Source organism: Garra rufa, chromosome 15 (assembly GCF_049309525.1).
Source record: "Garra rufa chromosome 15, GarRuf1.0, whole genome shotgun sequence".
Taxonomy (NCBI): domain Eukaryota; kingdom Metazoa; phylum Chordata; class Actinopteri; order Cypriniformes; family Cyprinidae; genus Garra; species Garra rufa.
In genome coordinates this window covers 31,928,159-32,072,337 of record NC_133375.1, presented here as the reverse complement: position 1 = coordinate 32,072,337, position 144,179 = coordinate 31,928,159, and the positions used below count along the sequence as shown (strand labels likewise).

General features: G+C 35.8%; 5 protein-coding genes across 11 annotated transcripts in view; 4 read left to right on the top strand and 1 right to left on the bottom strand.

Annotated features, from left to right (window-relative positions):
• Positions 1-22,846, top strand: part of fnbp1l (formin binding protein 1-like) — a 56,472-nt gene extending 33,626 nt beyond the window's left edge. Inside the window, exons 4-16 of one of the 3 annotated variants that reach the window (XM_073819035.1) lie at positions 2,048-2,195; positions 2,287-2,349; positions 4,334-4,438; positions 4,615-4,743; positions 6,586-6,732; positions 10,546-10,749; positions 11,178-11,330; positions 15,399-15,508; positions 16,641-16,773; positions 17,055-17,149; positions 17,905-18,047; positions 19,843-20,001; positions 21,589-22,846. In XM_073819035.1, the coding sequence (XP_073675136.1) occupies positions 2,048-2,195; positions 2,287-2,349; positions 4,334-4,438; positions 4,615-4,743; positions 6,586-6,732; positions 10,546-10,749; positions 11,178-11,330; positions 15,399-15,508; positions 16,641-16,773; positions 17,055-17,149; positions 17,905-18,047; positions 19,843-20,001; positions 21,589-21,596 (1,597 nt within the window). In that variant the 3' untranslated portion in view covers positions 21,597-22,846. Of the gene's footprint in view, positions 1-2,047; positions 2,196-2,286; positions 2,350-4,333; positions 4,439-4,614; positions 4,744-6,585; positions 6,733-10,545; positions 10,750-11,177; positions 11,331-15,398; positions 15,509-16,640; positions 16,774-17,054; positions 17,150-17,904; positions 18,048-19,842 lie in introns of all 3 variants that reach the window. The other 2 variants (XM_073819034.1, XM_073819036.1) reach the window with 2 other exon arrangements.
• A 1,729-nt stretch (positions 22,847-24,575) lies between these two features.
• bcar3 (BCAR3 adaptor protein, NSP family member) lies at positions 24,576-120,421 on the bottom strand. 4 transcript variants are annotated; one of them, XM_073819103.1, is made up of 14 exons: positions 120,272-120,421; positions 107,562-107,718; positions 102,013-102,127; positions 76,604-76,949; positions 68,806-68,845; positions 40,076-40,204; positions 35,227-35,666; positions 33,761-33,861; positions 31,658-32,391; positions 28,954-29,069; positions 27,820-27,991; positions 27,616-27,727; positions 27,323-27,529; positions 24,576-25,395 (listed from the first exon to the last, which is right to left on the bottom strand). In XM_073819103.1, the coding sequence occupies exons 2-14, from the start codon at positions 107,667-107,669 to the stop codon at positions 25,220-25,222; spliced, it is 2,796 nt and encodes a 931-aa protein (XP_073675204.1). In that variant the 5' UTR covers positions 107,670-107,718; positions 120,272-120,421; the 3' UTR covers positions 24,576-25,219. The 4 variants fall into 4 exon arrangements, with proteins under 4 accessions (XP_073675204.1, XP_073675205.1, XP_073675206.1 ...); XM_073819104.1 differs by having other exon boundaries at positions 107,580-107,718; XM_073819105.1 differs by lacking the exons at positions 102,013-102,127; positions 107,562-107,718; positions 120,272-120,421 and adding an exon at positions 89,272-89,658.
• A 5,849-nt stretch (positions 120,422-126,270) lies between these two features.
• On the top strand, positions 126,271-132,369 carry paox1 (polyamine oxidase (exo-N4-amino) 1). Of its 2 annotated transcripts, none has more exons than XM_073819589.1 (8): positions 126,271-126,368; positions 126,551-126,703; positions 128,203-128,629; positions 128,722-128,966; positions 129,998-130,247; positions 130,350-130,462; positions 130,613-130,770; positions 131,878-132,369. In XM_073819589.1, exons 2-8 carry the CDS (start codon positions 126,553-126,555, stop codon positions 132,037-132,039), a joined length of 1,506 nt encoding a protein of 501 aa, XP_073675690.1. In that variant the 5' UTR covers positions 126,271-126,368; positions 126,551-126,552; the 3' UTR covers positions 132,040-132,369. The 2 variants fall into 2 exon arrangements, with proteins under 2 accessions (XP_073675690.1, XP_073675689.1); XM_073819588.1 differs by having other exon boundaries at positions 126,295-126,368; positions 126,509-126,703.
• A 1,895-nt stretch (positions 132,370-134,264) lies between these two features.
• On the top strand, positions 134,265-135,512 carry mrpl55 (mitochondrial ribosomal protein L55). Its single transcript, XM_073819771.1, has 3 exons — positions 134,265-134,423; positions 134,812-135,013; positions 135,255-135,512. The coding sequence occupies exons 1-3, from the start codon at positions 134,380-134,382 to the stop codon at positions 135,402-135,404; spliced, it is 396 nt and encodes a 131-aa protein (XP_073675872.1). The 5' UTR covers positions 134,265-134,379; the 3' UTR covers positions 135,405-135,512.
• Positions 135,513-135,895: 383 nt separating this feature from the next.
• slc5a9 (solute carrier family 5 member 9) overlaps positions 135,896-144,179 on the top strand; it is a 9,926-nt gene continuing 1,642 nt past the window's right edge. Inside the window, exons 1-12 of the mRNA XM_073818620.1 lie at positions 135,896-136,025; positions 136,123-136,194; positions 136,514-136,618; positions 136,929-137,093; positions 138,157-138,262; positions 138,361-138,441; positions 138,534-138,739; positions 138,872-139,007; positions 139,156-139,263; positions 142,521-142,671; positions 143,040-143,208; positions 143,323-143,538. Coding sequence (XP_073674721.1) covers positions 135,897-136,025; positions 136,123-136,194; positions 136,514-136,618; positions 136,929-137,093; positions 138,157-138,262; positions 138,361-138,441; positions 138,534-138,739; positions 138,872-139,007; positions 139,156-139,263; positions 142,521-142,671; positions 143,040-143,208; positions 143,323-143,538 — 1,644 coding nt within the window. The 5' untranslated portion in view covers position 135,896. The remainder of the gene's footprint in view (positions 136,026-136,122; positions 136,195-136,513; positions 136,619-136,928; positions 137,094-138,156; positions 138,263-138,360; positions 138,442-138,533; positions 138,740-138,871; positions 139,008-139,155; positions 139,264-142,520; positions 142,672-143,039; positions 143,209-143,322; positions 143,539-144,179) is intronic.

Sequence of the window (144,179 nt, the reverse complement as noted above, 5' to 3'; positions counted from 1 at the left end):
TGTGTGTGTGTGTGTGTGTGTGTATATGTGTGTATATTTATGTGTATATGTGTATATAAATGTGTATATGTATACATATACATACATACATACACACCCACACACACTTTTCTTTTCTGCTTATCAAGGCTGCATTTATTTGATTAAAAAATACAGAAAAAAAACAATGTTGTGAAATATTATTGCAATTTTAAATAGTGGTTTTCTATTTTAATATACATTTAAAATACAATTTATTCCTGTGATGCAAAGCTGAATTTTCAGCATCATTCCTCCAGTCTTTAGTGTCACATGATCTTTCAGAAATCATTCTAATGTGCTGATTTATTATAAATATTGGAAACATTTGGGCTGCTTAATATTTTTTGAACCTTCTCAGGATTCTTTGATAAATTAAACGTTAAAATGAACAACATTTATTTAAAACAGGAATCTTTTTTATAGAAATATACAATCCCTTTCAAAGGTTTGGGGTTAGTAAATATTTATTCTTTCTCTTTTTTTGAAAGAAATGAATACTTTTATTCAGCAAGGATGTGTTAAAATGATAAAATGTGATAGCAAAGACTTATATTATTAGAAAAGATTTATTTTTCATTGTATTTATTTATTAATTATTGTTTTGTTTTGATTTTGCACCTTAATATGGTTTAACCCTTTGTATTATTGGGTTTTTGACTGTTTATAATAAAATAAATAAATAAAAGATTTATATTTTGAATAAATGCTGTTTTTTTTAACTTATTTATTAAAGAATCCTGTAAAAAGTATCACGGGTTCCAAAAAATATTAAGCAGCACAACTGTTTCCAACATTGATAATAATTCAGCATATTAGAATGATTTCTGAAGGATTACGTGACACTGAAGACTGGAGTAATAGCAGATTTGCATCACAGAAATAAATTATATTTTAATTATAGTAAAGTAGAAAAGTATTATTTTAAATTGCAATATTTCATCATATTACTTTTTTGTATTTTTGATCAAATTAATGCAACTTTGATGAGCAAAAAAGAGACTTATTTAAAAAACATAAAAATCGTACTCATCCCAAACCTTTGAACGATAAAGATAAATGAATTCAAAGTGACAATATTAAAAATAAGTAAAGAAATAACAAAATAAACAAAAATATAAAAAATAAAAGTTTGAGCTACAATTAATTCTTTAAAGTTGAAATGATTATATTTTTTCATCATGTTTTGGCTGCAATTGCTGTCCAAACAGCACGTTTCTTCCCGGTTGGCTGTAGATTTAGGAAACGGGGGAGTATATGCTGGGTGTCAGCTCCAGAAACCTCCCATATCCCGTAATGAATTCCATTAGAAAGGCATAATTTCTCCCAGCATGTGTTTTTGTCCCAGGACATTCCTCTTGTAGTGTACCGACAGCCCACCGATTAGAACTCAACACTGGAGGTGGGGGACAATTTGCTTTGGACAAAATATCTCTGTCCAGCCCTCCCAATACACAGACACATACCTAAAGAAGAGAGATGAACAGCTTTTTTTGTGTGTGTTTGTAAAGGGGGGGTTTTAATATAGTGAGCTAGTCATGCCTTACAGACTGGCCTTTAGTCAATATCAACATACAGATGGACCAGAGTCTGCCAGCCCCCAGAGGCCATGATGGCAACTTGAGGAGAAGCTGCATGTGACTGGTGATAAATGCACTTAATTTTTTATGAGGGCATAGACGGCTCTCAAAAATCAGGCAGTAAATCGTCCCATATTAGAACGGAAGCCTTTAGTTCAGATGAAAGATGTACAGAAGTCCTAATATTAGACAAGAAGGCCTTTTTGAATATTTCTAAATGTCATTTCAAGATTATCACCATGTTGTTACTCATTCTTTACGTTTGTGCTATGGGTATCAAATGGATATTTTTAGCAAATGTCACATTGAAATATTCTATATAGTTTTTATTGCAATGTTGTACCGTGAAAATATCCATTGGTGCTGAAATGGCACAAAAATAAATAAAATAACATGTAAACAGTCATGTTTACCATTTTCTTCATTGTTGAACATTTTTTTTCCTGCAGGTTCACATCCTGTCTGTCATTCTACTCCATACTGAACGAGTTGAATGACTACGCAGGTCAGCGGGAGGTCGTTGCCGAGGAGATGGGGCACAAAGTGTATGGGGAGCTGATGAGGTACTCACAGGACCTGAAGGGAGAGAGGAAACACGTGAGTGCTGAATACATGCACTTGAGACACCCGCAAGTTCAATACAAGTAGTAATATTTTAAATACTGTTTGTGTTTTGTCTGATCGACAGCATCTCCAGGAGGGACGAAAGGCCCAACAGTATCTAGACCAGTGCTGGAAACACATGGACAATGTGAGTCATTTTAAAATGAAAAATCAGAAATGCTAGTACTTTGATTAAAAAAAAAAAGAAAGAAAAACACAGTCAGATACATGTCTGAAATGGGCAGGACAAAAAAATCATAATAATAACCACTTTTGTTCAATTTTTTATGTTTGACTACCTGATACTACTATAAATACCTCAAAAACTTTTTTTTTTTTTGTAATTTGCATCAGTTTTTTTCTTTTGGTTGTAATTTGTTTCTTTTTTTCATTAATAAATACTTTCCTCTATAAAATAATAAATACTTAATAACGAAAGTAAAAGTGCTGTCAAATCAATTAATTGTGATTAATCACATCCAAAATAAGTTATATATAACAGGTGCTGTTTAATATTTTTTTGGAACCTAAAAGGTTAAAAAGAACAGCATTTATTCAAAATAGAAATCATTTCTTACAATATAAGTCTACTATCACTTTTCATCAATTTAACACATCCTTGCTGAATAAAAGTATTAATTTCTTTCAAGCAAAAAAAAGAAAGAAAATTTACTGACACCTGACTTTAAATGGTAGTGTATATTATTACAAAATGTTTCTATTTTAAATAAAAACGTTTTTTTTTTTTTCATCAAATCATGAAAAAGTATTACAGATTCCAAAATAATAAAATGCTGCACTATTGTTTCCAACATTGGTAATAAATCAAATTAGACATTTCTAAAGGATAATGTGACAATAAAGACTGAAGTAATGATGCTAAAAAAATCAGCTTTGTATCACAGGAATAAATTCTATTTTCAAGTATTTTAAAATGGAAAACCATTATTTTAAATTGCAATAATAATTCACAATATTACAGTTTTTTTTTCTGTATTTTTAATCAAATAAATGCCGCCTTGATGAGCAGAAAAGACAAAAAAAAAATCTTACTGATCCCAAACTTTTGAACGGCATTTTTTAATGTATTTATTTTATAAATATACATTTACATATATTTCTTTAAAAAAATAAATGATCACGATTAATCGATTTGACAGCACTAAAAAAAATATAAATAACGATATAATAATATAATTAATAATATTTTGCATTTTAAAATGTCACTGTACAAATGTAGATAAAATTTAAATGTATTAAGATTAAATGATTAACAAACGAATATACAATTCACAGACCAAAATTGTCTTCAAGAGGTTTTTTTTTTAAAGGGTGAGCAAGCTTTACTGTATACTTTAGATGTAACATTCAGTGGCATATTATTTTTTGCAATGTTTTGGAAATTGTATTTTAAGTAAAATTTTACTGGTATTGGTGTCAACCACATAAATTTTTAAATGGCATCAGCCCTGTTTGAGATGGCTTGTACGTCTGCTAGCTGCACTGTTGTGTCAATGGCTGAGTGCAAGTGACTGATTCACAAACTCTCCTCCAGCTGTGACCTGAGATCCAGATATATCTGTGTTTATGTGCAAGTTTAAAACACAAGAAAGTGACAAAGACCGTTGGCAGTGCACAAATGGAAACCTTCATGCACCACATTCATGTTATCAAGCTCTCTCTTTCCATTCTCCCTCTCTCTCCAATTCCTACCCTGCACTGCATTCCTGCATCCTGTACATTTCCTGCCTGTCAGTGCATCTCAGACTGTACGGCTGGAGTATTTTTGCAGCTTTATAGTTGCTGCAGCTAAAGGCCAGCAACAGCTGAATCTGGCATTGAGAATGGCCATGTCGTAATAACATAGATATTCCTCGTTCTTGCACTGTCACGAAATGAAACACAGATGCTTTGGAAGCTGTTACCCAAATTTCATTATCGCTCTCACTCTCTGTACTGTTTTGGATGTTTGTTTGTACGTTTATCTGTATTTATGTTGCTAATTGATCAAAACATGACAGTTTTTACGACTGTATTTTACGCAGGAAGATCGTTAATGCTCACATAGTGGTGCAGGAAATGCGTCATGTGTGTTTTGACAGAACAACAACATCTCCTTATGGATTTTACAGAGTAAAAAGAAGTTTGAACGGGAATGCAAAGAGGCAGAGAAATCACAGCTCATCTATGAAAGGCTAGACAACGACATCAACGCCACAAAGTCAGAGGTTGAAAAGGTAGTTTGTGATCTTGAGATACTCTACATGACTTCAAGTTATTGGCTGAATGTTGTCTGAACCATTTGAAATGCGTTGTAAAACAACATTGAATGCCTAAGACTGAAAGTTGTCCTGAAGCCTGAGCTGTATTCCTGAAGTATTAGTAATACAGATGACCATTCACTCTGTCTTAGGCAAAGTCCCAGCTGTATCTGAGACAACACATGGCGGAGGAGAACAAGAACGAGTATGCAGCCCAGTTGCAAAACTTTAACGCTGAACAGTGGAAACATTTCAACGTGGCCATCCCTCAAATATTCAAGGTGATGATATCTCTGATTTTACTTTCTGATATTTAAATAGATTTTCAGTAAGCTTTTAAAGAATATACTCGCTGAATAAATAAACAAACTTGTTATTTTAGTATTATTTATATACTATGAAAGTATTTATTAATATGCAGTTAAAGTCAAAAGTGTACATACAGCTTGCAGAATCGGCAAATGGTAATTATTTTACCAGAATAAGAGGGATCATACAAAATGCATGTTTTTTTTGTTTTGTTTTATTTAGTACTGACTTGATAAGGATGTTTCACATAAGACATTTACATAGTCCACAAGAGAAAATAATAGTTGAATTTATAAAAATGAGCCAGTTTAAAAATTTACATACACTTAATTCTTAATACTGTGTTGTTACCTGAATGATCCACAGCTGTTTTTTTTATTTGTTTGTTTGTTTTTTAGTTTTTTTTGTTTAGTGTTATTTCTTGAGTCCCTTGTTTGTCCTGTTTGCTGTTCTTGAGAAAAATCCTTCAGGTCCCACAAATTCTTTGTTTTTTCAGCATTTTTGTTTGTTTAAGCTCTTTCTATGATTTTGAGATCCATCTTTTTACACACAAGGACAAATGAGGAACTCATTTATGCATCTGTTACAGAAGGTTTAAATGCTCACTGATGCTTCAGAAGGAAACACAATGTAAATTTTGTACATTTTTTCTTATTTAGCCTAAATATCATAGTTTTTTTTTTTCATTTAGTACTGCCCTTCAGAAGCTGCTTGTTTCCCAGAAGACAAAATAAGTTAAATTTACCCTGATCTTCAAATTTAAAAAAGTTCTTAATGCATAATTTTTCCTTTTGGAGCATCAGTGAGCATTTGAACCTTCTGTAATAGTTGCATATGAATCTCTCAGCTGTCCTTATTGTAAAAAGATGGATCGCAAAATCATACAGTCATTGTTGGAAGGGGTTCAAATACACACAAATTCTGACAAACCAAAGAATTTGTGGGACCTGAAGTATTTTTCCGAAGAACAGCGGGCAGTTAAACTGTTTAGGACAAAAAAAAAATATATATATATCACTAAGCAAAAAAAAAAAAAAAAAAAAAAACACACACACACACACACACACACACACACACACACACACACACACACACACACACACACACACACACACACACACACACACACACACACACACACACACACACACACTGTGGATTATTTAGGTACCAACACAGTATCTTAATACTTAAATAGGTTACTTGAACAGGTTAATTTTTATGAATTCAACTATTATTTTCTCTTGAGGACTTTATGTAAACATCTTTTATGTAAAATTTCAGGTCAGTACTAAATAAAAAAATATGCATTTTGTATGATCCCTCTTATTTCGTTAAAATTAACATTTTGCAGATTCCGCACTGTGTATGTAAACTTTTGACCTTAACTGTATTTTAAAATCGCTTTTATTTGTTTAATTTTTTCAGTATTTGTTTTAATTTGAGGTTTTAGTCATTTTTGATGCGTTTTATTTAATGTTTTTATTTAGTTTCTATTTAACTTGAATTTATCTTTCAGTTTTAGCAATTTCAGTACTTTTTTTTTATTCCAGTTAGTTAATTAGTTAGACAGGGTAGCAATTCGAATTTGAATGCTAGTTAAACTTTTCATCTAATATTTGTATTGTATTTTATTTTATTTTATTTACTTTATTTCCATTCAAATTAACTATTTTAAATAGTTTCAGTTAACAATAAAACAATAAAATGTTAAATTACATTTGGTTTGCAACCACTCACAGAAAAGATCAAATAAATCAAATGTCTTGTGTAGTTTTGTGTATGTAGTTGAACCTCTGTATTTGTGCTTGTAGAATCTGCAAGACATGGATGAACGGCGGACGGTCAAGCTTGGGGAGATGTACCGGACTTTTGCTGAGGTGGAACGAAGAGTCATTCCCATTGTCTCAAAATGCTTGGAGGGCATGGTGACTGCCGCTAAAAATGTGGACGAGCGTAGAGTAAGTGCTGAAACACTTAAAACATTTAAGATCCTTTAAAAAATGTATGTGTATTTGTAAAACATCTTTAAATTGTAAAATTACATATTACCAATATTTACACTTCTGTTCAAAAACAAAAACAGATTCTATTTTTTTTTTAATTTAAAATAGAAAACAGTTGTTTTAAATTGTAATCATATTTCAGATTATTACTGATTATTATTACTGTATTTTTGATTTAAAAAATGCAGCCTTGGTAAGCGAAAGAGTCTTCTCTAAAAAAAAACAAAACATTTTTTTTTTTTTACTGAACTTCTGTGTTGTATATGCTTGCAAAAAAAACAAAAAAAACTTGAATTGGAGAAGGATGCATTTTAGAACCATGACATCTAACTTGCTTTGATAATTTGCTTTCATCCATTTGTTGCCTCAAGTAACCTTTTACGCTCCATTATGATTTTAAGGAAATGTACCTTAATTCTCACTGAGAATTTTGTACCTGTGATCTCCATGGTAGCTGCGGTCCACTTCTTGATAGAAAAAAAGGGATTATCAGAGACAGCGAGTGGGCGGGAGGAAGCGAGGGAGTGGATGATTGGGAGCAAGGGAAGATGAGAGAAACATAAGTTGCTCATTTTCTTAGTGCTGTCGCCAGCGCTGATGCTTATGAAAAGGTCGCGTGTGGCACCGCAACCACTGATTACATTTCTTACCCTGTTTTAGTCTACCTCTCTCTTTCTCTTTCCGTCCTGGACTTGTATGTACACTACTGTTCAAAGGTTTGGCATCTGTAAAATTTGTTTGAAAAACTATTTAAAATTACTGTTTTAATCTGTTTTACTGTTTTTATCCTTCAGAAATCGTTTTAATATGCGTAGTATTTTTGTGGAAACAGTAACTAATTTTTTTTTTAGGATTCTTTATTGAATGGAGTTCAAAAGCGAAACTAGTTTCTAGTTCAAAAACTGCATTTATTTGAAAACAGAAATCTTTTGTAACATTATTAATGTCTTAGCTGTCACTTTTGATCACTTTAATGCATCCTTGTTGGGAAATAAAAATGTTATTAACCCTGAATTTTGACATCTTGACATAGAGCTTCTAAGATATGCTTTGACTTTAGACTCTTAGCAAAAAGTAGGACTTCAGCTTTATGTAAAGAAGCTAAAAGTAACTTTCAGCAAAGTTTAAGCTTCCTTAAATACAGACACTTAATCCTGCATCCCACTAGGCAAATTCTATAGCCTGTTTTCCAGAAGTAACATTTTAAAGAGGATCCCCATTATTATTGAACACTGTGTGCATCCTCATGTGTGTTGTTAGCCCCAGCAACTCCATGCTGAATAAATAGTCCTACTGATCTTCCAACAAGATCTCAGTGTTAATAACACAGACATTTAGCAACCCCTAACTAGGTTAGGATACCCCTCCAGGTCTCCTAAATAATTTAGAAGACCTACTAATTTATGCATAACTCTTTCTTTGAACTAGGAATAAAGCTGCAAATTTAATGTAATGCAAAGTAAAGTAGTTACTTTTTTTTGGAGTAACTCAATATTGTAATGCATTTTAAAAGTAACTTTCCTCAACACTGCCCATAATAGCATGTCACCCTTGTTTTTCCCATTTCCCCCTCGCTTTCCTAAATCCATTGGTCCGTACTTGCCCAGCCCAGCGACAAACTAATTAGCTCTGATTATGACCTGATTCTGTTTACGCTTTTATTTATGAGCTTGCTTACGTTGTTTTGGGATTTCCTAATGCCCTCTGCTCGAATGCTGAGGTCAAGAGAGGCTCGTAGAGGCAGTTAAACGGGTGACTTGAAGCCAGAGCTCTTTTGTAATCATACCACACCCTGGACAAACACACAGTCGCCCCAGACCAGCTAACCATCCTGCCTTGTGTCTCATTTCACAGTTTACCAACACTATAGTACTCACTGTTCCTTCATTCGCATAATATTAGATAAAAACGGCCGTATCAAATGCCTTTTTATTCTTCCATGTTAAGGTCTTTTTGTCTCAAGATTTGTAATGTTGCATTGTCTTTTGGTGTGACATAGTGGTATGGGCTGGTAAGCGTAAAGTCGCTGGTTCAGTCCATAAAAGGTTAAAAATAGATTTGCTGCCTAATATTTTTGTGGAAACAATTTGTGATCATTTTAAAGAATTATTTGATGAATAGAACGTGTAAAAGAACAATATTTATTTGAAATAGGAATCTTTCTAACAATATAGATGTCTTCCCCATTGCTTTCATTCTTTTTTTAATGGGTTGTTACTAAATAAAAGCATAATTTCTTTGAAAAAGGTCAGTTGAAGACAAAATTATTAGCCCTCCTGTAAAATTACAATTCTTTTTCTGATATTTCCCCAGTGATGTTTAACAGGGCAAGGGAATTTTAAGACAGTATTTATTATATTTTTAATCTGGAGAATGCCTTATGTATTTAAATTTGCCTGGAATAAAATAATTATTTAAAAATAAATAAAACTGCTAAGGTCAATATTATTAGCCTGTTTGATTGGCTACGGAAAACAAACCACTGTTGTCCAATGGCTTGCCTAACCAACCAAATTAATCTAAGCTGTAAACTGAGGATTAGTATCTTGCAAACAACAAGTGAAATAATATGTACTGTCATCATGGCAAAGACAAAGAAATTAGTTTAGCCTTGAGAAAAAGAATTGTTAATGCTCACAAAGCATATACACGTTTATCTAAGCTTTTTGAAATGTCAAGAATTGGCGTGAGAAGTATTATCAAGTTTGAAGAGACCCACACAATGCAGGAAGCAAAGGATTTCAAAAACTTTGGAAAGACAAGAGTGAGAGAGGACAACTGCTAAGACGATAGTAAAGGATTTAGTTATTAGTCATTAGAGACCCACACAGGAATAGACTGCAAGGTTGCCGACCAAGAAAAACTCCACTTGAAGAAGAAACACCACCAAGCTAGACTGACATTTGAAGGACAACCTGGAGAAAAATTATGCATACTAGAAATGTTTCCATTGGTCAGATGTGACAAGAGTTCTTTGGCCACAGAGATGTGGTCTACGTTTGGAGGAAAAAAAAGAGAGGCGCTCAACCCAAAGAACACTGTTTCCAGAGTGAAACATGGCAGTAGGAGTATAATCCTGTGGGGATGTTTCAGTGTGTTTGGAACTGGGAAGGAATCATGCAAAAGATTTTGAGAGACAACCTCAGGCAGTCTGCAGCAAAACTTGGTCTGGTTTGACATTTTGTCATCCAGCATGATAACAACCCAAAGCGTACCTCATTTCTGGTGAAGAGCTACCTCAAAATGAGCAAAGTGAACATCCTTGACTGGCCTGCACAAAGCCCAGACTTGAATCCAATAGAAAATCTGTGGATCTCACTGAAGACCAGAGTCCATGCCAGGAGACCAACAAATCTGGAGGAGCTTGAGAGATTTGCTAAGGAAGACTGGGCTGTGACGACTCAGGAGACATGTCTAAAACTTGTTAAGAACGTCAACAAATGACTAAAGGCTGTTATCAAGCAAAAGGGATATGCCATTGACTACTCACATCAGAGGACTAATAATTTTGACCTGTAGGGTTTTTTTTGTCTTGGTTAAAATTGTTTCTATTTGTATTACAAACATTCAAGCTTCCTAAATAAACTATTATGTTCAGAAATGCAGTTTTCTCTCTGTTAAACAGCACTTATTTGAAAAATACTGAAATATTTCATAGGGGGTTAATAATTTTGTCTTCAACTGTACATACTCCAAACTTTTGAATGGTAGTGTATGATTCTTGCATTTGGCTCCATATAAGGGTTAAGCATTGTTGTTGTCCCACAGGATTCGGGGATTGTAGTGGAGTCATTCAAGTCAGGGTTTGAACCCCCGGGTGATTTCCCCTTTGAGGACTTCAGTCAGAACATCCAACGAACGGGATCAGATGGCACCATTGGGACCCCCAAAACGGAAGGAGGCAAACCGGATCCCAAACACGCTGTTGGCAGGACCAAAAACAAACTCTGGCTTTTTGGGAAGAAACCGAAGGTGAGTTTCACAAACACTACGTTTCATTGCTAAGCAACTTTATGTTCCATTTTAAGGCTCATTTGTTTAGAATAGGTGATAAATTAAAAGTGTGCATGACGTCCAGGCTCTGTGCTTTGGCTTGTGTGAACAGTAAAGGATTATATGGTTAGGTAAAACTTTAACTTCTGCTTTCAAACCTAGGCTGTCAGAACCTACAAACTTCTTTTTAAGAACATGACTTCACCTTTTTCCTTCCCTTGAAAGTAGTTCTTGTTTTTTTTAATTTGCATGATGTAATGCAAGTTAAAACTTGCTTCTAAGCAACATTTAACAAGTTAGACTTCGTTCATTCAGCCATTTAACTAGCTAGATGAGCGATTATAGTTTTGCATGTCCATTTGTTTGTGTTTTGTAATTAGTTTCATCTTAAATCTTTGTTGTCCCAGCTTCCCCCATCCATCCCTCCCCCTTCCCTTCCAAGTTTTCCCTCTGGCCATTTCCAGCCTCCTAAATTCCCTACAGAGCGGATAGTTAACCATCTTTCTGAAATGAGAAATGTAAAATCTAAGATCCCATCCTTCCGAGCTGTGAAAAGAGGGGTAAGAATCGGCCCCGAACTGGCGTGTGTGGGTTTGCAGTGATTATGACTTTAGTGCTTATGCTTGGGCCGGTTTCTCTCACCCAAGGCTTAGCTTATTCCTGCACGTGAGGATAATGAGAATCTCAATTCTTTTTGAGTGAAGGAATAAGGCTTTATCTGGGTCCAAAGAACTGTGCCCCTAATTTTAGCTGTGGGGTTTAAATACTAGTTTGAACATGGTGGAGGGAGTGTTGAGTGGGTGTTTTTTTCTTGCTTTATTTTTTCATGCACACAGAATACAGCTTAATAACTCTTTTCAATATACCTGTGTTCACACTGACAGTCATTTTAATTGCTGATACAAGTCTCTGAGACAAACAAGGGTAACACTCTATTTTAAGGTGTCCTTGTTACACAAGGTACATGTACTTACTATTATAATAACAATTAATTTTGCACAACCAGTTAACTATTATTACTCAATACTTAAATGTATAATTACACTGCAACAAAGACACCTTAAAACTGTCATTGCACTGTCATTGGTAGATGCTGCATCACACGGTTTATAAACTTTATTGCATTGACATAATCGATGTTGCTTGTTTCTCCCATTGAAAATTGCAGTACTTTACACTTACCTAAATGCTATAAATTGCTGTCATGGTGAACATGTCTTAAAACTTGAGGCTTGAGGATGGGAACACAAATTTCAAATTTCAGGAATGTTACGATTTACTCATCTCACGTCATGATACGATACTGATTTCACAATACTAACAAATTCTAACAAAATGAGATTTAAGACTAATTATAAATGAATTATTTCTCAGACAAAATGTTTCACACAGTAAAAATGCTACCATAAAAACCTGTTAATTGGTTAACAGTAAGTATCTGTACTGTACTATATACAGTACATAACTGTGATTACATTTAATGTAATTTTACAGTGGAAAAAATGTAAATCGACATTCCCAGAATTCCCTGCATGACACTTCACATTTTATGTTTTTTTGCTGAAATAACTTTTTCTTATCAGATGTGTAAATTAAGGTTTTATCTGACATCTAATGTTGTTAAATTAATGTTTATTGAATTTTTTTAATTAAAAATTTAAAACAAATCCCAAATCAAATAAATACAAATAAAAGAAAGCTCTTCATATAGACCTTTTTCCTGAGTAAACGTTAAGCGCCGCCATTACGAATTCTAACGTCAGATTGCATGCTCTTCTGTTCCGGTCTCCATAGGAACCCATTCAAATAGCGTTGATCTGTTTTTAATGTAGCTAACATCGGCAGCTTCGTGTCATTTACACAATCATTAAACTTTGAGGAGTGAGGCATTGACAAATGACGGTCAATGCAACATTGAAAAGTGATGGCGCTATAGAGCCATGTGCTTTTTTTTTTTAAACATTTTAATAGGTTAAACGTTAGATTAACAGCTCGGAATATACGTTACTTTGACTAGAAACACTGGAGACCAGAAATGCAAAGCATTCTTTAGGTTAAAGGGATAGTTCACCCAAAAATGAAAATTTGATGTTTATCTGCTTACCCCCAATGCATCCAAGATGTAGGTTACTTTGTTTCCTCAGAAAAACACAAACGAAGATTTTTAACGAAAACCGGTGCAGTCTGCCAGCCTTATCATGGACGTGAATGGGCACCAGACCTTTAAAAGTAAACAAAAACATGCACAGACAAATCCAAATTACACCCTGTGGCTCGTGATGATACATTGATGTCCTAAGACACGAAACGATCGGTTTTTGTGAGAAACTGAACAGTATTTATATCATTTTTTACCTTTGATACACAGCCACGTCCATCTGTAATGTGCACGAGTTTGGCATCAGTCACGTCACATGAGCACGCGCTCTGTCGTAGAATACGCAAACGCCGGAAGCGATCTGTCGCATGTATACGACACTCATTGTTTACACAGAGCACAGAGATTGTGGGTATAGCGGCTATTCAAAATGGTAATTACTTGAGCGTATCCTGATTGTTTAAACTGATTTAAAGCTAAAAGATTACATTAGTTTGCGCAAACTCATCCGGGACTTTTCACTGATTTCCCCTTACGGCTTTTGCGTATTCTACGCCAGAGCGCGTGCTCATGTGACGTGACTGATGCCAAACTCGTGCACATGACAGATGGACGTGGCTGTGTATCAAAGGTAAAAAATGATATAAATACTGTTCAGTTTCTCACAAAAATCGATCGTTTCGTGTCTTAAGACATCAATGTATCATCACGAGCCACAGGGTGTGATTTGGATTTGTCTGTGCATGTTTTTGTTTACTTTTAAAGGTCTGGTGCCCATCCACGTCCATGATAAGGCTGGCAGACTGCACCGGTTTTCGTTAAAAATCTTCGTTTGTGTTTTTCTGAGGAAACAAAGTAACCTACATCTTGGATGCATTGGGGGTAAGCAGATAAACATCAAATTTTCATTTTTGGGTGAACTATCCCTTTAAGAGTCAGACGTGACGTACACATTCAGGAAAAATGTCTATAAACAGAGGCTCACATTCCAAACAAAGATGCTGCATACATACTGCTGCATAAGTTTTTTTTTTTTTTTTAATTAGTATCATTTCAAAATTTGAAGCAAAAACAGAATGCTCTGACATTAGCTTTGACATCTAAAGACATCTAAACGAATCCTATTCACACTGACAGCAGGTGGCGCTTATGGAACAGCAGCAGTATAGCGTTTCCTTGGTTATTGCTGTAAACAAAGCAGCACTGCTCCTATGAACACTACTTTAATCTATTATACAGAGGCAAGATGAAAAGAAAAAAAAACATCTGAACTTTACCTGAATCATCACTTATTTTGATTGATTTTTCAACCAGCCTGGGGTGTCTTTATATCCCTAACAAACATGAAAGGATTGTCTTCTGGATATACATTGAGTTTAGTCTGGGAGATCCACTGTTTTGAATAATTCTCCTTTGAAGATCTTTTAAATACCGGAACAAAGCTTTTTGGATAAATATTTACTAGAAATGTTTAACATCCAGTTGTGAATCTCTTTGTAGAGTACTCATAGAAGTCATTTTAATTATCTTCAAAGTGTGCCAGTCTGAACTTTATTAAACAACAGAGCAAATGATAACAAAAAATGTTTTTTGCTAAGGTTTAATATTTGTGAATGGCTCTTTTAACTGGATAAAGCTATTATGAAATTTCACAAGCACATCTTTGTTTCCTCAAGATTTTCTTGGCATATATAGCCAGGTTTCAGTGGTATAATATTGTGCAACAAGCCTAACAGTTAATGATTGTTTGCAAATTCAAGTTAACATAGTAGCATATTGGATTGCTGTCATTATTTAAATCATCTGTTATGGTGTTGACTAACGCACTGCCAACTGCCATAACGGATTACCTTTTCCTAGTACTTCAGATCAACTGATTTGAGAACCACATCAGGGCCTACTTCTGTAAAACCAAATGCCATGATATTACCTGTTCTTCTTTTAGCTTCTACTTTAGAACCTAGCTCAAACAAAAATATTAAAAACAAAGATGAGGTTGTGAGGTTTCAGGCTGGTCCAGGGTTTTAACTAGACTTCCAAAATGTCTTTCTTTTGTGGTATTAATCATTCTGTACTCTAAAGATACTGGTTAAGGCTTGATATGATGGTGCCATTTAGTGTAAACGTGACTAAAAACGTCAGTCAAAATGCTTTCGGTTGACTGATGTCTATAAGAGATTTGTCTTTGTTCTTTTTGAAATGACGTGACGTGACCATAACCTCTCAGTGGTCTTTAAAGCTGGTAAGTTATGTGTTTTGGACTGCTGTTTTTAGAATATATGATTTAGGAATAGATTTGAGTGTTTCTTCGTGTTGTACAGCTTAAAGATGTCTTTCTTATAGTATGGCCGAATGTTTATAAACTTTCAGTGGAATTGCAAAATTGGAATGTATGCAAACAAATGGGCCCATTAAACTCTGGGAAGGACATCTCTCTTAAGAATGAATGTTTATGCCATGTGTGCTGCGACTGGGCCTGGATGCTTGTCTATGCTACTTTGCCTCCAACCAATAACCTGTATTTGTACAGGCGCCAACACTAGAAGATCTCAGCCACCTTCCCCCTGAACAGAGACGCAAAAAACTTCAACAGAGGATCGATGAGCTGAATAAAGAACTACAGAAAGAAATGGACCAAAGGTAAACCATGGAGAGTGCTATTTCACTTTATTAATGTATTTATGTGTTCTTTTTAAAATAATTTAAAGTGTTCCCTTAAAAAAAAGTTTTCTGGCTGAATTTTCTGTTGGCATAAAGAGCAGATTTTTTTTTTTTTTTTTTTTATTAATTTATTCACACTATCAGTCAAAAGTTTTGGAACAGTAAGTCTTTGCTCACCAAGCCTGCATTTATTTGATCCAAAGTACATCAAAAACAGTAAACTTTTGAAATATTTTTATTATTTAAAATAATGTTTGAAGATATTTTAAAATGTCATTTATTCCTGTGATCAGCATCATTACTGCAGTCCTCATTGTCACATGTTCCTTCAGAAATCAAGAAACATTTTTATTATTATTATTATCAATATTTAAAGCAGTTGAGTATTTTTTTTCTTTGAATAGAAAGATCCAAAGATCAGCATTTGTCTGATATAAAACACTTTGGTAACATTATACACTATAACATTCAAAAGCTTGAAGTCAGTGTAATTATTTTTGGAAAAGAAATTTTAGATTAATACTTTTATTTAACAAGGATGCTTTAAATTGTTCAAAAGTGATAATAAAAACATAATGTTAAAAATTCTATTCTATTTCAGGTAACTGCTGTTCTTTTGAACTTTCTATTCATATTTCTATTCATAACCTAAAAAAATTATACTCTGCTGTTTTCAACAATTAGAATGATTTCTGAAGGATTGTGTGACATGAGTAATGATGCTAAAAAATCAGCTTTGAAATCACAGGAATAAATTACACTTGAAAATGTATTCAAATAGAAAACAATTATTTTAAATAGTAAAAATATTTCAAAATTGTACTGTTTTTCCTGTACGTTGGATCATATAAATGCAGGGTTGGTGAGCAGAAGAGACTAACTGTTCAAAAACTTTTGACTGGTAGTGTATTTATTTATAACATTCACTTTTATTAATGTATTATTTATTTTAGTAATTTATTATTATTATTATTATTATTATTATTAATTGTGTTTTACTTTTTTCCCTGTTTGTCTGTTTGCAGCCATGCAGGCTCACAGCTTAAACTGTTTAAACCCTAGTAAACGGCTAGAGAATAATATCTCAAAATCATAATTGTCCTTATTACAGAGATGCTCTTAACAAAATGAAGGATGTCTATGAGAAGAATCCTCAGATGGGAGATCCTGGAAGTCTCCAGCCCAAGATATCAGAGACCATATGCAACATGGAGAAACTCCGCTCTGAGATCCATAAAAATGAGGTAACCTTCCCAGAGGATCAGCTTATTGTTGCAGTCTTATAAGGAAGAGCAGCCTCCGGGAATGTACATCTGGACAAATTTGACATAAAACAGCCGAGCGGCTCTGTGTGTCAGCTCCATCTAGTGGTGGAATGGACATAATGCGGTTTCCGCATAACATGAAATGCAATTTATCTTGAAGTTTCTCATAAGCCTTTGATTTGAACAGGTGTTTATTAGTAGCACAAAATATTTGGACCTGAATCACTCTTCACTGCTCTCTCTCTCTCTCTCTATCTCAGAGTTGGCTAGCAGAGGTTGAAGGAAAGCACGGATCCCGTAGTGAAAGACGGTCCAGTGCAGATGTTAACCACCACGCACCCCACGGCAGAGAGAGGTCTGCATTTCCTGATTACATTATCTACATTCTCAAGACAGACAGACTAATATGTCTGGTTTACAGCTGTCTGTTTTATTAGGGTCAGGCCCTTGTAAAGACTGTTTGTAAATCTGCAAAGAAGAGCGGTTGAGCTGTTCCTGCTGTTTTTTGTAGATATAAATGATTCGAAAGACACATCAGTGGGATTCGAGTAGTCATGTAATTGGAATACCAATTCTAAATCATTAAATGCTAGGACAGATTGACTAAAATGTAATATTATAATATCACAAATAGACAGTAAAGATTTCTACAATGTTAAAAAAGATTTCTATTTCAAATAAACGCTGTTCTTTTGATTTTTTTAATATCTGTAAATCTTTAAATATTAAGCAGCTGTTACAGGAATGTGTAATATATTTAAAATATATTACAAAGTTAAAACTTGTTTTAATTTGTAATAATCTTACTGTTTCACTGTATTTTTTATCAAATTGATGTATAAGCATAAGATACCTATTTTTAAAACAACAAACATATTTTGAATAGTAGTGTACTTACTGAAAATTTTTATTTTTTTAATCTTTATATACATAAACTAAAAGATACATGTGATATCAATGGAACAGTAGCTTCTCATTATGTAGCATGGATGTTGTATGTAATGTCCGTACCTTCCAGTCCTATTTAAGTGCTTTGTGCCTCAACATATCACACCACTGCCTCTGAACATAAAGGCCACTTTAAAGCAATGTTTTTCTTCTTTCTTTCAGCCCTGAAGGCAGTTACACAGACGATCACAGTCAGGAGCATCGGTCTCCACCGCAGCCAGACCCACATGAATTTGATGATGAGTTTGATGATGATGATCCTCTTCCTGCTATCGGCCACTGCAAAGCTCTCTACTCTTTTGATGGTACAGAAACAGCTTGCATAAAATGTTCGTAGTTTAAAGGGATAGTTCACCCAAAAATGAAAATTCTGTCATTAATTACTCACCCTAATGTCATTCTAAACCCGTGTTGGTCCTCGAAACACAAATTAAGATATTTTTGATGGAATCCAAGAGTTTCTGACAGCATAGACAGCAAGAGTTCTGTCTAAGGACATCAACAAAATAGTCCATGTGAAATCAGTGGTTCAACAGTAATTTTATGAAGTTACAAGCTTTATGAACTTTATTCAACAAAGGGTGACGTGGAGCACAAGAATTGTTGAATAAAGTTATTTTAGTCCATGTTCTTGGTTCTTTTCTGGACCTTAAACATGGAAGGACCCTTGCTGTCAATGGAGGGTCAGAAAGCTCTCAAATTTCATTAAAAATATCTTAATTAGTATTCCGAAGATGAACAAAGGTCTTACAGGTTTGTAACAACATGAAGGTGAGTAATTAATGACAGAATTTTTATTTTTTAGGTGAACTATGCCTTTAATGGGGTCATAAATTGCAGTTTCAGGTTTTATATTACATTTCTCGAGGTTAGTTTTTGCGAAAATTGTCATTTTCAATATGAAACACTCAGTTTGAAGTAGCATTTTGAAGTTTCTCTTGCAGAAATTGAACTAATTGCACATTGCACCATATGTCATATACACCCTCCTTTACAGCATATCGTGTTTTGATACTCAATATGACAGACTGTTGTGAAATGTGTAAAACATGAAAACTTTAACCTTCAGTTGCTCAGACAAGTCATTAAAAAAGATGTAACGACTTTTCTATTTTCAGATCTGGGCATTTCAAATGGGTTCATGTTTTAAACTAGTTAATTTTGAATTCTGTTAACTTTCAGTATGTTTTTAGTGTCGAGTAGCCTCTTATATAAGTAACTATCAAGAACATTTTGATTCTCCATTTTATGACCTCTTTAAGAGAAGTTAAGCTCTGTTAAAAACATTTGCGGTATAATGTCAATTAAAACATCCATAAAAGCACAGTTGCATCGACCGGTTGCACCCACAGGAATTGCTACACAACTGCAATGACTCATTGTCTGCTAAAATAACTCACTTAAGTGCTTTAACATAAAGATTTCTGCTTTTGCACCTTCTAAAAAACCTTTTTAAAGAATTAGTTCACTTTCAGAATTCAGAAAATTTACTAACCCCCATGTCATCAAAGATGTTCAGTCAAAAATTAAGGTTTTGAGGAAAACATTCCAGGATTTTTCTCCATATAGTTGACTTCAATGGGAGCCAACAGGTTGAAGGTACAAATTGCAGTTTCAGTGCAGCTTCAAAGGGCTCTACACGATCCCAGCCAAGGAAAAAGGGTCTTATGTAGCAAAATGCTTGTCTTAGACTAGCTCTGTAATGCGCATCTAAGACTTCACACACATTATGTAATCACGTTGGAAAGGTCACGCATGGTTAGTTCTTCAACTGTGTACTTCGGTTCAAAAAGGTAGGGTAGTGCAAGACAAGCGTTTGTTTTTTTTTAGAAAATGGCCAATCGTTTTGCTAGATAAGACCCTTATTCCTCGGCTGGGATTGTGTAGAACCATTTGAAGCTGCATTGAAACTGCAATTTGGACCTTCAATTCATTGGCCACCATTGAAGTTCACTATATGGAGAATAATCCTGAAATGTTTTCTTCAAAAACCTTAATTTCTTTTCGACTGAAGAAAGAAAGACATGAACAACAAAGCAATTTTTGTGTCCTTTTATGTGAGTTGAATTCTTGTTGAAGTATTAAATGTTTGTTCCTTAGGTTCTAACGAAGGCACGTTGGTAATGAATGAAAACGAGGTGCTCTACATCATAGAGGAAGATAAAGGCGACGGCTGGACGCGGGTTCGGAAACAAGGCGGCGAGGAGGGCTACGTCCCCACGTCCTACGTGGAGATCACACTGGAGAAAAACAGCAAAGGTGCGGTCACCTACATATGACATCACCCACGGCAGCAGCGCCTAGTTATGACATCACACACGGGGGAGCGCGTGTCAGATTTACCGTGACTCATCAAGCGCAGCTCGGCTGACTGCCATATGCCTTTGTTCACCATGTGAGCCCAAGGACAAACACATACACACAGACACCCTGTCTAAAGTGACAATTTTTCTCTGCACTGTGACTTTGCGGCAGCAGAATAATCTGTAGAATTGTAGAGATTTGTATTGCTTTTATTCCATTTTTAAATTAGTGCCCAATGCACTGTTTTTAATCAGTTTTATACGGTCGGAGCAAATCTGAACAAAACGCATCAGCTCCTTTTCAATGAAAAAACTGTAAGCTCTTATGGTTTTATGCATGTTGAAACTAAAACACACTCTACTTGGAGTTATCTCTTCATTGTTTCAGTCCAATCGCAGTACGAGGATACAGTGATGTACTTCTGTCCTTTCACTTCATGCGATTCTTCTTTGAAGTTCACTTCCAGAACAAAAATGTACAGGTAATTTACTCACCCCCTTGTCATCCAAGATTTTCATGGCTTTCTTTCTTCAGTCGTAACATCAAAAACATTTCAGGATTTCTTTCCGTTTAGTGGACTATGGTGCCTGCAAGTTTGAACTTCCAAAATGCAGTTTAAATGCAGCTTCAATGGGCTCTAAACAATCCCAGTCAAGGAAGAAGCCTCTTATCTAACAAAACAATTGGTTATTTTCTAAAAAAAAATTACAGTTATATATTTTTTAATCTCAAATGCTCATCTTGTCTAGCTCTGCGTGAGCTCTGTGTATTCTGGTTCAAGACAGTTAGGGTATGTCGAAAAACTCCCATATCATTTCTCCCAAGTTCAAAATCATCCTACATCGCTGTTTTACCTTTTTTAGTAAAGGGAGTTTAATCTTCTTTGCACGTTCACTTTGTAAACACTGGGTCTGTACTTCAGCGATGTAGGACGATTTTGAAGTACCCTACCCTAACTGCCTTGAACCGGAATACACACAGAGTTCACACAGAGCTAGACAAGACGAGCATTTGAGGTTAAAGTGTGTAAATTGTCAATTTTTATAGAAAATAACCAATCGTTTCACTAAATTAATTACACTTCTTCCTCTGCTGGGATCATTTAGAGCCCTTTGAAGCTGCATTTAAACTGCATTTTGGAAGTTCAAACTTATGGGCACCATAGAAGTTCACTATATTGAGAGAAATCCTGAAATGTTTTCCTCAAAAAAAAAAAAAAAAAAAAATTCTTAACGACTGAAAAAGAAAGACATGAACATCTTGGATGACAAGAGTAAATTATCTGTACATTTTTGTTCTGGAAGTGAACTTCTCCTTCAAGTGTTATTTTCCTCATAGTAGCACCAAACCTCTTTCACTTCAGCTTTTCCTGTGAGTCCTTCTTTTAAATTTGTGACCTGAAATTAAAAGCGTATAATAAATACAATCCTCTAAAGTTGCAAATTGTGGAGCAGCACTCACTTGAGCTGGCTCTCTAGCGCCCTCTATCTTCTCTGTTGGTGGACCTGTCAATGACTCCTCTTCTTTTCTCTGTGGCTACAGGTTCCTGATTGGATGAGTGGGGTTCTGTGGTGTTTGGTGGACGGGACTCACTGCTGTGGGTCTGTTAGTGGGGCGGTGGGGCAAATTTAAGACCGAGATTGTGTTGGGGCAGGTCGCATGTTTGCATGCTGTTTGTGTCATGGCCATTAACATCATTCCATTGCAGCAGACGTTCCAGGGAATATCGGGGTGCACTGGGAGGGAGAGGAAAGATGCTCTTGAGCAATAACGGAGAACCCAAAAAGGGTCGTTGCCTGGCACTAACATATTCAGCGGAATGTCTGTCTGTTTGTACCGTCATCTCATGTTCATCATAACATGCTCCTGCATGAGCCTTTCATTCCTCATTCCGTTCTCATTGATTGACCCCTTATTAGGATTTAACCACTTTTTTGTCTCCTCTTATTCAACTACATTTCCTCATTGATGCATTCCATATTAACCATGAATAAGTCTCGAAAGCATGACCAATCAGAGTAGAGGAAGCATGGTGCTTCTGTAGCCCCACAGCAACATCCACCCACTGGCCCCGCCCCCTTTTGCATAGTCTGAGGCTGGAAGGAGCCGGATGCAGTTCTGCATTTGACCAGCAGGGGGAAGCCAACACCATATAAACAGCAGAGAAGCGCAAACGAGGACCTCTGAAGACCAGCCATCATCTCTGCCTTAATTACAAGCCTCTTTGTGGAAACTAAAGGCCTGTAGGGGTCTGACCCTCAGCTCTCTGCGGTGCTTTGTCCATTTCTTGTCCAACTGCTAGAAGAACACGCTCACTGCCTCCTAACAAAGGACCACACGTCTACAGAATCCGATCTCAAGTTGCGTGTATTTGTGAATGTGATTCTTACATATAAAACTGTGTATGCATATGGATGCATATATGCATATGTATATACCTAGTTAGTTTTTATTATTAAACTGTATGTATTAACATCTTTATTTCAGAATGAATGTTTTTTTTTTTGTTTTTTTTAACCGAGCGAGTGACTTTCAGGCTTTGCTTTTAAGATCCGTGCCGTAATCGCTTTGTAACCAGTTCTTCTTCTTGTCTGAACTCTGTTCTCAATAGGACCCTGGTCTTAACCGATGCACTTTTTACCCCCGTTGCATTTGAATTGGAATTTTAGGGAGTGAGTGATGTCGGATGTGAATGCTTTCTTGTGCGTGAATGTGTTGTACAGTAAGACTACGTTGACCACTATATACTGGGGTTTGTGTTGGAGCAAGAGCAACCGAGAAATAAATACCTATGTCTGTTTGTCTCGTTCATCTTTTCATTTCTTGAGTGTTTCACTCTGTGTTTAGCCTGATGTATATGGTGTTTTTTTTATTCCTATTGCGTAGTGTTTCTGTCTTGCAAATATTGTATTTGCAGTGCATGTGTTGTTGTAGATAATAGTTTTGTCAATAAAACACACACACACACACACACACACACACACACACACAGTTGTATATAGTTGAGATCAGAAATTTACATGCACCTTGCAGAATCTGCCACATGTTAATTAATTTAGCCAAATAAGAAGGATCATGCAAAATGCATGTTGTTTTTTATTTAGTACTGACCTGAATAAGATATTTCCCATAAACGACATTTACATATAGTCAGTAAGTCCCTTGTTTGTCCTGAACAGTTTGCCCCCTGTTCTTCAGAAAAATCCTTCAGGTCCCACAAATTCTTTGGTTTTTAGAATTTCTGTGTATTTGAACCCTTTCCAACAATAACGAACTTAAGAGCCAGGGGTGTAAACTTTTGTCCAGATTGAAGATGTGTACATTTTTCTTATTTTGCCTAAATACCATATTTCTTTCATTTAGTACTGGCCTTCAGAAGCTACAGAAGATACTTACATGTTTGCTAGAAGACAAAATAAGAGAAAATTACATTTACCCTGATCTTCAATTTTAAAAGTTTTCACCCCCGGCTCTTAATGCATTGTTTTTCCTTCTGAAGCATCAGTGAGGGTTTGAACCTTCTGTAATAGTTGCATATGAGTGCCTCAGATGTCCTCTGTGTGAAAATATGGATCTCAAAATCATCCAGTCATTGTTGGAAAGGGTTCAAATACACAAAAATTAAATATCTTATTCAGGTCAGTGCTAAATAAAAATAACATGCAATATGAATGATTCCTTCTATTTTAGTAAAATTAACATTTTGCAAATTCTGCGAGGTGTATGTAAACTTTTGATCTCAACTGTATCTTATGTTTTAGGCTCAGTAAGGCTGCATAATTTAATCAAAAATGTAGTAAAAACAGTAAAATTGTGGTATGTAATTACAATATAGTAAAAGTGCTTTATTTGAATATATTTTAAAATGTAATTTATTCCTGTGATGCAAAGCTGAATTTTCAGCATCATTACTCTAGTCTTTAGTATCACATGATCCTTCAGAAATCATATGGATGTCTTTATTTAGTGCTCAAGAAACATTTCTTATTACCAGTGTTGAAAACATTGTGCATTAATGCTTGCTGCATTAAAAAAAAAAACGCTTACTGATCCTTATATGTGACCCTGGACCACAAAACCAGTCTTAAGTCGCTGGGGTATATTTGTAGCAATAGCCAAAAATACATGGTATGGGTCAAAATTATTGTTTTTTCTTTTATGCCAAAAATGATTAAGAAATTAAGTAAAGATCATGTTTCATTAAGATTTTTTGTAAAATTCCTATTGTAAATATATCAAAATGTAATTTTTGATTAGTAATATGCATTGTTAAGAGCTTAATTTGGAGAACTTTAAAGGTGATTTTCTCAGTATTTTGATTTTTTTGCACCCTCAGATTCCAGATTTTCAAATAGATGTATCTCGGCCAAATATTGTCCTATCCTAACAAACTATACATCAATAGAAAGCTTATTTATTGAGCTTTCATATGATGTATACATCTCAGTTTTGTAAAATTTTACCTTATGACTGGTTTTGTGGTCCAGGGTCACATATTGTATATATTACAAATATGCTGTAAAAATGTGTAACAAGTAAGAAGCTTTTATTAGATATTTATTCAATATTTTCAGAATATTTCCTTTATGGGTGAATATTTACAGGTCAATAATACTTAATACAATATATTACACAAACTAGCCTTCACATGCGTACACTAGTGATGATTATGTGCATCTTTTCCCATGTGGGATTTTTAACATATCAACACTGCTTTGACCAATGGGCTTCATGATATTTCTAAGTGTACAAACTTTACTACCTCGTGTTCCTTCATAGCGCTGCAGGGTTGTCTTGAAGGTCTTGTCTTATCCATCACTTCATGTGTCAAATGACTGAGCACATCCATAGACTTGCCATGACGTGTTCTCTCTGCCTCTGGTGTTGTCTGTATTTCTTAGGGTGGATGATATATTGGAAATTAAATATATTCTACGTACCCTTCCTTTTTGTCTTGAAGGCAAAACTGGTACCTGACCAATTCATAAGTGTGGAGCACAGCACTCCTCTGGAAGTGCTATTGGTGCTCATGAATGGCTTCAAACTTGCAATCTGCATGTGATCTTTTGAAGCTCTCGTTCGATTATAGAACGTCCTTTTTTAGATGCAGATGATCTTTGACCAGACTCCACAGAGAGATTCAGTCTTTAATATGCATACAAAGTGTCTTTTTTCAGAGTTCTGTGTGTTTGACTGCAGGCTCCAGTTTTCTGGAGAGGGCTGTAAGGATGAGTTTGAATTTGTCGTATCGCTCTGTCTGGTCCACGGCCGCCCCTCTGCTGCCCCAGAGCAGACGCAACTGGAAATCAGTCCTCAAGATCTCCAACATGTCATCATTAGGTTGGAAATCTAGAAAGAGAGTCAAATGTCATTAAAAAAAATTATTCTCTGTAATGCTTTGTTTTCTTTGCACGCAAAAAGTATTCACATAGCTTCATGACATTACGCTTGAACCACTGATGTCACATGGACTATTTAATCAATGTCTTTACTACATTTCTTGGCCCATGAACGTGGTAGTTGTGTTGTTGTCTACACAGGGTCAAACAGCTTTTGGATTTTATCAAAAATATCTTAATTTGTGACCCTGGGCCACAAAACCAGTTTTAAGTAGCACGGGTATATTTGTAGCAATAGCCAAAAATACATTGTATGGGTCAAAATTATCGATTTTTTTCTTTTGTCAAAAATCATTAGAATATTAAATGTCATCAAGATCATATTCCATAAAGATATTTAGTAAATTTCTTACCGAAAATATATCAAAACTTAATTTGATTAGTAATATGCATTGCTAAGAACTTCATTTGAGCAACTTTAAAGGCGATTTTCTCAATATTTAGATTTTTTTTGCACCCTCAGGTTCCAGATTTTCAATAATAGAATATCCTAATCTATCCTAACAAACCATACATCAATGAAAAGCCTATTTATTCAGCTTTCATACTTTGTTACTCAGCTTTCATAGTTTGTTCATACTTTAGCTAATGTTAAATTAGTCTATTTTAAGGGGAGACACTGCATGCACCTGTCAAGTTGGAGATTTTGGGCTTTTTGGTGTTTCATAAAGTGTTTTTTCAGACTAGTGGAAAGGAAACACCCAAAAGACACTTAAGTGTTTCTTTTGTAGCACTTAGACTATTTGTGTCAGTAGATTTCAATTACAATGCATATTTTTAAAGGCCGTTTTCTCAAAATTAGTTTTTTCATATTTATTCCTGTCTATATTCTGAAGGTTTTTACAGAGGGATTTGTTCATATATAATTTCCTTGATTTTATACAACGTTTTATTCTACCAAAAATGGTAAAAAAAAAAAATTCTGTTCCAAGTTTTTTCTGAATTATGGAGTGACAAAATGAGAACCAAAATCCTCTCTGTAAAAACATTAGACATTTTTGTACTAGAAATGCATGCAAATTAAAGCATATTTCATTAAATAATTCCTTATTTGCATATTTAAACATAACATTTTATAAAATTTGTAATACAAAAAAATCTTCGCAATTATCAATATAATTAATTAACTGTGTAAGTAAGTGATAACTATTAGTTTTTTTGACCCTATTCACCTGCAGTGTCTTGTCCTAAATGTTAAAAATTATATTAGCATAGATTAACCTCGATTAATAAATGGTAAGCAATGTTTTTTGTTAAAGATCCCATATTGTAACATCTTTTTTTCTTATTCTTTCTTTCTAGTTATTTTAACATTACGTACAATTTTTTTTAAAAATGTCATTATATAATAAACCAATTGGTAATTATACCTTAAATACATATCACTGTAGTAGTGGCTTCATTGCGAGTCAGACATGACTAAAGTAATGCTAACTTCTCTAGGTAAATCATTATAATTTAGTAACTGCTGTAAAGGATTTCCAAGACTGTTTGAGAGCCATATTTAAGAGATTCTTTTAAAGAACCGGCTCATTAGAGTTGTTTGTGAATCAGATTGTTCATGCTGTGTATCTGTTTTGGTACACAAGCCTTTTACCTTTTAACTTCCTGAGGGAAGTCATGATTTAAAGGGATAGTTCACTCAAAAATGAACATTTTCTGATTCATTGCTCACCCTCATGTCATTCCAAAACTTTAAGACTTTTGTTAAGATACACGAATAAAGATAACGCATTGTGGTACTCTCATGAATACGCGTCGAAGACTGACCACTGATGTCACATTAACTATTTTAATGATGTCCTTAATATCTTTCTGGGTCTTGAACATGGTAGTTGCATTGCTGTCTATGCAGGGTAAGAAAGCTCTTGAATTACCTTGGAGGATCCGCTGTGCATTGCAGGTGTACGTGTCCGCATTACGTGCAATAGCACGAGCGCCTTCCAGGTGCCGGAACATGATTTCACAGCCTTGGTCGTTGTTCTCCCAGACGTCCATACCCTCAAAGATGACCGCAGGCCTCTCCATCAAAGTGAGCAGCGGCATTAGCAGCGGAACACTAGCATTGCTCAGTGGTATTTCAGCTGGAAAGACAAGAACAAGAACGTAACTAAAGGTGACCTACTACAGTGTGAAGAGTACTTTAAATGTTTTATTGTCAGAAACTCACCACTTCCTTCATAGAGTCCTTTGTAGAATGGTTTCAAAGATTTCTCATAAATAATAGCAGTCTGAGTGTATTTCCTTCGCAGGCTGGTCCACGTATGATCCAGTCTGGTAATCTGTTCATAGAAGAAAGGTCACAGATTAAAGACACTGCAGGAGGGGGGGAAGTCTCAAGCAAAAGTGGCAGCTAGAAAGAGCTGTTGGGTACCTGAGGCATATCCAGTGCTTTCATTATGGAAGAAAAGGCGTAAAGATCTCCCATGGAGTCTTTGAGCTCCAGGGCGACCAGAATGATTCGGTTTAGGGTGGCCGCTCTCTCCTCCAGACTTCCTGTGCACCCTAGGATATCCACAGCAACTCCAATCGCCATAGTGTTATGCCTGTTTAAGAAGAACCCAGCCGTGCATGTTAAATGTGTGGCCTACATGACTTTCATTAGTTTAGCTTATGTAAGATGTTCATGCAAGAGATCACTTGCAGAACAAAAATTTACAGACAATGTACACACCCTCTTCGTTCTTTCTTCAGTTGTAAGGAAATTATGTTTTTTGAGGAAAACATTTGAGTATTTATCTCTATATAGTAGATATGTATGGTGCCCCTGAGTTTGAAAATGCAGTTTAAATGCAGCTTCAAAGGTCTCTAAACGATCCCAGCCGAGGAAGAAGGGTCCTATCTAGCGAAACGATTTTTTTTTTTTTTTTTTTTTTTTTTTTTGTACAGTTCATATGCTTTTTAACCTCAAATGCTCATCTTGTCTAGCTCTGTGATGCGCATGCATACTCGGGTTCAATACAGTTAGGGTATGTCGAAAAACTCCCATCTGATTTTCTCCTCCAACTTCAAAATTGCCCTACATCGCTACAGAAGTACCAACCCAGCGTTTCCAAAGTGAAAATGCAAAGAAGATCAAACGCCCTTTACAAAAAAAAAAAAAGGTAAAACAGCAATGTTGAATAATTTTGAAGCTGGAGGAGAAAATGAGAAGGGAGTTTTTCGACATACCCTAACTGTCATAATCAGGAATACACACAGTTCACGCAGAGCTAGACCAAGATGAGCATTTGTGGTTTAAAAGTATATAAATAGTCTGAAACTGATCATTTTGCTAGATAAGACCCTTATTACTCGGCTGGGATCATTTAGAGCCTTTTGAAGCTGCATTTAAACTGCATTTTGGAAGTTCAAACTCCTGAAATGTTTTCCTCAAAAAACACACATTATCTGTACATTTTTGTTCTGGAAGTGAACTACTCCTTTAATATTCTCTGAGAGAGCTGTCTGCCCTTATGAGTCAGCAGAAATCTGTTTAATAGATCATGTGTTGACAGCAACTGTTTACCTTTCCATGAGGTCCTGCCGCAGCTGTCTCCCATGAGGAAGGGTCACCAGTTCCAGCCCAGAGGTCACACCCATTTGACCTTTTACCTCCTCTGAAACATTGAGTATCCTGGCAACCTGTAGCACAGAGCATTCACATCAAAGTAATTAACATTGAGAATCGAGAATCGAAAAGCATTGCATAGAAGCTCAGCTAAATTTGGACTGTGTGGGTTGGCTGATTTTGGTCTTGTGACTGACATCATCAGCCAGCTTAAAATTTAATTCCCACATACACAGACAAACAATGTGAAGCTGCTTTCAACAGCAGACTAGAGAAGTGGACAGTCGCATGTGTAAGAGGCTTTTCGGGTCATTTTTAATTGGATTCATCTACATTTAGCCCCTGCTGTTTGGCACAACTGTGGTCTTGTGCTCTGGTTGGCTGGAAGAACCAGTCTCCAACCTGAAGAATAGGCTGACTCATGTAATGAGATTGTAATTACAGACCTGTTGGTCAAGATTGTATTCAGTAAGTGGGTGTGGATGGCTGTCCCTAATTCGGTTTTCATCTGTCTTGAATTTCTCCTTTATTGTTGAATGCTTAGTTTTAGCCTTTCTTTTCCCTCCTTTTTTTTTTTTTTTACTAAAGCTGTCAGATTAACAATCTGTGATGGATAAGATCTGTGTTCTTAGAGAGACTATCTTAAGATTTCCAAATTAATCAACTTTTAAAATGGATTAAAATAGAAAGCAATTATTTTAAATTGAAATAATAGTTCGCAGTATTGCTGTATTTTTTTTATCAAATTAATGCAGCCTTGGCGAGCATTGCAAGAAGAGATCTTTTAAAAACGTTGAACAATCTTGCAGATCCCAAAGTTTGTATAAACTTAGTTCATAATTATTTTATTAAGCTTAAAATTACCTATTAAATATTGGCATTTAAGCTACATTACCAGTAATATATATTCCAAGTTTGGTATTTGGAAGATCTAGGTCAGTTAGTTTATTAGGTCTCAGGAACGATTAAATTTAATTGTACAATTAATGTCTAATGCATTTTAGCATTTCAAATTGTAGAGATTAAATTAAAGGATTACTCCATTTCCAAAATAAAAAATTCCTGGTAATTTACTCACCCCCATGTCATCCAAGATGTTCATGTCTGTATTTGTTCAGTCGCAAAGAAATTACGTTTTTTGAGGATAGCATTCCAGGATTTTTCTCCATATAGTGGATTTCAATGGTGTTCAATGATCCTAGCCGAGGAAGAAGGGTCTTATCTAGTGAAACGATTGGTTATTTTCTAAAAAAAAAAAAAAGTATAATTTATATACGTTTTAACCTCAAATGCTTGTCTTGTCTATCTCTGCAATGCACATGCATACTTTGGTTCAATACACTTACGGTATGTTAAAAAAACTCCCATCTCATTTTCTTCACAAACTTCAAAATTGCCTTACATCTCTGCAGAAGTACCGACCCAGTGTTTGCAAAGTGAACGTGCAAAGAAGGTCAAATGCTCTTTACAAAAAAAGGTAAAACACAGATGTCGGAGTTGGAGGAGAAAATGAGATGGGAGTTTTTCAACATACCCTAACTGTCTTGAACCGGAATGCACAGAGTACGCATGCATTGCAGAGCTGGACAAGACGTGCATTTGTGGTTAAAAACATTTTTTTTTTTTTTGACCAAACGTTTCGCTACATAAGACCCTTATTCCTCGGCTGGGATCGTGTGGAGCCCTTTAAAGATTTTTTACCTTCAGTCCGTTGACCACCATTGAAGTCCACTATATGGAGAAAAATCCAGAAATGTTTTCCTCGAAAAACTTAATTTCTTTGCGACTTAAGAAAGAAAAACATGAATATCTTGGATGACATGGAGGTTAGTAAGTTATAAGGAAATGTTTATTCTGGCAGTGGGTTAATCCTTTAATGTATCATTAACAATGAGTAATGGTGCATGTATAAATTAACATGAACCTAGAATAATAAATGCAGTTTCAACTGCTTGTTCATTGTTAGTTCATGACACCTAATGCATTAAATGATTAATTCACTTCCAGAATAAAAATTTCCTGATCATTTACTTACCCCTTTGTCATCCAAGATGTTCATGTCTTTCTTTCTTTGATCGAAAAGAAATTAAGGTTTTTAAGTTTTATAAGGTTTATAGTGGACTTCAATGAGAGCAAACAGGCTGAAAGTCCAGATTTCAGTGGAATTTCGATGGGCTCTTCAAGTTTAAGGGTCTTATCTAGCGAAAGATCATTTTCTAAAAAAATACAAATTTATATACTTTTTCGCCACAAATGCTCATCTTGCACTAGCTCAACTTCATGTGTTACGTAGTTCCTTTCCAATGTAATTATGTAATGTGTTAAGTCATTATAAGTCAGAAAATTACCAATTGTTTCACTAGATAAGACCCTTATTCAGCGGCTGGGATTGTGTAGAGCCCTGTGGAGCTGCATTGTAATTTTGGATCTTCAACCCTCTGGGTCCTATTGAAATCCACAATATGGAGAAAAATCCTGGAACGTTTTCCTCCAAAAACTCTAATTCTTTTAGACTGAGCAATGAAAGACATGATCATCTTGAATGACATGGGGATGAGTAAATTGGAGTGAACAAATTCTTTAATGTTAATGACTTGAAAAGAATAAATATTTAACAAATTTAAATTTGATGTTGACTTCAAAGGCTCATAATTAGTATTACCTGACAGTCTGCTTGCAGGATGTGTTTGGCGATGGTCTTTGGATCCTGACTGACGAGCAGCTCTTTGGCTTTCTTCAGCACTGTCATCTCCAATGGCTTATTCTCCACTGGTAGAAGCCGGAAGTTAATGTCACATGGTTTGAACGCTGATTCGGTTTCAAACACAGGTTTTTGGAAACCTTTCTTACAGTCCTGTTCTTTACCCACATCCTCCTCGTTGTCTTCCTCACTGTCGTTGTCTAGAGCCTCAATGGCATTATGGTAGGAGCTACGGTCAAGTTTAGCGCTAATATCACTTCTTAACTCCTCCTCAGTCTTTAGTCTCTCGACATAACCATTAGCTTGTGAGCTATTCATCTTTTCCCAATCAGCAGGGCTGCATGGACTCAGTTCACAGTAGCTTAGTTCTGGACTTGATGGGCTGCCTGACTGCTGCTGTTGTTGCTGGGATGAAGGTCGCTGTTTGTGGGGCTTTACTGGCGGAACTGGTGGGGAGAGGGTCTTCAGGCCTGGGGTGCGTGATACTCTTATAGAGGGAACCTTGCTGGGTTTAGGAGGTGGTTTGGGACACAGCTGGCTGTCAGATCCACGAATCGCCTCCCCAGGTTGGGAGTCAAAGGCCATTCTACGTGGCACTGTGGGGCTCAGAGCTGGCTCACTTCCTGTGCGGAAAACTGGGGATTTGGGGCACGGCTGGTGCTCCATATGCTGAACCGGGGCCTGGGGCCTACCGCCTGAAAGCAAAGGGATACGTTTATATGAATGATATCAGCTTTATTGAAGGATTAGTTCACTTCCAGAATATATATATATATATTTTTTGATAATTTACTCACCCCCATATCATTCAAGATGTTCATGTCTTTGTTCCTTCAGTCGCAAAGAAATTACGTTTTGTGAGGAAATTTTTCTCCATATAGTGGACTTCAATGGTGGCCAATGGGTTGAAGCTCCAAATTGCAGTTTCAGAGCAGCTTCAAAGGACTCGACACAATCTTATCCACGAAATAAGAGTCTTATCGTGAAAAGATTGGTCATTTTCTAAAAAAAAAAAAAAAACACAAATGCTCATCCTGCACTAGCTCTGCTATTTTACGCCATATGTAATCATGTTGGAAAGGTCACACGTGGTTAGTTCTTCGTCTGTGTACTTTGGTTCAAAAAGGTAGTGTGGGATGGAAAACATAATTTTCTACTGCAACTTTAGAATAGTCTAACATCATTGTTTTACCTTTTTTGTAAAGGCCGTTTGACTTTCTTTGCATGTTCACTTTGTAAAAACTGGGTCGGTACTTCTGCCTACGTCAAACGTGACCTGACCAATGTGACTATGTAATGCGTGAGGCCAAACTAGTCCAAGACAAGCATTTGTGGTTAAAGTATTTAAATTTTTTTTTTAGAAAATGACCAATCGTTTCACTAGATAAAACCCTTATTCCTCCGCTGGGATTGTGCAGAGACCCTTGAACCTGCATTGAAACTGCAATTTGGACCTTCAACCCACTGATCTCCACTGAAGTCCACTATATGGAGAAAAATCCTGAAATGTTTTTCTCCAAAAACTTCCTTGCCACTGAAGAAAAAAAGACATGAACATCTTGGATGGCATGAGTGTGAGTAAATTATCAGGAAAATTTTAATTCTGGAAGTGAACTAATCCTTTAAAGTAGACATGTTAAAAAGGAAGTTAAATTCAAAGCTGCATAGTTTTCTTTTAGCATTCTGCACACCAAAGCAGCTTCACCCCTCTGGTTTCTGACATGGACAGCAGAGCTGTGTTTTTCGCATAACCGTATTTATTCCTCTGACACAGGCATAAATTATCTCCATCCCCAGTTTCATTCTTCTCCACAGAGCTTCTTCAACAAAACATTTTATTTTGCATTTCAATCCCACGTCTCATTTCACACATTTAACGTTCAGTAAGCCAAAGTGAATTTCAAAGGGCGAAAACGTCAGCTTGACTTTGAGACTCACTTTGTCTTTGGCACAAAGTGAATGTGAGAAAGATGACTGGTTTTCAGGGCTGTCAGACGTGTGTATCACTGGAGGGTTGGAGGCGTGACGGGGTATCAATGAGGATGAGAGCTGACAGGCACTCACCGATAGGGAGAAAGCTCTCCGACTGATGGGTCTTCAGTGGCCGTCTCCTCTCCTGAACGTGGTTTAGACATGCCGGTTGACTTCCACACTTATCTTTGTTGCTGTGAAGGAGAAAGACAGGTCACTAAGTTTGTTCTCTAAAAGTCTTTTGAACTATGGCATGAAGTTTACACAACGTTTAATTGAGTTCATTTCAAAGGTCCAGTGTCTCAGTTAATGTTGAAGTAAATTATTTTGACACATTGTTTTGAAAAGTCAGACTAACACAACTTTCACTTATTTTTATGCTTACTGGTGGTAAAAATCTCTTTATATTAATGTGGTGCTGTCACATCGAGGACTGAATAATTGAAGATTAAGTAGTTCCACATAAATAATCCAAATTTAATCAGTATTAAAAATTAAAACTCACTATGTTCTAATTCCTAACAAGCTTGAATAATGCCTTATTTATGATAGGATCCTTATGTGCAAACCTGTCAAGGATATCCAAAATATTGCAGTGAAGAAATGTCGAGTTTTTGAATTACACTACAAGACCCAGTAGGTATTGAGAACATATAGGTTTTATTATATTGGATTAAGGACAATATGTGACCCTGCACCACAAAACCAGTCTTAAGTATGTTAGCACAGGTCTATTTGTAGCAATAGCCAACAATACATTGTATGGGTGAAAATGATCAATTTTGTTTTTTATGGCAAAAATCATTAGGATATTAAGTAAAGATCATGTTCCATGAAGATTTTTTTTTCTAAAAAAAAAAGAAAACTTAATTTTTGATTAGTAATATGAATTCCAAAGAACTTTATGTGGACAACTTTAAAGGCGATTTCCTCAATATTATGATTTTTTTTTTTTTGCACCCTCAGATTCCAGATTTTCAAATTGTTGTATCTCAGCCAAATACATCAATGAAAAGCTTATTTATTCAGCTTTCAGATAATGTATATATTCCAATTTCAAAAAATTGACCCCTTTGACTGGTTTTGTAAATTCATGACTAGTCACTTTTTAAAGCAGTCCTCAATTACATAATGCAAATGTATTTAAATTGTATTACTAGTATTGTTTATTTTAATGCTTATTTTCTATTTCAGAGTACAAACCAACCACAGATCAAGTTTCGTTTTACTTAAAATTGCTTTAAAAGATTGAATCATGAGTTAAATCTCTGTGATTTACTGTCTAGCCAAGTGTTGAAAATATGAAAGGAATGAATTATTATCCTCTCCTTTTGGGGGACAGCTAAATTGCATGTATTACAAATTATTGCCTAAATACAGATTCTGAAAGAGCCACATTATACAAACCGTTCAAAAACTAGAATCTGTAATTAGTACTTTGTCAATCCTTTAACGGCTAAAATAATGAATCCCTCTTATTTTCTCCAATACATTATTAAAAAGCCTTCCAGAATATATTCATAATAGTGTAAAATGCCATAGCATAGTCTTCCTCTCACCTGAGGAGGTTCCCACGGCTGAGGGTGTGATCCTGGGTGTGTCCGTTCATGATATTTAAACTCAGCCGTTTGGAAGTCAGACTCTTTCTCTCTGAGTATCCCGCCTCCACGCGTATCGATCCAACTCCGTATTTCTCCTCCAGGCATCTCAGTGGCAGAGCTCTGTTGATTGGCTGAAAGATAATTGCTCCGACAATCTCAGATACTGGCTCACGGTTGCCCACGTAGTATCGCACCAACGCTGGGACGCTGTCAAATCCCTCCTTCTCAAACAGGTACTGAACACGTGAGTAGGCCTCGTTCATGGCTACGACCCGTTTGTTGATTTTGAAGTGTTGAGGGGTGTTCTTCCACTGACAGGTCAGAACGTAGTTTCCCGGGCTGGACAGCGAGTCTCGGATCAGAAAGTCTCCATCTCTTTGAACCAGGTTTTCAGCCACCTTAAATTCAAACATACACACAATTTTTGTTATTTTTCTAGTCACTGTTTTCTCTCTTTCATATATATTTCCTTCCTCTTTACTTAAGAGTGTATTGCATGTTGGATCTTGGCCTAGATGTTAGTGCACATGCACATTTAGAAGATAGTTCACCCAAAACTGAAAATTACCCTGTAATTTACTCACCCTCAAGCCAACCTATGTGACTATGACGAGTACAATCGGAGTTATATTAAAAAATGTCCTGGCTCTTCCAAGCTTTATAATGGCAGTTGAGATACAATAAATTTCATCCATCCATCATAAAAAGTGCTCCACACAGCTCCAAAGGGTTAATAAGGGTGAAAGTGCATATGACAGTCAGTGGAAGCTAGAGACTACAGTTTATACATTTTACATAATTATATTTTTCTTACACAAACCGTCGATTTATTAACCCCTCAAGGCTGTGTGGAGTGCTTTATATGATGGATGGATGCACTTTATTGGACGTCAAAATCTCAACATCCATTCACTGCCATTATAAAGCTCAGAAGAGCCAGGGCATGTTTTAATATAACTCAGATTGTATTAGTCAAAAAGAAGAAAGTCAGATACACCAAGCATTGTAAACTAAGGTGAGTAAATCATGTTTGATGAACTATCCCTTTAAGTTGTGGTGCTCATGCAGTAGCTCAAACAAGTTCAAACACTGGACTAAACGCTTTTAAGGTAGTAAGGCTTTGTAGTAATGAATTTCTACACTAACTAACAGTCAAAAGCTTTTAGATAGTAATTTTTCATGTTTTTTTTTTTTAAGAAATCTCTTCTGCTCATCAAGCCTGCATTTATTTGAGCCAAAATATAGCAAACAATAGTAATATTGTGAAAAATGTTTACAATTTAAAATATTTAATTATTTCAATATATTTTAAAATGTAATTTATTGCTGTGCTCAAAGCTAAATTTACAGCATAATTTTGCTGATTTGCTATTCAAGAAACATTTATTGTTATTGTTATTACCATCAATATTTAATAGAGGGATTATAGAAATTAATATTTTTATTTAACAGGGATGCTTTAAATTGTGTAAAAGTGATGATAAAAACATTTATAATGTTACAAAACTTTTCTATTTCAGATAAATGCTGTTTTTCTGAACTTTATATTCATTAGAGAAACCTGAAAAAAATCTACTCAGCTCTTTTCAACATAATAAATGTTTTTTGAGCAGCAAATTACAATATTAGAATGATTTCTGAAGGATCATGTGACTGAAGTAATGATGTTAAAAAGTCAGCTTTGAAATCACAGGAATAAATAACATTTGTTTTTTTTTTCAAATAGAAAACAAAAAATATTTCAAAATGTTACAGTTTTTGTTGTACTTTGGATCAATTAAATGCATTATTAATATAATAATATTAATTTATGTGAGAAGATTAGATTAAAATAAGTTTATATGTCACCGTTTCATATTACTTCTCACAATATATGTTCATGTGGAGATCAAACACTAATAAATCTGTTAGCATGTATGTTTGGAGCAGTGGGGCAGCAGTGGCACCAGGAAAAGAGTCATTAAGTATGATTAGAATCTCTGAGTGTTTCATGACATTGTGCTAAACAGCTATTCTCAGGCCTTTTTTATGGTATAAAACAGCAGCTACAGGGCTTAGAGTTCACTTTAGTTACGACGGTTACGATGATGCATTGTGTTTGTCCAAATATGCATAGTTTCACGGGTTGCTGCCTGCCTTGTCATCTATTATTAATAAGTATTCATCTTTTACCATCTTTTTTTTTCACACTGACAAACAAAGCATTTACAGGAAACGCTTTTGAAAGCAAGCACAGGTCATTTCACACCACTGGTCATAAAGAGATGCATGTCGAATCAGTAAATGCCTGTCTTTCCTCTCCCCTTGTCTGTAGTTTGTTTGATTAACTTGAGCCGAGCAGGTCAGACTCGTCCAGCTGAAAGACTCATGGGTAAACACAAGCTGTAGTGCAGCACACATGCTGTCAAGGGTTTCGTGATAATCACAGGGTGTGTAGTGATCCAAGGACCACTCAAAAGAATCAGACTTGCTTCTGATTCCTTTTAGGAGTGCTGATGGATAGTGTAATTGTAGAGAATAAATTAACAATCAATTCTCACAAATATTTTGTAGCAGTTGCTCATGAACCTAATCTAAGGTCATTCATGGTGTGTTGAGCCATGATGGATACGTTTGTTCCTTTGTGACTGGTATATTTGTGGTGTAAGCAGTAGCCTGACTGTGGATGGAGGTAGTTCTGTTTATATCATACCGTTAAATAAATACACCTCGGGTCAAATAGCAGTCATGATTCATCACTATATTAACCACTCTTTCTCTGCTACAATTGTTGACGGATGAGTTGTCAGTTTCAGGGGCATATCCTGCAAAGGAGCATGGGAAAGAGGAGCCAGGGTACATGGTTTTCAGAGAGCGGATCTGTCGCTGTCAGCACTGTGATGTTTGCCATGATGAGAAACTGTTGACGGTTGTTTTTTGAATAAAGCTAAGTGTTAATGAACCGTTCAGAATATGGTGGTTAAAGGAGAAGTTCACTTCCACTTTCACGTCTTTCTTTTTTCAGTCGTAAAAAAAATAGTTTTTTGAGGAAAACATTTCAGGATTTTTCTCCATATAGTGGACTTCCATGGTGCTCCAAGTTTGAACTTCCAACACGCCTCAAACAATCCCAAATGCGGCTGTAAATGATCCCAGCTGAGGATGGAGGGTCTTATCTTTATTATTAATTTTTTAAATTACAGTTAATATGCTTTTTAATCTTAAATGCTCATCTTGTTTTGCTCTGCCTGAACTCTAACATACAGTTAGGGTATGTTGAAAAACTCAACTTCGAAAATGAATTCAAAATCGCTGCAGAAGTACCGACCCAGTGTTTGCAAAGTGAACATGCCAAAAATATCAAACTCCCTTAACAAAAAAGGTAAAACGGCGATGTAGAACGATTTTGAAGTTGAGGGAGAAAATGAGATGGAAGTTTTTTGACGTAACCTAACTGCCTTGAACCGGAAAAAAAAAACAGTTCAGGCAGAGCAAGAGAAGAGGTTAAAAAGTATATAAATTGTAATTAAAGAAAAAAAATAACCAATTGTTTCGCTAGATAAGAACCTTCTTCCTCGACTGGGATTTTTTACAACCGCATTTGGGATCGTTTGAAGCCTCATTTGAATTGCATTTTGGAAGTTCAAACTTGGGGCACTATAGAAGTCCACTATATGAAGAGAAAATTCCTAAACTGTTTTTCTCAAAAACATATTTTTTTTTATGATTGAAACAAAGACATGAACATCTTGGATGACAAGGGGGGTGAGTACAGTATCTGTAAAGTTTTGTTCTGGAAATGAACTTCTCCTTTTAAGCACAGTGAATTGTACTTGATATATTATTAGTATGAGTTAGTATGCTGTTTAACAAGCTATTTTAAGGTTCATTCAATTATTCAGTCCAGACTGCACATTTAGTGTTTCACTTCAGTGAAATGTTTTGTTTTCCGTGATCATGGATCAGGTCTGGGTGTGAAAGTGGTTTTTCTTGTTCTGGACAGGTTTGGCACCTGTAAACCAGTTCAAAACAAGTGTTGATCAACCATTAAATACGTTCTTAAACACACCATAGACATTAGGCTTTCCAAAACAAATACTTTCCACTTCTATATGCTTACTTGTTTTCTTATTTCTAGCATTTTATCATCAATATGCAGCAAAAGTAAACCCAAGCAAGTAAAATTGCATTAAAAAACATAAAATGAACATTTTGGAATACCAGACACTGCATTTGTAAGTTATTATTTTGCATAAAATGCCTGTATGCAAAAGTAATGTTAGTAAAATAATATAATGCATAGGTTTCGTCATTTTTGACAATTGTTTTTTAAATGTATAAGCTTAGTTTTTGGACACTGTAGCTTATGAATCATGATAATACAAAATATTCTATTAAGTAACTTGTAGTACCTTGTAATAAACATAGATGCATATGGTCTCAGAGAACGGTGATACTTCCATGGTACTTTTTGTAAATGTAACAAGTTAGCCATAAGAACATCTAATGCAAGTCATATCCTCAGTGCTTTTTCTTCCCTTAATTTAAGTATTACTGGCCAAAGCTCTAGCTGAAGCAAACATGGCCACATGTCTTTAATTCATTATCTTTTTCTACAAAGAAAGTGAATGTTTGAGTGCCAGATACAGGCTTGACTTCATTGTCACTTAAGGAGAGAACAGCAGAAAGATCTCTACTCTGCGCCAGATTCAACTTCTGAACAATATGGTAAGTGTACACATATATATTAAATCACCTTTATAATCCAAACATTACCCCATAATGATCACCCACCCCTCTCCCCGTCTTATGCCCAGGAAAGTTGTACCTGTCTAGGGATGGCTCCATGATACCAGGCATGGCTCCGTGGTTCCTCACTGCTCAGTTTCAGTTCTTCTTCTAGTTCCCTCCGAAGCTTCTCCGGTGGTCCATCCATGATGTACTTGTCCCGCGAAAACTGCACATAGATGGGTACAGAAGAGTACGTTAGAGCCATGTTGGCCCTTGATAGTATGTTAGTCTCTATGATTGAAGTATATGTGTATTAGTCTTTTATTAGTCTCCTCTCTTTTTCTATTCCCCTCCCTTCTTTTTGCCCTGTGACTCAGTATCTGACTGGCTGATGGATCCCGTGCTTCCTGTGCTGATCTGTTTACTGTGACGCATAAGTCCCTCCCTCTTCCTGTCTGTCTCCGCCTCCTTCAGCCGCAGGGCAAGCCGTACCTTTACCTGCACACACGCCCCGCTCTGAATCATCACGGACTTTCAGGTTTGTTGAAATATATGCATGTCGCCTTGTAGGGTTGTGGATTTCACAATTGAGGAATGTAAGAAGAGTTCTTTTTAGTAAGCTGTTTAAAAGAAATGCTCTCATAAGTCATGAGCTTTGATTAGTTAGAAGTTATACCGTAAATTTAATTGGTGATGTTCTTGATAAAGCACAGTTTGTTATCTTTCCCGTCAAGGTCTCAATAACACACTGTACCTCATTCATGTGAGCAGGTTGTCGGTGTAATAGAATTTAAAACAACTGGCTCAAAAAGCACTTTATACTCTGTTTCAACATTGATCCCTGTCCAACAACTGAAATAGACATTTTAATCCTCACAATATCCTCTGTGTCTTACAAACAGCACATGCCATTGTTTATCAACAAAGTAGGGGTTGTATTAATGCTCTTCTGTGACCAAATCAATCTGGTTATGTTTGGAATGGTAAACAGTAGTAGTATACTGTACATGTAATGTATTATGAATGATAAAAGATTTAATAGTTTATGAAACATAATGCATTGATGTTAAGAAGTGTACATACTAATTAAACAGCATGAGTAGTTCAGAGTAGTTGTAGTAGTAATTCAAGGTTCAGGGCAGTGCAGCATGTGAGAGAAATCTATTATAATGATCTAATTTTGGAAATTTCCATTGAGCAAACATGACAAGTCATGATGTGACATCCAAAGGCCCAGAGGTAAGAGTTTTTTTATTTGTGTTATAAACTAGATTTACAGTCCGTTTTATCACAATAGGGAAGAAAATATTATTTCAACTTCTGTTCTGATGACTTTAAATAAATGCTGTCCTTTTTTAACTTTTCCTTTTCTATTCATTAAAGAACATACAGTTGAAGTCCAAAGTTTACATACACCTTGCAGAATCTGCAAAATGTTAATTATTTTATACATCCACTTGATTCTTAATAGGGGAGAGTGGGGTGATTCGTGAAAGTGGGGAAGTTGTGTCACCCCTTGTTTCTAGGAAACCATAGAAATAATTGGTCATGTGACCACATACTTTTGAAGAGCCATCCAATTTATCCATCCCTCAAAGAAGAGAGACACATGGCATGAGGGCTAAGCACATTTTAGCTCAAAAAACTGTTTTTTTGCCTTTCAAAGTAAAATTTATATGATCAAGGTTTTTTGATTGTTGCGTCTGAACAATTATAGACATGTTTGAAAATATTTCACATTTGTTTTAGTGCTTTAGTAGGCTGCACAGTGAGTCTATACAGTTAGCATTATGTTAGCTCTAAACTGCGGGATCATGCTAGTCTTTCAAAATTGATGTGCCAAAGGGGCAGGGTTAAGTTGTGCCAGTGGGATGTTAGGTAATAGTCCGGATGTAGACCATCTAGACCAGGGCTGACCAACCCTGTTCCTGGAGATCTACCTACCTGCAGACTTTAGTTCCAGTCCTGCTCCAACACAGCTGTCTGTAATTGTCACATGCTACCTAAGAGATTAATTAGCTGGTTCAGAGGTGGTTGATTAGGGTTGGAGCTGAACTTTGTAGGATGGTAGATCTCCAGGAACAGGGTTGGGCATCCCTGATCTAGACCTACATACCCACAGGGGATAATCTGTGTGAAAAGATGAGCGTGCCTCATCAGTGTTTTATTTACCTGCTGTTTGTTTGTTTTTTAAGTGGCCTAAGTCACAATGGGATGTTCAGAAATGTTCATAAGAAAGTAACTTCTTTCCTATATGTTACATAATTGACAGACAGTGTTTTGTTAACAGGCAGCGTTCTGATTATTCACAAATATCATATATTGTGTATTTGAGTTTTTTGTGTGTTTTACGAAAGAGTAGAAAATATGATGCCAATAGTTTAGTAGGGTAACGATATCTAAATAAACCTTAAATGAGCAATTTTGTATTGAATTTGTCTTGATTTTATATAGCATTACAGTTCATGACATTCAAATGTTCTTTTTAACTTAAATAATCACTGGCACAATTTACCCCAATGTATTCTCCCCAAAGGCACAACTTACCCCGCACCGGGGGCAAGTTGTGCCACAAGACCACTTTTTTTCTGAAAGCTATAATTCTGAATCAGTTTATTTCAGATCCAAAGTTATTGTTCCCGGGGACGCACCACATCCTGAAATATATGTACATGCTTAAATTGGAGGGATTACTGGCATGGCTTCACTATAAAGTCACTTTGAGTAAAAACTGGTGCAACTCACTCCACTTTCCCCTACTGTACTGTGTTGTTACCTGAATAATACACAGATGTGTCTTTTTTTTTTTTTTTTTTTTAGTGGTAATTGTTCACAAGTCCATTGTTTGTCCTGAACAGTTAAACTGCCTGCTGGTAAAAATTCTCCAGGTCCCACAAATTCTTTGGATTTTTAACATTTTTATGTATTTGAACCCTTTACAACAATGACTGTATAATTTTGAGATCCTTCTTTTCACACTGAGGACAACTATTACAGAAGGTTCAAACACTCACTGATGCTTGAGAAGGAAACATGGTGCATTAAGGGCTAGGGTGAAAACTTTAGAATTTTAATATCAGAGTAAATTGAACTTATTTTGTCAGAATATTTTTTTAATTTAAAGATCAAATAAAACTTATTTTGTCTTCTCTCTCTCTCTCTCTCTCTCTCTCTCTCTCTCTCTCTCTCTCTCTCTCTATATATATATATATATATATATATATATATATATATATATATAGGCAAAATAAGAAAAATGGACACATCTTCAGTCTTTTCAAAAGTTTACACCCCTGCATCGTGTTTCCTTCTGAAGCATCAGTAAACATTTGAACCTTCGGTAATAGTTGCATATGAGTCCCTCAGTTGTCCTCAGTGTGAAAAGATGGATCTCAAAATCATATAGTCATTGTTGGAATGGGTTTAAATACACAAAAAATACACAAACCCTAAAAAATCTTACAGATGCCAAAAATTGAAAACTTTTTCAACATGTGCTAGTCAACCCTGACCAGTATTTGACTGAAGAATTTGTTATTGTGTTCATTATTAATATTTCTATCTATGAGGCTGTCTTTTTTTATAGGGTTTAAGCACTTTGTGGTGTACCTAACATACCTTTAAACATGGAAAGATTACTATCATGGTTTATTGCTTTATCGACCATGAAAGGATGGATTGCATTCTGTTCTTGTGTAATAGCCATGGCTAAAAAGAGGCTGTTCCATATTTTAGATAGGGGATTTCAAGCGTATTCTTGTGTTTCCTTCTTTTTGGTTAAGTGCTTGGAATGCCAGCTATGTGTGGTACCCAACCTCAGAGACCTAAAGTGGTACCTTTTCTGCTCTAGCTGGTAGTTGTACGCAGTGGGTAATCAAGCACGGCACTGCAGCGTAACCCCAAGCTAAATCTGTGCGTGAGGGGAAAATTCCCAGCAGGACTCCTCGCTTCAAGCTGTGGTCTATTGAGTAATATGTCAAATAAAACTGATGTAAGGGTAAAGGTAATTAGAATTGATGAGTGTCTGTCAGTGTGTGTGTGTGTGTGTGTGTGTGCTCAATAGTGGAAACTTCTATTGATATGACGCTGTTTGATTTAATTAAGTCAGCTACATCATTTAAACACGATGTTGTGTATTTTTATTAACAAGTTCCATATTAGTGTGTTGCTTAAGCTTTTATGGTTTGATGATCAAGTGCTTAGGCTTTTCTTAAACCTGCCAAGACATTTGAGTATGACTTAGAGTCCTGGTGTGGTGTACAGTGACATAAATACTCATAACAAGTTATGTCATCAAAACATATGCTATCTAATAGAAACTAGAACCTGGTGGATTACTGAGGACTCTTGTATTAAAGAGCAGTGTTTATAATATTATTTTAAATCTAAGTGGAAACGCTATGTAATCATGTGAAAACTCACTATACATTTCATGTTTTTCTAGGACTGACAGTAGCACATAAGCTACTATCAGTTTTCTGTGGTGTTGAGAAGATGCTTAGCTGTCAGTTTCTCTCTTTCTCTCTGTCCATTGACCCACAGCCCAAGCAGTGCCTGTCAAGCATGTCAAGCAGTTATTAGGATCTTACTGACCACAATCTGTCACTGTGGTCCACCACAAACCACTGCAGACAGGCCTGGCAACGCTGGACATCTTTAAATCTGACAAAGACCTTGTATTTTGAGAGAGGACAAAATGCCAAGTTCTGTCATGAAACTCTAGATGCTGCAGGCTGATGGGTCCTTAATGCAAACTGATGATATTCACAGTGTTAAACTACTTGGGACAAGCTGATTGGTTCATGTTGCATACGCAGCCAATGAGCTTGCAGCTTTGCATTTGAATAGCTGGTCAGCATTCACTAGAGTATTTTGCGGTACCTCTGAAACCCTTCACCTTCCCCAGCACCACCTGTAAAGATCTGCTACGGGTTATTATGCATGCTCTTTGTGCTGAAGTAGTATGTCTTAATTACTCATAGCACTCTATCCATCTTTTCACACTGAGGACAACTGAGGGACTCATACGCTCATATGCTCATATAACTATTACAGAAGCTTCAAATGCTCATTGATGCTCCAGAAACAAACAAAAAAAAATACATTAAGAGCTGAGGGGGTGAAAACTTTTAGAATTTGAAGATCAGGGTAAATTTCACTTATTTTGTCTTTCGGGGTAACATGTAAGTATCTTCTGTAGCTTCTGAAAGGCAGTACTAAATTAAAAATATGACATTTAGGCTAAATTAGACAAATTTACAAAAGTTTACACCCCTGGTTCTTAATGCATCGTTTTTTCTTCTGGAGCATCAGTGAGCATTTGAATCTTCTGTAATAGTTGCATATGAGTCCCTCAGTCGTCCTCAGTGTGAAAAGATGGACCTCAAAATCATTTTTATAAATTCAACTATTATTTACTTGTGAACTCTATGTAAATGTAAAATATAAGTACATTTCCCTCATATTTTGGTAAAATAACCAATTTTGCAGATTCCGCAAGGTGTATGTAAACTTGACTTCAACTGTAATAAGAACGATCATTTAAATTATTAGCTTTGATTTGACACTTAATATTTGATATGCAAGGTTTAAAATAGCCTTTTGGCTTGGCCATATTCAAATTATGTTCTTCATTTTTTAGTAATGTGAATAGATTCACTAGTATTTATTTATTAGGCACAATGTAAAGCAAAATACTTAATATGCTCTTAAAAATAACAAGGCACTCTGTAAATCAATTCATAAATGATTTTAAATTATTACTTCATTTATTTATAGTAACATTTATTTAATTCTATTTATTATAGGGTTATAAACACTTAGCTTTACTCCGATGACATCTAATATTACTTTAGGGATGCACCGATACCAATTCGGTCGATAAAGCTTGCGCGTTTTGTCAGTAAAGCCGGTTCTGTAATCAGCGGTAAATGCCATCAGGTGAGTGATTTCACGTTGAGCCATATATACTACACACAGCCGTTGTTTACCGACGAGCTGCGCATAGCAATGTTCATTATCAGTGTGAATGTGCGCAGCTCGTCTGTAAACAACGGCTGTGTGTAGTATATACGGCTCAACGTGAAATCACTCACCTGATGGCATTTACCGCTGATTACAGAACCGGCTTTACTGACAAAACGCGCAAGTTATCGACCGATACATATCGTGCATCCCTATATTACTTCATAGAACATTCGACCTGGATTCGAAGTGGATAGCCAACAGTTGATTGCTGGGAGGGGTATAAATTCGCAATAAGATCTCTTAATTTTAGCCTCTGAGTAACTGATTTGTGTTGGGAAAGCATCTCTCACACACATATGACTCTTTTTTTCTTTTTTTGAGCAGCTAGTGGATAATTCTCGCCGATTTATCCTCATGTCAACTCTGTCACTGATCATTCAATAGCTTTAAAACCACAAAATGTTTTTAGAGGACTCTGAAGGGCATTTTTTAGATGGTCAGGTATTATGATTACTTAAAAGGCTGTAACAAACCCGCTGAATTAAAGAGTGGTGCATTTCTCTGAAAGCAAACTATAACTGGGCTTATTAAACAGAATTTATTCAAGTCATGCCACGCGACGGACAGTTTTCCCTTTATATGGAGAAGCTTCTAAGATCCTTACTATGTATAGAGACTGACAAACCCAGGCCACAGCGGGGACTGAAATACACTCTGATGCCTCTGGTATTGTAGTGAGGGACGGGCGTTACACCCTCTCCATTTAGACAACAGCGAGCCAAGCCAACACCCCGCAAGCCACAAATTACAGTGACCAGACGACACATACTTTTACCCTGGCTGGGAAAATCATCCCAAAGCACTTGTTTTTGCTTGGTGTCTTCAACTGTATTACACAATACGGTGACTTAAACAACTAACCAAAATAGAGCGTTTAGTAAAAACATATGAGCGTGAGACTGTATCTGGTTGTGCTGGATGCTAAAAAATTTTGGACCTCATGTTCACGTTTTAGATTTTATGACTGCATTGTGATTGCATGCCAGCTGAGGTGGTGTTTATCTGGCATGGCCATTGCATTCATTCTGCACTACGACATCGTGGATCCATTTAGAGGTGCACTGAGGCCGTAAATGTTTAAAAATAGCCAAAGCTCAATTGCTCGAGCAGCTCGATCGCAGCATGACGAATAATCCCTCCATCAAGCAGCGGCGTAGACATATTTGTGCATCAAATCAATCACCTCTACTTTTAGTTGTAGCCATTTATATATTGCCATTTATATCTTCACACATCTGAGAGGCTTGCTAAGATTCTTCTTAAATACTGGCATGTAGTTTGAGTATGAACTGTAATGAAGCATTAGGATGTATTGAATAAAGGTTCAAAGGTCTCACTGGGTAAGTGCAGAGCGCAGGTTAGCTATCGACAGGAATATGGGCCGCATGATGACGATATATGAGACACTTTGCAGTTAAGTCATTTAGAAAGTAGTCTGTAGTAGTTTGTGACTGAGTGACTAAGCTCATATTAGATCATATTGGCACACGTCAGAACTGACTGTTCTCATGGCTTTTCTGGTCAAAGATGTTGCGCTCAAAGCGTGAGTTTGTATGAGACTGACTTCTTCGCCATTGTGATCGAAACTAGCAGGACAACTAATCCGATGGTACATGTAGATAGTTAGTCATACTTGTATTAATGATTAGAGATTTGAACTCCATTTGTGCCACAGACATGAGTAATACCTATAATGTTGCAGCTTGTTGAGAATTAATTATTTTCTAAGTGGTCTGACTTTCAATAGCTGGACGATAAAAGAGGAAAATTACGCAGACTTATGGGATCTTAGAAAGCCGAACGTCATTTTACCAAGTCAGACATGTTCTTGGATCAACATCCTTGTTGATCCTGGAACAATATCCTAATCAACCAATCAAAATTTGAGGGTTAAGTTCAAGCAAATGTCTATTTTAGGCTTACAACAAGGGTTGGGTGCTTCTACACCCTTGTATATAATTTCCTTCTGATTTTTGGGATATGTTATGGGTAGGGTTAGGTTTAGGGGTAGGGTTAAGGTTAGGTCTATGTTTTTGGAATGTTGGCAAGATCACCGCGACCCGTTAAGAAAAATCTTAGTCATACCTAGATAAAGCGATGTGCTAAAAATGACTCTGAAAAGCTTGGCGTCCTCACATTGTGGAGGTGACTTTGCATTTATAAGCGTCACTCACATTAACACATAAAATGTAAAAGTCTTATTTCCTGCTGTTTCCTTTGGGGGCTTGAAGGATGGAGAACCCCTGTCTGAACCCTGTAGGTTGAGATTCCCAAGTGGCTCAGCGGGTCATTAGCGGCCTCTTATGTGCAGGACAATCGACCTGGTCTGGGCTTTGGTGTTGAGTCACACCCTTCCTGACCAGAGTAAACAAAGAGGGCCATCAAAGTGTCCCATCACCCTCTTGAGACTTTAAACACAGGACCTCTTCCTCTCTTATCTCACCCCCATCACATTGTCCATTTAGATGGTCCCTGGGGTGTCTGCCATCGTCATGTATTCCTGGACAGGGCAGGACAAATCTTAGCTGAAGTAACAGACCATGAGTCTGAGGATGTGACAGATGCTCATGAAAGATTTATGGTTCTTTTGAAAGTTATTCAAAATACACATTTTTGGTGCAGCTTAGGGATGGAAATCAGCATAAACCTGGCTATAAATATTATACTATACCTTTTGTCTTTTTTTTCCCCCATATATTTTTATTAATTGCTACTATATGTGACCCTGGCTCACAAAACCATTCATAAGGTTTTTTTTTTTTTAATCTGAGGGTGCAAACAAAAATCTAAATACATACCACAAAACCAGTCATTGCTGAATAAATAAGCTTTCCATTGATGTTAGGATAGGACAACATTTGGCCGAGATACAACTATTTAAAAATCTGGAATCTGAGGGAGCAAAAAATAAATAAAAAATACTAGGAAAATCGCCTTTAAAGTTGTCCAAATGAAGTTCTTAGCCATGCATAATACTAATCTAAAATTACATTTTGATATATTTATGGTTATCTATTACAGTATCTAACTTAATATTGCTTTATATTATGTTTGTATGATTTTTTTTTTGACATCACAATATACTATAAATATTCTTACACCAGTTTATATATGTTATTATTGTTCTAATTAGTTTATCTTTTTAAAATGATATATCTAGTTATATATATTGAAATATAACTTTGGACCACAAAACCAGTCATAAGGGTATTTTTTTTAGAAATTGAGGTTTATATATAATCTTCAAGATGAATAAATAAGCTTTCCATTGATGTATGGTTTGTTAGAATATCTGGCAGTGATAAAATCTATTTTAAAGTCTGGAATCTGAGGGTGCAAAAAAATCAAAATATTGTGAAAATCGCCTTTAAATGAAGTTCTTAGCAATGCATATTACTAATCAAAAATTAAGTTTTGATATATTTACAGTAAGAAAATGTACAAAATATCTTCATGCAACATGATCTTTTCTTAATATCCTAATGATTTTTGGCATAAAAGAAAAATCGATTATTTTTGACCCACACAATGTATTTTGGGCTATTGCTACAAATATACACTTGCTACTTAAGACTGGTTTTGTGATCCAGGGTCACATATAAGAATATTTATGCAGGATGTCATAAAGTCTCAATACCTTGACTTTTCCCTCCATTCTTCTTGTATAATAATCTCGTCAAATTGTATCATACATTGCGTGGATCAGCAATGCATCTTAGTTTTAGAAATAAACTAGATTCTCACAAACCCCTCTCTCTCTCTCTCTTGGTCACTTTCTCATTTAATCACATTCTCTCCATTTCAATCTATGATCCCCCAGCCCCCTCATTCCATTCCAGTTCAGTCCCAATCAGCGTGGCCCAGCCCTGGCTTTGTAAGGAGGGCAGAAGGGGAGATTAGGGCCTGGGGCAGCTGTGCTGGATCACTTTGAACATGGCCTCTTTTTAATGTTTCCTCAAGCGTGCTCAATTTGTTGTACAGCAAAGGAGAGAAAAGAGGGGGAAAGATGGTAAAGTAGGGGATACGCTTGTCCTGGGGACTCAAAATTGCTGGAAGCCATCCTGTTGGAAAGGAAGGCCTAGAGAATGCCTTGAAGTCTTATGGATTGCTTGAGGAAGAATTCGAGAAGATAAAACTGACAAAAACAAAACTGTTACAAATTTCGCCAACTTTTTTGTTGTTGTGCTCAAATTATACAGCTTTTGTTTTGTACACTTGTAATGCAGACAACAAAATTTTGAAAGTCAAAACTATTGTTCATGGTCTGATTGTGAATGATTCAGTGCACATTACTGCAAGAGAAAAAGGAAATAATTTTTCATCAGAATGTAATAGCTTGCTCTGACTCAGGAGGGTAGTTGTCCTCCACAGCTGACTGCTCTCATTCAGTTTTGACTCTGTTCTGGTATGCAATGCTCACTTTTCAATGGATAAATTCTTAAAACACTTTAGGCTTTTTTTTATAGTGCAGAAGAAGTAGTTGCTTGGTCACTCTGCCAGTTGCTGAACACCATAAGTGCTTTCCAGAATGATGTTTTTATTCCCTGATCCAAAAACATATTCTTTTATCACAGACAGGAGGTTGAAATGTTTGGTGTTGACTAAAGGGTCTGTGCCAGGCTGTGTCAGCACCTCTCCAGCAACCTGTCAATCAGACAGACTTCCCGCTGTCCCACTGCTCTGCTGAGCTTTTATTTCTGCCATAGCCATGATACTTCTGCTGTGTTACACTGTCAGCGTGTGGGGGAACCTCTGCTGCATGTCCAGTGTGTGTATGTGTGTAGGAAGTGTTAGAGAAAAGGAGACATGATTCATTTCAGTTAATTTTAGTGAACTAATTTGTTTGGGTGTTTCAAAAATGAATCACTGATTTGTTTAAGTCAGCACTCAAAAGCCTTCTTGCTGTTTATGTATTCTAGTTTGATGCTGTCATTGTAATTAGGACCCTTTTTTGCCACTTATAATTATATAACCACATCTTTTCAAAATCAGTTGGGTTGCTTAAACAACTAGTTCACTAATTATCTTAAGCAACCCCTATGGTTTCACGTTCACCTGTTTTTTGTTTTTACATAAAATACACGGATTAAAGGAATAGTTCACCCAAAAAATGAAAATTATGTCATTAATTACTCACCTTCATGTGAGACCTTCGTTCATCTTCGGAACACAAATTAAGATATTTTTGATTAAATCTGAGAGCTTCCCGACCCTCCATAGAGAGCAACGCAGCTGACACGTTCAAGGCATGCATCGTGGTACTTTCATGAATGCATGTTAAAGATTAATGTGAAGAGAAGAAATTGTTAAATAAAGTTGTTATTTGTGTTTTCTTTGTGCACAAAAAGTATTCTCGTAGCTTTATAAAATTTGAAGTTAAACCATTGATATCACATGGTCGATTTTAAGGATGTCCTTACTACCTTTATGGGCCTTGAACGTGGTAGTTGCGTTGCTGTCTATGCAGAGTCAGAAAGCTCTCAGATTTCATCAAAAATATCTTTGTTTGTGATCCAAAAATGAACGAAGGTCTTAGAGGTTCATAACAGAGTAAATAATGACAGAATTTTCATTTAATTTCATTCAAAAATAGCAGGATAAAACCAAAAAATGAAACCAAATGCAGGAATCTTAAGACAGTACTTTCAACCTGATGGCATCTTGATGCTCAAAAATCAAGTGCCATAAAGTTTTAGTCCCACACTAAATCATTAAAGAACCGACTCAGAAGAACGATTTATTCGACGTTCATTAGTGTCCATGTCTGTCAGGTGTTAATATATGTCTTTGCTAAACGCGTAACCCTGTTTATTTAAGGCTGACTTGTCACGGTTTGAGTTTCAAGCCTCTACAGTGTGGAAGACATTCACAGCTGTACCGTACAGTACACGCCACCCTCCTTCCCACAGCTGCCCCTCACACTGACCAAAATAAAGCCCTCAAGTTGTTTTCACCATCGAGAAATTTACTCAGAAGTCGCCCGCTGCCAGATGAAGCCTTCTATAACTGAAGCCGTTCTGTGAGAAACTTCCTCTCGAAAGAAAGAATCCATACAAGAAGTACCAACACTGCCCTCTCTGTCCTTCTAACTCCCATTGACCCCCCAACACCATCGAAGAGACCGGAAGTCTCCATGACAACCTAGTGCTATTTTTAGAAACAAGCCCAAAAAATGCGGACCAGACCCGAATGTTTTCAACAGACGTTCAAACCCTGTGAGCGAGGATCCGATGAGTTGGCCGGCCAGACGTGAGAAATAACAAACATGCTGCTATTTCTGGCCTATTCGGTTTTAGAATTTGAAAATATAGACTGTTCTGATTAACAAGCCAGGAATCTGTCAACAGTCATCACGCAATTTGCATTCACACTTATACTTTTTCCTGAAACAAAGGGATAGTTCACTCAAAAATGAACATTTTGTTATTAATTACTCACCCTCATGTCATTCCAAATCGGTAAGACCTTCGTTCATCTTCGGAACACAAATGAAGATTTTTTTTTTTTTTTTTTTATGAAATCCAAGAGATTTCTGACCCTTCATAGACAGCAACGTAACTGAAATCTTCCCAGGTCCAGAAACATCATAAGGACATCTTTAAAATAGTCCATGGGACATCAGTGGTACAACCATAATTTTACGAAGCTATGAGAATACTTTTTGTGTGCAAAGAAAACAAAAATAATGAGTTGGTCTCTTGATAATGGCGGAGGACAGTGACTTGTTGAATGTCAATATTTTTTAGTATTTTAGTATTCTCTTAGCTTCTTAAAATAACCGTTGAACCAGTGATGTCCTTAGGACGTTTCTGCACCTGGGAATATTTTAAATTTAATCAAAAATATCTTAATTTGGAGGCCTTACAGGTTTGGAATGACATGAGGGTGAGTAATTAATGACAGAATTTTCATTTTTGGGTGAATTTTCCCTTTAAGCTATACGTCTTTTCAGTTTAAGCACTCCCTGGGAATTTAACCCATGACCTTGGTGTTTGAACTACAGGAATACTGCTGTTAAAAGCAAGACTGTTTAATGAATTCCTGTTTCCTAATATGCTCTACTTTATTGTGTTCTATGCTTTGATGGACCATAGATCAGTACCTCATGCACCATCAGAAAGAAAGAACTGATTAGCCACACCTGTTGAGACTCGGAGAGATACATCAATCCACTCTATAAACTCCGAAATTTTAATGCATTTCATCCTTTTGGCCAAAACCCCCTGTAGGACTATGTGTAATGTAAGTCTGAACATTCTTGCTATTAATAATCCATACGTTTTGAATAGTCGTATGACCCGCAGGCTGTTGGTTTCATTCCCACATCGGTTCCATATAAAACTGTAACAGCCTCATGCAGGGCAACCAATTTTATATCGCCCCATAAATTCACTCAGCCCGACCTGAGCAGCTCTCTGTCCTTATCACATGACACATTAGATGAGCGAACAGAACTGCACGTGTTCACACTTACGATCCATTTGCAAGCCACAGAGATAAAAGATTTCGATCAATACGGGTTAAATGGTTTTGAAGACAACAAGAAGGAGGGTGGGCGACTAAACAATTACAAGTGAATGGCAGGAAACACACATACACATTTGTAAGTGAGCATGTGCCTGACGCCTTCACTTACTATAATGAAACAAAGCCATATATCTAAAGAGCCTAGACCCCAAAGACTGCCACAATAAAACTACACATGGAGCTGCTTTTTATGGCATTTCTCTGTCAATCTTTTCCTTTCCACCACATTTTTGTTGCTATTCTTTAAAAAAATTTTTTTTAAATCTTTAAATTTATCTGCATTTTAAATCAGTCCTTCTGTAATTTATTTATAGTATTTTGCCATTTATATGTGACCCTGGACCACAAAACCAGTCATAAGGGTCAATTTTCTTTAAACTGAGATTTATACATCATCTGAAATATGAATAAATACAATTTGCATTGATGTATGGTTTGTTAGGATAGGACAATATTTGGATGAAAATCTAGAACCTGAGGGTGATCTAAATACTGAGAAAATTGCCTTTAAAGTTGTCCAAATGAAGTTCTTATGCATATTATTAATCAAAAATTAAGTTATGATATATTTACGGTAGGAAATGTACAAAATATCTTCATGGAACATGACCTTTACTTACCGGTAATATCCTAATGACTTTTGGAATAAAAGAAAAATCAATAATTTTAACTCATACACTGTATTTTTGGCTATTGCTACAAATATACCTGTGCTACTTGAGACTGGTTTTGTGGTTCAGGTCACATATTTAAATAATTAAGTTTTACTGTTAACTAACATAAATTTTTACATAATTATGTAAACTAACAGTAAAACAGTTGTTTAAATATAAAGAGTAAAATATTGTAAATATAAGAAATATTACGCGTGAATTAGATGCTACTACAAGCACATCAATTGGCATGTAAATTTATACAGATGTAATTTTAACAAGCTTTCACTCACCTTGGCTCCAATAACGGAGCTCTTCTGATAGAAACAGCACAAAGCTGCTGTGATGGTCCTTAAAATATTGCATCTCTCCGACATCTCTCTAGTTTCTGTGGCACTCATCAGTAGAAATTCTCTCACACGCTTTAATCTCCAAAACTCACTGCTTTATACCTCCCATGAATGAGAGCATGTTAGCTGCCCAGCGACTGTCTGTGAACTCTCTCAGCGCGAGTGTGCATGATTGAGAGTGAATGGTTGCGTGCGTGTGTGTGTTTGTGCGCTCAGCAGTGCATATGCTGCTCCATGCTGTTGCTCTCACCCCCGGGCAGCCCATGTAAGGAGCCGTGCTAAACTCCATGTGATATGACTCTACAGCCAATCAGAGTTCAGCCATCTGCATGAGCGCCACACAGCCAGCCTCTAAACCAACCCCCCTTTCCTCAAAACCTCTAACAGCTTGTTAGAAAATAGATGAGAAGGGAACAGGATAGAAAGAGGTATTAAGATTAGGGCTTCAAATTTTTTAGGTTTTTACATTTTCTCTTAGAAATCCCAAGCTCTCTTCTTTGGGTATATTCTAATTAGTGATCAAGCGAAGCTTATATTTAGCAATTTTGAGATTTTCAGTCACCAACTGTCCAATTAACAGAAGCTAGTAAATTGAGTAAATATGTTTTGAGTAGCTGCATTCCACTGGATATTTAAAAACCATTGACTAAGCAATAATGCTACCAGAATGAATCATATTCACATATATTTTTTAAGTTTTCGAAGATTTGTGATTTAAGCATGGCAAGATGTATTAATGTATTAGTTCTCTTCCAGACTCAAAATTTGCTCATAATTTACTCACCCCCATGTCATCCAAGATGTTCATGTCTGTCTTTCTTCAGTTCAAAAATTATTAATTCCAGGATTTTTCTCTGTATAGTGGACTTCAATTGGGATCAACGGGTTGAAGGTCCAAATTGCAGTTTCAGTGCAGCTGTAAATGGCTTTACACGATCCCAGCCGAGGAATAAGGGTCTTAAGTAGAGACACGATCAGTCATTTTCTTAAAAAATAATAAAAAATATGATGTACTTTTTAACCACAAATGCTCATCTTGCACTAGCTCGACTTCACGCATTAAGTAGGCCATGTCCACACTAATACGTTTTCGTTTGAAAATGCTTATTTCTCTCTCCGTTTTGGCCTTCTTTCCACATTGATATGGCATTTTTGTGAAGGAAAACTGAGCTTTTGAAAATGATGACGCATGTTAGGGCTGAGCAATTAATCGAAATCGGTGCTTCAAACGATCATGAAAATGCAGTAATCGAGATGAAACGCTTATTGCGCCCCAATCGACCCCCGTTCCAGTGGTGCGATTTCCCTCCTCCATGAAAGCCTTATTTCACATGCAAATTAGCAAAATCATGCAACGTGACTTTCATAAAAGGGACGTGCTTGATTTACTAAAGTTTCTTTGATGTTGTGTTTTTAATAGCGCGTAAGAAAACTTGCGCTGTTCTGTGTATGCGCAGAACAGAACATGGACATGTAAAGTTATGTTTAGCTCAAGGTGCCACCTAAGCGGTCAAATACACGCAAAAATATTTTCAAAATGAGGCGCTTGGTGATTATTCATGTAAACCCTTGTCAGTTATGTCTTAAATGATCATAAACAGTTGAGAATGAAAATATGTGTGCAACGGTATATTGGATCTGTGTGCGGCAACAAGTATTCCTTCTGCCGTCTCTGTGCTTAATATTAATAAAACGTAAAAATACAAAGAGAAAAATCACTCACTGCTCTTGAATGAAGGACTTTTGTAGTTTTAATAAGAAACAAAGAATGTTTAACCATTACAGTGAAGACCCTGTTTTCTCTTAAATTCAAATAATTACATTTAATTTCTGTAGAATTGTTAGACTACTTTAAACTTGCATAAAAGTGTTTTTCTGCTGTATTGCTATCTTTAAATTAATCACGAATATAAAGTTTTGGACCCCGTCACAAGCGTGTTATTATATTATTAATATATTAATATTAATATTGACAAATAATCGTGATTATGATTTTTGCCAAAATCAAGCAGCCCTAACGCATGTTTAGTCATGTGATGCCTATTGTACCAATAGACATCTATCACACTGTTGCTAAAGATATTTACTTTGTACACTCTTCATATTACAGTTCTAAAAAGATGACAGAAAATGTGCAATTGCTGTCCTGCGGTAACAGATGAGGGCAGCTGCGCTTTAGATCAAACGGACAGCGTTGTAAAATGAAAAATCTTTTTTGAAATGTATCCGGATTAATGTAGATGTAGCCATAGTGACATTGGCAGAAGTACTGGCCAAGTGTTAACAAAGCGAACGTTCAACGAAAGTCAAATGCCCTTTACAAAAAAAGGTAAAACAACGTCAGACGATTTTGAAATTGAACTGAAAAAATGAGATGACGTTTTTCAGCCTACCCTACCTTTCTGAACCGGAGTACACAGATGAAGAACTAACCGTGTGTGACCTTTTCAACATGATTACATAATGCGTTAAGTCCTAGAAGTACATCGCAGAGCTAGTGCAAGACGGACATTTGTGGTTAAAAAGTGTACAAATGAATTTTTTCTTAGAAAATGATTGATCATTTAGCTACGTAAGACCCTTATTCCTCAACTGGGATCATGTAGAGCCCTTTGAAGTTGCAATGAAAATGCAAATTGGACCTTCAACCCGGCTCCCACTGAAGTCCACTATATGGAGAAAAATCCTGGAATGTTTTCCTCAAAAACCTTAATTTCTTTTCAACTGAAGAAAGAAAGACATAAACATCTTGGATGACATGGGGGTGAGTCAATTAAGAGGAGATTTCTATTCTGGAAGTGAACTAATACTTTAAATTGAGTAGAAGTACTGCATTATTTCAAATAAGCCAAAATACTATATTTATCAAACAAATACTAAATTTTACAGAAATCTGCAACATTGCGTATGCTCACATTCCATGTGAGCCTGGATTTGAGGGATTAAATAAAAGAAAACAATCACTTTATACCAAAACAGAGTAAAGAACAATGCTGACGTGATTGCAAGTAAACAAGAACATGCAGAGAGACAATCTGGTATCAAGCAGTTCAAAAACATTGCTTATCACTAATGACATTTGAAATTAATCTTTCCAGACAAGAGAGAGCGTTTCCTGTGGAGGACTTTCAGGAGCAGTTTTCCAGGCAGATGAGAAGAGTGGTGATCCTGTGTGACAGGTCTGCACTGAGGGACCAGGACTATGTCTTTTAGTATCATCACAACATCACTCTAAAATCCAGCGGGGTTTCAATAACGGCAGGGGGTTAATATTAAAAGAGCATTCCCCCAGCAGGCAGGGCGCTCTTCCCCAGCTGGGACTGTCCTGACCCTGAAAAGAGAGCCCAGTTGAGCCTGAAGGGTCCCAGACGGCCAAATTCACTCATTTTTCCCACTGGGGTTTAAATAACAAGACTACTCTGTCTCTTAATCACACGCAAACAGCACTTAGTGTTATTGCGGCTGGCTAGTTGGTTAACTAGAGGGGCTTTTGTTGAGAGGGCTTTCTCTTGATTAGCCTATTTGTTAACAGCATTACGACTTCTGTCATTTTCAGGGAAAGGAACCCCCACCCCATAGACAAGGCTCAGAGTAAAAGAGGCATTTGGAAACCAGTACGGTTAGAAGACAGAAGAGAATTCATGTTTTCCAGACCATTTCACCGGACTGAATAAGAGTCACAGTGTGTTTGTGAGGTGAGTCTGTGTTTGTGTGTGTGCTATTAGCACCATTTAACATTGTGTGGCTATTTAGTGAAACAACCTTTTTTTAAAAATTATTTTCATTAAAACGTTATTATAAATTATTTGGTTAGCTCAACGGTTTGACAAAATTAACATGATTTTTACATTATCTCAGAATTTCTTTGTCCTAGTTTTTCTTTGACAGCAATAAAAACTGTAAAACTTAAAGGATTACTTCACTTCCAAAATAAAAATGTCCTGCTAATTTACTCACCTCCAAGTCTTCCAAGATGTTCATGTCTTTCTTTCTTCAGTCGCAAAGAAATTATGTTTTTGGAGGAAAACATTCCAGGATTTTTCTCCATATAGTGGACTTCAGTGGTGCTTAATGGATTGAAGGTTAAAAATGCAATTTCAATGCAGCTTCAAAGAGCTCTAAACGATCTTATGTGGGTCTTATGTAAAGAAAAAAGGTATTTTTTAACCACGGTTAAAAATGCAGTTTTAGTGCAGCTTCAAAGGGCTCTACATGATCCCAGCTGAGGAATAAGGGTCTTATCTAGTGAAATGATCTGTTATTTTCTAAAAAATGTACAATTTATATACTTTTTAACCTCGAATACTCTTGTCTAGCTCAGCGATGCGCATGCGTAGTCTGTGCTCGAAAATGGGTAATGTCGAAAAACTCCCATCTCATTTTCTCTCCCAAATTCAAAATCATTCTACACCGCTGCAGAATTACAGACGCAGTGTTTACAAAGTTAACGTGCAAAGTAGGTGAAACAACCTTCACAAAAAAAGATAAAACAGTGATGTAGGACATTTTTGAACATCAAAAAGCTGTCTTGAACAGGAGTATGCATGCGCATCACAGAGCTAGACAAGACGAGCATTTGGCATTTGTGGTTAAAGACCTTTTTTTTTGGAAAGAAAATGACCAATCGTTTCTTCACATAAGACCCACATAAGAGCTCTTTGAAGCTGCATTGAAATTGCATTTTTAACCTTCAATCCATTAAGCACCATTGAAGTCCACTATACGGAGGAAAATCCTAGAAGGTTTCCTCAAAAAACTTAAATTCATTGCGACTTAAGAAAGAAAGACATGAATATCTTGGATGACATGGGGGTGAGTAAATTATCCTTTAATGATCATGTTCTCCAGCATGAATTGGGAATGATCTAAAGAGCATTTTGTGCTTCAATGGAAGCAGGAACATCTGTGCAAAGAGTTCACATGATCAGTGAATTTTATTATCTGATTAGCTACACACAAATAGTGGCAAATATGACATTTTTATTCACTATTTATTACTCTGTTTTATACCCTTTCACTATGGAATCTCTTTGTATATTTTTCTAAAAAACCAACAGAATTAAATAAGATGAGAATACAAGTGGAAAGCTTCTCTGTTCATTATTAGGGAAAACAATAAAGTATGCTGCTAGTCCTACATACTCCAGTGCCATTTTTGGACGCAAACAGTTAGATGTCTATCAACAGATTTGTTATGTTTCTCCCAGATTGCTCTTAAGAGGTAAACAAAGACATTATGGCTGGCTGGCTGGCACACCCTCGGACCAACGCTGGAATGTTCTCCCTGAGAGTGGGCTCCTAAACTACCTAATTACGCTCAATAAAATCACCATGGTCCTGCGAGCAAATCTGCTTTTCCACAGTCTGCTAAAGAAAGGAGTCAGCGTGATGTTTTTTGTACATAAGAGCAAAAAATACATTTTAAATACATGTCTGACTTCACTTCAAGAGAGTGTAGTTCAAAGGGTAAAGTGCTTGCATGTGACCGTTTTATTTTAAGACATAGTAGGGTGAATTAGGGTAATCTGGGACACCTCTGTGCCATCTTGCTCAATTTTTTTCTCAGCAGGCAAAAAATTCAGATGAGAAAATAACTGGCAGTACAGAAAGAAGACATTAGAAAATATTCCGAAAATATTAAGTCATTTTTCTAAAGTGACAGTTCAACAGCAACTCCAGTGCATAAAGTCTGAGAGTTGAGACTTAATTATTTTATTATTGTTTTATTTTAATATTATTTTTGTTATTATATACTATAGAAACTGATTGGAATTGTTTTACTCAAATCAGTAAACTTGCTGTCTCGAAGAACTTAATTAATGAAAGCTGTAATTAATTACACTCCTAAAAATAAAGGTTCCAAAAGGGTGTTTTTGCAGTGATGCCATAGAATAACCATTTTTGGTTCCCCAAAGAACCTTTCAGTGAACAGTTCTTAAAAGACCATTTTGAAGACCCTTTTAAAAATATAAAGAACCTTTTTCGACTATAAAGAACCTTTTCTGCATTTGAAAGGTTCCATGGATGTTCAAGGTTCTTCATGGAACCATCAATGCCAAGAAAGAACCTTTATTTTTAAGAGTGTAGATAGTTTCACAGTGTTGCAGTGCACATACATGAACACTAGGGGGTGTTGTGTCTCTGTAATGTGTGCAGTGGTAATAAAAACCAATGCTAGTTTTAGTGGCTGCTGTTAAACAGATGGCTCATAGTCCTCAAGTGGAAATCCACACTAATGTTTAGGTAAACCTCTAGATGCACCCATGATAATCTTTGTTTTGTTTGGCACCTGAGTGTTATGGCAATTCATCACTGTTGCAATCTGTAATGTTCATTCATTTGCTTTGACTCACTAATGTTTGGTTTTATCAGTCTTGTTCCAAGTTCACAGTCATGTAAAAATCAAGAGATTCTTCACCCTAAGGCCATGAACGTGATCAACATTCATCAACACCAGTCGAGTTACGCCTGTGAACAAGATTTTAAGAGTGTCTCCTGAGGTAAGCTAAAAATACTAGCTTTAATATCACTGCATTAAGATCTGGAACACATGCCAAAACTTTATATTATAATAACTGGAGGCTTTCATTTTGATTTAATAAAAGCTCTGGTTATATGGTGACGCATCTGAAAGGGATAGTTCACCCAAGTTCAAACAAAAATGAAAGTTCTGTCATTAATTTCCCTCCATAGACAGAGAATCAACTACGATATTCAAGGCTCAGAAAATATCAACTTTATTCGACAATGTCTTTTCTTTTACAGATGAACAAAGATCTTACGAGTTTAGAGCGACGTGAGGGTGAGTAATTAATGACAGAACTATCCCTTTAACATTATTACATATATTGTTTAACAAATCATTAATGTATAATCAAAACTTCATGCATGGGATATTTTCATGTGTATTTACATTTGAATTATTTTAAGAATGACATGTTTTTTAATGAAATATACTGTTTTGTAATAATAATGTGTTACTGGTCACATCTTAAACACTTTCTTCTGTGCAAACTGATCTGAAGTTCATGGCCATTACTCTATTCTTTGTCCATCTATCTACAGAATATGAAATATCAAGCAATGATGATATGATTGTATCTAACAATATGAGTGGGTGTGTCAGTTTCTTCCATCAGGTCTTCATGCTTCCTGTCTCTCTCATCTTTTTTGAGACCGAAGCCCTTTGAACTATTCTTTTTGGGTCAGTGTGTTCTCTGTTCAAGACCAGGATTTCTGTGCTTCTGTCTCTGGCTGGTGTATATGCGTGCAGGCTGGTCTAAGGAGGTCTTTCTGTGGGCTCGCAGGGCAGCAGATCCCACAGAGAGAACAGTGCCTCATTGTTTCTGTAAAGCTCTTTCATGAGTGCTTAGCAGCTTACCGAGCAACAGTGTGTGTGTTCACCATCGGGCCATCAAGAACAGAAAGATATGTGTGTGTACATGTGCGTGTGTGGGAGAAAGCAGGAAATAAATCTGGTTCTTCAATGTATTTTTGCAGAATTCTTAGAACCCTCTTATTTTCTCACTAAATAGGGGTTAGTAACTGTTTTAGTGCAACATAAAAAAAATCTAAAATTACAAGGAAAAAAAGATGTCAAACTAAGATTGACGGTGTAAAATTTTGAGAAAAAATTTGAAAAATCTAAAATTATAAGAAACATCAAGGCAAAATAAGTCATTTAGAGGAAAAAAAAAATACAAAAATTAAGTTGTAGTAAATAGTCAAAAATATAAGATTACAAGAATAAAGTCTTAGCAATAAAAAGTATGGGACAAAGTCATAATATTTTGCTTTTTTTATGTGGAACTAAAACACTTTCATATATAACCATATGGCTCTTTGGAGATTAAAAAGTTTAAACTCTTCAGATTAAATTGCTTTTCAGTTTGCATCAGTCTATCCAAATTTAGAATATCTGTTTATACCCTTCTTAAAAACTATAAAGTGAAAATTAGTGTTAAAGGGTTAGTTGACACAAAAATGAAAATTAGCCCATTATTTACTCACTCTTAAGGCATCCTTGGTGTATATGACTTTCTTCTTTCAGACAAATCCAATCGGAGTTATATGTAAAAAAAAAAAAAAAAAAACCTGCCTCTTCCAAACTTTATATAGTGGGTGTTTTTGTTTAACAGTCCAAAAGAAGTCCAATAATGCTCATTCATCCATTATAAAAAGGGCCTCACATGACTCCGGGGGGTGAATAAAGTACAACAGTTAGCACAAGCTACACAAAACTGATTATAATGTTTTAAATATGGATATTTGTTTACAAACGCATCCGCTACAGGAGGCCTTCTTTCACTTCCCGGGGCATGTGGGGCACTTTTTATTATGGGTGGATGCACTTTATTGGATTTTTTGTTTGGACTGTTGAACAAAGCACCTGCCCACTGCTAATATAAAACATTTTATAATATAACTCGATTGGATTCGTCTGAAAGAAGAAAGTCATATCAGGCTTGTGCACAATTCAGAATTGAATTGAGAATGACTCCTAAATTCCAATTCAATTCTTGAATTTGAATTGATGTCAAAAACAGGATCTAGAATTACAATTCGAATTTGAATTAAAGGAAGCAGAGTTGCAATTCAATACAAATTCAAAGAAATTCATATACATAAGTGAAGTGTTTAACTTTAACAATGTAGCTTTACAATATATGTCAGATATGATTTCATTACATATTCTATAAATGATATTAGTTTGAACTACTTGTACAGATTACATTGTGTTATTTGATTACTTTGAAATGAAAATAACATTTTGAACAAAACTAATCAAACATTGAGGGAGTGATTTATTTCAAGAATTTGCCCACACGGAAATAACCTATATAAACATATTCATATACACATATATGTACCCATATATGTACACATCTATGTGCATATATGTACATATAATATAGGAAAACGGACAATTTTATATATGTCACATATATTACAAACCTATATCAAAACCTATATTAAAACATATGTTTATATAGGTTATTTCCGTGTGGGTATAAAAAAGAAAAAATACTGTAATTTGTCTTTAATGATATAGGACCTAAAATAACAGTCAAGTTGTTAGTTTACAGTTTTGAATATAATTTGAAATAACAGAAAACTACTGTAAAAAAGTTAGAGTTATTTTCTGTAAAATTAGTTTTTTTTTAACAGTGCAGTTGCCAAAGTGAGATATGAGCTAAAATGACCAGATCCTGCCATGAGCTGTATAGGAGACATATCTTGTATGTACATAGGGCTTATATGTGGATATAAAGAAGCAATACAGGAGACCTATATGGCCTGTATATGCACATATATGCACCTCGATTTTGCCTATATGTGGCATATATATGCATATATGCAGCATATATATTATCATATATGTGCATATATACTGCTTATAGGTTTCATATATGCGCATATATCCTCATATAGGTTCTTTCCATGTGGGTGATCATTATCTATATGTGACCCTGGACCACAAAACCAGTCTTAAGTCGCTGGGGTATATTTGTAGCAATAGCCAAAAATACATTGCATGGGTCAAAATTTTAGATTTTTCTTTTATGCCAAAAATCATTAAGAAATTAAGTCAAGATCATGTTCCATGAAGATTTTTTTGTAAAATTCCTTCTGTAAACATATCAAAATGTAATTTTTGATTTGTAATATGCATTGTTAAGAACCTAATTTGGACAACTTTAAAGGTGATTTTCTCAGTCTTTTTGATTTTTTTGCATCCTCAGATTTCTGATTTCAAATAGATGTATCTCAGCCAAATATTGTCATATCCTAACAAACCATACATCAATAGAAAGCTTATTTATTGAGCTTTCATATGATGTATAAATCTCAGTTTTGTCAAATTTAACTTTATGACTGGTTTTGTGGTCCAGGGTCACATATGTTGGAACAAAATGTATGCAGGGTTGAGGAGTGACTAGTTATGTGTAATGAAATTATGCTATTAAATTACAAAATTAATGTAATTGTATGTGAGATTCAACACATTCTTTCTGTTGTATGACTGTGTGGAATGTCTTTGAATTGCCATGAATTTAATTCCACTTCCTTCATTCCAACTCCAATTCAAATTCAACTTCCTGTGGGGCGGAGTCAATTCAATTCAAATTCCAACTCATGAATTGAATGGTGGCCAATTCTGAAATTCTGAATTGTGCACAAGCCTGAGTCATATACACCTAGGATGCCTTGAGGGTGAGTAAATCATGGGCTAATTTTTGATTTTGGGTGAACTAACCCTTCAGTCTGCCAACAGGTCATGTCATTTATAGTAAACCAATTGTGGCACTAATGTTTCATTTCCATCCACGAATCACAACAAGAAGTCTGTGATTCATGCTTCATATCTGCAGATCAAAGATTTGATTCCCACCCTTTAAAAAATTCATCCAAACAATTTCCACCCTCCAGATCATCTTTGATAATAATGGCTGTAATTTCTTCAATCTCTGCTTCACACGCAAAGAGAGACAGAAAATAAAGACTTGAATAAATCATATTATCGTTGATTGATATTAAATATAGATAATTGATTTGCCCTCAATTGTGCGGCTAAGGTTTTTCTCTCTCTTTTTTCCCCCCTGGGGTTATGCATATAAACTGAGTAGAAGTTGCGCACTTGAGGTAATGTAGATCTAAACTTGACTCATTCAACCTCAAACCATGATGGAAAGCACCACCTGATCTGATATCATCTGAAAACTAACAGTTTTCACTAACAATGCTAAAACCAGGGTCATCTGACATCAGGAAGTGATATCAGCGCATGAGGTCTTAGAAGTTAATTATCCCATATTTTTGATGGCTGGCTTCCTGTTAACTTTGAAGAAAACATTCCTCAGCTAACAAGTCGTCAGAAAAAATTGGCCAAAGCTGTAAAACCAGCACAACTGAATTGAAAAGCAGGGCATGCAAAACTAGCCATTTGAACGCTGAAATAGATTGTTGATTGTTGTTGATTACAGACCTTGGCGAAATGTAATGTGATCAAACAAGCTGTGAGAGTGTAATCCATGTTTTTCTTTTTTTTTTCTGTAGGAAAGGCGTATTTTTAGCATTTCATGGCTGAAAAATTGACATAAGGCAATCGTATGAAAGGAAAGTATTATTTATATTAACCTACACTCTTAAAAATAAAGGTTCTTTATTGGCATCAATGGTTCCTTGAAGAGTCTTGAACATCCATGGAACCTTTCAAATCTTCAAAATAGTTATTTTAAGAACTGTTCTCTGAAAGGTTCTTTGGAGAACCAAAAATGGTTCTTCTATGGCATCACTGCAAAAACACCCCTTTGGAACCTATTTTACACTCTTACACTCTTTAGAATAGCTGATGAGAACTCTATTGATAATTATAGCATCATAATTTCAATATATTCTATTAAATGAATTATTAGTTTAAACCTAGATAAACCAAACCCAGACGGTTTTCTGACAAATTGAACTTGTGCACAGACCTGCATGGGAACCTTACTGAGATCAGATCAGAGATCCCAGTTTCTGTTCAGACACTAGACGAGTACAGACCCAGGTGTTTGATAAACATGACTCTAGAAACTCAACACCACCTGAAGAGGGCAAGTTGAGGTTCACACTCTTTCATTCTGAGAGAGGAAGGGGGATGATTTACTGAAGCTATGACCACCTCAGACCGTGACACATATACCCAAACACACAGGTGTGATGAAGACTGTGTCGACATCTAGATTTAGTTGTTTTCAGCTGAGCTTTTTATTGGTAAACAGAAAAACTTTACATGGCAGTACAGATTTACTACAGCTGTTGATGCATGCCTACAGATGACCACACATTAAACAGGCAGACAGTTCTAAGTGCTTCCTAAAATTGAGTATAAAGAGCCAGTGTACTGTACTTGCAGTTCATCTGATTCAAACATTTCATGGCTATGTTATTCCCCTGAGGATATGTAGTGCCATTTCCTATCAAGTTCTGTTATAGGCCTGTGTATTTGGAGGGTGAATCTCACGAATGTTTAAATCATATTTTTCTCCAAATTAATGAATGAATATTTATTTTTTTTCCTTTTATTTCTTCAACCAGATGAGTTTGATTTTCACAGTGATATTGCCATACAATTGCATAATATTGTATGGCAATATTACTTAAATTATATATATATATATATATATATATATATATATTATTATTATTATTATTATTATTTTTTTTTTTTTTTTACTTTTTTATAGTAATTTAAATATTAATTAGTAATGGTAAAAATGTTACATTAATGAAAATTTGGTGGTAAAACATGTTTAACTGACATAAAAGAAACTGTGACACAGCACTAAATTTTCATCAACCATTATTCCAGGCTTCAGTGTCACATGATCCTCTGGAAATCATTCTAATATGCTGATTTATTGTCAGTGTTGAGTGCTGAAACTGTCACTTTTTTATCAATTTAACACATCCTTGCTGAATAAAAGTATTCATTTTTTAAAAAGTAAGAAAGAAAGATTTAATGACCTCAAACTTTTGAATAGTAGTGTATATTGTAACACAAAATTTCTATTTTGATTAAACACTGTTCTTTTCAACTTTTTATTTATCAAAGAGTCCTGAAAAAAAGTATCACAAGTCCCAAAAATTATTAAGCTGTTTCCAACATTGATTATAAATCAGCATATTAGATTTTTGAAGGATTATGTCATATTGAAGACTGGAGTAATGATTCTGAAAATTCAGCTTTGCTTCACAATAATACATTATATTTTCATTTTTTTTTAAATAGAAAACTGTTATTTTAAATTTCAATAATATTTCACAAATTACTTTTTTGTATTTCTGTATTTTTGATTATATAGGCTAGATACAGCCTCGATAAGCATGAGAAACTTCTTTATAAAACATTACAAATCTTACTGATCCCAAACTTTTGAATGGTAGTGTAGGTTAAGGCTTATGCAAAATACAATTTCTGTAAAATACAGCATTTTTAGACATTTAGACATTTTATACCGATAATATTTGATTATAGAGACTGTATGTTCATCTGCGCTGGAGCACTACTAGTTAAGTATAGTTGCTATTGACTGTGTTTGTGCTGTTTGTTGTCTGTGTGAGCTGTGAGGTAATGCTATGAGGTGTTTGTTCTTCACAGAGAGTTGCTAGACCCCAAGATGATGCAAACCATTCAGCTACTGAGTGTGGGGAGGACAGAGAGTGAGATGGATAGTTTCTCAGCAGGCTGACAGAGGTAGCTGTGTGGTGACAGCACACTCAAGGCTGCAGGTGATCACAGTGGAAAATCTCATTCAGTCAGTGCTAACCGAATGAGACACTCACAATATATGTCACACCATATCTTTCATCAGAGTCGTGGGTGCTGTAATACAGCCGTATTGTGTGATGAAGAGCTTTCATAACTGCTAGATGTTGCCTCAGGTCAAAATAAAGCTGGGGAATGATTCTGCCTTCGCTGGCAAAGTGAAATTTGTCATTTGTTCCTAACTTGATACTGTAATTTCAACTGCATATGTTGCTTGCGAAGCCTTGAAACATCACCAGCTCATTTCCTCCATGTAATTGTGCCATTTTAATTGAGGATGTGTCTATGGGGCCCCTCGCACAGTAGGAAACGCAGAGATTGTCAGATCTTTATCGGAAATTTTGGCTGTGCAGCTTCCTGTGTTTTATGAACAGCTCTGGCTTAAAAGTTGCACACGTCTACAGCGTCTGACGTATTAAGACATAACCTGTCATTCCCATCAAAATTAGATCAAACTTCCTAGACGGGTCAAGGAGAGTGTACTTATATTTGCCAAACTCCATGGCGTGAGTTAAATAATGCAACAGAAGTATTGTTTTTGCAATCCGCTTAACTCTAATCACTCTCAACAAGCACATATAACATCAGGAAGCTTAAATGTTTATAAAACAAAGATAATCAGTCGCTGACGCACACATTTGTCTCTGATGCAAATCCAAGTATGCAATATAAAACAGTATGTATATTTACTCAACTCTAAGTCAATAAGCAACAATTCCTCATATCCTCAATTTCCAGCATGGCTGACGTTCCTGTCCTCTACACTTACAAAACTCCTTAAGCTGAAGAGTATTGGATATCTCAAAGTGTTAAGGGTTGCCCTCAGATCATCTCTGTCTTGTCCAAACCCTCACCCACCATGCTATCATTACCTCATACTGCCAGTGGCTTTTTACTATAATAGAGCAATCATTTCAAACTTCACATGCGCATGTTAAGGTAAAATAAGAAGCCTTACCTTGACATACTCCATGGTAGGGTCCATGCCTGCACCGTCCCTGCAGGAAAAAGAAAGAACTCTCTTGAGTGAACACATCAACTCTCCTTTAGCTCAGCTGCCTGCCGGTTTAACTGTAACTCTGTGTGTGTGTGTGTGTGTGTGTGTGTGTGTGTGTGTGTGTGTGTGTGTGTGTGTGTGTGTGTGTGTGGGTCCTTCTCTGGGCAGGCTGTACGTTGGACTGCAGTAAAGTGCCTACCAGTCCAGCCCCGCTCGCCTGAGGTCATTCCACATGGTATAGACCACAACATGTGGACTAAACACTCACCATCCCCCCCAAAAACACACAATTACTTCCACACCAACCCAAATGCACAAAGTTCAGCTGAGATTAATGCAGATATCAATTTAGATAATGAATAAAAAATTTAAGCAGGCTTTGAAAAAAAGAAGGGTTAAGCGGTCAGGAAAAAGCATTTCAGGTCTTTTAGTGGCTCTCTGTCTCACACACAAACACACTCTTGTGATTCCGGATTTATGCTTACGTGAAGTTTTAAACCCTAAATTCTAAAGGATTATAGCCAGGAAAAGGGAAATTAGTTCCTTGAGTCTAAATTTCCCACAGGGCTGAACACAGAGTAAATAAACGTTCAGTGTACAGATGTAACACAGAATCTATGCAAAACATAGGAGGAGACAGGACATACTGTAGCAATTGTTCACATGACCTCTATTCCTGTCTGCAGCTTTAAGGTTATGGTCTAGATGTGACTTACCCTAACTGCAAAGATGGCCCTTGGTCAGCACTGCATTTTTTTGTTTTATTTAGATTGTCTATGTGGAACGCAGGAACCATGGTGGTGAAGAGAGTCACGGAGAAGAACGAGCGGTCGAGGTGCACGGCTCAGCTTTTTCTGCATTTAGATTTTTCCGCCCTCTCTCTTTCTGCCTTTACCCAGAGTCCCTTTCATCTCAGCTTACACAAAAACCTGACTTTTCTTTATGACTCTTTCTTTCTTTCTTTCTTACCACCAGGGTGTGTGGTGGACTGTCTCACCCCCTTAGGGGAATAAGGGTAGCTTTCAGGTTCGGTGTGGAGGTGGCACCTGGGGTGAGAGCTCAGATATATAAAAAGCGTCAGATAACTGGAAATATGAGAATGTGTGAGAAGATTTTTTTTTTTTTTGATTGTTTGTTTGCTTCGTATTTGATGGAACTTAAAAGCATAACTGATTTCGTGTTGGAAAGCTACTCTAGAGACAAGAGGTCAAGCTTTAAAGCTTCTAAACGCGCAATATAAGAGAACACCGTCAGCACTCCCACGAGTCGACCCGAGAGTGACTTGAGTTTGGGACCAGGCCGAACATACCGTCTTATCCGCAAAGAGAGGGCATGGCGGGAGGACACGGCCTCAAGAAAAACATCCATCTCCATCTCTGGCTCGTTCTGTGCCAAGCCACAGCTGTATTGTGTCTCAAAGTGGTGATTTGTACCTTACAGTCTTGCCAGTTAGAATTAGAAAGCTGAGGGAGGACATGTCAAGTTAGAAAGATGGACAAGCTATTATTGGGTTTCCAGAAACAGATTCATAACGCTTAAGCCACTAGAGGGAAATGGGACATTTGACATGCAACACTTGCCACATGCTATAGTCAAGAATTCACTTACACAGTGAAGGACATAAATGAAAGGCAGTTCACAGCCAAGAAGACAGGGGCAGTGCAGCTCTGTGAACCGATACCAGTCAGGTTTCACTAGGGTGCTCAAGGAGTCTATTGATGTGATTGTTCTGATTAGTGTAAACTACAGTGTGATTGTTCTAAGATGTGTCTAAGATTTTGTCATGTGACTATATAGCTGCTTTTCAAATAAGAAGGACATCTTCAAACTTTTGTGCCACCTTGAGATGACCCATGACTATACTGTATACCTACCTTTCAACAGCTGTGGTCAAAAGTTTATATACTTTACAGTATTTGTTAATTATTTTACCAAAATAAGAAGGATCATACAAAATACTTAATATTTAGTCATGACCTGAATAAAATTTTTACACATAAAAGATAGTCCACAAGAGAAAATAAGTAGAATTTCTAAAAATTACCCTGTTTAAAAGTTTACATACACTTGATTCTTAATACTGTGTTGTTACCTGGATGATCCACTGCTGGTGTTGTTTTGTTCTTTAGGAAAATTCTGCAGGTCCCACAAGTTCTTTGGTTTTCTAGCATCTTTTTGCGTATTTGAACCCTTTCCAACAATGACTGTATGATTTTGAGATCCGTCTTTTCACACTGAGGACAACTGAGGGACTTAAACACAACTATTACAAAAAGTTCAAATGCTCACTGATTCTCCAGAAGGAAACGATGCATTAAGACCCTGAAGGTAAAAACTTTTTGAATTTGAAGAGGGTAAATTGAACTTTTGTCTTCTGGGAAACATATAAATCTCTTCTGTAGATTTTGAAGGGCAGTATTAAATAAATATATAAATATATATATGATATTTAAGCAAAATAAGAAAAATGTACACATCTTCATTCTGTTCAAAAGTTTACACCCCTGGCTCTTAATGCAACATTTTTCCTTCTGGAGGACCAGTGAGCGTTTTAATCTTCTGCAATAGTTGCATATGAGTTCCTCAGTTGTCCTCAGTGCAAAAAAATGGATCTCAAAATCATACAGCTTTTGATGGTATTTATGTGGGACCTGAAGGATTTTTCTCAAGAACAGCGGTCAGTTTAACTTTTCAGGACAAACAAGGGACTCATGAACAATGCAAAAACAGCTGTGGTAACATTCAGGTAACAGCGCAGTATTAAGAATCAAGTGTATGTAAACTTTTGAATACGGTCATTTTTATAAATTCAACTATTATTTTCACTTATGGACTAAATGTAAACATATTTTGTATGAAATAACATTTTGCAGATACTACAACGTGTATAAAAATTTTCAAACACAACTGTATGTGTGGGGAAGTTTACATACCATTTGATGACAAAATGATTTAAAAATAAGGTAAAACTGTTTTATTATTATTTATTTATTTTAAAATGTAAGAGTTTTCCTTCTTTATGTAGATTTAGGGTGTGGGTTCAATTTAATCTATAGTATAGTTTTATATAATATAAATGGGTGTGTGAGAGTAAAGAGAGTGGCAAAAGACTCCAACAAAAACTGTTTCACGTCACATCAGCAAATCTGTGTGGCAAAAGGAAATCCTTTGGACCACCTGGTAGTCTTAATGGAACGTTTGGGTTCCGTAGAGCCTAGCAACTCCAACGAAGTTACATAATAATACCGGACGGCCCAACAAAGACCCAAGCACATGCAGGGCATTAATATCACTATACGTCTTGTCAACTAGAGTCATGACCTCATTTTAATTAAGTGACTACACAGAATATTTAACATTTTAGTTAATAGTAAAAAAGCTCTCATGGGAGTACATTTATCTATTTATAGATAATAGTATAACCAATAATACTTGAAAAGTGATGTTGAACATTATGAAAGATAGGTGGCACTGTCTGGTGACAAAATGACACAATGGCTTGCATAGTATTTTAAATATCATTATTAATCATTTATATCTTTCCATCAGAGATTTAAAACTGTTTATTCATCTAATTGTTGGGTTTAATGTTTACCATGTGTCATTTCTGTCATTTGGCAGCCTTTTGGCACGCTTCAAGACAAGGCCGTGTTGTTACGAGGGTGTTGAGTGGATCCTGTCAACAACTAGAACCACTTTAATCAGCTTTATCAAGTAAATCAAATGCTACTGTTGCTCCACCATGTCTTTCATCTGTCTCATTCTCTCCCTTTGTCTCTCTCTCTTTGTGTCTCTCTCAATCTCTCCTTCAATCTGTCTCTTCAAAAATTCTTTCATCTCTCGGTCAAGCTATAAATCTAGAGTCCTCACTTTAACCTGCGAAGAGTTGTGTGTGTCTGTGATAGAGCAGCTGCCTCACACATGCAGGTAGTACGATTCAAAGAGCGTAAATCCTTGATGTACCATTGTTTTATAAAAGTTAAATGTTTCAGCCCTAAAAACAAAACCTACAGGCATGTTATCTCATCTGACTACTCACCTGCAGGCAGACACACTCAAACTGGTGAAGCATTCTGCAGCCAGACGTTCAGCAGCTTGTCATTTAATCACAATGCCATCCAAGTCTCCAACTCTGATAAATCTAATATTGGAAAAAGTCATCCAGGAGTGAGCTAGTTATTGCTTCTGGGCTGATTTAATGCAGGTGTACGTGTTGAGAATTACTTGGGAGAAAATGAGAAGTGTCAATCCCGTTCTGTGCTGTAGGATCCTCTCTCTCTTATACCTACACTGTGTTTATGTTCTACCTATTTCTTTTTCCATGTGTCACGCAGAGTCGCAATAAGGTGTTGTTATGGTGACTGGGCCGGTACGAGAGGTCGTTGCTAACCCTGCTGCCAGCCCAGAGGAGCTTCTTTTGTGTTACGTGGTCATTTTTCACCTCCCGTCTCTCAGTAAGCTTTGTGGCTGTGAAATAGTAGTCTAATATTAGGTAACCTTCAAATGTCAAGGGACAGATGCGGACCACTGGGCTTACGGAAACCCAAACACACACCTACGCCTCCACAGACACACAAACACACATAGTTACACTTAAAAGTGTTTGTATAAAATCGTCTATTTAGTCTATCCTCTGCTTTTCTTAAAGTGCTTCTGGTAAAAGTGCTTACTGCAGTTATCAATGTTTTGTCTTATGGTCTGTACACTGTCTCAGTTATGGAAACTGTGTTTCTCTTTGTCTCTGGCACTTTTCACATGAATCCTATGTTTTTTGTTTTTTATTTTTTGTAAAACATATTAGATAGATTAATTATCAACAAACAAAAATAACATTGTAAAAGGTAGCTTGTTTAAACAAGTTCGGATGTTCAAATTAATCTTTTAAAACGTGATTTTGACTTCAACTGTTCCTAAAAATCTATTGAATTAATTTATAATTTAGTAATTTATTATTTATAAGGAACTAATTAATTTATCATGCTTTATTTATATTTATTTTAAATAAATATGAATTATATTTACATGTAATTTTATGAATTAAACAACTGTTTATATTTTATTTATTTAAATTAAATATGAGTTATATTTTTATTCTGTAATTAATGCGAAATATAAAAGTAAAAGTTAAATTTAGGGTTCATTTAATATTTAATTATTAATTATTTATTACTTATTTAAGAATTTTAAGCCTTATATTATGCCCTGTTCATGGAAGGTGCCCTCTATAAACTGTGACACTGTCCACAGAGCCAGACAGAGATTACTTTACTATATCTGCCAGGTCTTTTATTGAGGGTGAGATATATTACCTGTTAAGTCGGTCTGCGTAAATAAGGGACAAACACAAACTTCTTTGTTGCTGACTGTGATAAGATCAGACAGCCAGTAAGGACGATACAGTTAAACAGGCCTAGAGCTATGGCAAAGACGTAGAGAAGATGTAAGAAAAAGAGACAGTCCTAGACATGAGTCTAAGCCGGCAGCAGCTTGCATTTTATGATTATTATCTCAGTTGCCCTATTTTTTGAAGACAGTAAAGTTAACAGGACTAAAGGGCAGTGCAAGATTTGGTGTCGACTGCTCTGACGGCCAATATATTGTCAGTTATGTTAAACCACTAGCCAAAACAAAGGGGTGGTATGATACTGTAAATAATAAAGCCAGAGCATAGAGGTAACAATGGAGGTTTGCCTCTACAGTATATTCAAATCAAATTACTACACAAGTAACGCTGGATTCACTGTGTATCTGTTGGTTGAGTTCACCTTTGCATCCAAATAGCTTTATAGCCTATACTACAGTGCCTTGCGGAAGTATTCATACCCCTTCATATTTTATCTTGCTGCCTCATGTTAAACAATTATCTACCATTCTTTGCCTCATCTTCTTCATCTCTCAAGCTCTGTTAGCTTAGATGGGATCTGGCAGACATTTTCAGGTTTCTCCAGAAATGTTTGATTGGGTTCAAGCCCAGGCTCTGGCTGGGCCACTCAAGGACGTTCACAGAGTTGTCTTAAAAACTCTTGCTGTGCACACAGGGGTGAACCTTCTGCCCGGTCTGAGGTTCTAAATGCTCTGGACTGAGTTTTCATTAAGGCTATCTCAATATTTTGGTGCACTGAGCTTTTCTTCTACTCTTACGAGTCCCTCGGTCCCTGCCACTGATCTTGAAACTTAACTAGAGTGATCATCAGGTTCTTGGTCACTACACTAGCCAAGACCCTTCTCCATCAATTACTCAGTTTGGCCAGGAGGCCAGCTTTAGGAAGAGTCATGGTTGTTTCAAACTTCTTCTATTAAGGGTGATGGAGGCTACATGCTTCTGTGAACCTTCAATGCAGCCCTTTACCTCAGGGCTTAGTTTTTGCTCTAATATGCATTTTCAGCTGTTAGACCTTTTTTAAGACGTGTGTGCCTTTCCAGATCATACCCATTCAATTGGATTTGCCACAGGTTAACTTCACTCATAGTGTAGTAACATCAAAAAGCAATATGAATGCTCCTGAACTAAATTTCAACTGTCAAAGATAAGGGTATGAATACTTATGCAATGGAATCATTTAGGTTTTATTTCTAATAAATTTGCAAATATGTTAAAAACCTGTTTTTTGCTTTGCCATGTGTTGCCATTATGGTGTATGGAGTGTAGATTGATGTGGAAAAAAAAGTCATTTTAAGCAGTTTATCGTAAGGCAGCAACATAACAAAATGTGAGAAAAATGAAGGGGAGTGAATACGTTCGCAAGGCACTTTATGTAATATTTTATAGTCTAAAATGATGCTGTTTTTTTATTTACCAAAGATAAGCAACCCCTGTGGGTTCACAAACCCTAGATCAGTGGTTCTCAATCCTGGTCCTGGGGGACCCCTGCTCTACACATTTTGCATGTCTCCCTTATTTAACACACCTGATTGAGATCATCACCTCATGAGGAGAGAGATCCATGAACTGAACTAATAAGCTAATGATCTCAGTCAGGTGTGTTAAATAAGGGAGACATGCAAAATGTGCAGAGCAGGGGTCCCCCAGGACCAGGATTGAGAACCACTGCCCTAGATTAAAAAAAAAATCTACATAGATGGCATTACATAACCCATTATATAATGTGACGTTTATTTCACATTGTACTAAAGGTAAATCGATTACCAATGTGCTCCTAATGTCACATTACGCTGTGTCCTAACCAGGCAAAACACCAGTGTTTTGATCAATTGTTGCATTGTGATGGGATAGGACACTGTGTAATAGTACATTGTAGTAGTTTTGCAAATTGTAATCTGTACTTACTAAACAACCCTGACAGTCTGCAAATGAGAGATATCCCAATTTTGAGATTTAGATATTTAGTCAAAAAACTAAACAGTTTTTTTTTTATTCTCACACTGTCATTTGTTATGTTTTAGAAATATTTAGTTAAAAAACATAAGCTGTGATGAGCAGGCAGGTTAAGTTGCTGTTGTGGCAACCTTCACCCAAATCTTGACTTTAAGCTTGACCTTAAACTTGACCATGTATTGACATGATACATACGTATCATGATATGGGACTGTGTTTTAAACCATATTACATGTTACTGCTTATTTACCTAAAGGGGCATTCAGAGACTGAAGAGTCCATAGAATAGCAACACCTCAACAACTGGGTAGCTTTGAGTTCTTCGCAAAGTTTGTGGTGTTTTACTTTTGCTGTAGGGCTTTGTTTGCTTTGTGTTTGAATCTCTGTGAGAGGACAGGCATGTAGATTTACTGTATTTCTTACCTGGATGTGACATTGCTCTTCCTGTCAAAGTGGAAAGCCTGGTGTTCTTCGATAATGTTGTGTATTAGCGGTGATGGTGGCAGGCGATATCGGCCCGGGTATGGTGCTGCTGATGATCCCATATTTCCATTCATCTCCCACTGTTTCACAGGGGAACTAGTGCCGTTCTTTTTCTTGCGAGGCAGGGTACCATGGATGGAGACTCCCTGGTAGCTGCTGACCGGCATCTCAGCCATGGCAGGCCGTGAGCTCAGCAGATCCATAGAAGATGCAAGGGGACACTGCCGCCCAACGTGCATGTTCCTGGGAAGACTAGAAAACCTCCCTTCTGCCATCATCCTCAGCTCTGTAAAACAGTAAGAAAAGACATTACATTTATTTTATTTATTTTTGGGCTTATAAAACTGACAGTAGTCTGTGTTTATATCTATTAGTAACAAGATAGCCATGGCAAAATGATACTGGGTGTTATTTTTCCTGACATTCTTTCAGGTGGTATCAACACCTAGTGTTTATACCAAACCTCCTGCCATGTGTGCCCTGTGGCACAGGTAAGTTGGAAGGCATCGCTGTTTTATAGACCTGTCTCCTGGCAGCAACAAAGAAAAACAAAAAACAGAGACATCTCTCTCAAAGAGAGGGAACTCCGTTCCGTCTGACCACAAGAGGTGCAGATAAGGATCTTCCCTTGTTGTCTCCAAACGCATGTTTACTTCAGCATTCCACAGCCGCACGGAGACCACTAATTGGCACAGTGAAAGTGGAGACAGATTTGATGGAATTATGGATGAGATAGATTTGAAGGCATCAGTCTTTCTGTTGTGCTTTCAAAGCAATAGTTAAAGGACAAAATGTCTGTTATCATTTGCTCGTTCATGTCACTCAAATCCAGTATGCTAATAAACTTTAAACATTAGCTGAATAACTCCAAAAAGGACAACAAAGTATCAAAAACGGTCAATGTATTTTTTGTTGTCCAAGTATGGGGCTGTGAAATAGTCCTGAACAGTATAAGAGGGGCTGTGTTTGTCCTGAACAGTTAAACTGCCCGCTATTCTTCAGAAAAGTCCTTCAGGTCCCACAGGTTCTTTGTTTTTTTTAGCTTTTTTGTGTATTCGAACCCTTTCCAACAATGACTGTGTGATTTTGAGATCCATCTTTTCACACTGAGGACAACTGAGGAACTTATATGCAACTATTACAGAAGGTTCAAATTCTCACTGATGCTTCAGAAGGAAAAACGATGCATTAAGAGCCAGGGGTGTAAATTTCATTTAGTAGTGCCCTTCAGAAGCTACAGACAATACTTACATGTTCCCCAGAAGACAAAATAAGTTAATTTTACCCTGATCACCCCCCGGCTCTTAATGCTTCAGTGAGCGTTTGAACCTTATGTAATAGCTGCATATGAGTCCCTCAGTTGTCCTCAGTGTGAAAAGAACAGCAGGCAGTTTAACTGTTCAGGAAGGGACTTGTGAACAACTATCACAAAAAACAAAACAAAAAAAAAAACCCCCGCTGTGGATCATTCAGGTAACAGCACAGTATTAAGAGTCAAGTGGATGTAAACTTTTAAACGGGGTAATTTTTATAAATTCAACTATTATTTTCTCTTATGGACTATATGTAAACATCTTTTATGTGAAATATCTTATTCAGGTCAGTACTAAATTAAAAAGAACATGTATATTGTATGATCCCAGTTATTTTGCTAAAATTAACTTTTTGCAGATTCTGCAAGCTGTATGTAAACATTTGACTTCAGCTATATCTGGGTAAAATATAATCTATAAACTGAAAGTAAAACAGCACCTCTTGTGTCCATAAGTCTGTGACTTTCGTATGTTTATTGATGGGCTTCGAATCAAGAGAAAACAGTGGGTGTGTGAGTTCACTGACCCAGACGCTAGATGAGTGTGTGTGCGTGTTTGACCCCATTAAAGAGCGCTGTTAGGGTTATTCGGAGCACACATGCACGCAGCAGAGCTGGTGTTGCCGTCAGCCTCTTTTGTCTCTTTTGTGATGAGTGAAACTCAATCTTGCACCCTGACAGCGCTTCTGTTTAAGGTCTGGCATGAGCTCATTCTCCTCATAAAGAAGGGGGAGCTGATTTCATACTCGGACTCATTCCACAAAATGAACCACCATTCGCCTCCAAATGTTCCTCCTTTGCTACACGCAGCTGTGCTTTTAGTTCTGGGCTAGCAGCTCATGTTGTTTGTGTTTTCCCATAATTTGGAATGCAGCAGTGCATCCGAGCTTCAAATATGACAGAAATTTGGCTTTGGTAAGTAAATAAAACTGCTTGATTCATTTAAATAAGATGCCCAAAGGAAAGATAGACTGTCCCTCCCTCACTGTTTATCTGATGTAAGCAACGTAAGCGAATAAAATTATCAACAGATAAAATAAGATACTAAGAGAAGAAAAGTGCTCTTTCTCTTGGGATTATATAACATTAGATTTCTACATGGCACCATTTCTGACATCAAGAGCAAAAAAAACACCCACTCTAATGTTTTCATTGTAATATTATCAATTTTGTGAGATGTTTCATAGGATCCTAAAGCAGTTAAAACTACTCCCATCGTAATCAACGAGGCGTAGGCATGGGCTGAATAAGATTTATTCTTCAGTGTGGACAGCTTAGTTGATTATAGAGATTATAATTATAGTGTTCTAATATTGTCAAATTGCTTATTTATATTTGATTTAATGTTCAAATTACTGTTATCTGCCACAAGGGCTAATGCTAACTTAGGGAGTATGTTGATTTACTGATGAATGAAATGGCAACAAATGAATTCAGTTTCAGTTCTTTTAGTACAGTATGAGTAATTATTTTAAATATGTAGTCTATATAAAAACTACGGCATAGATGCCACAAAAAAAAAAATTTAATGTAAATGTAAAAGTTTTAGTTAATAATTGTCACATAAAGTACTGACCTGAATAAGAAAATTTATTTTCATTTACATATAGTCCACAAGAGAAAATAACAGTTGAATTTATAAAAATGAGCCCATTAAAAGTTTACATACACTTGATTCTTAATACTATTGTTACCGCCCTCTGTTTTTCAGAAAAAAAATCTTTCAGATCTAACAAATGTTTTGGTTTTTCAGCATTTTTCTGTATTTGAACCCTTTCCAACAATGGCTGTGTAATTTTGAGATCCATCTTTTTACACTAAGGACAACTGAGGGACTCTTATGCAACTATTACACTAATGCTTCAGAAGGAAACATGATGCATTAAAGAGCCAGGGGTGTAAACTTTTGAATGATATGAGGAGGTGTACATTTTTCTTATTTTGCCTAAATTTTTTTTTATTTTTTTTTTTTCATTTAATACAGCCTTTTAGAAGCTACTGAAGATACTTACATGTTTCCTAGAAGACAAAATAAGTTAAATTTACCCTGATCCTCAAATTCAAAAAGTTTTAACCCCTGGCTATCAATGCATCACTTTTTCTTCTGAGCGTTTGAACCTTCTGTAATAGTGGCATTTGAGTCCCTCAGTTGTCCTCAGTGTGAAAAGATGGATCTCAAAATGGATCTTAAAAATCATTATGAATCAAGTGTATGTAAACTTTTGAACGGGGTCATTTTTTTTTTATAATTTCAGCTATTATTTTCTCTTGTGGACTACATGTAAACATCTTACATGTGAAATAAATTATTCAGGTCAGTACTAAATAAAAAATAACAGATTCTGCAAGGTGTATGCAAACATTTGACTTTAACTGTATTTTCTTGGAAATAATGCGAAATGCAGTTTTGTAGCCATTAAAAATATAATTTTCTCAGTTTATCCACCAATGCACAGTGTAACAGAGAGTTCATTTTGGTCCCTTGCACAAGCATCTATGGAGAGTGGAAAGACATGGAAACTCCCTGGTAAAGCCCTGCTGGGATGTTTGAACCTGCAAACTAACCACAGTCACCTCAACCCCCAAGATCCACTCATCCATGACCACCAACGTCCTGAATCAGCTTATCATGTGACTGTGCACATTTAAAGATGTTTTTCAGTTTAATTTTAGATTTAACAAAGCCTAAAATAACAGTTGGGCTGGGTGTATACAGTAGCTTAGAAACTTTTGTTCTTAAAGAATAAGAAAATACATGCACTTAATCAGATTACGCCTGTTATGCACCTGTAAATCACTTTTATATTTGTATTTATCTGGGTGTTCTGGTGTCTAATGACTAGATCCACACACATGGTTTGATCAGGGCACTTTGCAGTGTTATGAAATCCTGCTGTGAATACCTCAGCTGTGTATTTATGCACCTGGAGCTGTTTTTCATGTGGTGTGTAATGGCTAGGAGACATTAAAATCCACAGATCAGTGTTACTGAGTTATCATACTGGCTAGTCAGGAATCCCCTTTTAGTTTTGGATTAATTTGTGTCTCATGTCTCAGAGTGTGAGGGACAGTCATGCTCATCTGAAAAGGCAGATCCGCACTTCCTGTGTCAGGGGGAAGTGAGGGGTCTGAGTCATAATACTCATACACACCAGTGAGTTTAGGAGGGCAACTGTGACCCTTCTAAAAATAAAAATAGGAACATAGAGTGGAAAAAAACTGGCATGCTCATATCAGATATTTTAAGGGATCAGATTTAAAGGGGACTGACCTAAGGAGGCCAGTTAGAGGTATGATTATAAATCGTTCCTTCAATGTACAGATTTCACAGGTGATTGTGATTTTAAAGGTATAGATCACTGATAAATGGCAAATTCTTTCAGCATTTACTCACCCTCATGTCTTTTAAAATCCATTTTTTGGCATATTTTTGGCAGAATTACTCCTTAAAAATATTTCCTCATAAAAAATGAGGTCTTACTGAGGTATCAAATCATACTCATGTGCATTAAAACAGTCAATCAAATTGATTTCAGTGCAACTGGTCTTATATGGTCATTTCGTCGTCTTGTAAAGGATACTATTATTATGTTGTTTAATATTAGCCTGGCTAACGCCAGACCACGTTATGACTTCGTCATGATTCGTAGTCTGGGAACCACATGTTCATTTTCTTGTGTTTAAGGCGTGGTTTACGAATGCCCAGAGCCGTTTATTGGGCGCTACGAATGTCTATCAAATGCGCCTGTGCGTAGCTCATAGCCAATCGTTTCAATCATGCCGGATGACGTATACAGAGCGATGGTTTAACGCCAAAAGTTGCTCTTTTTTTCAAAATAAACTTGCGTTCTAAACTACTTAGAACACTATCTAAGGGGCCGTTCATATGTCGCGTCTTTTGCGAGCTAAAGTTCGTTATTTCAAATGTAGACGCGCGGTATGCGCGCGCATAATGGAAGCGACGCGGTTGTAACGCGCTCGCGTTTTCCATGCGCAAGCTACAGAGCGGTTTGGAAAGGAGAAAGCGACGTGCCTAGCGTTTTCCACGCGTTTTTAGGCGCGACGTGAACGGCTGCATCGAATGATAACTTGCTGCCATGCTGGATCCATAGTTATTAACAAACTGCTTCGGTGAGTCGCATAGAAGGCGTCATCGTCTTGCTGCTTCCTCCCCGTTCTGTGATTGGTTCCCTATCTGAGGTGAAAATTTGGTCCATGGTTTCCATGCTACCTTCCAGCGTGAATAAAATCGCGCTGCGTGGAAGGCAGCATGGGGACACCCAGGCTAGTTTAATATAATAATAGCAGCAATGTGTAACATGGACACTATAATGTAAAATGTCACTGTTATTTGTAAGTCTTACATAAACTACTCTGTGTTACAGGAATCTGAAACATAAGTGATTTCCCTGCTCTCAGCCCAGGTCAAAAGGCCACTGTAGGCTAATATGGTGTCTAAGAACTCTGCATGGTGTAATTTTCAACATTTCAGCACACAGTGAGATGGAGAAGACAGCTGTCAGCACTGCAGAAATGGGTCCCCTGTGGCTCTGGATTACATATGCTAAACAATTAAACCGTTAACTTTCTCTTTCTCCCCAGAGGTCATGAATATGTAAAACGCTCATTAAACGGTTGTTAATTAATGCTTTGCTCTTCAATTTTCCTTTTAGACTCCCTATTGATTAGCCATTTCTTTCTCAAGTGCTTGTTCTATACTAGACTGACATGTCATCATATGACCTCACTTCAAAATGTCAATCACAGTAGCCCGTTCTCTGTCTCTCTCTCTCTCTCAATTCTGCAAAGCACAGCTGGTTGCTGGCTGACATCATCTTCTATATCAAACACGCTTATTTGCCTCGGGCTAATACAATGTCATGTTCGGGAATGTTGAAGTGTCTTTGTTCTCCAGGAAAACCATTATCTTATTCTTTTTTAGACTAGCTTGTACACACTACAAGGATTATTGGCCAAAAAATAATATTCTGTCATCTTACTTTTTTCTTGTGAAACACTAAATAAGAAGTTTAACAGAATGTCTGAGCTGCTCTTTTTAATACAATGAAAATTAATGGGGAGCATTCAACCGCTGAAAAATGATAGAAGAAGTCCATACAACTTATAGTAAGTCCGAATCCATATAATTGCTTTATGTGACAAACAGACTAGTTGCTAGTCACTGAAAGCAGGGGCGCCGCTCACAATTTTGGGCCCTATGACAAAATATGAGGTTGGGCCCCCCCTATCACACCAAAGCAGATCTCTGGGGGCCCCTAAAGGACATGGGCCCTTAGAATTGTCCTAACTTCCCCCCCTTAGCGGCGCCCCTGACTGAAAGTCTAGAAAATCCTGAATTAACAGCTGTAGTCTATTGAAGCCCTTTTTCGCCACTGATTAAAAAATAGAAAAAAGGTAAATGTGTCTCACGATTCAGACTTTTTTCTCAGATATAAACTCTTTTTTTTTTCTCCGAATTGCATGATATAAACTCACAATTGCAAGTTATAAAGTCAGAATAGCAGGGAACAAACTCAGAATTGACTAGAAATAAAGTCAGATTTGCAATTCAGACTTTTTCTCAAAAATGTATGTTTCTAAAAATGTAATTTTCTATCTCGCAACTCTGACTTTTTTGTCACAATTCTTACTTTTTTTAATATAAACTCACAATTGCAAGTTGTAAAGTTCATTTCTGAGGAGAAAAAAGACTGATTTGCTCAGGGAATTGCGAGTTGTATATCTCACAATTCTGTCTTAACTCACAATTGTGTTATAAAGTCAGAATTGCAAGAAAAAAGAAACTGCAAATCTGAGAAAAAAAAGTTAGAATTGTAAGTTTATATCTCACAGTTCTGACTTTATTTCTCAGAATTTTGAGTCTATATCTCACAATTCAGTTTTTTCTTATAATTGCAAGTTTATATCGCACAATTCTGACTTTATAATTCGCAATCGCGAGTTTAATCACTCGATATTACGAAAAAAAAGTCAGAATAGCAAGTTTATCCCTTTGAATAAACCAGCATATGTTGGTTAGGTATGTTTTGAAGCAGCTGGTTTGACCTGGTTTAAGCTGGTCCTTAGTTGGTAATGAACTGGTTTAAGCTGGTCCTAAGCTGGTTATAAACTGGTCATGTACTGGTCCTAAGCAACTAGCTCCTGCTCCGGACTAGCTCATAACCAGCTTAAACCAGCTGCCATGCTTCAAAACATACTTAACCAGCATATGCTTTTTTTTTTCAACAGGGATGTCTTGCAATTCTGAGAAATAAAGTCAGAATTGTAAGCTAAAAAATTGCAATTACCTTTTCTTATTTTTTATTCGATGGCGAAAACGGGCTTTCATAGTAGTCACCATTCACTTCTATTCTGTGGAAAAGAGCAGCTTGGAATAGCTTTAAATTACTCTATGTGTGCACCACAGAAAACAAAAGGCATAAGCATGAGTAAATGATGACAGAATTTTTAATTGTGAGTGAAATGCCTAGTACTGCCATGAAACTGGTGCAGGCTGACGGGTTGTTAACGTAATTGATGATATCACAGAATTATATGACTTGGCACAAGCTGATTGGTTCATGTTGCATACGCAACCAATGAGCTTGCAACCTTATGTTTAAATAGCTGTTAGCATTCACTTGGGAATTTTGCAGCGTGCTTTCAGAGGTCCTTTGAAACCCTCCACCTTCCCCAGCTCCACCTGTATAGATCTGCTATGGGTTATTTTATGCTATTTGTGCAGCAGCGGTATGTCTTAAATACTCACAGCACCGTATCGCCATATGCTTTGGCAGTAGCAAGTTCCTGTACTTGCTTGCAGCAGCAATAATCTACAACTACAGCAGATCAAATACATCAACATTATCATATCCATTACCATGCAAAACTTTTCTGAGTTTTCAGCACAGAACTATAACTTTTTAATGGAATGTTTTTTGTATTGTCTTTCATTCCTGTCGAGATTTGCTAATAATCTATTGCTTTCTCATTTCAAGTTGTTTTAAAAGGATTATCCTGAGGCAATTATGCAAAGGTATTACAGGGGTATAGATGTAGGAATTCTACCAGATACAATAATGGTCACAGACAAGGTCACACTTGTTTTTGTCATTCTCAAAATGTGCATGCAGTACAAACAATTTTCAAAGAGCACTGACTCTCAGAGCAAAAAGGTTAAGCACATGAAGGAGGAGAATTCTCTGTGCATTTCAAAACAACAAGACGACTATTCTCACCCTGGCCCTTTCACCATCCAGCCAACCCCCACAGGAGTTGGTGGGAATCTCGTGAATAATGCAGTTCTCCTTTAATTAATTCAAACCTGCTTTTGGAACACAAAGACTCGACTGAGAGGAGAGCAAGTGTAGGGTTTAAAGAGCTCTTAACACACAGCCATGCATCAACCATGATGGCCTGAAGGAGAACACATTCTGAAGTTCTAAAAGAACCAACCACTGAACTGTAGAACCACAAGTTAAAAGAATTGACATCACCACAGAAAGTAATGTGTTTATAAAGCTGTAAAGTTGTCAGAATTGTCCTTTTAGTGGTGGGATTATTATAGGGAGATTAACATCTGGTTATTCTGACGTAATTCCTTTGGTCATGTCCTAGGTCACGTCCCTTTCTGGTATCCCTGCATGGATCATGTGAAAGTTACCAGGTGGAGCGGCTTTAAATTGTCATGACAGAAGTTGAAAAATTGGATTATAACTTTGCACAGACAACGTAAGTACAACATTTTATCACATCTCTCAGGTTAATATGTAAACCTTGTGGCAGTATGATGTGGCTTAAGAAGTAGTATGTATTTGAAAAAAAAAAATTGTAGTCCAGGGACTTCCAAATGTACTTTGTTATCCGAACATATTTGACTTGAAATATTTACTTGAAGTACCTCCTGAAATTTTAAGTCACTATTAAGTTACTATTCCAATAATTCAAAAACATTCACAGTTCTCTGATGTTGATTAATGATCACATGGCATGCATGTAAAATAGTTCATCCTTTTTTGTTTTTATTTTAAAATATTAGTTTTAATTTTACAATTCTTTGCCCCATAGTCTCCCATTGTATGAGCTTTTTACTGTATACCCAAATTGTTTTATTGCTTTACAAGATGGGTAAAAATTGTTTTATGTGGTCATCAACAGCATATCACAAATGCTATCAATCAAGTTAACTTGTAACCCTAAACATTTCTTTAACAAAGTAGTCTACATCAGTGGTTCTCAAATAGTTGTTCATGACTCAGAAATGGATTTCAAGTCTGTTCTTGGTAAAATACAGTGATACAGTTGAAGTCAAAAGTTTACATACACCTTGAATCTGCAGAATGTTTTTTTTACCAAAATAAAAGGGATCATACAAAATGCATGTTATTTTTTATTTAGTACTGACGTGAATATGATATTTCACTTAAAATACAAGTACATGTAGTCCACAAGAGAAAATAATAGTTTTTTTTTTTGTTGTTTGTTTGTTTCATGACAGTTGTTTCTGAGTTCAATGTTTGTCCTGAACAGTTAAAAAAATTCTTAAGGTCCCACAAATTTGTTGGTTTTTCACCATTTTTGTGTATTTGAACCCTTTCCAACAATGACTGTATGGTTTTGAGATCTTTTCACACTGAGGGACTCTTACAGAACTATTACAGAAGGTTCAAACGCTCACTGATGCTTCAGAAGGAAACACGATGCATTAAGAGTCAGGGGTGTAAACTCTTAAACAGAATGAAGATGTGTACATACTAAATATTTTTTTTCATTTACTATTGCCCTTCAGAAGGTACAGAAGATACTTACATGTTTCCCTAAAGATGAAATAAGGTACATTTACCCTGATCTTCAAATTTCTAAATATTTTCACCCCTCTGGCTCTTAAGCCCCTCAGTTGTCTTCAGTGTAAAAAGATGGATCTCAAAATCACACAGTCATTGTTGGTAAGGGTTAAATATACACAACAATGCTGAAAAACCAAACAATTTGAGGGACCTGAAGAATTGTTCTGAAGAACAGCAGGCAGTTTAACTGTTTAACTGTCAGGTCAGTACTAAATAAAAAATAACATGCTTTTTGTTCTGCAAGGTGTATATAAACTTTTGACTTCAACTGTAGATAATGAATAGCAACAAACCATATATAATAATCAAATATAAAGCAGAAAATAACTTATAGTTGTTGACGTCAAAGGCTGTGTTCTCAAACTCTATGATATCTGTACTAGGTGGACGCTTGTCAAACTAGACACAATATGAACAAATTGTGTTACATGCACTACATGCATCTTCGACAGCCATGAACAAAACTACAGTTTTCTTATTCAGCCTATAGTAATATTAGTTTTATTTAAGGATTGCTATATGTTAAATGATTTTCAAACTGTATTAGATCACCAGTTAAATGTCCAGTGTAAAATGTACACTATCGCTCAAAAGTCTGGGGTCAGTAAAATTTCTTTTAAAGAAATTATTATTAAGCAGAACAGTTTTAAACACTGATAGTGAGAAATGTTACATGAGAACCAAATCAGTATATTAAAATGATTTCTGAAGAATCATGTAACACTGAAGATCGTACTAACCCTAAACTTTTCAACTGTAGTGTACACTCTTAAAAATAAAGGTTCTTTAAACGGTTCTTCACAGCGATGCCATAGAAGAACCATTTTTGGTTCCACAAAGAACCATTCAGTCAAAGGTTCTTTAAAGAACCATCTCTTTCTTAACTTTTTACAATCTGAAGAACCTTCTTTCACCACAAAGAACCTTTTGTGAAACAAAAAGGTTCTTCAGATGTTAAAGGTTCTCTATGGAACCATTTAAACAAAAAGGTTTTTCTATGGCATCATGAAGCACCTTTATTTTTACGAATGTAGGTCTTCAAGCAAAACCAGTTAAAACCATTGGTCAACATTTTGGAGAGTGAGAGTTCTAGTACTTCCTGTATGACATCACTGTGTTTGTCTCATTGATTGAGGGTCCCATTGTCACTGACAATAGCAGTAAAGCAACAGGAGACAAAACAACCAAGAATGCACCACAGTTCTTCCAATGTTGACCACTCAGCTGCACACACAGAGAGGAACATATGGGCAACAATACATCAACATCTCTCCTCCGCCCCCCATGACAGACACAACACTTTCTGCTTCAACTCGGACTCCCGTACCAATAGTCAACAGCCACAAATCAGGCCTGAGTGGTTCATTACGCATTCCCAGCGCTATGGCTTATCAGAATAGGAAGTGTGGAAATACACACAGACTTGTGAACACACCACACGCCTATTCACTGAAGGCGTGGAGCCAGCGGTCACATCCGTCTTCCTCAGCTATACGTGCTAAAAGTAGATCCTTTAAGATCTTTTAGTCCAATCACATGCAACACGGCTGCTCCCTAATTACAGTAATGAGCATGTTGAGAGGAAAACACCACAAACAAACAAACAAACACCAAGAGCAACGAAGGGAGGACAGAACGAGGCCAAAACAAAAATGGTCCCGGTTTACTTTTCTGAGTATTTTATTTTGAAAATGCAAGATTTTAGAAGTTACCAAGCATGTTTAGTGCATAGATAATGCTTAATAATATGACAAGATTTTATTGAAGAATGCTCACCGTCAACTAGATTTCAGAAAATCAATATTTTTATGTCCTTACTCAATCTGTGTACATTCAGACATTAAGACGAAAAAGAAACCTAACAGTTTTTAAATGTAAACATGATTTTGTTTTTAATAATAAGCAGTTTTTTATATAACAGTGTTTTTTCATACAGGTAAACACACTCATTGAGTTGCTACTGTCATACGTTCATATTCATAGCTTTCACTTGCACAGACTTCTGTTGTCACACAATACAGCCAATTTCTAATGGACCGTTCTTTTGTTGAGCAGGAAGGGGTGAGAGGAGATGTCAAGCCCCAAACCCCCCGCTACCCATCTACAATATGACCCGCAGTGCTATATTCAGCCTGTGAGTCGACTAGTGTGATTTGTGACATATTAATCACAAATTTATTAAAGTCCTCAGCAGTGGCTGCCACTTTTTTCCACATGAGCAACTCAAAAGACAACGGATACTGCTGCTGCTGTGAGACTTCATAATGCACACACACCCCTCTTCATAACAGCTACTGAACACACAAAGTGTCACAGTTCACAAGCTAAGACAATCATATTTAACGTTATTTGTTTAAAAAGCCAAAATTGTACTTAAAAACTGCGTGCATACATACAAAATTAGAGGAAATTTAACTATAACTTTCTGACGACAATTTTTTTTTTCTTACCTGGCTAAAGGTTGTAGCTTCTCCAAGTATGCAAAATCTGAAATATTCTCCTTCTGCAGTCTGTTAGTAAGAGTTTCTCAGTTCCACAGCAAGCATAGCGACCTAGTGCACAGATTTACACTGACGGACAACAAGAAGTTGAGCGTGAACGACAATCCTGTTATGTTGCCACTGACCTCCCACTATAAACTGTGCCGGTGTTTCCCAAGCAGTCTTACAATCTTCTCCAAGTCGCTCTTTCTCCTGCTCACTCTCTCTCCTTAGTTCAGCCCCCAAGGGAGTGATTTAGGATTTCCCAGACACACCCTCTCCAATGGGCGGAACTTGAGGAGTCATCTCACAGCCGACTAGCCGGCCCCTGCCCCCAGCAGCTCTCTCTTCTATATGTCCAGTCTGCCCATTACTGGCCCCTTTTTGTTCAAGTCAACTTTTTGAACAAGTATCACATCATTGTCAAAAGATACCATACAATGTCAATGTTAGAACTTAAAATAGTCTAAAAATAGACTTCTCTTCTCATGTTTTACACCTTATATGGTCAACAGTGATTTACTTTAACTGTCAACCATTATAATGCTTTTTCAGTAGTGGCTCATCAGAATAACTAAATGTTTTTTTTCTGTTGTCTCTGAGGAACAGAATTTCCCGTCTCTTTGTCCTCAGATTCCTCTTCATTGTCATTGGGACGATAACAAACGACAGAGGCAGAGTTCCTTCCCGAATGATTCAGGCAGAGAGATGGGGTGCGGTGTGATCTGACTGAAGGCCGATGAGAGTGTGGTGACCATGCAGGTGATTCAAAGTTTACTGTCTGAATGTTGTGCAAAACATTCTGCAAACCAAAAGCTATCAATTTCTAGTATTGTAGGGTTGCATATAAACTAATACCAAAAGTGCCTAAGCGCTAGTGCCACAACAATGAATTCACTACTAACAAAGTGTGTGCACTAGAAACTCTGAAAAGGATACATCTGGATTGAAATAGGCCTCCTTTGGTTACAGCACACCTTCCTGGAGTACCATTTGTCAAAGTGTCAAAACCAGACATTGTCATGAAAATAGAGATATATATCTGTCAAAAACAGCACTCAGAGCACTGTTATCAATCTTTGGCTCTGTGCAATTAAACATGCACACTTTGAAATCGAGCGTTTATTATGTGACATGGGCAATAGATCACTAAAAAGGAAGAGCTATGGTGAATCTGTCAACATGTCTGGTTTGTTCAGCCCTGGAGTTCTCAAGTAATGTTTGGTAGACACAACCAAAGATAACAATATCCACCACAAATTATAAGTCTAACAAGACAGCTTTAAAAGTAACACTCTTAATTCTAACTGAACATGAATTGAATTCTGTATTAATGCATCTGTGATGCTTAACAAGAGCGACCAACTGTTTCAACTTTTGAATAACTCTTTAAAAAAAAAAAATAAATAAAATAAAACAGTTTTGCTTCACCTTGACTTGTATTTTTCCACATTACTTGTTTCTTTGGCACTTATGCGTGTACTGTAAATAACATAAGCAGTCCTGCCCATTGATTGTGATGTCAATATCTCTACTGTGGTATTGCACAGTATCTCTAGTACTTGACACATTTCTGTTGTTTAATGGCATTTACCGTCATAATGCCCAGCCCTAATGCCAATGATTGAGAGCAGACATTCTTTGCTTTAATCTGATGTCTCATCTTCTTAAGCACCTTAACGTGGAGTCAGAATGCTTGACTAGACCTATACAGCCCCCAGGAGAGCAGCTTTGACTGGCAGAGGACTGGATTCAGTAATTTGATTAGTAGCTCATAATTCAAACTGGTGACAGAAGACACAAGTACGAACAAATGAGAACACCTCATACATAATGGTTTGTTTATAATCATGTGTCTAGGTTTCTCAGCAGAAAGTCATCATAATTGGGTTTACTTCAAGAACAGTGAATAGGAGAGTACCACAAATATATTGTTGCCATTCCCATTTGGTCCAAACGCAAAAGAAAAACTATATAATGATATAATACCAAGTGTTACACATTTATTAAATTATGTTTTACATTTACATTTATGTTATACATTTTTATAAAATATAAAAAACTAATTTAAAAAGTTGAGGATTTACGATGCCGATAACCGTTAAAACACGTCATCACAGTCTTGTGAAAAGGGTCCATTCTGACCTCTTTGCATTTGTTTAAAGGGGTCATATGATGCGATTTCATATTTTCCTTCGTCTTTGGAGTGTTACAAGCTTTTTGTGAATATATAAGATCTGTAAAGTTGCAAAGATTACAGTCTCAAATTCAAAGAGATATTCTTTATAAAAGTTAAGACTCAGCCACAAAATGGCTCATTCAAACAAGCCCCCACGTCGACGTCACGGTGTGGAAATATTTGCGTAACAACCCCCAAATGTTTACACAAATGAAAAAGGTGTAACTTTTATTCCGTGGTATTTTTGCAGCCACCGCCATGTTGTGGAGATGCTGTGTGTTTCATTGCGAAAGCGAAAGTACTTTGTTTGGCCTCTGTTGAGTACACAACTAGAAATCAGTGGTTAAGCTGCATTTACAACACTGTTCCAGAACAGTACAACGCAAATATTCAAGTGTGCGCAGCGCATTTAACGGAGGACTGTTTCCTGAACCTGGGAGAGTAGCCTACAATACGGCTGTGACTATAAAGTTAGGTGCGTCTGGCTCACAGCCTGTAAGTACGTTTTCATATTTAAAGAATTTGCTACTGGCTATTCAAATGCGAGTTTTGAGCAGTGTAGAGTAGTGCTTGTTTGTTTTTTCTGCTATCACAAATGCAGACATAGTGTTATGTTTACGCAGCACGACGCAACGCAACGCAATGCGGAAAAAAACAAAATGAGTCATTACAATCAGTAAATTATGTCCTCACTGGATACTACAAATGCCTCATTCATTATAGGTTTTATTGTTTTTGTCTCATCGCGTCGGGACACGGCATCACAACATGGTAATGTTGAGAACACCGTCACACGCTTGAGGTATTCGGCTAATCACAACGCACGGGATAGTTTTAACGATGACCTTACTACCTTTCTGGGCCTTAAACAGGCTTTAGTTGTCTTGCTGTCTATGCAGGGTCGGAAAGGTCTTTGATATCATCAAAAATATCTTAATTTGTGATCTAAAGATGAGCGGGTCTTACAAATTTCAAACAACATGAAGATGAGTAATTAATGACAGAATTTTTATTTTTGGGTAAACTAACCCTTTAAGTTGCGGTTCCTAATGAAGTTAACCGCAATCTGCAATATTACTGTTTAAATTTCTTACCAAAGCTAATTTTACCGCAGTTTGGAACTTTTATGTATTTGTGTTTCCATACAGGAACAGAAACATCTTGGAATGGAATGCCTCAAGATGAACACAAAACAAAGTCTTTCGCTCTCAAACAGTCACAGGAAGTGTCCCTTAGACTGGATATAGAGCTCATCTAATTATTTTCTGCCTCTCTCTCTACTTCTACTGGTTCCACCCAAGGCTGAGAGCAAGAACAGTTATCAAAGTATGAAATGTAATCTTGCCCCATTCCACAACATGTAATCATCAAGGGCAGTGTTTTCAGTAGGAAAATACGAATTTCCTCTTATGAGTGATTTTCTGAATCATAAAACTGTGGACTGTAAATAATGTGATAATTATCATTTCTACACTGACTTTTATAAACTTCACCACCTTACAAAACTAAGAGAGTATTTGTGCATGCATAATTCTTTTGAGTATGAGAATAATTCCAACTGTGATACTGGATAAAACCATGTTAAAATGTGAGCAATAACCTGCCTCATTTTTGCCAGCTTTATCTCATGCCCTATGCCTCAGATAAACATGATGTGGAATCTGTATGTCATGCCTGGTATTTTCCAACACTGGCAAATAGCTGCTCAGCAGTGAGCATTACTACATCTGACCTCTCGGCTTACAGTCTAGCTGTCATCAGATGGAGTTTAGCCGCCACTTACACATGGTCAAGCACAGTCATATTGATGGACTAAGTGGGCCCTGGTGGCTGGTTTGTCTGGTTCCAGCCCCGCATTCTTTCTTACATAAGTGTAACTCTATTCCAGGATAAATATGGCTAGTGAAAGTAAAGTGATCTTTACTAGGAAGAAGAATTCATATAGACTGTATTCAGAGCAACATATTTCATATTCAATCAAATTCATATATTAAGCTTCCATCTGATTTTCACAGCTTTCTGGAGATTTGGTCAACAGAAAATTTACTAAGATGTATCTTTGATATATTATGGACGTTATGGGTTAACACATTACAAGTAACGCGCGTTACGTAATCAGATTACTTTTTTGCAGGTAACTAGTAATGCATTACTTTTTAATTTACAAGATTATTTTTTTTTTCAAATAAATAACACCAGTTACTTTTTTCCCATTTATTGACTGACCAGTCTCCTGTCACCATGTTTGTAAATCAGAAGAGCAGAAGCGTATGTTACAATAGTTTTAGACTAAATGTGAACATGCATTAATTCATCTCACTTACAAAAAAAAAATTATCAATCAAAATGAATTAAAATGTGGAAATGCAAACTCAGAATATGACGCATATGCCATAACACAAATATCCTTTATGCGTTTATTTACCTTTTTTTTTTTCAACATGTCTTTGCTGCTGATCCAACCATACTAATAAGAAAAAATGACTTTAGATAAACAAACATTTGGGCTTCATTGTTTTTTATTGCTGAAGAGTGTTGAACCTTCTTCACCTGCGTTGTACTGTATAGGTATGAACTCACTTTTCCTTCAGCCTGGGGCTTATTTGTTTTATTTTTGGTGTGAAAGGGCTTTTACATTTGCTGAAAATAGAACTATTTAAATGTATATTAGAAACAAACAAACAAGCCCTGCCCAGATTTAAAAAGTAACAAAACGTATTCCTTTCCATAAAGTTAGTTACTTTTTTAGGGAGTAATGCAAAATTGTAATGCATTACTTTTAAAAGTAACTTTCCCCAACACTGGGTGGAACAATTGAAATCTCATATTTAAAAAGGTATATACAACCCATTTTAGTATAAAAAAAGACTTAATTTTAAACATCAGGATCGTAAAAAGTAGTTTCAAATCACAGGTGGTTGCAATGGAAAAACATTTTTTTTTAAATAGAGGGCTTGATGATTTCAGGCAAACATGAAAGCTGTGTCAGAGGTGGAGCAAGTTTTGATTATACATAATCCAAAGACATTTTTCACATCTTTTTTTTTTTTTTTTACTATTGTGCATTGATGAATCATTCACAGTAAGACCAGGAACATGCATTAACAAAGTATGAAATAAATCAATACAATTAAAAAAAAAAAAAAAAAAAAATATATATATATATATATATATATATAATTTATTGATGTCCTCAAATTTACATTTCTCCATTAATCTATTTGTGTTTTTGCGATAAATCGCATACTGGCATCTTTTGGGCATGTCTTCAAACTTTGAGAAGAGTAATGGAAACTTTCTACAGGTGACATTTGTCTAGCAGACAAGAGAGCTTAATGCAGGTCTCTGAAAAGCTTTTCACAAAGAACCAGAAATGGCTACTTTATGCTAATATCATCCGTCATGACGGATATATTTTGGACATGTATTAAATTTCAAAACAGAGTTTTTTTTAAGAGGGGCCCAGCTGTTCATTCTGGCTGGGAAATGTGTTTGTTTATGAAATGCTGGCACAGAGCTGGATGTGACTGAGAGGTGAAGGAGCTGATACTCTCACACCCAGTGTGAGCGCAAGGACAAGGAAGAGTTTTCCCACAAAACGCCCAAGAAACGCCCAGAATATATCTAAGAGACACCCTGGGCTTTAATCTGACTGTTTCTCACGTTTTCTCAAAATGGCTCAGCCCTGGCTCTCGAAATGTTTACAGTTATGCTTCTTTTTCTAATGCTTATGCCGGATTAGGTTTTACAAAACAAGTTCTTAATGAAAGAACTGCATAATTGGGATTTCATTTGAGTGTATATCCACTCTGTAAATCAGCAATCTTCATGCTTAGTCTTAATTATAGTTTCTGCTACAATTAAAAATCAGTTCGTTTTTTATATTTTATTTGTTTTTATAAATATAATAATAATAAGCAAAATGATACAACCTACATAGGATGCATTGCTGACCTTGGAGTTTATTGAGTTCAGAATTGCTTATGTATGGAATTTTATATACTGTATGGTGGCATCCCTTTGAACGAATCTGCAATTTGCACTGAGAGCTGGGAAGGCAGTGAGCCAACCACCCATTTAATAGCATACTCCAAGCTCTTCTGCACAAGAGCAGCCTGTCATCATTGAACATCACTGCAATGCTGTGCTGCACATACATGTGAGTACTGTGTTTATGCATTGACACACACTTTACAACTACACAAAAGGTACCAAATAAAATAAAGTAGTACCTGAAGCCAAATGACTACTGGAATGAAGAAAAAAAATCATCATTTACTCATTCTCAAGTCATGCCAAACCTTTCTTCTTGGGAAAAAAAGAGATGGTTTACAGAATATATCATCATTTTCCCATACCACAGAAACAGTAATTGTCAAGCATAAAAATTCAGTTCATAAATGTACAATAAAATAGTCTATAAGCCAGACAATCATGTGGCTTTAGAAGTTGTATGTACCACGTTTTTTTTTTTTTACTTTGTCTTTTCTGCAAAACATATTATTTTTGCATTCAGCAGGTGATGTAGGTTTGGAACAACATTAGGGTGAGTAAATCAATTACAGACTTTTAACTTTTGGGTAAACTGTTGAATTAGGAATGTAATGCTTTTAAATATGCACTTTAGCAGGTTGAAATGTTTTGAAGATTGATTCAGGCAACTATACCAGTAAAAAAGTAAGAATAGTGTTTAACTGAAAAAAGCTTATACAGTCAAACCAAAAAATATTCAGACACTTTAGTAGGTGCAGGACACTATAGTTCATTTATCTAAGTAAGGATAGCAAAATAAAGTAAACTCTGACATATTATACCCAGAAATTCTTCATACAGTGGACAACTAGTAAAACTGATAAAAATTTGGGACCAAAAATTTGATTTGACACTTTGACCTGACCATGTTTTGTTACATACCTTTCTATCAGAGCTATCTGACATTTTCACGATGAATTTGTTCTGACAGTTTAACTCTTGAGTCCTTGTCATATTTTATTACCATTTTATAAACTATATCGAATAAACTGTGATAATGTGAGAAATGTTGAAGGTGTCTGACTACATTTTGGTTTGACTGTATAAAAATATATACATTTTTACAACAGTTCTTTCTGGTACTCAAATCTGTTTGGCTGAGAGGTGCGCAATATTCTAGTGATATCAGAACTCCATTCTGATTGTGTATTTCTCACAGCAAGTGTCATGATGGACACTCAAAACCACTACCATTTTATAAATATTACTGTTTTTGTGTCACGGAAAGTAGTTTTAATAGTTTTTTTAGGCAAGCATGTACTTGTTTAGACCTCAAATATGCAGTTTGGTAATAAAGATCAGGTTGTGCCTGCGGCCATGCCAATATACAGCTGTATCACATACTCATGTGATATTGCTCCTAAACATTTTTGTATGTAGTATAAGATTTAAAAACACTGCTGTTAAAATAATACTGCCAATTGTTGTGGAGAAAGAGAAAAATCTTTTCTTATGAAACTAACAAGATGTTTTTCACAGTAGAGATTCACCTTCTACATTTTTACAACAGTTCTTTCTGGTACTCGAATCTGATTGGCTGAGAGGTGCGCAATATTTTAGTGATATCAGAACTCCATTCTGATTGTGTATTTCTCACAGCAAGTGTCATGATGGACACTCAAAACCACTACCATTTTATAAATATTACTGTTTTTGTGTCAAGGAATGTAGTTTTAATAGTTTTTAGGCAAGAATGTACTTGTTTAGACCTCAAATATGCAGTTTGGTAATAAAGATCAGGTTGTGCCTACGGCCATGCCAATTTATATCATGTGATATTGCTCATGTACATTTTTGTATGTAGCATATTGAAAACACTGCTGTTAAAATAATATTGCCAGTTGTCCTGGAGAAAGAGAAAAATCTTTTATTATGAAACTAACAAGATGTTTTTCACAGGGATGCAGCAGTAGAGCTTTACCTTCATTGCTCTGAGGAAGGTGGTCTATGAAATCGTATGTGTAACATTTGCATTTCTCACAGGATGTGAGGACTACAGGAGTTCAATGGAGACACTACTAGAAAAGGCTGTTAAAGGTGTCGAACCCGGTTTAATCAGACCACCTATTGAGTCTTCAAACAGCCAAAACAATAGTTATTGTCCTCAAGCACAGGAGTACGTCAGCAAAGACCAGACGTCTTTTATACACTGACAGAATAGTAAGTTTTCAGACTTCTTATAGTTTGTGCTGTAACCCTTTGCAGGTTTGTGTTACATACTGTTTGTTCAAAAGATGTTCTGCACTATTCCTATTGGTTACAAAAAATAAAGGCCATTTTTTTTGCTGCAAGTCGCTGATTTAAGACATTCAATTCAACAGCCCATTTTCTAAAGTGTCAAAGTCTCTATAGCAATGGAGTCGAGGCAGTATGTTATGCCTGGGAAACGAGCCTCGGCCTGTCAGCCCACTGTTTGTATGTGTGTGTGTCTTGACATGCTTTTTAAGGACTTAATTACACGCAGTGGAGGGGTGCCCCCACAGCAATGCTGACTGCCGGGATTGCGGGAAGGGCGAAAGAGTTTATAATCACCTGGCAGCTCCTGCGCACACCAGCGTGTGTCTGCTCCTCCTCTACATAGACACGCGTCTGTGTGTCTGTTTGACTGAAGGGTAGGGGTGGCAGTGTTGCCAGATTTTGTTAAAAAAAAAAAACATGCCCAGAAAAAGGGACCTGCCTCACTAAAGGAAGCAACATGTCAGTTTTTGTGCTTTCGGTGGTTGGTGGTTGGTGGTTATAGAGTAAGGAGAATTTCATTGATTTTATTTATTATAGAATAACTTGTCAAATTATTTTTGTATCCTAACACACTTTTTAAAATAATTGCCTAATTGTTATATATATATATTTGGTAACACTTTACAATAAGGTTCATTAGTTAACCACATTAGTTAACATGAACTAATAATGAACTGCACTTATACAGCATTTATTAATCTTTGTTAATGTTAATTTCAACATTTACTAATACATTATTAAAATTTTGTTAACATTAGTTAATGCAGTGTGAACCAACATGAACAAACAATGAACAACTGTATTTCCGTTAACTAACGTTAATGAAGATTAGTAAATACAGTAACAAATGTATTGTTCATGGTTAGTTCATGTTAGTTAATACATTAACTAATGTTTAACTAATTAACCGTTTTGTAAAGTGTTACCATATATTTTTATGCATACAACTAGCCATCTAGATCAAATGGGCAAAATGTTTTTTTTTTTTTTTTTGTACTTGTACTAATTATTATCTAATTATATAGTATACATTGCCACTCAAAAGTTTGGGATCAGTAGGACTTGTAATTTTTTTTTTTAAAGAAGTCTCTTATGCTCATCAAGGCTGCATTTATTTGACTTAAAATACAGAAAAAACAGTAATATTGCAAAATGTTGTAAGAATACAAAATAATGTTTAATAATGTTGTAAGAATACAAAATAATGTTTAATAATGTCTTAAGTGTCACATAATCCTTCAGAAATCATTCTAATATGCTGGTTTATTATTAGAATGATCAATGTTAGAAACAGTTGTGCTGCCAAATATTTTTTTGGAACCTGTGATTCTTTTTTCAGGATTCTTTAATAAGTAACAAGTTAAAAAGAGCAGCATTTATTCAAAATATAACTCTAACAATGTATGCTGGTAAATAAAAGTATTAATTAAAAAAATCTACTGACCCCAAACTATTGAACATTAGTGTTTATTGTTAGAAACCCTTTTTATTTTAAATAAATGCTGTTTTTTTTATCTTTTATTGATCAAAGAATCCTGAAAAAAATATTACAGGTTCCAAAAAAATATTAAGCAGCACAACTGTTTTCAACAAATTAATAAATAATAAATGAATCAGCATGTTAGAATGATATCTGAAGGATCATGTGACACTGAAGACTGGAGTAATGATGCTGAAAATTTAGCTTTGTATCAAAGGAATAAATGACATTTTTTTTAATTCACATAGAAAACAGTTATTTTAAACCGAGTATTTTAAACTTACATTTTTTTCTGTATTTTTGATCAAATAAATGCAACATTTAAAAAAATGTCTTTAAAAATCCTAAAAAATCTTACTGATCTGAGTGGCAGCGTATGTAATCGTGTTCATTGAATAAATTAAATGATACCATTATCACTATGTTAGTAAGCCAATGTTTAAACTGTAAGCATAAAGATTAGTTTAGTTTTTCACGTCCGTGCTAAAATAAGCAGACATGTCAACTCTGAGGGGTGGATAGTCTGATGGAAGGATGTCTTTGTGTTTGAGTGTGCGGAAGCAAGTCTATTCATGACTCACTATCAGTGTTGACAGTAAATGCATCTTATGTTTCTGAGTGCTCTCTGATGAACCGTTATCTCCATAATTTCGGCACACTGATTAGATGCGTATCACTTTCAAGGCTTCGAGATGACTCCTTGAAGATCTTGAGGATAGCATAATTATGTTTGTCTCAGATTAAAACTTCTTCACTGAACTGAGCTGGCATTGGTCTTATATATAGACACTACCATTATACACACACACACACACACACACACACACACACACACACAGACAATACTTCACAGGGAGATCAGTTTCACACTCCAATGCTTCATTTTGTGAACTAATCCCTGTTGTTTTGACCCCATATGCATGTGTCCTGGAGCCTGCAGCCTTGTGCTGAACTGTTCTTCCAGTCTACGTAAAGCCTTGCTGTGATTAATGTAGCTCTTCAGTGTTGGGCTCTGTGCATGGATGGAGTCACAGGTTGTCCAGTACAAGCAGGGTTATGGCACACCAGACTCACCCCAGAGAAAACATCCACAAAGAGATAAGCTCCTGCTTCTGTTTATGAGGAGGTGTGTGCATGGAGAGAGATACTTTAATTGCTGGTCTTTGGATTTTAATGATTGTTGCACCTTTTGTATTTGTAAAAAGCCCATAAAATAGCAGAAGGCAGGTCAGTTCAGTCAGTAGCCACCCCTGGGCAGCTATTGTCTATGTAGGCAACTGTCATACAAGTAGAACTTGTTCCTACACTCTTAAAAATAGGTGCTTTAAAAGGTTCTTCACAGCAATGCCATAGAAGAACCATTCAGTCAAAGGTTCTTTAAAGAACCATCTCTTTCTTACCTTTTTATAATCTGAAGAACCTTCTTTTGCCACAAGGAACATTTGGTAAAAGGTTTTTCAGACGTTGAAGGTTCTTAATGGAACAATTTAAACAAAAAAGGTTCTTCTATGGCATCGTGAAGCATTGAGGCATCGAAAACCTTTATTTTTAAGAGTGTGGGTTAATAAGGAAAAATAATCTACTTAATCTACTTTTATTCAACAAAGATATATCAAAAGTAAAAATAAAGATATTCATCAAATGAAAATATTCACCAAAAGTCTAGAAAAAAAAATTCACAATCACAGCACAACTGTTTTCTATGGAAGCCCATTTCATCCACTAAATACAAAATTAAAAAGGTAATTGCGACTTTTTATCTCACAATTCTGACTTTTTATCTCAGAATTGCATGATACATGCTCGCAATTCTGACTTTTCTTTTGTGAGATTGTGAGATATAGTCACAATTGCTTACTATAAACTCACAATTGACTTATTTTCTCAGATTTGCATGATATAAACTCACAATTGCTATAAAGTTATAAAGTCAGAATTGTGAAATATAAATTCACAATTCTAAGAAAAAAAGTCAGAATTGCAAGATGTAAACTCACAACTGCAAGAAAAAAAGTCAGAATTGCAAGATGTAAACTCGCAATTGCAAGAAAAAAAAAGTCAGAATTGCAAGATACAAACAATTCTGAGGAAAAAAGTCAGAATTGCAAGATGTAAACTCGCAATTGCAAGAAAAAAAAAGTCAGAATTGCAAGATACAAACAATTCTGAGGAAAAAAGTCAGAATTGCAAGATGTAAACTCGCAATTGCAAGAAAAAAAAGTCAGAATTGCAAGATACAAACAATTCTGAGGAAAAAAGTCAGAATTGCGAGTTTATGTATAAATTTGGACTTTATTACTCGATATTGGGAGTTTATGTTTCACAATTCTGAGAAAAAAAGTCAGAATTATGAGATGTTATCTCGCAATTGTGAGTAATAAAGTCAAAATTTCAAAAGTCAGAATTGTGAGATAAAAATTTTGCAAGCACCTTTTTTATTTAGTGGTGGAAACAGGCTTTCGTAGTTTTCAACACTGATAATAATAAGAAATGTTTCCTGAGCACCAAATTAGCATATTAGATTTCTGAAGGATCATGTCACACTGAAGACTGGAGTAATGGCTGCTAAAAATTCAGCTTTTATCACAGGAATAAACTACATTTTGAAATACATTTAAGTAGAAAACAGTTGTTTTAATTTCTAGTGCTATTCCACAATATTACAGTTTTTTTTACTGTATTTTTGGATCAAATAAATCCAGACTTGGTGAGCAAAAGAGTTTTCTTTCAAAAACATTGAACTTTTAAATATGCACTTGAGTGTGAAAAGAGCGGGACTAACCTCTTTTTGTTTCACGCTCTCGCAGGATTTGGATACTGGAGAGAATGTGGATACGATGGAGACGACTTTGGATCCCCAAAGCCAACAGATCCATTTCTGTAAGGTGCAACAAGTCCTAAATAGAGACAAAAACACAGATGAAGTGGTTTAAATCTGTGGTGAGAATGACAAGGGCTAGAACTAATGGCCATCTATCATTCGCACACAAAAACAAACATCAGAAAAGTGTACGGTTTAAGCTAGCAGTGTGTCATTACGGCCTGTGCCTCGCCACTCCTCAAAGTCAGGCCTTGTGTGGCTTTCAAAACAATACATTCCTTCAGCTTCTGACACGACGAAAACGCACAGCTATGTTTTAGACGGCATCTCTGCTTTCATTGTTCCCGGCAGGACAAAACAAGAGCCGTTTAATTGAAGGTTATGCGCTATTTTCTGCTGTTTAGTATTTACAGTGCACATGCCAGAGCATTCTTTTCTAAATAAACAGTAACAAACATGCACTGTCACAGCATATTGGGTTATCTGGGACTGCCCATAATTTGTCAATGCAACTAAAATGGCCCTGGGTTTGCTCAGATTTTTGTGGCTGCATTCCAAACTGCTTAGTATCCATCCTAAATATGCAAGATTTGGATTTGCTTGTGTCTTGATGTTAGCTATTTTTGTGGATTGCTTCCATTGGAAATGCCAAATATATTGGTTCTGTAGAAACAATGTTTACTCAGAAATTGCTAGAAAGACTGAAATTCTTGTAAAGTGTTCTCCAATAATTCGTTTTATTTATGCCTTCTCTGTTTTTACACTGGAAAATGTTAATATTAGAAGATCACCAAATGAATATCCACTTTCATACTGCAAATCATAATGTTGTGACGCCTGACTATACATATACCATTGAAAATGTCCAATTAAAAGTGTTAGTACTTTATTTTTAATTAAGACAAAAAAATAAATACATTTCATAAGCTAAAAATTTAATTTTTTTTAAATCACTTCCTGGTAATCGTCATGCTGTTCATTTTCATTAAACAAAGGCCTTTACCAAGTCATTCATTAAGAGTAGCTATGAAGATCCGTGTGAAGTCTGTTCTGCTGAATTGGTGCAGTGAGGTGAAGCCGTGTTGATCTAATTTTGGAAAAACAGATGCATGCTGCATTGCTCTCTTTGTGTGTTTTATCTCATCTGCACCAATGGTTTAATCAAATGGATTCTACCTAGAATCTCCTTCATCAGCAGCAAGCACTCTTTCCCACTGCCATGTCTCTGTTTTTACAGGCTAGTTTGGGCAAAGCGAGAGAGAGGTTGGTGGACAGAGATGGACAGAACGGCAGACACAAAAGAAGCCAGTGAAAGACAGAAGGCCTGAGTGTGGGAGAGAGAGGGAGAAGAGATGGAAAATGAAGGGATAACATATGCTGGTAAGGGCCCATTGTTCATCTGCCTTCATCGCACAGCTAAATCCAACAGCTGAATCCGACAAGCCATGACAAAGTCTCTGCACCCTCAAACTCTTTATTTACCATGTGTGGTCTCATATCATTCTCTCATGCGGAGACTTCAAAAACATGTCACTAAGCAGCTATTCAGACACCTTACCTTGAGTGGGCAGGTAGATAAGAGATGTGCTGTTTGTTGTTTTGGCAGTAGGTTTGTTGATTTTATGTCAGTGTCCAATGAGGTGGGTGCTTTGAGTGTGTGTCTGTGTGTGCCCACAGATACTCATGAAACACTCATAATCTAAGCATTACTAGTTGCCCTTATAAAAAATTTCCATGGTACAGCAATGGTATCAGATGACAAAACGATGGTACTTTGATATGATAATGATGATAATGGTACTAAATGCAGGTTTGTGCACTCAAGATTCAACTTTAAAATTCTAATTAAATTGCTGAATTTTAATAAACAGGATGTTGAACTGAATTGAATTTAAGGAATCTATATACAGTTGAAGTCAAAAGTTTACATACACCTTGCAGAATCTGCAAAATGTTAATTGTTTTATCAAATTAAGAGGGATAATACAAAATGCATGTTATTTTTAATTTAGTATTGACCTGAATAAGATACTTCACATAAAAGATGTTTACATATAGTTCACAAGAAAAAAATAATAGTTGAATTTATAAAAATTACCCTGTTCAAAAGTTTACATACACTTGATTCTTAATCCTGTGTTGTTACCTGAATGATCCACATTTGTGTTTCTTTGTTTTTGTTTAGTGATAGTTGTTCATGAGTACCTTGTTTGTCCTGAAAAGTTAAATTGCCCAATGTTCTTCAGAAAAGTTGTTCAGGTCCCACAGATTTTTTGTTTTTTCAGCATTTTTGTGTATTTGAACCTGTTTCAACAATGACTGTGTGATTTTGAGATCATGATCTCACACTGAGGACAACTAAGGGACTTATATACAACCATTACAGAAGGTTTGAATGCTCACTGATGCTTCAGAAGGAAAAATGATGCATTAAGAGCCGGGGGGTGTAAACTTTTGAAAGAATGAAGGTGGAGATTTTTCTTATTTTGCCTAAATATCTTTTTTTTTTTAGTACTGCGCTTCAGAAGCTACAGAAGATACATGTTCCCCAGAAGTCAAAATAAGTTAAATTTACCCTGATCTTCAAATTCAAAAAGTTTTCACCCTCTGGCTTTTAATGCATCCTTCTGAAGCATCAGTGAGTAATAGTTGCATATGAGTCCCTCAGTTGTCCTCAGTGTGAAAAGATGGATCTAACAATCATACAGTCATTGTTAGAAAGAGTACACAAAAATTCTGAAAAACAAAAGAATTTATGGGACCTGAAGGATTTTTCAGGAAAACAGCAGAAAACAAAAAACAAAAAACAAAAAAAAAAAACAGCTGTGGATAGTTCAACAGCACAGTATTAAGAATGGAGTGTATGTAAATTTTTGAACAGGGTCATTTTTATAAATTCATCTATTATTTTCTCTTGTGGACTATATGTAAACATCTTTTATGTGAGATATCTCTTATTTAGGTCTGTACTAAATAAAAAAAAAACATGCATTTTGTATGATCCCTCTTATTTTGGTCAAATAACATTTTGCAGATTCTGCAAGGTGTATGTAAACTTCTGACCTCAACTGTAGTTGTGTATATTACTCATTTAGTCACTCAAATTAATTATAAAATAAAAGGAAAACACCTCTGTCATCACTGGTTTAAGTGGTAGTGAATACTTAATAGCTGTTTTATTGGTGCTGTTCTTCATCTAGGCTTAACACTGCACTCCATTAGTGAGCTGGAATCACTGAAATACGATTCAGCATTAATGTGCACTACACAGTGTAATCAGTGAGCCTATAATGGACATGTGGTCATCTCAGAGTTAACACTGCTGTTGTTTCATTCTTGACAGTTGAGTGTCTTTTTTCCTAGTATTTCTGTTTTTGCAAAAGATGGGAAGCTGGTTAAATTGTACAGTGGATAATTGTGTGGAAGACAGTGACTTTTACAGCTCCTATAAATGTTATTCATGGAGAATACAGTGAATTATTTCATAGCAACTGGACTTCTTTATAGGGCATTGAAAATGAGCCACCTGGGGCTCATCTTGTATGTGACAAAACAGGTGGTGATCGAAAATTTTCCATTACATACAACTATCATGGTTCTGACTAGGATGGGAGTGAAAATTATGCTTTGAAATGCAAATGTATTAATGTAGGGGTGCCCGATCCTGCTTCTGAAAGGCCACATTTCTGCAGAAATCATTTGCAACCTGCTCCAATTAAGCTAAATGGAAGTTTTTACTGATCCTGATGATCTGGATAAGCTGGTTAAGGTGTGTTTAGTTATGGATGGAACGAAACTCTACGGGAAGGTGGTGTTCAAAGAACATGCATCGGACAGCCCTGTATTAATGTAAATGGATGTCCAAAAATTTATCTTTAATTATTATCTTTAATTATATAATTATATTTATATCTTGAGTATTAGGAGGGACAGAAACCTTTAAAAGAAAAACGTTCACTCTCTTTAAAGACAATATCATGAAAATTACTTTTACTGTGTTTAAGTGCTATAATCAGGTCCCCAATGCATCTGCCAACCCAGAAAACATGAAACAGAACAACCCGGTAAATACTGGTATTGGTTTTGGTAAGCCTTTTTCTGCAAGCTTTTGAGAAAAAAAGCCACTCTGATTTCGCTCCCCGGTGACGTAATATTGCCATCTCTTATTCTGCGCATTTCCATCCACCGTGTCTCAACTGTGTTTTCGCAAGCGACAACGGTGTAACAGTTCTAACGCCATGGCATGCTAACTTTACTGTCATTGGCTGCACAGATGAGCACAGAACACTATTTAGAGTCCCAGCCTTAGAGGAGACAAGAGAGTATTTATTTATTTATTGTATATTACGCTGCTGCCACACAGATCAAATATAAACGTGATTTTTTTGCCAGCTGTTTACCTTCACATAACCTACTGTTTTTGTAAATCATTTGTGTTATTAACATAAACTTGTGTGTATTTGACATTTTAAGCGCAATAAGACATTAAAGATAACTTAGTTTGGTACTCACATGCCATGTGACAGGCACTTTCTACGCATGTGCTTTGGATGTGTGCGCTCAGAAAATCGTATATCAGAAGTTTAAACTAATGTTTTAAAACGCATCATTTAAGCATGATAGATATGATAATCAAAACCAAACAGTTGTCTTTTAGCAGAACATCTGATAAATCTATAAAGGCACAGCCCTTTTCTGGAAAAGGGGGTGGGGAGCAGCAGCTCATTTGCATTTAAAGAGTCATGCACAAAAACAGCGTGTTTCTGCTTCCACTCAAAATAATTTATTTTCAAAATGATCTAATAAATGATCTGTGGGATACTTTGAGCTGAAACCTAACAGACACATTGTGGGGACACCTGAGACTTATATTACAACTTGTACAACTCTCCTTTAATATTTAAAAATTACACCAGGAATTAACAGTTAGGTACAGTAAGTGTGCAATGGCCTTTAAGTGTAAGGCCTGCCGCTGTTTAAAACCATGCAACCACAGCAGTTCTGGCAAATATTTCTGTGTAAATGTAGAGTGAAGTTTAAAATTTAGGATTATTTGTGTGATTAAAAAAGTTTGTTGCCAGTAGCTCCAGTAGTAAAGTTTAGCCCTAGGTTCAGAGTCAAGCAAGTTCAGAGTCAAGCAAGCATACTGGTATCTGTAAGCCACGGAAATACTTTCAGAATCTTCAGTTTGCTGCAGTTCCTGGACTCACTTACATTCCAGGTGGAGTGTGCTGCCAAAAGCACGGCTGAAAATACAGATGTCAGATCAGCTGGTCTAAATTCAGTGAGGTGCTTTGAACACAATCTCAGCGTGCTTTCCCGAGTTCAACCACAGAGTTTAGATTTCACTTTTCTGTAATGTTGTTGATGATTATAAAAGTTCACAGACAGTAATGCAATTTCAACTAACTGTGTTTGAATAATTGCAGGGTACAGTTTAAATGCTGTAGAGCGGTATGCAGATCTGTGTGCATGTGTGTATAAGCATGTGCATGTGTGTCTAAACTCACAGTGTGTGCTGACTTTACCTCCACTCCATCATATTCTTCATCAAATAGTGTGCAGTATTGAGGTAGCCCCAGCTGACTTAGCCATTTTGAGATGGACATGTGCTTCATGATGGAAATTTATCCAAATGTTGCCTCAAAAATCCCTCCGTATGGAAGGCTGGAAGAAAAGCAAAGCGTTAATTAAATGAATAAAACTGATTACGGTTTCAAATAGAAAAAAAAACATTTGAAGATAAATAGGCCGATGATAAATTTTGGGTCATGTCAGGTTATTTCCTTATATGGGTCATTCTACAAAATATTTGTGCAAGCTGTTGTCCCACAACCAAAAACACATTTAAGTATTCAAATCTTAGATGTTTACTAAGTTCCTTCTATTATCTATTGAAATATAATATTTAAAATATCAGTTAGCTTAATATATATATATATATATATATATATATATATATATATATATATAATCATAATTTGGGCACTTTTATTTGGGAGGTGGCTGTCCCTAGGCTATCCCTAACCCTTAAATTTCAACTTATGAAAATTATATAAAAAAAAAAATATATATATATATATATATATATATATATATTTTTTTTTTTTTTTTTTTTTTTTTCCATTGTTGTTTTTAAAAGTATATGTTTCATTCTTTTAAAAAGTGAAACTTTTTTATATTTTCTTTGTAAATTATGAAACTTTATGTAAAAAAAAAATGTGTTCCACATTTTTTGTCAATACCGACACAGTGTATGTTTTAGTCCATTGGCTGAGACTGATTTTAACTACATCCCAAAATTTATGATAAGAAACTATTCCTGTGAAATAGTTACAAGGTATAAGTAGATAGGCCCCTTAATTTTGAGGTAAATGTGTTCAAAAGTCAGAAAAATCTGTGTGTAACTTTTTTTCTGCAATTAAGCACACTTTTTGTAAGTTATTCCATAACATTTAGTTTTTATATGTGTACCACTGTTCAGAACTGTGCTAAGTAACCATGAGTTCAAAGGTATCTAAAATTGTCACTACCGAAACATTTGGTGGCGTTTCGGTAGTGACATCTTAGGTTTTTTTTGGGTTTACAATGTAGATAGATGTAAGCAAAATTTTAATATGTCAATATAACTCTTCTTAAATTATTATTAATCTGTTTCAGTAGTGACACATTTGGGACAAATATTCCAAAACTTTCTGAAAAAACAATTTGGAATTAACTGCACAATTACTAGAAATGCGTACCTTGGATATTGTACAATTTGCAATTTTCAAGACGTTTCCAACTCTAACTTTGGACCAGTTCTGTAGAATGGCCCATATACAGTAGCATGATGAGTTATCTTACACATGACATTTGAGTCATTTATGAGCCTTGCCTTAAGACACAAATAAACCAAATTATACAGAATCATCTGCCCTCAGATCTGACATACTCATACTGGAAGCTAAAAAAACATTACAGGGGTTGCAACATTCTGTCTGCACATGATTCTCTCTCAGTGAACCCTGGGGGTCCGCAAAAAGAAAATGCATGGTACTGAAGGTGAACAATGCAGTCCTAAGAAATCAAATAAGCAGTTTGAATGGTTTCGTTATGATTAAGAAATGACTCACAATGCATTTTTGCACATGAGTGTATACATCTGCTATGGGTGGAGCGCATGTGCATAAATGCATACATGCAATTTAGATGTGTGCGTGCATGACTCTGATTATCCTCCCTCTAACTAACTGTGAAACCGCACTATGGATTTATGGTGTTGGCGTAGGCTTTAATTATTATATGATCCAGCTCCCCTCAGTTTAATAGCTTATTTATGAACGGGCAGCATTTCTACTCCCTTTCTCCTTCAAAAACTCTAAGTATGATCGGTCACATCACCAGAAGTTTCTCTTCTAAAAGACATAATGTGTGTGGGCAGTTATGCACAGATCAGAAAGATCTATGTCTTCTTTTTAAAGGCATGAATTCTAACACAAACAAATGACCACCGATCTGCAGAGGAATTGAATTATTAAATAAGTTGGATGAGGCAGCAGAGTGTTTTTTCAAATCTTGGCAAGATATGTCCAATCCTTTAAAAGATCACCCAGAGAGGAGGCCATTAGAGTTATTAGTATGTAAGCGTGTGTTTGAGAGAGAGACAGCGAGAGAGAGATAGAACAAGTGCATATTTATAGATTGTATGGGCTCCAGGTAGTGAGCAGAAAACCCTGTCACCTTGCCTGAGCGAAGTGCTTTGTCAAGATTACTCCTGCCAACAAAAGAATCCACTTCACAAATCACACCAACTAATCATAGCCTAAACCTCATCTCACGCTCTATTTAGTGTCTCATCATGACAGCAACATCAATCCAGACCAGCACTATGACAGCATGCAATATTGCTTCTATACAACAGTTCAATAAACAAAAAGTGAGTAGCTTATATTTAAACACCTTACTTCCAGTCACTTCATCAAAAATAGTCGTTTCTGGATGTATCAGTGTGTTTCAATGAATGAGTTGAAAAAATGATTCAGTGACTCACTCATAAAAACACCTACTGGTGTATCCATGTAACTTGTAGCAAGTTCCACTGTTGTAACTGCATCTCTGTATGAGCAACAGAATAGCATTGTCTTTTTAGTAAGCAGAATTAATTATATAGTGAAACATTTCCTATATCCTTGATCCTCAATAGTCATCTGTCAGCTTCAACTATCTCTTGTTTGTGAACCCTGCAGTATTTCATTTTGCAAATGCAGACATGCACCAGATAGGAAGATCCTGACATCCCTGTTTTCCCAGCAATCAACTCTCATCCACTCTCACACAATGGGCAATAAAAGCAGCTGTAGAAGTGGTGGAACATGGCTCATAAAACACCACTGGGGCAATACAGCAAAAAAAAGTTGCAGTTAATCCAATATAGCTCTCAAGGCCAGCTGTGCTCGCAGTCGGTAGCCCATCCCTGGGGTAAAGCAATCAGAGGAGTAGCTTGCACAATTGCGGGGAAGTTTATTCCTGTCATGAATGTCAATGCCCCTGCGGCCACATGGAGAGATGTATAGTAGGTCTTACACCTTAGAGGACAGGTTGTTTGCCAGACGAGAGAAGACTGACTGTCCTTGCAGCACTTAAAGCAAACAAATGCCTTTCTCTTTAATCGACTGATAGTTGATTCAGTTTATATGATATTCGAGCCATTAGCTTCACAGTTTAAATTATTTTCAAGCCATTAGGTCCAATACACAGCTTGCTGTTTAGTTCCAAGCCATTAAGTCCAATGCACTTGCCATTTACATTTACATTTACATTTATTCATTTAGCAGACGCTTTTATCCAAAGCGACTTACAATTGGGAAAGTGACTTACATTTGTACAATTAATAAAAGTAGCTTTTAGCCTTTTACTGAATTTATTAATTGTTCAAATTAGGTGAAAGACCATTTGTAAACCAAATGTGATAATGTGACCCAAGTGGGTTTGAAATAGTATGTAGAGCCTGACAAGCTTGTAGTAATTCTTCCACATTAACATACAACATTACTTTTGCCTCATGTAATAAAGTTGAAGGTGGATGTCCTTTCTGAATCATGACGATGATTATGCTGATGATGAAGCACAGTTATTTGGCGTATATATTTATCCAATAGGCTCATGCATCTGCATGATCCAATCTTCTTAAAAGCCATGGTGTAGATACATCCCAACATGGCTTAATCACATTTAAGGTTTCGTATGTACACGCACATACATATCAATGTCATATATGCCTGTGAGGCTTTACTATGGATAGAGTGGAGAACAAGATTATGTTTATCATATTCAAGATATTCTTCCTGCACTCTTTAAAGATTCAATCTATAATCCGTTCTTTTAATACATGCTTAGTACATGCTGACTGCAATTCAATATGCTATAGCATTCAGTTGCTGTGGTGTCTATATACTGTACATACTGGGCCCAAAAAAGCTCTGATGATTAGAAAAGCATGCAACAGGAACTAATTACTGCACTTTGTGGGCTGGAGACACGTGAAGTCACACACTGTGTTGCTTTGAATATCCTGTTTGGGAAACAGAAGCCCCTTTCCTGTTTCCTCTGTTGTGGTTACAGACTGCCTGGCTCCTTGGCACTTTATTTTTTCATTTACTTCTATTTGATTTTATTATTTAAGTTGCTTTCATGCTTGTTATTTTTAAACAGAACTTTCATTAATATTGATTACTTTGTTTTAATGACTCCATTTTTAGAAGTGATGGGACTAGAAGTTTGGGTGAAACTAAATGATTTTTATCTGGTGTTTATATAATTTATAGATACAGCTGAAGTCAAAGTTTACATACACCTTGCAGAATCTGCTAAATGTTAATTATTTGACCAAAACAAGAGAGATCATACAAAATGCATGTTATTTTTATTTAGTACTGACCTGAATAAGATATTTCACATAGAGGACGTTTACATGTAGTTCTCAAGAGAAAATAATAGTTGAATTTTAAAAATGACCATGTTCAAAAGTTTACATACACTTGATTCTTAAAGGTGCCATAGAATACATTTATACAATATTTTAAATTGTTCTCTGATATCTACATAGAAGGTATGTGGAATAGGAAAGGGCAAAAATCTCAAACAGTTTTACAAGTCCATTTACAACCCTAGGATTTGTCCCTAGAATGAAATGTTCTGTTATTGCCTTATTTGGAAGGTTCATGAATATTAATGAGCTCTGCTCTGATTGGCTGTTCCAAGAGCTTCTCATCTCACCAGCTTGCACATGGATAAAAATATATATTTAATTACGGAGCTCTAGCCGCTTTTAATATGCGGTTTGTTGAATCTGCTGTTTTGAATCGGCGACATTTTCCTCTCACTATTGTGATCGCATGTGCTCTGTGTAGCGTTATAATGCAGCGGGACAGCTTACTTACCACATAATTTCAGGTGCTTGTGAGTGATGCTCAAGATCTGTAAATCATTCGCCATCATCAGCACAGTTATTTCTCCATCATTCACCATCATCAGCGCAGTCATCTGTCTGTTTATGTGGTAAGTGAAATCCTATGTACTGCAAAGTAACAGGCTAACACTAGCAGTAAGCTAACCGTGTCACTTCAGTGGCTCACCTTATTTTACTGATGTACTGACGTTAATGATGATTAGGCGATGCAAATGTTGGGGGCGTAACTATTAACGATCCTGGGGCTATTGCATAATAGTCGGTGTTATGTTGGAATTGACCTATTTTTCAGTGGTCTTTTGCAAACACAGGAAGGAGACACAATACATTAAGAACTGGGGGGTCAAAACATTTTGAATTTGAAGATCAGGGTAAATTGAAGTTATTTTGCCTTCTGGGGAACATTTAAGTATCTTCTGTAGCTTCTCAAGGGCAGTACTAAATGATACTTAGGCAAAATACGAAAATGTACACATCTTAAACTTGTATGTAAACTTTTGAACAGGGTCATTTTTTAAAATTCAACTTTTTTTTTTATTGTGGACTATATGTAAACACATTTTAAATAAATACAAAAAATAACATACATTTAGCATGATCCCTCTTATTTTGGTAAAATAATTAACATTTTTCAGATTCTGCAAGGTGTATGTAAACTTTTGACTTCAACTGTATTTATTCATCATTCTTGAACATAAATGCCAATTTAAATTTTTCAATTTTCTCTAATGCAATGACATACAGACATTTTTAGAAATGCTAAAAAATGTTCAAATAATTTTTGGGTTCTGTGTATAAATTCTTACATTCACAACATTTGTCAAATCTAAATCTTACACCAGCAGCTGATAGGCCTGTAGAATGTTGGCAAACATGCCACAGAGAAGAGCTAAAAAGTGTCAAATCAAGTCAAGTCACCTTTATTTATATAGCGCTTTTAACAATACAGATTGTGTCAAAGCAACTGCACAGTGTTTAAACAGCACAATAGTGTGTAAGTAACGCATTATTGTAAATAATCAATTTTCAGTTAAAGGCAGTTCATCAATGAATTCACTGTGATATCATCATCCAGTTCAGTTCAAATAGTATACGATATCGCTGGAAAGTGTCCCCAACTAAGCAAGCCAGAGGCGACAGCAGCAAGGAACCAAAACTCCACAGGTGACAGAAAAGTGCTTTGTATAAGCTTAACTGAGCTATTTTTAATCTTGATAGCACTAATTAAGAAGGTCAGTCCATTATGAGATGACAAAATGTGATTGGATGTCACTATTGGACTGTCAGATTTCAGGATAAGAGAGGAGAGTTAACCCAGACTCAATGACATCATTGTTCTCAGTTAAGCATTCCAGGACGGCACATGTGGGAGATTTTGCAAGTCAAGAGCACACGCAGTGCTGATTTATGATGATGTTGCATGTGCACATTGTGTGTGTGGTGACCAGCAGGAATGAGATTGTTACATATGTGACCTGCATGACTTGAATATGTGGTGGGTGTACAGTATATGAGATATGATATATATGCTTTGTCAGATCAAGACTAGAACACCCTCTAAGATGAAGATGCAGGCATTTTGTGATCGTGTTGCCAAATTTTGACTCGTTAAATCAACCAAGCATAGCTTAGTGGTGAATTGTGTATGTAAAGCTCATTGTCCAAGAAACTTTTGCTGCTTAGGCTAAAACCTGATCTGGCTTCCAGCATCCAAAAAAAAAAACAACAACACACATGCTGGTCTTTTCCACAGGGTTTTGATGTGTTACAACTTTAGCAATCAGTCAAGATAGCATTGCCATTTTGTAAGTTCACATGAAGTGTGTTAGCAGATGTTTTTTTTACAAAATCATTCTGTTCTGGTAGTCCTCTCAATCTTGTGTTAACGTCAGTTGGGAGTTGTAGAGGAGGCAGGCACCACTTTCTCCCCATCCACCCTTCCTAATCTCTGCTCTAACCATGAGGCAAACAACTCACCTATAATACATCTAAAGAATTCTAATGCAGTATAAATCACATCTTTTAAACATCAGGCAGTCCTGATCAAATGTTTGTACTTTAATTACTGCAGGATAAACTTACACGGGGTAAATTTCATTTTTGTGTGAACTATCCCTATATTACCTATGATCTTACCCTCAAGCCATCCTAGGTGTGTATGACTTTCTTCTTTCAGATGAATACAATTGGAGGTATATTAAAAAATCTTCCAAGCTTTATAATGGCAGTGAATGGCTGTTGAGATTCAATGTAAGTCCAATAAAGTGTGTCCATCCATCACAAAAAGCGTGGAGTACTTTTTATGATGGATGCATGCCTTTTATTGGGCTTCTCAAAATCTCAACACCCATTCACTGCCATTTAGGGGTGTGGGATATATAATGTCTGCGATAATATCGTAATAGTTTTTTTTTTATCGATATGTGATTTGATTATCAAGTATATGGCAAAAAACAAACAAAACACACCGACAGAGTGCATCCATAACATTACATTACGTGATCTAGTAAGTCTAGTAAATACGCATTAAGAGTGCATTCTTTCAATGCATGATTCAGTCTATTAAACTGAATTTAGAATGATCACATAGTTCAAGATATGGGGGCAGAAAATTTATATATTTATATCATTTCATATAGTTAATATCTGTGTCATTTTTAATTAAAAAAAACTTGCTGGTTGAGTAAAAGTAACTTTTAAGTCAGAATTTGCCAGGGGTATGAATAATTTCGGGATTGGCTGTAGCTGCATTAACATGTGTAAATACATCTAAATGCCACTTTATATGCAACTTCCACAAAGATGAATTTTGTTGATACTGATTGAATTAATTTGAACTGATTTAAAACTTGTTTGGTAACAGTTTAATGTATTATTATTGTAATTTACTGATTAAATGTAAGAATTTGACTCAAAAGGTGATGACACTTTTAGAAAAAATGTCTTTATAAAGTTAAAAATGCCCTTAAAAGGTAAAAATTACTAAAAATTACTAAAGATTAATTTCTATTACTGCTATGAACTGACCACACAGAATATGAAGAACATCAAAAACTTTAGGAGTCAGCACGGTAGTTCTTAAGCACAATAACACACACAGCAAAATATTGTCTACCTATCATTATCGATAAAATCCTAGAAAATATCAAGATATTATTTTTAGCAAATATCACACATTCCTACTACCATTACAAAGCTTGGAAGAGCCAGGAGTTGTATTCGTTGTGAAAGAAGAAAGTCATATTCACCTAATATGGTTTGAGGGTAAGTAGATGTGGTAATTAAATTTTTTTTTTAACTAACTAACTATACTAAATGTCATGTCAATATGTAATGACTGGGTTTTTAAATCAAGCAAACAAAGCAACAGCTGTAAAATATTATTAGCAACTCAAACATATTCCAATATTTTTAATGTATCCATGAAAACTGTCTTATCTCCTCTTAGTTTTGATGATCTAATAATTCTTTCCTCAGTACTGCCCCTGTGTACATGCTCTATTTCAAAGTTCTGCCTGGGGAGGAGGATAGTCGACCCTGATTCACGGCATACCAGCCGTGCCTTAAGTCCTGAGCTCACACCACAGTTAGGCTAATAACATTCCCTGGCAATGCTTGACTCATCTTCGCAGACAATCTGCCAGATACTTTTGCCATTACAGCTGTTTGGGATACAGTAAACAGTGACTAGAAGCCTCCTACTTCAAGGTGGTGTAAGAAATCTTGTTCATAGCAGTTCATATAATGGTCTATAAGGGTAAGGGGATAGCCTGGAAAAATCCAGACCCTAATCTATTAAGATTAAGGGTCTGGCATCAAGCAATGAAAAGGGTCTAACTCGAGTGGTGGCACCAAGCATGCATTTGAAACTCTCACTGCACGCAATTGGATAACGCCACGACCAGGGATTAAATTGGGCCGGGGCCGTCCGGGGCTGAGCCCCGGCACATAGATTGCAGGACTCGACACTTCATTAACGCTACACAAGTAGCCTAACCAGATTAAAACATCAAAAACAAAAAATAACCAGCCAATCACCAAAACGCAAACCAAAATCACGACACTCTATCACATGAACAGCTAATTCAATCGCTGTGGATAAATGCAAATATTCCCTATAAACACAGAGTAAAGACACTATCTATGTTTCCATCCAAAAATGCGAATTTTACTTATGCGCAAATGTTTTATGCGATGTTCCAGTTTTGCGCATAAGTAAAATTCGCATTTTTGGATGGAAACATAGATAGTGTCTTTACTCTGTGTTTATAAAGCAGCGTTTCCATCCAACAAGACAAAGAGAACAAAGTCATCACTTGCTGACAAACTTCCACTAAATATCACTAATAAAACTAGGATAAGTCCCTGAAAATAATAATTTTCATATAAATATAATTAATTGAAGGGATCAGTGAGCATTTTACTTTTACTTTTACTTTCGAATTCGGCGTCAATTGATTGAATGGACGACAACAAAACAGTACGACTAACTCACTTAGTCTATATTAAACACAGAATTATTAATTTATTAACAAAAATAAAATAACTGTTAAATAACTTACACAAAGTGTATTTATATATATAAAAAACAGGCCTACTGAAAATCAGCAAACACGGTGGAATAAATAAGAACCGAATGTTCTTCCAATGAGCTTTCAAAATCACCTTTTAGATAAACGGCAACAGTCAGCAGGCCTTTTTAAAAACCAAAATATACTCGACTCCAGTCGCGGATCTGTGATGCGACTGTTGAGCAGCCGTGTTCAGTTTTTAATTGCACCGTTTCTCTAACTGAACTAAATGATTTTTATTACTATGAAAAAATCAAAACATGGTGGGCAAGTGATGAAACTGGTGAAGCAAACATTTCAGAATGACCAATACAACATTTCTGATGCTGAGACAAGATGGGTCCACTGGTTAGTCGAGTTATCCCGTTCTATCAGTGCAGAGTCACATGATTTTTTTTAATGCGCATAGAGGAATTTATTCGGTAAAAGTGTTTCCATTGTAGTCTATGTGCATTTATTCTTTTCGGATAAAAAGTTTATCCTACTCAGTTTTATGTGCATTTTTAGAATTTATGCACATTTTCGCGTTTCCAGCCAGAGATTTTTTATGCGATATTCCAAAAAGCGCATAAAAATAGGTGGATGGAAATGTGATGCGGTCATGGCGCCGGCTTCCTTTTGTTTAATGATTGCGCCTGATGCGCCCACGCCCGCTCCAGAGGCGCGCAGATGAAAAAATAATTATTGATTACCAATTTGAATCAGTACATTATAATGAAAACAATACCTTAAAGTGGTATCTTTAAACTGGTGAACCACTTTAACCTTTTACAGTCCAAGAATTAAGTAAATTAATGCATTCAAACAGTAAGTTCAAAACGGCTCTACAGAAAAAAAAACCCCCGGCCGATTCCATGAGAGATTGCGGAGAATCATTCAGCGTTCAGTTCTATTTCAGCAGCAAAAATAATTTCAAAGACAGCTAACCCAAAGCGCATTTCAGAGCAACCAGACGATTCATTGCTGAATAATTTGTTTTGTAACTTGTCTTGAACAAATCAGTTGAGTCAAAGTTTCATTATCCAATGCACAAACATCTGATAAATCAGTCGAACTGAATCGAACAACGAATCTTTGAACAACTCACTCATTAGACACTTGCCATCACCTACTGGTGTTTTAATTTGGTTTAAAAGTATAATCCCCCCCCCCCATAATTTCTTGTGTATATTAAAAAAAAATACTTAAAACAATCTCAACAATACTCTCAAAACAATCCTAACATTATTTAATTCAGTTGTTCATATTTCATATTATGTAATAGAATTTATAGATCAAATGTAAGAATTTTAAATGAAACATGAAGTAGTAATGAAGTTAGGGGGAAATATATATAGCCTGCCACCATGTTTACTAAATGATTCCGGACGTCGGAGCGCTGTCGTCATCAGTTTAGCTCGCCTCTGACCCGCCTACATCAGATACACCGATTTGATTGGTTCCCAGAACTGCTTACGTAATGCAGTAATGTGGATCATTGCTCGATGCCAGAGTGTCTTGCAGAGACAATTCAAATTGTGCTCTCGCGAGACCTCTGGATTTCCAGGGTAGTAAGGGGAATGTTTTCTAATGCCTTTGATTTTAAACATTTAAAATTGTGGTGTAGTGTAAGCTGTCCTTGATAGTAACTCAGTTCAGCTTTGAGTAAAAATATGCAAAATATGCGGTTTCTATGCCCACCACTTTTCTGTAACTTTAAGAGAATTATGTGTATTTATTATATATTGCAGAGATTAGAAACAGAGTGTAACTTGAGAAATGCACACTAGGTCAAAGGTCATGTGGAGCATTCTAATTTCATTCTAAGTTCATTCAGAGTTTTGTCTCCTCAAACAGGGTTTCTGAGGACAGTTGTGGGAAACTCATAAAAACAGCAAACACGTTGTGCCCGCAGATCATTAAAACAACTGTGGTATTGATTTGTTTCCTCAAAGTTAAACAGCACAGATCCATCAATATCTTAAATTTAATTTAAAGCATGAAAAATGAATAAGACGTCCAGTCATTGTGCTTCTAAGTTAAACACAAAACCAATATCACTCTTTTAATGTCCTATCGATCAACTCTTTTAATCTAAAATTGTAAAGCTAATTATTTATTGTGCTCTTTAGCATGCATGCACATATTAGTAAGAGCACACATAGCATAAGTAAACAGTAACTCATATATAAACAATCAGTACAACCTCTAGTTGCACCCACCTGGCTGCCCTGTGGTCAAGAGTTCAGCATCCCACAAGCCACTGCATGTTCAGAGCATGCTGGCTTCTAGACTTTTTTAAAGCATGGAAAACACCATTGCTAGACTGTCTGCAAACACTAAGTTGCCAGATGCACTGCATGCCTTCAGTGGCGTTTATCAGGATGTGAACAACCACATAAGAAAGCTCTCAGCATGCCACAGTAGTGTGTGGTGGGGCTGGGAGCTGAACAATATCAGGGCTCTTCAACTCTTTCTCTCTCGCTCTCTCTGTCCTCCACTTACCTCCAGGGCAAGAGTCATTCTGAAGCCAAATAACTTAGACTTTAGGTTCCAAAAAAGTTGCAGACGCTTATTTTAATTTCTTTAATGGATGTTTGCTGAAGCAATGTGCCATAAATGCAATTTGTATCTAATGTCAAAACTTTGACAGAGGGCAAGCACTGATCCAACAAAGTTTTAAGATAATCTCTTAATTGTCAGAAGAGCCCTGAGGATAGATGATTTAGTTTCAAAGCACGTCCTATAACTGAACCTGTCAGGCATTTAGTCAATGTCAGTGGACTCCAGGTTAAAAGTGTTATTTCCCTAACTGGTATCATACATTAGGTGTTAGGTTGTTTATTATTTACTAGAAATTATCACAATAGTTTCAGCTTTACTGGGAGCATATGAAGTAGCTATTATGAATAGTCACTGCATACGACAAAACAGTTAGCCTACTTATTTATATTGGAATAGTGAATAGTATACCACAGTTGTGACTAACTGAATGAATAATAGTCACTAATGGAAAAAAGTCCAAGTAACATTAGATATTTTAATAGATAGGCTAATAGACGAAAGAAAACATGCTAAAAAAAGCCTTACCATTAAGTTTTCCATAATGCATAAACGGCTTTATAAATTGTTATACACATAAAATCTGTTACTGTCGGTCACGTGTATTACGTAAAGTAGAAAAAGAAGCTAGACACTAAAAATTTATTTTTAAACTCACCTTGAAGGTCGCGCAAGCGTTTATACTTCAAAAACTGATGTTCTTTAGTCCAAATTAACCAACTTCTGTCAGAGAGCAGACGCTCACAACTCAAACACTCATTCTGCATGAGTTGTCCCTGCTGTTGCTGCGGTCCCCTGTGAGGAAAACGGAATGATGCTGACTGGTGACAAATCCCGCAAGGATGCGATTACTACGCGCCTGAACGCGCTTTTACTGGAATGCGCGCTGGGATGCTGCATAGACAGGTCTATACTCCACGCGCGCGCCGTCATATTGTTGTGAATGGTTTCATGCGGTTGTTTGAGCCCCAAACAGTTCCCTAATACATTATGTAACATAAGTATATATATAAACCGTTTTGTGTCAGTGAGTCAGTGAACCGGTAACCGTAAACTTCAAAATGTGTGAACCGCGAATTCCTCGGGAAACAAACGCAAACTGATGTTTATTATTTTCTCTGGTTTTTTTTTCCACACAGCTGAGCTAACACTGGTTTAACATTCCCAGCTTGTGTCTATATTATGTATTATATATTATATTTGAAACATGTTTAAAAGTAGTCAGATGTAGTTAAATTGTCCTAAAAACTGCGAAATAGACAAATCTCTTAGATGCTAAGCAAAGACCAGCAGCACTTAAAATATTAGACTGCTGTTTGGCGCCTTGCCAACACTAATTCAGCTCTGAATATTGTTCTGCAGAAAATCTGACCTTAGGCTGTCATTCCTCCTCCTGTATCATAAAGCTCCTTGCCAGATAGTGAAATATCTGATGCACAGAGACAGGCTACATTAATATTTAAAGTCACAGCTGAAGCGTTGGACTGGTGACTGATTCAGATTACATTTTGAAGATGAATAGTAGTGTTTTACAGTTGCATTTAAGATGTATGTAAAGGCTAGTAAATCATGGAAATCTCTCTCTCTCTCTCTCTCTCTCTCTCTCTCTCTCTCTCTCTCTAAAACATATTTAAAAAGCATTTAAGTATTCAAACCGTGGATGTTTAATAAGATCCATCTATTATCTATTGAAACCCAAAATAATGTTTAAAATATAAGTAAGCTTAATATATATAAAATCTTAATTTATTGGGTACTTTCAATTGGGAGGTGGCTGTCCTAAACCCTAACCCATAAATTTCAACTTATGGAAAATGATCTTGAAATATTTTTTTGTATTTTGTTCCATTGTTGTTTTCTAATTTATGTTCAGGAAATATTCTTATGTCCTCCTCGTTCATAACTACAAGGTGTGAGTAGATAGGCCCCATCATTTTCAGGTAAATGTGCTCAAAAGTCTGAAAAATCTATGTGTAACTTTAAGGAACGTCACTACCGAACACTTTTTTTCTGCAATTAAGCATACTTTTTTGGGAGTTATTCCATAACATTTTGTTTTAAATATGTAAAACTGTTCAGAAGTATCTAAAATTTTCACTACCGAAAGATTTGGTGGCATTTTGGTAATGACATCTTTGGTTTTTTTGTAGGGCCATCCAAAGGCAAAGTGCAGTAACTACGCCAACACTGAAACTGAGAAAAATGCCTTTAAAGTTTTTTTTATACCAGCTAGTCAAACATGTTGAAACTCTCGTTTCTCTGAAACGGGACACAATTAACCAGGAGACTTTGCCACAAGACAAAACAGTTGTCACAAAGTCCATTTTAAGCCTTAACTCAATTTTGACAAAATGTGTAGTTACTGCGCTTTGCCTTTGGAGGGTATCCCATATAATTGTCACTACCGAAAAAGTTTGGCAGTTGACAAAAGGGGAACACATAATCCTTTATTTGGGGGAAATAAACAAAAGAGAACTACAGTCATGCAATTTTTTAGTATTTTAATATGTTTTAGTATGCAAGTTAAAATTCTGTAATGTGATGTGGTTGCAACCAGTGTTACTGTCACTACCGAAAATGTGCAGTCACTACCGAAACATGGGATTTTTTGTCAAAAATAAAGTATATTGAATTATCAACTACGTTATGATTTTTGTTCAATATATATTCAAACTAATGAATGCTTAAATTTAAAATCAGTATGATCAACTTTTTGCCTTTTACAAAGAAAAATTCAACAAATCTCACAAATTACACTTAAAATATTGTTAAAAATGTAATTGTTATTGATTTACCTCTGAAAAAAAATTAATAAATAGCACAAAGATATATTTACAGTGTAGATGTAAGCAAAATCTTAATAGGTCAACATAACCCTTCTGATTAAATTATTATTATTGTGTTTCGGTAGTGATATATTTACGGAGAGGACAAATATTCCAAAAATTTCTGAAAGTATAATATGAGAATTAACTGCACTACTAGAAATGTGTGCCTTGGATATTATACAATTTGCATACATCCAAATTATTTGGAAAAAGACATTTTTTTTCAAGATGTTTCCAACTTTTAATTTTTTTCAATGTCATTTTTTTTATGAAGTATCACATAATAGCAAGAAAAGGGAGTGCAAATTCTCTGGTGGCTGAAATTATATATATTATAAGCCACTTAGTTTAACCATTCTGTTAATAAAATATGGTTAAGCATGTTATGTAATATAGTCCTTTGATAATTTGATACTGAGATGAGTTTCGAAAAAAACAATTATGGGATGAGTTGCTCTGTTGTCACTGTCTAATGGCTTTCCCCTGTATGAGAAGATGAGAGCTTTTGGCTCGGCGTCTCACATTTCCTTTTGATTCCCCTGCCCTGGTAGACAGGAGCACTGAGGCATAATGATTACATGAGTGAACATAATCATGCCTTTCTCTCAGCCATGCTGTCATTAGTCCTACAAATACAGCCATGCCAGTTGGGTGATTCTGAGACAAGCGAATGACATGACTGGCATACCCATCTCTTGTATCAGAAGGCAGGGCGGGTGTACCCAAAGGGGACCATTCGCCCATTGTGCCAGGAGAAACTGATGGAGAGCTCACCAGCAGGCACACAATGAGCTCTGTGAGGCGCAAAACAAACGTAGTATTGTTTGGGCTAGTTTTTGCTGTTTACTGTGCAGGGAGAAAGTTGTACCCACACAGAGCTCTGGAGCTTCTGTCATCTTTGGTCCATACCACCAAGTTGAAGGCCTACTGCATCCTTTTGAGCAAGCAAAAATGCATATGAAAAGAGAATTTGTTTTATCACAGAATTTCATAACTAACATTTACCTAAAGACTTCAATCAAGTATGTATATATATTATATTTAAAAATTGCATTTTTGTTGCATTATACTAACTATAAAATCATTTTCTGAACTGTTATTTACCATAATCATAATCAGAAACTGTCCAAGAATTTTGGTCTTTATTTTAAACAATATATCTATTTTTTGTTTCTTTTTTAAATCTAATAAACATATTTTTTTTATTTAATATTTTTTTATAAACACTATCAGTCAAAAGTTTTTGAACAGTATAAATGTTTTTAGTCTCTTCTGCTCACCAAGCCTGCATTTATTTAATCCAAAAAAAAAAAAAAGTAGTTTTAAAATAATTTTACTATTTAAAATAACTATTTGATTATATTTTTAAAATTTAATTTATTCCTGTGATTTCAAAGCTAATGTTTAGCACATTAATCTAGTCACATGATCCTTCAGAAATCATTCTAATATTCTGATATGCTGCTCAAAAAATATTTATTATTATTATGTTTAAAACAGCTGAGTTTCTTTCATCAATAGAAGGAACAGCATTTATCTGAAATAGAAATATTTTGTTACATTAATGACTTTATAATTATAATAATAATTATAATAAATATTTATTGAACAGCAAATCAGCATATTTTAATGATTTGTGAAGGATCATGTGACACTGAAGACTGGAGTAATGATGCTCAAAATGTAGCTTTAATCACAGGAATAAATTACATTTCAAAATAACAAATTTGAAATATTCAAATAAAATAAAAAAATAGTAAAAGAATATTTCAAAATGTTACTGTTCTAGCTGTGCTTTGGATTAAATAAATGCAGGCTTGGAGAGCAGAAGGGACTTTAAAAAACATTCAAAATCTTACTGTTAAAAAACTTTTGACGGGTTGTGTAAATTATTTATATTTTCAATTTAACTATCCAAATACTTTTTGGCACCGCTAGTATAAATAAGAGCAAAGACAGATTTAAGAAACAAGTGTTATGTTATGTTATGTTATGTTATGTTATGTTATGTTATGTTATGTTATGTTATGTTATGTTATGTTATGTCATGTTATGTCATGTTATGTTATGTTATGTTATGTTAGTGAACAGTACAATGAGTCTGGGGGCTTTGGGTTTTCAGGGTGGGCCTGTCTGTCGACAAACAGAGGATCCTGTGCGTTGTTGCTCCTGGACTCTCCTGTCCTGACAAGTAACTTCATTAAAAAGTGAAAAACAGCACCATGGGAAAAACTACTAATACTTTCTCAAACCAAACATTCTCCAAATCCCACAATATCCTTTAGTCATCATCTAATCATCTTGAGAAATATGGTCACATCGATGTTTCCAAAACACTCATATTCATATGAACAATGACCGACTTATGATCATTTCTAACAGATAAAAACACTCAAACAGCATGTTGCGTATGTAAAGCATGGAAAGTATCTTTTCAGGGGCACATTTCTGTCACAATGATAAACAGCTATCAAAACTGTCCGTACATGCAGTCACTGGCTGTCCAAACAAAGATAAACAATGAGAGTGATGTCACTCCCTCTGAGTGCAGCAGAAGATGCCTGTTGTTCGCTGGTGAAGTCTTTTCACTACGTTTTGCGTAAAGGCCACAGATTTCACCCCTCACCTGCTTCCCGCCGGATCAGATCTGTTTGACCCTGCTGTGAGACAAAGCACAGATTATTGAGAACTAAGCCTGCATACAATGACGCCAAAAGATGATAAATTACACCGATGATGAATTAATGTCACAATAAGGTCATTGATTCATCCGAGCCTGGCTGAACAAAAGGTCGGCTCGAATTGTGACAAAAGTGAATGGCTTGGTTCTCCACTGGCCAGTCTCTGGGTGTTGAAAGTGTCAGTTTGCAAAGCAGCTGAAAGTGCAGATGAATAAGAATATAGCAGACACTGATTAAAAATGAATGTCTCAGTCGGCTTATTACATCTGTTGAAAAGATAAAGCCTAAAGGCAAGACATTTTATCATTTAAGAAAAGGAAGTGCACCTGTTCTTGTTCCAAGGAAATATTCTCGGTTCGCATGGACCACGAAACCAGTCTTAAGTAGCATGGGTATATTTGTAGCAATAGCCAAAAAGACATTGTATGAGTCAAAATTTTACTTTTAGGCCAAAAATCATTAGGATATTAAGTAAAAATCATGTTCCATTAAGATATTTAGTAAATTTCCTACCATAAATATATCAAAACTTAATTTTTGATTAATAATATGCATGGCTAAGAACTTCATTTAGACTACTTTAAAGCAGATTTTTTTATTCATTTTTTTTCTCTGATTCCAGATTTTCAAATAGTCTCAGCCAACTATTGTCCTATCCTAACAAACCATACATTAATGGAAAGCTTATTTATTCTTATATAAATCTCAGTTTCAAAAAGCTTAACCTTAACCTTATGACTGGTTTTGGGTCACATATTTTAGAATAGAATAAAAATAGAATGCTATTATTTTGCCTCAGGCCATGTTGTTCAGCATAATTTGTACAAAACTGTGTAAAGAGAACAACATTAAGATAACACTTAATCACCTAAATACAAATATAATTAATAATGTAAAAAAATATAATATAATAATTTTTTTCTTTTACATATAATTGTCTCATACACTTTTGTCTAAAGTAACATATAGTGCGCTTATAAGAGTACTTAGATGTTCCATGTCTTGCTCAAAGGAACAGTGTAACATCCTTCTAAAGTTTTAATTTCTTAGGATTTTCTGCCCCCTAATGGACAAATATCCATATAACGACTCGAGAAACGGAAAAAACAGTAGGATTTTTTCTTCCTCTTGGGTCTCAGGAAAAAAAAAATCGCTGAATGTACATGTAATCATAGCATAAAACAGGAAGTAGAACTAAGCGATACCACTTCAAACGTGGATTTTCCGCATTTAGCGCCGTTACAAAGTAAGTAAAGACTTTTAGTTATAAAATTAGACTAAAACTATAAATGAACTAACCAGAGCTATAAGAGCTTTTTATAGTAATGTCAAGAAATATCATGTCTGAATACGCGTAAGATATTACTGTAATGCATTTTGTTTTAGGTTGCAGTTGCAGTTACCGTAATCACCTTTTCAATCCTATAGACATGGCAGACAGGAATCCATCTATTGTGGTAGTTGGTGCAGGAGTGGCAGGACTTTCTGCAGCCAAGAAACTAAAAGAATATGGATTTAATGACGTCACGGTGCTGGAAGCGTCCGAGAAGGTCGGAGGAAGAGTAGCTACTGCAGCTCTAGGTGAGTAGCATGCATTATTACCTCAAATAGCTTACACGAATTGAACACTTACAAACGGAAAAGGGATTTTTAGTAGAAAGGTAATATATAGAAAATGTTATTAAATAGTAAAAGTTACGCAATCATATAAAAACAATAATTAAGTTATTATTAATAATAAATCGTTATTAAATTAAAATATTATTAGGCTACTCATAATTGTAAACGTTTGTTCTTTTTGTTAAATATTTTTATTATTCATAATAATGTTTTTCATATTATCATTATGTTAACAAACGAATAAATGTATGGCTCTGTGTTAGAGGAAACTGTTTCAGGAAGCTAAAATCTATCAACCCGTGACTTAGTTTCACTTCCGTTAAATAGTAGGCTACACAATCTATATATGTTGTTTCGCTATGTCAACAGATTGCATCACGTGATTTTAAAGCGGATCAGAGACAAAGAGCTCACCTTTAATGACTTTTTCATGATGGTATTTTTTCGACACAGACAGTATGTCGTCCATTTAGGCCAAAAATTTTAGTTTAGTTTATTTATATAGCACAATAAGACAACAGTCATTTATCATTGTGCTGTACAAAAATGCTAAAAATCTAAATAATAAACCTGCACAGAATTACATGGTACATCCAAAGAAAATGGTGCATAGGAAAGGAAAAACACGCTCAGGAGGACTCAGATATTATAAGCCTTTTCTAAAAGGTGAGTTTTAAGATTTACTTTAAACAGAAATTCTGTAGGGATTATCCTAATAGATAAAGGTAGGCTATTCCATAATTTGGGGCAGAAATTGCCGGGTCTCCTTTTCTTTTTACCTTTGATCTGGGATCTTAAGACCTTAAAAACAAAGAGTAAAATCTTAAACTCTATTCTAAAACATACCGGCAACCTACGCACAGAGAAACTCCATAAATTCCATAAAATTATCGATAACCCATCACTAGATAGGCCTACAATAAAATGTGAAATATGGGGCTTTAAAAATAAAATAAAATAAAAATATAAATTAAGATAAACATGAAACAAAAATAACTACTTTTGTGCATATTTTTTGTGCAGTTTGTCATTTTCTTTAGCACTTTCTCCCAAGCCCTGCTTACTTTCTGACCCTGTAATGCAGTATTCTGTGCTATATTAATATCTAAAAATACATATGTGACCCTGGACCACAAAACCAGTTGTCAGTAGCATGGGTATATTTGCAGTAGTAGCCAACAATACATTGTATGGGTCAAAATTATCGATTTTTCTTTTAAGCCAAAAATCATTAGGAGATTAAGATCACGTTCCATGAAGATATTTAGTAAATTTCCTACTATAAATATATAAAAACTTAATTTTTGATTAGTAATTTTCTATTCTAACAAACCATACATCAATGGAAAGCTTATTTATTCAGCTTTCAGATGATATATAAATCTCATTTTCAAACCCTTATGACTGGTTTTGTTGTCCAGGGTCACATATATCACTCTCTTTCTCTTTTTATGTCAAAGGGAATGCATGTGTTGATACCGGAGCACAGTACATCCATGGGACGTCAGAAAAAAACCCAGTCTACTGTCTGTTAAAAAAGTCTGGGCTTTTAGACCATATCCCTGAGATGGGCGAAGAAGTATTTTACAGTAACAAGGGACACAAAGTAGATGCAAACTTCGCCAGACGTGCATATGAAGCTGGTGAGAGCATCATTCGATACCGTGGCTCCAACACAGGAAAGAGTTTAGGTGAACACTATGCAGAAAAAACCAAGAGTGTGATTGACAGTGTGGAAGACAATGACAAGAAAACGAAAATGCAGAGTGTTTTTGCTTTGGTCGGAAAAGACATGCTGATTGACGTTGGAGCTTCAGACCTCTACAAGATCTCTCTTGACTCCTGGCAGTATTATATCAACATGGGCGACAGTGTCAGTGTTCCAGGGTATGATGGGTTGAGAAGACGATCTGCATTCATTTGCAAATATTGCTTATTAAATGATTGATTTTGTGTTAAATGTTGAGTATGTATGTCAGTTTAATGTTTCAGCTTGTGGATATGCTGCTGGAGGACTTCCCTAAAGATTGTTTGCTGCTGAAAAGAGAAGTTAGTACAATTAAATGGGATGGATCCTTTTCTGCTGCCCTTCCTCATGACGAACCTCTCCCTGCTAACACTGAATCTGCTACTGAAGAAAAGGTCCGTCAGTACCCAGTTTGCATTGTCTGTGAGAATGGAGAAGAGATTCTGGCCGATCACGTAATTGTGACCATTTCATTAGGTATGTGGTAGTATTATGAGTATTATGAGGCTGTCTGAGGTGAGCACATCTCTGAAGACGTTTCTCATGCTGCGTTTATTGATCAGGATTCTTTGATGAATGAAATGTTCAAAAGAACAGCATTTATTTAAAATATTTTTTTTTCTAACAGTATACACTACTGTTGAAATGTTTGGGGTCTGTAAATTTTTATTCTTTCTTTTTTTTTGGAAGAAATTACTAATTTTATTCATCAAGGATGTGTTAATTTGATAAAAAGTGATAGCAAAGACTTATATTGTTAAAAAAAGATTTATATTTTGAATAAATGCTGTTTTTTTTTACTTTTTATTCTTCAAAAAAGTATCACAGGTTCCAAAAAAATATTTAGTATTTTATTTAGTTGTAGCACAACTGTTTCAAACATAGATAATTCTAATAATAAATCAGCATAATAGAATGATTTCTGAAGGATCATGTGACAATAAAGTCTGGACTAATGGCTGATGAAAATTCAGCTTTGCATCACAAAAAGAATAATAATAATTTACTGTATATTAAAATAGAAACCATTTTATATTGTAATAACATTTTGCAGTATTATTGTTTTTTCTGTATTTTTGATCAAATAAATGCAGTCTAACTGATATTAATGTTAAGAGATACATTTTACTATTGCAAATTGAGAGATCTGTGTGTGTGTGTGTGTGTGTGTGTGTGTGTGTGTGTGTGTGTGTGTGTGTGTGTGTGTGTGTACCTGGTATTTATCACATTATGGGGACCAAATGTCCCCACAAGGATAGTAATACCAGTAGATTTTGACATTTCTCAGGTCCCCATGAGGAAACAGGCTTATAAATCATGCACAATGAGTTTTTTTGATGAAGTAAAAGTATGCACAATCTCCTGTGAGGGCTAGGTTTAGGTGTATGGTAGGTGTAGGGCGATAGAAAGTACGGTTTGTACAGTATAAAAACCATTACGCCTATGGAATGTCCCCATAAAACGTGTGTGTGTGTGTGTGTGTGTGTGTGTGTTTGTTTGTTTTGAAGGTTGTCTGAAAGCACAAGCGTCCAGCCTATTCATCCCTAGTCTCCCTACTGAGAAAATGGAGGTCATCGATAAGCTGTGCTTTGGCAATGTTGCCAAGATCTTTTTGGAGTATGAAGAGGCATTCTGGGAAAATAATGTTGGCACAATCAGCCTCATTTATGAAGATGACACCCCTGCCTCAGTATCCACAAATAAAATGGAATGGCTCAAGAACATGCAGTACTTTTCTGTCCTGAGACCCAAAGAAAGGTTAATGTTAATGTAATCATTATTTGTGTACCTCAGGAAAAAAATATAACATGACACATTTGGCACTGTTACCTGTTACACTGTTACTTCTCTCTTTTCTAGGTTTGGCAACATCTTAATTGGTTGGTGTCCAGGCAAGATAGCTGACCACGTTGAAACCATGACAGATGATGAACTCTCAACTGCGATCACTGATCATCTCAAAATGTTCTTAGGTAATGAATCCTCTTTAGTAAATATCCATATTGTTACTTCTGGGTGTTTGGTAATGTGTGAGTTACAAGATGTTAAGGTTTTTAAAAATCTAAAAACGCATCAGTTTTTGAAAAGTATCTAAAATTTTTTATATTTTCTGTACTTTCAAGGACATTCAAACATTCCTCAGCCAAAATCCATACTCTGCACTAAGTGGCGCAGCAACAAGTTCATAAGGGGAACCTATGCTTTCCTCCCTGTTGGTGTTGATGGCCAAGTTATGGACACACTGGCACAACCACTAGTGGGCAGTCAGCATCCTGACCAAGTATGTATTTTTTTTTATTTTGAATTTAACTTAATAATGGACAGTGTTGGGGAGTAACCTGCATGTAAGAGCAAAATATATGTACAAAATAAATGTAATCTCTTACACTTAGTAAAAAGAATTGTGTAATTAAATTACAGTTACTTATGAATCATTTTAACTATTACAAAGGGGGTTACATCTAAATACTTCTTGTATTAATATTTAGTATGTCTTGTTATGATTTTAAATCTGTATTTAACTTTTTTCAAAACTGATTTTTTGGTGGCTGTGCTTTAAAATTAAGTTTCAATTCAAGAGATAAAGGATTTCGAAAGTTGGTTTGATTGCTTCAATTATCCTCATATGTAAGGTGCTTTGTGTCTGCTAATGTAAATGTAAATTTAGAAAAGTAATCAAATGTAATCAGTTACATTACTAATAAAGTTGTAAAATTGTAATAATCCAGTGAGATTTTTGTTTGCACAAGGAGTCTGACAACAGCCAGTGCTTCACACAGAGATCTGATCTGATCATTATCCAGTCTGTCTGGAATGACATGAAGAAACAGAACAAACTGAGACTAAATCCAGAAGAACTGTGTCAACGTCTACCTGAAAAGCTACCTGGAAAACTATGCGCAAGTGCACCTAGGGCAAAAACTGCTAAGTGCCTAAAACTTTTAACAGTATACTGTAACTTTACAGGTAGGTTTCCCGAAGCATCTCGGAGACGTTGCCACAGTTCTTCTGGATTTAGTCTCAGTTTGTTCAGTTTCTTCACGTCATTCCAGACAGACTGATGATAAGACCGATCTCTGTGTGGAGCACTGGCTGTTGTAAGACTCCTTGTGCAAACAAAAATCTCACTGGATTATTACAATTAATGGCAAAATCATGTAAACTGATATTTCCTACTGACAAAAGATAGAAATAACTAACTTAAAACCATTTTTTAGCAGGTGAAAATACTAGTGTTCTTAGAATTTTGGCCACCACTGTATGTGTTTGCCTTATGGGCTACCAAGGAGAATGTTTTGATACAGAAGTAGGCCTATTAAAAGAGGGTTAGGCCCTCCTTTGATTTGCTTTTCTTTGTCATTAAAGTGATTTTTCACAAATATTTTAGGATCTTCAGGTCCTGTTTGCAGGTGAGGCAACAATAAAGAGTCTTTATGGCACGGTGCAAGGAGCTCTACTCTCAGGACACAGGGAGGCAGACAGACTGGCAGCACATTACAAGAAGACACTGGCTTCCACTTCCGCTACGTCATTGGAAAAACAAGTTTAGAGAGTTAAAATCTGTTCATAATCTAAAATGTATTCTCTGTGGTTGAAAGTCTCCCAGTGTCCAAAGGTTTTCGACTGAGGATATGTTCGCAACAAGCCTGCCACCATGAGGCTGATCTATGTAAAATAAAAGAATTTTAACAAGTTTTCTTTTTACAAGCAAATCTGTTTTAATTAAGAAAAAAAGACTGATTTACATAACATTTTTACTTTTGTGTACTGTACCTGTTTATATCATATACTATGTATTTTATATATATTTTTATGACGAGCTGAACATATGATCTGAATTTTACACTATATTTTTAAATAAAATATATTGCATGCTAAATTGTGCTTTGATTATTACAGTTATAAGCAGCTGGTTCGAATCTATTTAATGTAGAGAATTTTGAGTCTATTTCTTCCTGTGAACAAAAATCCAAACAGAACGGACAGCGGCAGTGTTGCCAGATTGGGCGGGTGGACAAAATTTGGGCTGCTTTAAAAAATTAAAAGCCGCCCAATTAGCTGTTTTTTTCTTCGATTTTATCATTAGTCATGTTATTTTAGTACGTTCGAGCTCAAAGTATCACATTAATATAATGTGTAGTGCAGTCATAAACTCATTTTTACTTAACGTAACCCTTACTGGTTTAGTTTAACAGAGACCTGTCAATCAATTTACGTCTTTTACGTTAGTGAGATGTGATGACTTGTGAGTGAAGGGGTTTTACATTATATTTGTTTCTCATCACATTATTGTGCACTTTTTGCACAGAAATTAGTATATTTTTTACTGTGGACATTGAAAATGATGCATGCGTTTTTCCAAGGGTTAAAGTCATCGGTTAATTTCCACTTTGAAAAGATTTCTGGACATTTTACGCATATTTTCGGACTGTTTTGATCCATATTCCTGTGAAATTGATTTATCTTTATTTTGTCATTATTCTTTTTTTAAAGAGATAAAAATGGTCCTTATCAACCTTGACATGGCAATAAAATTCTCATTATTTTGGCAGTTAAAATTTGGGCTGGTTTTTGTTGAAGTGGGCGGGTTTTGGGAGATAGGGCCGATTGCAGAACAGCAGAACCATACGTCACAGCAGTCACACGGCAGCAGCGCCACGGCAGCAGGCTCAGACGGTAGTGGGCGGAGTCTCCATCTGAGATCGAAAGTGGGTGAAAATAATGATCAACTTATATTTTTCTATATATTTTTAAACAGTATAACCTGAGTACAAAGCTCAAACTAAAAACAAAACAAAACTTGAGCAATAGAATGTTTTTATTTAGTTAAACTATATTTTTTACCTAATCATCTCAGTATTAACCAATTTTTCATTGTACATAATACCATGTACTATACACTATACCCATCATAAACTGGATTTTCCAAAAAATATTACAAAATCAAACAAAACATATAGCACAGAAGGCACACATTTAACAACAATAATAACCACACATTACTCGCCTAACTAAATTAGTTTAAACCTAAAATAAATCAAAACTCTTTAAACATGCAATTAATCCAGAGGCATGATTTGTTCACACACTTATTAAGGAAATGTCCATATCATCCTTAAATTCAAAGTGAAACATGAAGGGCTCTTTGGCCAGCAGACTCTCATCATTTGTTTCTGCCATTATAAAAGTTCATTATGTTGCTGCACATGAAATATAACGCGAATAACATTAAATAAATATTTTTTTATAAGGTTACACACTGATTATTTATAACTTAAACCCCATTTTTCTACCCATCCGTTGGTCGCGCATATACGCCATGTTTGTAGTTTTTTACACTTTTTATGCGTATTTGTAGTTCTAATCAAATCCTCGTTCAACACGCAATGTGTTGTGGGCAATATAATAGCCGTTAGAGTGCGCATTAATCCGTACTTCGAATTCTAAAGGTAAATTGTAGTAGACCGTCCGGAAATCTTTGGAATACTTTTTAGGACATACCAATTCTATTTTCGAATACTATTTAGGACGGATATTTTGTGGGACCTGATTGGGCTGCAGCAGGAGACTCCGCCCACTACCGTCTGAGCCTGCTGCCGTGGCGCTGCTGCCGTGTGACTGTTGTGACGTATGGTTCTGCTGTTCTGCAATCAGTCATTATTGGGGTTTTGGTGAGCTTTTGGGCTGGAAATCGTCAACCTGATCTGGCAACACTGGACAGCGGAACTATTGGCAGTTGCAGCACAAGTTTCCAGGCGGAGCGTTTTATGCTGCTACACCTCCATGCCGTTTGTTGATGGTGACCTTCTTCATTCTGAAAAATTCTGCTCTTATTTTCTTACACATGAATAAATTTACAGCATAGCCGTTTACAGCAAATATTGTAGCCATGGCTTTAAATACAATTGGCCAGCCGTGCAAGAGTATATTTAGGTAAGTAAGTTGGTGAACCGATAGCACATTGAGTTCTCACATCTTTGATATAGTGTGGTAGTGAATGTATATTCGTGTTTAGAGTTACGTATTATTTTTAAACGAAGCCATGGTGACTATTTTACCACTTAAATATATTTTTATTCCCATTCAAAATGTATAAGATCTGCTTATGGAAGGATTTTGCTCTCTTGACTATTTTCTCAATGACAAATATATCCAAAAAATGTCAATCTGACTTAGCACTGAATAGTATGAGATCAGACAACTCAGGTTCTGAAGCTACAGTGATAGCATTGTTTTCCGATTTTACTACAGCTAGCTTAAACATAATCAATGATCCTCAGAAAAGTTTAGATTGTGAATTTCCTTTTATTGTTTTACACAGGTGTCTTCAGGCTGTTGTCACCCAAAGATGCTTGCAAGCCACATCCACATTTCACACCACAGTCTTTCAGTCAAACTCCAACAGAACCTGTGTGGTCCGCTTTGGGAGGCAGAAGTATGAAAGGTTGTATCCAGTTCTGCTGGTGAGACCTGATGGGTCCACCATAAACATCAGATATAAAGAGCCTAGGAGAATAATGAAGGTTAGTGGTTTATATTCTAGGCTTTTTCATTGAAGGCACACTTTACCCAAAAATTAGAATTTTGCTATTATTTATTCAATGTTATGTCGATATCCTATTTTATGAACAGAAAAGAAGATTTTTTTGAAGAACTGTCATGCAATAGCAGTTCAAAATGTCATCAGGTTAAAAAAAACACCTGGGGTTGGTGTTTTAAATCAGTTATAAACAGGTTTTATTTTTAATTTCTTTCCTTCCAAAGATGCCAGTGGACATCACAACCCTCACGGAGGAGGAGAGGAAAATCAGAATGCGGAAAAGAGAACCGAAGAGGGCCGCTAAAAAGAAATTGGATGACTTTGAAGATGATTTTAAAGTTGATGATTACAGCAAATTCTGGAAGAAGAAATGAATGGACTGATGCAGTCGAATCCCTCATTTAGAGTATATATGTTGTCTCACCTGAACAATATTGCAATTTTTTTTATGTCGTGCTGCAATTAAAAAGTCTTGAAATGTTTGTGGTCATTCTGTCTTTTTTTATTTGGGGCTAAATTGCAGCATTAACTTTTTCCCCCCCTTAAGTATTCTTATACATACTGTACTTGTCAAAAGTTTTAGAACACCTTTTTTTCTAACTTTTATTGAAATGTAATCAATTTATTTAGATTATTATGCTTAATAACTCCACAGAATATTTAATATATGGTTTCTCTAAAATGTAAACCGTTAACTTCTAAAATAGATTAGATTACAGCGGCCTCACCTGGCTACGTGTATCTGTCTTATAATGCATAACTCTCAGCATTGCATTCTCAGCATTCTTTGGAACTGGCCTGATTAATTATTAATGAAGTTAGCACCTGCTTCAAAGTTCACACTTTTGCCCGAGGCATTGTACAAAATGCCAGCTTCACCTGAGCTTGTAACGGGCACCCCAGAGCCCGAGGTGCCTAGGAAGTTTACTTTGGAAGCTGCTGATATTGCTGTGGTTGTGGTCTACTTTGTGTTTGTGTTGGCAGTTGGAATATGGGTAAGTGGAAGTCTGCATGCTGGTAATATTTGCATTGATGTAGAGAATTCTGCATGTCTAATTCTTGAAGAAAACTGGTGTGTTTTTTAATTTGTAGTCTTCAGTCAGAGCCAACCGTGGGACAGTGGGTGGATACTTCTTGGCCGGACGATCCATGACATGGTGGCCAGTGAGTTTTTTATGTGTTTAATGAAACTGGATATGTTTATTTTGTGGATGTCTACAAGGAAGCATCTTGTTTTTAAAGTCCTCGCCTGGAATTACAACCAGGAAAAAGGAAATAATTAAATCAATACAGTCTCGTAAAACAATTTCTCATGTAAACACATTATGACATGAAAGCGTTTTGCATTATATAGAATTAAATCATATACAACAGTTACACACAAACTTATATTCACAGAAGATTTGTATTTAGTCTGAAGACATGTCTCTTTTAGTTTCATTTAGTTTTCTCAGTATGTCTCTCTTGTGTTGTGTTTCAACAGATTGGAGCCTCTTTGATGTCAAGTAACGTAGGCAGCGGTCTGTTCATTGGATTAGCAGGAACAGGAGCCGCAGGAGGACTCGCAGTCGGAGGATTTGAGTGGAATGTACATCTGACAATTGAGTTCTCATTTTACAAGCTTTCAGTGTTGTTTTAGTCATTACTGATTTCCAGGGGCGCCGCTAAGGGGGGGTAAGTTAGGACAATTCTAAGGGCCCACGCCTTTTAGGGGCCCCCAGAGATCTGCTTTTGTGTGGTGGGGGGGCCCAACCTCATATTTTGTCATAGGGCCCAAAATTGCGAGTGGCGCCCCTGCTGATTTCACTTGTGAGATTGTTATTGTCTTAGGCTAATCAAATGTTTGACGGTCTTATTGCAATACATGCTGAAATGCTGAAAAGTATGATGCTCTTTAGGCAGCATGGGTCCTCATTGCCTTGGGCTGGATCTTTGTTCCTGTGTATATTTCTGCTGGAGTGGTCACAATGCCAGAGTATCTGAGGAAGAGGTTCGGGGGTCAGCGCATCCGAATCTACATGAGTGTGCTCTCTCTCATTCTCTACATTTTCACCAAGATATCAGTAAGACTCTATAGTTTAATAAATGTGAATTAAGTATTATTAAATAATATATAATAATTACTACAAATCTGTTAAGCATGGTTGAGGTCAAAAGTTTTCATACACCTTGCAGAATAAACAGGTTCATACAAAATACATGTTATTTTTGCCTGAATATCTTTTTTTTTTAATTATTATTTAGCACTACCCTTTAGAAGCTACATTTACCCCGATTTTCAAATTTAAAAAGTTCTTAATGCATTGTGTTTCCTTTCGAAGCATCAGTGAGCATTTGAACCTTCTGTAATGTGAAAAGATGGATCTAAAAACCATACAGTCATTGTTGGAAAGGGTTCAAACACACAAAAATGCTGAAAAACCAAAGAATTTGTGAGACTAGCAAAAAAAAAAAAATTAGGAACGGCGGCAGTTTAACTATTCTGGACAAACAAGGACAATGAACAACTGTCAATAAACGAAAAACAAATCAAACAAAAAAAAAACAGCTGTTGATCATTCAAGTAACAACACAGTATTAAGAATCAACTGTATGTGAACTTTTGAACAGTAATTTTTATAAATTCAACTAATATTATCTCTTGTGGACTATATGTAAACATCTTTTATGTGAAATATCTTATTCATGTCAGTATTAAATAAAAAAAACATCATGCATTTTGTATGATCCCTCTTATTTTTGGTAAAATATTTTACAGATTCTGCAAGGTGTATGTAAACTTTTGACCTCAACTGTATGTGTTAAATATATTTGTTAAACATTGTTTATATATATTTATTTAAAATAAAATAACAGTACATTAAAACAAACGGAATCTTCCAAAACTGGAGAAATGTTAGTCTATAATTAGAATAAATATATTAATTAAAAAAAAAAGCGATAAATAAAATTTGAATGATAAGTGGACTTTTAGTTTTAGACCCCACTGTAAATTGATTTATATTTTTTAAAGTAACATTTATATTGATAATATTATACTGATAATGCCAAAAAAATAAATATGCATGTACAAGTATCAATCATTTATCATTATTTATAATATAATCATAACTGTGTTCTTTCCAGACAGACATTTTTTCAGGGGCTTTATTCATCCAGGTGTCTCTGGGATGGGACCTGTATGTCTCCACCGTTGTGCTGCTAGCCGTCACTGCACTCTATACTATAGCTGGTAATAAAATAACACATTATTGACTGATATTTTAGAAAACTCATGCCTAGATGTGATTCTAGTTGAAGTGCTTTAATTGGTGGCTTGTTTTAATCCAGGTGGGTTGACAGCAGTAATCTACACTGATGCCTTACAAACTGTCATCATGGTAATAGGAGCATTTGTCCTCATGTTCATAGGTATAGATCTCTCATTTATGAAATGTAATACTTACATGAATTATTCCAGGATAAATACAGTGATTGCATTTCAATCGAATTTCCCCTGACAGCGTTCGACAAAATTGGCTGGTATGAGGGTTTGCTGGTTCAGTATGAGAGAGCTATACCTGCTATCACGGTTCCCAACACCACTTGTCATCTTCCTCGGTCTGACGCATTTCATATCTTCAGAGATCCAGTGACAGGAGACCTTCCTTGGCCAGGCCTAATTTTTGGGCTCACTGTTCTGGCCACATGGGTGTGGTGCACAGACCAGGTAAATTTAAAATACTGTGCATCGTAGGATGAATTAATATTCAGCAGAGGATTTCACATACACATGCCTCTCTTTAAGCTTAAAAATAGTTTTACAGCAAGCAATCTAAAAGTGTCTATTTCATGTCTGAAGGTGATAGTGCAAAGGTCTCTCTCTGCCAAAAACTTGTCTCATGCCAAAGGTGGTTCGGTGCTTGGTGGCTACCTCAAGATCTTCCCTATGTTCTTCGTCGTTATGCCAGGAATGATCAGCAGAGCTCTCTACCCAAGTACTACTCATTCTTTGCATTTTCCTTAATATATGGTCTGGGTATAAGAAAGATTGATTTAAGGGTTTTAATGGACTATCTAATTTGCATAAATGTAAAATCTCTCTTTTTATGGTAAATAGTGTTATGGTGTTTGTGTATTTTCTAGATGAAGTAGGATGTGTGGATCCTGCTAAGTGTATGGAGATCTGTGGGGCCAGTGTCGGCTGCACTAACATCGCCTACCCAAAGTTAGTTGTGGAGCTCATGCCAGTGGGTATGGCAGCCTTATGTTTTTCTTATAATAATCATATGTGTGATTTTTCAATTAGTTGCACAACTTGCATTTGGATCAATTAGTTGAACTCTCCCCTAGAATCAAGTTAACGAAAAGAAAATGCTCGAAAATGTTAATAAACTAACAATTATTCTAAATAGCATCAATAGTATAATAATTATATTATAATAATATATTTAAATGATGATAATATATATATATATATATATATATATATATATATATATATATATATCTACACTACCAGGATTTTAATGTTTTTCAAAGGAGTCTTTTCTGCTCACCAAGTCTGCATTTATTTGATCCAAAGTACAGCAAAAACAGTAAAATCTTGAAATATTATTACTGTTTAAAATAACTGTTTCCTATTTGAATATATTTTAAAATATACTTTATTCCTGTGATTTCAAAGCTGATTTTTTAGCATCATTACTCCAGTCTATAGTGTCACATCATCATTCAGAAATCATTCTAACATTCTGATTTGCTGCTCAAAAAACATTTATTATTATCATGTGGAAAAGTAGAATGTTTTTTAAAGTTTCTTTGATGAATAGAAAGTTCAGAAGAACAGCATTTACCTGAAATTTTATAACATTATAAATGTCTTTATCATCACTAAGTTTAAATGACTAAATAAAGGTATTAATTTCTATAATTCCTCCTTTACAATTCAAACATTTTATGTCTCTGTAGTTACTTTTTTAACAGAAATGTTAATGTTACTTTTGGCAGAATTTTAATTTAAAGATTTTTTACCAAAATATCTTATCTTCAGATATGATTTTGATAAGCAAAGTGGCAGTTTGAAGAACAGAAAAGGGAAAACATTTAAAAGTATTTTAAGTGCTTTCAAATATATACATATATATGGTGTAACTAATGGTTTTACTTATAGTTACTTTTTATGGAAAGTAATGAGTGACATTATTTTTGCATTAGTTTTTAAAGGAAACCCTGGGTATTAAGACTTGTATGTCTCTTACTGAAATATGTAGTAGAAAACCCATAAAAGTTTTCCTTTATTTAAAAAATCCTTATTGTTTCATACATATTTTGAACTGCGGGGCCACCATTATTTCGGTGACATGAAATGGTTGCACTCTGTGAGCTACTGGTGCTACCTGTTGCTATTTTTACCACAGCACATCTCAGAAAATAAAATACTTACACAATGCCTCATTTTGCAACTTTTTGATTATAATTTTCAGTCGAAAGGCAACAAGAGAAGTGATGCAAGTATTCACTGCTTTGTCATTCTGAGTTTGCATTTCACTGTTTTTATTCATTTTAAAGGAATACTGAATGTGTTTTTGTGCAAGTGAGATGAGAAAATGCATGTTGACGTTTAGTTTAGTACAACAGCATCATGTTTACACAACACATCACAACACAAACGCCAACTGCACATACTCTTGATTTCTCTCAACATGGCGACAGAAGAGCTGTCAATCAATAAATGGGACAACAAAGTAACTGCCATTACTTTTTTGAATAAGTAAGTATATATTTTCTTGCTTATTAAAAAGTAATGCGTTACTTTACTAGTTACTTAAAAAAGTAATCAGATAACGTTACCCCCAACACCTAAATATATACATACAGTCGAACCTGAAATTATTCATACCCCTGGCAAATTCTGACTTAAAGTTACTTTTATTCAACCATCAAGTTTTTCTTTGATCGGAAATGACACAGGCTTCTCCCAAAAGATAATAAGATGATGTACAAGAGGCATCATTGTGGAAAAAAATATTTCTCAGATTTTATTTACATTTACAAAAAAGTGGCATGTTTAAAATTATTCATATCCTTTGCAAACTGTCACAGTCTATGGGAAAATCCAAAGTTCTATACCATTCCAAATAGTCCAAGCTGTTCTAAAGCATCCTAATTACCCTGATTCATTGGGAACAGCTGTTTTAATCAACCCAACAATTGAAAAACAAAAGCTCTTTGCTGTTGGTTTGTGGACAGTCATGGCTAAGACAAAGCAGCTCACTGAGGACCTGCGGCTGCGCATTGTGGCTGCTCACAAGTCAGGAAAGGGCTATAAGACCATATCTAAATGTTTTGAAGTTCCAGTGGCTACAGTGCAAAGTATTATTAAAAAAAATACAAGACGTTCCGCACTGTGAAAAATCTCAGAGGATGTGGTCGGAAGCCAAAAGTGACACCTGTGCTGGCCAGGAGGATAGTGAGAGAGGTAAAAAAGAATCCAAGGATCACCACCAAGGCCATCCTGATGAATCTGGGCTCTGCTGGTGGCAACATCTGAAGGCAGACAGTCCAACAGACACTGCACACCGCTGGATTCCACGAATGCAGACCAAGGAGGACACCACTTCTCCAGATAAGGCACACAAAAGCCCAGTTGGCCTTTGCAAATGCTCATCTGGACAAAGAAGAAGATTTCTGGTCTTATGTTTTATACTCAGATGAAACAAAAAGTTGGCCACAATGATGTAGCCTTCATTTGGCGTAAAAAAAGGAGAAGCCTTCAACCCTAAGAACACCATCCCCACTGTCAAATATGGCGGTGGGAACCTAATGTTTTGGGGGTGTTTTTCAGCCGGTGGACAAGGGAACATAATCACAGTAAATGGCACCATGAAAAAGGAGCAATACATCAAAATTCTCAACAACAACATCAGGCAGTCTGCAGAGAAACTTGGCCTTGGGCACCAGTGGACATTTCAGCACGACAACAACCCAAAACACACAGAAGTCCTGACTGAAATCAAATTGAGAATCTGTGGAGTGAGCTAAAGATTAGGGTGATGGCAAGGAGACCCTCCAACCTGAAAGAGTTGGAGCTCATCGCTAAAGATGAATGGGCAAAAATACTAGTGGAGACTAGTGGAATTATAGGAAGCATTTGATTGCTGTAATAGCCAATAAATGCTTTTCTATTGATTATTGAGAAGGGTATGAATAATTTTGGTCATGCCACTTTTTGTTCAAATGTAAATAAAAGATGAGTAATATTTTTTTCCACGATGATGCCTCTTGTACATCGTATTATTATCTTCTGGGAGACGTCTGTGTCATTTCTAATAAAAAAAAAAAAAACTTGCTGGTTGAATAAAAGTAACTTTAAGTCAGAATTTGACAGGGGTATGAATAATAAAAAAAAAAATATATATATATATATATAAAAAAAACAATGCATAAATGATCAAATATGTTGACTGCTACTCTAATTCAATCTTTCTTTCCCTGTAATTGTGTTATAGGTTTGAGAGGTCTGATGATCGCTGTGATGATGGCAGCACTCATGTCCTCTCTCACCTCTATATTCAACAGTAGCAGCACTCTGTTCACCATGGACATATGGCAACGTATTCGGCCCCGGGCTTCTGAGAGTGAGCTCATGGTAGTGGGCAGGTAGAGTGTTAAATGTTTTGTGGAAAAACTTTAACTTTGTACATATTTTTCAAAGAATAAGCTGAAGTATCTAAAAGAAGTGAATGCTCTCACTACATGCGTACAAACTAGTGAAACGAAAGTGGAACCAATCCACCACCAGTTACACCAAGTGGTGTAACCACATGGTGGTTTTGTTGACCTTTTTTGGGGGTGACAAAGGCAGAGTGAAAGCATAACAAAACTCAGTTTGAACTTTGATACTTGATAAACTGTCAGTGAGGTTCATGAAGCATGAGTATGTTCAAAATTAAATTAACACAGTTGTTCTTTTCCAAAATACACACTTTATTTAATTTACATTTTTATTTGTTTATTTACATCTACAGGGTGTTCATTTTATTTCTAGTGGCCCTAAGCATTGTGTGGATTCCAGTCATTCAAACAGCCAATAGTGGACAGCTGTTTGACTACATTCAGGCCATCACTAGCTACCTGGCACCTCCCATCACCACAGTGTTCATTATGGGCATTTTCTGGGGGCGAGTAAATGAACAGGTAAATTAATTAACCTTTTCTTGTGCCAATGCAATAAAGTGAAAGTTAAATGCCCTATAACACTTTTATTTTATGAAACAATCTAGTTAAGTTTTTTCTATTTATTCTGCACAGGGTGCTTTTTGGGGTCTGATGGTGGGACTAGTGGTGGGCACTGTGAGGATGGTAATGGAATTTGTGTATGGCACCCCATCATGCGGAGAAGAAGACCCCCGTCCTGCCCTGCTGAAAGATGTGCATTACCTGTATTTTGCTCTCATCCTGCTTGCACTGACAGCTCTGATCATCACAGCTGTCAGTCTCTGCACTGCACCTATTCCAGAGCAACATGTAACTATGAACCGCAATCCAAAAACGCACATTTAAATAATCATTTATATCCGTTTGTATACAAAACTTACAAAAAGGAGATAAATGCTGCATACCCAATTACCTATGGGATTTCCCATAGGTGTTTATATTAGTTTTAGTTTTTAAAAATGACATATTACAGACTAATCCCACCCATAAAACATTTTGCATTTTTATTTTATTTTAATGATTTTAATTTTAATTTATTTATTTATAACCATTTCCTATTAGTGTCCACAAAAGAAGTTTTCGCTACTTCAATTTTGGAAATTAATTATTAATAAAAAATATATAGTTTTTTGGGATTAAAAATAGCAAATAGCAGAGAATATATGTATGGACCACAAAACCAGTCGTAAGTAGCACCGGTATATTTGTAGGAATAGCCAACAATACATTGTATGGTTCAAAATGATAGACTTTTATGCCACAAATCATTAGGATATTAAGTAAAGCTCATGTTCCATGAAGATATTTTATCGTAAATATATCAAAACCTAATTTTTGATTTGTAATATGCATTGCTAAGAACTTCATTTGTACAACTTTAAAGGCAAGATTTCTCAATATTTTGATTGCAAATTTTCAAATAGTTGTATCTTTGCCAAATATTCCTAGCC

Excerpts from the sequence above, each read along its gene's own strand:
- bcar3 (XM_073819103.1), bottom strand. The coding sequence starts at position 107,669 with ATGAAGCACATGTCCATCTCAAAATGGCTAAGTCAGCTGGGGCTACCT. Across the intron at positions 27,728-27,819 it reads AAGCACTGGATATGCCTCAG|ATTACCAGACTGGATCATAC; the intron begins GTACCCAACAGC and ends TTCTATGAACAG. Across the intron at positions 25,396-27,322 it reads TGCACAGCGGATCCTCCAAG|ATTTCCAACCTAATGATGAC; the intron begins GTAATTCAAGAG and ends CTCTCTTTCTAG.
- paox1 (XM_073819589.1), top strand. The coding sequence starts at position 126,553 with ATGGCAGACAGGAATCCATCTATTGTGGTAGTTGGTGCAGGAGTGGCA. Across the intron at positions 130,463-130,612 it reads TCATCTCAAAATGTTCTTAG|GACATTCAAACATTCCTCAG; the intron begins GTAATGAATCCT and ends TGTACTTTCAAG. Across the intron at positions 130,771-131,877 it reads GCAGTCAGCATCCTGACCAA|GATCTTCAGGTCCTGTTTGC; the intron begins GTATGTATTTTT and ends CAAATATTTTAG.
- mrpl55 (XM_073819771.1), top strand. The coding sequence starts at position 134,380 with ATGGCTTTAAATACAATTGGCCAGCCGTGCAAGAGTATATTTAG. Across the intron at positions 134,424-134,811 it reads CCGTGCAAGAGTATATTTAG|GTGTCTTCAGGCTGTTGTCA; the intron begins GTAAGTAAGTTG and ends TGTTTTACACAG. Across the intron at positions 135,014-135,254 it reads AGCCTAGGAGAATAATGAAG|ATGCCAGTGGACATCACAAC; the intron begins GTTAGTGGTTTA and ends TTCCTTCCAAAG.